The following is a 101,767-nucleotide window of genomic DNA, read 5'->3' as shown; positions in this document are numbered from 1 at the left end:
TACAGGATCACATGTGTTCAGATCCAACCAGTCTGAGCCGCTTCCTCTGATTGGAGATATCGGGCTGTAAATGCTTCGATTTACTGGCACTATATGGAGGAAAGTATTGGGACACCTCCACATGAGCTTTCATGACGTCCCATTCTACATCCATAGACATTAATATGGAGTTGGTCTCCCTGTTACTTCCACTATTCTGGGGGCTTTCTACAAGATTTTGGGGTCTGTGGGAATTTTTGCCATTCATCCAGAAGATCATTTGTGAGGTCAGACACTAATTTATGGGGGAGGGGCCGGACTCGTGTCGTGTCTGCGGTCGCTGACCGCCGGCACATCGTACTTACCGGCAGCCACAACCGCAGAACACAAGGAACTTGCCGGCGCCTCCCTCCCAGGGAACACCACCACTCACGGCTGCCCTCTGCTAGGGTGCGTGCGATCGTCCCCAGCCTTAAAGGGCCAGCGCGCGCACCAATTATGGGTTCCCTACCCAATCCCCAGATCACCCTGGACTACTTAAATGACTCTGCCCTTCCTCTCCTTGCCTGAGCGTTGTTGTTGTCTACCCATGTTTGTATAGCAAATGGTCCCTTAGTTGTATCCTGTTCCCAGCGTTCCTGTATCCTGTAACTGTGTTTGTTCCTGAGCTGAAGTCTGGTGTTGGAGTCGAGTTGTTCCCGTATCATCTACTACGTCCAGTGTCATATGCCACGCCAAGCATCATCTGTGCCACGAATCATCTGTGCCAAAGCATCACCTACATCTCGCGTCTGTCTGGACTCTTGTGCTTAGACTGTTGTTTGGCCAGCTGCCTCTCCGCTACGGCAGAGCAGCCCAGTGGGTCGACACACCCACCTATCGTGACACTCAGGCCATGGACCCCACTGGTCAACCCATTTCCGCCTTTGAAATTATGCAAACAGACATGCGTGGTCTCCGGGCACGTCAGGATCTACTATTACAGGCGGTGAACTCATCTTAACTCGTTTGGATCATCCTCCTGCACCGCTCCGGGTTGTTCCTGCTGCTCCAGCCCCTGCCTACCCTGGCTCTGCAATTTCGTTACCTCTACCTCCTCGCTATGATGGGGATCCCAAGACCTGCAGAGGGTTCATCAATCAGTGTAATACCCATTTCAGGTTACGTGCTCACTTCTTCCCCTCTGATGAGGCCAAAGTTGCGTTCATGAGCAACGACTGCCCGATCTTATACTGTTCATGGCAAAACTGCTGAGACTACAATTTGGAATCCTCCACGCGGAACAGATTGTTTTCTTCGTCTTGTCCAAAGCTCTCAACCCTATCCTGCTGGGCCTGCCTTGGCTTCGTCTACATCCTCCGGTTCTCGACTGGAACTCCGAAGAGGTCCTCCATTGGGAATCAAAGTGCCTTCACCGTTGCCTGCCACAGATTCGTCCTGTTCTGCTTCCACTGCCTCCGCCATTCTCTGGACTAACCACACATTAGACGTCTTTAGTAAAAAGTCGGCAGAGGTTCTTCCTCATCGTTCCTACGATTGTCCCATCGAACTGCTCCCAGACGTCTCACCTCCTCGTGGACGGGTCTATCCTCTCTCCTTGTCAGAGACCCAGGCCATGTCGGCTTATATTAAAGAGGCTGTCCCCACATTATAAGTGGCCTGTCTTGTACATAATGTGATCGGCGCTGTAATGTAGATAACAGTGGTCCTAGTAATAAAGAGGATGTCACCAATTATAAGTGGCCTATCTTGTACATGATGTGATCGGCGCTGTAATGTAGATAACAGTGGTCCTAGTAATAAAGAGGCTGTCACCACATAAGTGGCCTGTCTTGTACATAATGTGATCAGCGCTGTAATATAGAGAACAGTGGTCCTAGTAATAAAGAAGCTGTCACCAAATTATAAGTGGCCTGTCTTGTACATGATGTGATCGGCGCTGTAATGTAGATAACAGTGGTCCTAGTAATAAAGAGGCTGTCACCACATTATAAGTGGCCTATCTTGTACATGATGTGATCGGCGCTGTAATGTAGGTGATAGCAGTGTTTTTTATTTAGAAAAACTATCTATTTTCACCAAGTTATGAGCGATTTTAGCTTTATGCTAATGAGTTTCTTAATGCCCAACTGGGTGTTTTTACTTTTGACCAAGTGGGCGTTGTACAGAGGAGTGTCTGACGCTGACCAATCAGCATCATACACTTCTCTCTAAGAAGAGGGTGAAAGCCAAAGTTTGGAGTCAGCATTTTTTCCAGTCTTAAGAGTGCTTTCACTTCAGCCTCAGTTCTTCACCATCCTGACGGGTCTTGATAGTTCTCTCTAGAGGCTGACGCTTCTTCCGTTGGTACGGGAGCACTTGTTTGCGAAAAACTTCAAGGGTAAGGCAGTGGTTTGCGGCTACTATTCAAAACTATTCTCTCCTGCAGAGCGCAATTACTCCATTGGGGATCGGGAGTTACTGGCCGTCAATTTGGCTTTGGAGGGGGTGGAGACATCTGCTGGAGGGCGCTATACACCCGATCATCATTTACACGGACCATAAGAATCTCACCTACCTCCAGTCTGCTCAACGATTGAATCCCCGTTAAGCGAGATGATCGCTGTTCTTCGCCTGATTCTAGTTCCTGCTCCACAGACAAGAATATGAGGGCCGATGCTCTATCTCGGTAATTTCAGACGGATGACTCTACCGTAAACCCTCGAGACATTCCCCCAGGGTGGACTTTTGTTCTTCCTGCAGACAGGAAAAAGATTCTCCGCTGGGGACACAGTTCCAAGTTGGCTGGACACTCTGGTGTCCTAAGACATGGTACTTTATTACTCGCCAATACTGGTGGCCCACGCTGCCAAAGGATGTTATGGACTTTGTTTCCTCTTGCAGACTGATCCTCGAATAAGTCTACCCATTCCAGACCTGCTGGTCTCCTCCAACCCCTGCCAGTGCCTGATGCCCCCTGGCAACATATCGCAATGGACTTTATTACCGACCCTCCTCCTTCGGCTGGATACACTACTGCCTGGGTAGTGCTGGACCGTTTCTCTAAAACGGTACATTTCATCCCTTTAACTGGTCTTCCTTCTGCTCATTTGGCAAATCTGTTCACACAGCATATCATTAGTCTACACAGCCTACCCCTCCATATCGTGTCTGGCCGGGGTGTGCAGTTCACGTCCAAGTTCTGGAGAGCCCTGTGTAAACTGCTTGATGTGAGGCTGGATTTCTCTTCGGCCTATCACCCTCAGCCTAATGGCCAAGTGGAGAGGACTGTAATGTCCGTGGCTGCGGGCTGTCGGTTCCGTTCTCCCCGACAGCCGCGAGTCGGCAAGCTCTGGCCCCAGCCTCCTCAGAAGAGGCCAGCGCTCGCGTCTACTCACCACAGCCGGATCCTGTAGGGTGCGTGCGCACGCTCGTGCCCGCTCTTAAAGGGGCAGCGCGCGCACCGGACCTCGTTCATGAACCTTGACCCGTGAGTACTTTGGACTATAAGAGGGGACCAGCCCCCTAGTTCTTGTGTATTCCTAGTCTGTCTTGCATATGGCCTCCTAGTGTTTCCTGCTCCCAGTGTTCCTGTATCCTATACTTGTATCCTGATCTAGTGCCGTGCTGTATACCACGCCTGTCCTGCTTTTCCACAGAACACGTCACATAGAGAAGCGTCACTCCACAGAACACGCCACATAGAGAAGCGTCACTCCACAGAACACGTCACATAGAGAAGCGTCACTCCACAGAACACGTCACATAGAGAAGCGTCACTCCACAGAACACGTCACATAGAGAAGCGTCACTCCACAGAACACGTCACATAGAGAAGCGTCACTCCACAGAACACGTCATATAGAGAAGCGTCACTCCACAGAACATGTCATATAGAGAAGCGTCACTGCACAGAACACGTCATATAGAGAAGCGTCACTCCACAGAACACGTCACATAGAGAAGCGTCACTCCACAGAACACGTCATATAGAGAAGCGTCACTCCACAGAACACGTCATATAGAGAAGCGTCACTCCACAGAACACGTCATATAGAGAAGCGTCACTCCACAGAACACGTCACATAGAGAAGCGTCACTCCACAGAACACGTCACATAGAGAAGCGTCACTCCACAGAACACGTCACATAGAGAAGCGTCACTCCACAGAACACATCATATAGAGAAGCGTCACTCCACAGAACACGTCATATAGAGAAGCGTCACTCCACAGAACACGTCACATAGAGAAGCGTCACTCCACAGAACACGTCACATAGAGAAGCGTCACTCCACAGAACACGTCACATAGAGAAGCGTCACTCCACAGAACACGTCATATAGAGAAGCGTCACTCCACAGAACACGTCACATAGAGAAGCGTCACTCCACAGAACACGTCACATAGAGAAGCGTCACTCCACAGAACACGTCACATAGAGAAGTGTCACTCCACAGAACACGTCACATAGAGAAGCGTCACTCCACAGAACACGTCACATAGAGAAGCGTCACTGCACAGAACACGTCATATAGAGAAGCGTCACTCCACAGAACACGTCACATAGAGAAGCGTCACTCCACAGAACACGTCACATAGAGAAGCGTCACTCCACAGAACACGTCACATAGAGAAGCGTCACTCCACAGAACACGTCACATAGAGAAGTGTCACTCCACAGAACACGTCACATAGAGAAGCGTCACTCCACAGAACACGTCACATAGAGAAGCGTCACTCCACAGAACACGTCACATAGAGAAGCGTCACTCCACAGAACACGTCATATAGAGAAGCGTCACTGCACAGAACACGTCATATAGAGAAGCGTCACTCCACAGCACGTTTCCGCTGCTCCAGAGTACAGTGGCTTTACCCCCCTCTATCTGACACTTGGCATTGTGCTTGGTGATGTTCGGCCATGAAGCTCCCGGGCACAGTGCGGATGTTAGTACCAGGGGAGGTCTGTATTCTGCAGTTATGGAGTCAGCGGAGTGTTGGTGACTTTTCTGCACTTGCTCCTCAGCACTCGGGCCCCCGCTCTGTATCTTTACGTGGTCTGCACTTCGTGGCTGAGGTTCCTTCCACTTTACAATAATATCAGTCACAGGTGATGGTGGAAGATCCAGGAGGGAAGATATTCCCGGAACTGACGTGTTACCACGGTGACGTCCTATTACAGGACCGCGCTGGAGGTCACTGATCTCTTTACAACGACCCGTTCTACCATTGATGTCTGTAAAGTGACCGCAGGACGAGTGCCGGATGTTTTACACCGGGGGGGAATGGACTGAAGGAAATACCGGAAATCAGTGATTAAAAGGGGGGGGGCACATACTTTTCTCCATATAGTGTATGCACATTTACATCTCTTGTACTCCAGTCACATCCAGAGCTGCATTCACAATTTTTTCTTTGAGCACTCGCTTCCGTATTAAGGATGTAGTTACAGTCTAGCTTGATGTAGAGATGGGGACATATCCCACAATGCAATGCGGCAGTGATTGGTTATATATACGATACCTTATAATATGGGGCAGTGTTGCGCCTCGTCAAGTGTCTTACCGGTCACGCGTGTCCTCAGGATGGTCGTCATGTGTGGCGGGGGCTGTATCGTCCGCTGTGTATCTGCTCAGCTCACCCTGGTCACATGGACGGTGGAGATTTCCCGTCAGTCTTGGTTCTTGCCGTCCTCTGCTGTAATGAGGCCGGGGTCCCTCTTTACCTCGTCCATTTGTAACATATTTTAGAAATTCACTGTAATGTGAGCGGTTGTTTAAATAAATTTCGTTTAGGACTAAAATCCTGTGACTAATTCTTTAATATCTATTTATAGCGGTCGGAGCTTTGTTTTCCTGACACAGAGCTCCAAATCCCCTACAAAGACACATGTGATAATTTTGTCTGCCAGTAGCCACCACTAGGGGGAGCTTAAGAGTTTACCGCATACTGTCTATACATTATACTCACTAACACCGTATACAGTTGGCTCCCCCTAGTGGTGGCTGCAGGCAGACAGGATTTTATCATTTATCTCTACGTCTATGCAGGAGATTTGGAGCTCTGTATCGGAAAAACGGATCTACAACCTCTATAAAGATTTATGAGGAAATTATTCAGCACAAATTTTGACGGTGATTCCCTTTATAAAAGAACTTCCATTTGGCGTTTTGTTGCAGGGCGCTCCTATATATCCTGTAACTTATGTCGCACCTGGACGTGACTGTAGACGAGGGGTCACCCACATACGAGGAATGAGATATAACAGCAGCACAGGCACAGACGTTACTCTCTCCTTTTTTTGAGGAGTAGGTTCCATATCTTTATTGTGTATATAACTGAACATATTTAGGGTGTGTATACTTTTGCAACCATTTTCATTGCTTCCATACATCTAAAATAAAAGGTGAATCGACTTTGCAAATAGTCTTGATGAAAAAAAAAAAAATCTCCTACCGTTTTGTGTCTACAGCTTCCATGCAGACCTATGTGTATCCATGGTTACAGACTACAAACAAACCTTGTGTGCAATCTGATCCTGCACTCATGTCTTACTCCAATTTATCTGCCTCTTCTAGCCAACTACACAAAGGGTTTGTTTGTAGTCTGTTACCGTGGAGACGCATAGATCTGCACAAGCACTGTCGAAAAAAAACGGGAGAAGATTTTCTTGCTTGCATCACTTTTTATATCGGATGCTGAGGAGCAATAAAACAAAAAGTTGCAACAGTGGACATTCCCTTAAAAAAATGGTTTCACCATAAGGGTCTGTTCACACGGCTTATTTTCAGGCTGGTTTTGAAGAAGAAAAGCCTCGTTTAAGGCTCTGTTCACACACAGAATGCCGTATTTCCCATTGAAATCGATGGGAAACGGTTTGCTGACTTATTTCAAGTGTATTTTGGGGAGTAAGGCCGGGTTCACACAGAGTTTTTTGCAGGCGGAAAATCTGCCTCAAAATTCCGTTTAGAATCTCCCATTGATGTCAATGGGAGGTCAGAGACGTAAACGCCCGAAAATAGGGCATGTCGTTTTTTTTTTCCGCGAGATGTTTTTTCCGTTGAAATCAGTGGGAGGCAGTTTCGGCCATTTTTTGACGCGTTTTCCGACGCGGTTTCCATGTCAAAAAACTCTGTGTGAATTGGCCCTAAAACGAGGCTTTTCTGCTCCAAAATCAGCCTGAAAATAATCGGTGTGAACAGACGGCAACATAAGGAGCGGATAATGCGACTATTACATACACGTATATTGGGAATATTTCAGTACCGGATGTATCGAGTTTCTCTCCAAAAAAAAACCATAATAAATAAAAAGATTTTGGAAAAAAAACAAAAAAAGCCTAAAGCATTTTTTTTTTAATCACTCAAATTCAGATGACGGAATATTTTTGGTCGTCTGTTCCGTACGTTTCTCCCTGATAAGAAATGATGGTCGGATTTTCTACATAAATGATATCAAAATAAAATAAAAAATTCCAATCAATGTATTTAAAAAAAGAAAAAAAAAAGAAAAAATTGCCCAAAAATTTCATTCCAATCGGTTAATACTTTGGCGATTTATGCGCAGTCCTAACAACGGGTGTGAAGAAGTTACGCGATTGGCTATTTTGGGTTTAATAATTCTCCTGAGCGCAGTGTATGACGGCAATATAAACCTCTAGGCTGTCATAGGAGGGCCCCCCCGTACCCTTGTGTGCCATATGGAGGCAAAAAGACTGGCGAGAATATCTCCACACGGCACCGTACGCAGCGCCATATGGCGACACATGGGGCGCCGGAGATACTTATTGGGCCTACTTACTGGGAGTATGAATTTTTAAGGGGGTGAGAATTTTTGACCTGACCACGTCCGGCACCGAAGACGTTGGTGAAAATACCGTAGACCAGAAACCTGGAATCCCTGACGTCCTTACGTCGCGGTATAAAACCTGGTAATGATCGGCCTTATTGGGTGCGGCCCCCGCCCTCCCGGGTGTGGCCCCCGCCCTCCCAGACAAAAGACATCAGGTAAATACACACACAAAGAGACATGACTGTTTACTTCACAGAAACACATTAGGGGGAGGGGATTTTTCTGATATGTTTTTTTTGTTCTTTTTTTCCAGCAGCACAATAATAAAAAAAACACAAAAAAAAACAACAAACGAATACAAAGAAAGACGACACGCTTTTTTTTGTAAACCGAGAATTCAGCTTTTTTTTTCTCCTGTTTTTCACGGTTTCTGCTGTCATTTTTTTTCACATTTTTGTAACATGCAAGCAGTTTTTTTTTCAGAATTTTTTTTCATTTTTCGATATTTTTCAACCTTAAAACAACTTTTTTTTTTGCAATTCACATTTTTTTTTTTTTTCAACTGAGACGTTTTTAAACATCAAAAAATTTTTCATACGGGAGGGAGGAAGTAAAAGGGAGGAGGAGGAGAAGAAGCGGGAGGATTCACACCCTTGTCTTCTAGTTTCGGGTGCACTGCAGGCCTCGCTGGTGGGAAAGCAGCCGGAAGGTGTCACATGCCATACATCGTCTTCACCAGGGGGGGCGCTTGGTATTTCTTGCCCCCGAGACTGTGGAGAGTTTGGTTCGCGTCTCTCTTGGTCACGCTTCGCTCGTAGAAGGTCAGCCATCTTTTCGAGGACTTTTTTTTATGGCCATTTTTGGAGTCGAAACCTCCTCGGAACGATCTTACAGTCAAGACTTTTTACCTCATTTTCCAAAAAATTCTTAATGTTTCGAGCTTTGGTTTTTCACGTCTGGGAATAACGTCTTGCGCGCTTTTCTTGGATAATACTGCATAAAGTCTATGTGACACCGGAGACACGTCGGTCAGTTTGGCGGCGGCCTCCTTCATACCACAGTCATGGGTAAATATCAGGCCCAGAATCCACCACAAGCTCTCACCAGGACACAATGACCCCCTCCCATCCCCCCAGGCTCTGCCGATCCCTCCTCAATACTCAATTCCAATCATCCTCGCGACCCCGGAGACGCTCATTAAAATGAAACAAACATGCAAATTTCAAGGCCGCTAACGGAGAAAAACATTTACAGCAAATCCAAAGACGAAAAAGCCAATTAGACACCCAGAGATCCAAGGGCACAACACACACAACGGGACCAGAGACGTTCATACAATATGGCCGCGGAGGGCGGCCATTTTGAAACTTGCTTCCTACTGGACACTCTTATGGAACATGCGTCTGCGTTCGTAGTAAATTCACATTCATCACTCTGTTCTCCAATAAATCTAGACTAAAGAAAGAAGGAGCGCGGCCGGCGCCGAGCACCTAAAAGAAGACGCTGGTAAAAAACAACAAAAAATGATAATAAATAAAAAATAAAAAAAATTAAGAAAAAAATATAAGGCTTTGTAAGGAGAGGAGCAAGTTCGGTTGTGATCTGCATATTAAAAAAATAAAATCCACGCACAAGAGGACGCTAAGTACCGCCGCTAGATCTAGAGGTCCCCTTTAACATAAAAACGAAAAAATTTCGTTGCCACGGTTGACATGAAAACTCCGACTGAATTGCTCGTACGACTATCATTAAATTGAATATATATATTTTTATTTTTTTTTAATTTAAATCTCTATATATTTCTTCGATATTAAAGCTGAAGGCAGGACGGACCACGTGTCCCTGCGGTGCGCTAAAAAAAGAACCCGAAAACAATGAAATCTGCATAGATACAGTAGAGTCACCCTCCTCGTCTGACGGGGCAGCCATTTTAATTTGTGGCCTAAGCTCCTCACGGTGGAGGACGGCCGGCTACGCTCTAGCGGATATAGAGAAAAGAAAAATATCTGAGACGTCGCCCTCTGGAGGCAACGAGCTGATGTTGATCGGCAAAAAAGATTTGTCAAAATGAGTTCAAAATGGCCGCCCCGGTTGAGTTCTTGTCCGGAGCTGTTGTTTCCAGCCGGCACGCCAGAGGCTGCCTGTCCCTTTCTCCTCTCCCTTAGTGAAAATGTTGTTGTTTTCTTTTACGTCAGGACAAAAGAGACTCGTAAAATCCACAGAGACGGGTTTAATTCATGCAAAGGCGACGGCGGGAACGGAGGAGGAGGAGCGCTGAGGGGCCGCGTGTGCTGCCGATCTCTGCATTACAGTTTGTACCACTTTTGGCAGGGAATGAGGATGATGGACGACTCGGTCGCGCGCGTTTTCTGTTTCGCCCGTTCTTGCTTGGTGTAATACCCTTAGCCCCCACTAGATGTCTCTGTGCTACTCCCAACACCTATAAATACTGGCGGTGATGGACGCGCACCTACGCCGTGTCTGTGCGCACATCATCTCTTGTGCTGCACGCGTCACGTCATTTGCAAGGAGGTCCATAAAATAATAAAATAAAAAATCTGCACGACGCTCAAGCCCTGACCCACGGTCCGCGGCCCAGACAGAACAGCCGTGCGGTCAGAGTACTTTATTGCTGTATGACGAGATGAATATCTTTCAAACGCGCTCGCGCTGCCTGTTCCGTGGTCGCTGCCAACAGGGCCGGCCGTAAGACGCACTAGTGGAGGGTCACGGGGGAGGGGTGATGTAGCTGAACACGGGACAAACTTTGGTTTATAGATTAATAGGAATAAAACGACCTTAAAAGAAACGACAAATGATCATATTGTGCGGAGATCGAAGACGATCATTTCTTGCATATTCGGTGTGCGATCACTCGGGATTTAGTCGTCAATTCACAGACTTGAACCTTCCCATAGAGAACAGCATGTGGCGTCACAGTCCGTCTGTATATTCGGACGCATTTCGTTGTATCTGACGCTGCCTGCGCTCTTTGTAGGGTGCGTCCGCTATTCTGAAAGTCGCCAGGAAGTGAGAGGTGCGACAGAAAATCCTTCCCCCCCACCCAGAATCCATAACCGATGGTTCCATATACTGATTTATACCGGAGGGAACCTCATCCGTACCTCAGGGGGCGAAGAGGTTATTATATAGGGGGACGGAGGATATATGAGTATATAAGGGGGGGAGGAGCAGACAAAGCCATTCTAATATATAACGCTGCTGCTGTGTCGGACGTTACATGGAGATCCCAGGGAAGAATAATCTATGATGTCATAAGGTGATCGAGGAAGATCCGGGGATTACCAGCACGGACTATCTAACAGTTCAGATACTAATGAAGGGTGTGATGAAGGGCGAGCAGCAGATCTGCGCGTCTTAGTGAGGAGAGAAGATGCGGCAAGGCCTCCCCTGCCTATTGCTACAGCTGCAGAATACATAAGTGCACACAGTAGTGTCACGTCAGCATGCTATTCACCTAGTATCCAGGCTTTCCTCCGCCGGCTACCCAAGATGGACGCACAACTCACCCGCCCCCTTCCCTTTAACGCCGCCGCCCAACCCCCACACTCACTTCACCACCTGATCGATAAGACGGAAGAGATTTGAGCGCACACACAAGACGGACAAACACACTCAGCCACCAGTCAAGAGAAAAGGACAATTCAAAGCGCCAGGTCGGACCCTCTGTCCACCCCACACGTTCAGAGGTTCCCGTGGGACACGTCCAGCAACGTCAAATACAAGTAAAGTTTTTTTTTTTTTTTGAAACCTCGACAGACGGAATAACAAAGAATAAAAATGACAAAAAAAGAAAAGAAAAAAAACGGGAAACAGACACAGAGGAAGAAAAAGAATATTTGGGAATTTTTGGCCCTTTTTTCGCCCCCAGCTCCTGTGGGTGACAGGTGAAGATTTGGCTTTAGGTTGACGTCAGTTAACACTGCTGAGGGGCAGAGTGACTCCATAACATGCGCCCCTGTAAGACGGAATTAGCTGATGGTAACCTAACTCCGGAGCGAAACCCACAGAGGCGAAAATGGGCGGCCGCACTCACAGCTTCCTGATCTGTGCGGAAATTCCAATACTTGTCATGTACATAATGTTGTATCTCTTTTTTTTTTGTTTCTTTTTTAGATTCACTATTTTCGTCATCTTTCCTTTTACTCTGCATTGTGCATTTGTTTTTATTTCAGAATCCCAAAGTCCCCCCGATAGAGGAGGCGAGAACGACACCCAGCACCACACAACAGATTATAATCATAATCTTCTTCTACATACCCAACGCCACCGGACGCAGAGGACGGAGAACGTGGAGGACAGCGGTCAGGATAGAGGAGGCCAAGGAAAAGGGACGAGAAAGAGCGGAGGGGGAAGGGTGGAGAAGAGAGGTGGAGGATGGAAGAGGGTAAAGAAGAGGAGGAGGTGTGGGAAAGGGATCGGGTGAGGAAGGGTGGAGAAGAGAGGTGGAGGATGGAAGAGGGTAAAGAAGAGGAGGTGTGGGAAAGGGATCGGGTGAGGAAGGGTGGAGAAGAGAGGTGGAGGATGGAAGAGGGTAAAGAAGAGGAGGAGGTGTGGGAAAGGGATCGGGTGAAGAAGGGTGGAGAAGAGAGGTGGACGATGGAAGAGGGTAACGAAGAGGAGGAGGTGTGGGAAAGGGATCAGGTGAGGAAGGGTGGAGAAGAGAGGTGGAGGATGGAAGAGGGTATCGAAGAGGAGGAGGTGTGGGAAAGGGATCGGGTGAAGAAGGGTTGAGAAGAGAGGTGGAGGATGGAAGAGGGTAAAGAAGAGGAGGAGGTGTGGGAAAGGGATCAGGTGAGGAAGGGTGGAGAAGAGAGGTGGAGGATGGAAGAGGGTAACAAAGAGGAGGGGGTGTGGGAAAGGGATCGGGTGAGGAAGGGTGGAGAAGAGAGGTGGAGGATGGAAGAGGGTAACGAAGAGGAGGAGGTGAGGGAAAGGGATCGGGTGAAGAAGGGTTGAGAAGAGAGGTGGAGGATGGAAGAGGGTAACGAAGAGGAGGAGGTGTGGGAAAGGGATCGGGTGAGGAAGGGTGGAGAAGAGAGGTGGAGGATGGAAGAGGGTAATGAAGAGGAGGAGGTGTGGGAAAGGGATCGGGTGAAGAAGGGTTGAGAAGAGAGGTGGAGGATGGAAGAGGGTAACGAAGAGGAGGAGGTGTGGGAAAGGGATCGGGTGAAGAAGGGTGGAGAAGAGAGGTGGAGGATGGAAGAGGGTAACGAAGAGGAGGAGGTGTGGGAAAGGGATCGGGTGAAGAAGGGTGGAGAAGAGAGGTGGAGGATGGAAGAGGGTAACGAAGAGGAGGAGGTGAGGGAAAGGGATCGGGTGAAGAAGGGTTGAGAAGAGAGGTGGAGGATGGAAGAGGGTAACGAAGAGGAGGTGTGGGAAAGGGATCGGGTGAAGAAGGGTGGAGAAGAGAGGTGGAGGATGGAAGAGGGTAACGAAGAGGAGGAGGTGTGGGAAAGGGATCAGGTGAGGAAGGGTGGAGAAGAGAGGTGGAGGATGGAAGAGGGTAACGAAGAGGAGGTGTGGGAAAGGGATCGGGTGAAGAAGGGTGGAGAAGAGAGGTGGAGGATGGAAGAGGGTAACGAAGAGGAGGAGGTGTGGGAAAGGGATCGGGTGAAGAAGGGTGGAGAAGAGAGGTGGAGGATGGAAGAGGGTAACGAAGAGGAGGAGGTGTGGGAAAGGGATCGGGTGAAGAAGGGTGGAGAAGAGAGGTGGAGGATGGAAGAGGGTAACGAAGAGGAGGAGGTGTGGGAAAGGGATCGGGTGAAGGTATAGGTGGAGAGGAATCGGTGGGTAAAGGGGGCAAAAAAGAGAGGGGTAGGATAAGGGACAGTTACAAGAAGGTAGAAAAGAAAAAAGGAGAGTAGGAAAGAGAAGTGGGAAAAGGAGAGATGCGGGACATAAAGGAATAGGAGGGTAAAGGGACAAGTAGGGATCGATAGACGGAACGAAGGAAGAATGAGAAAGAGGCAAAAGAGAGTGATCCAAGGAAGGGTCAGGAGTGGAAAGACGAGCGAGGAGGGAAAAGGGAGACAGTCGGGTTAGATGAAGAGTTAGGTAAGGGAACGGTAAAGGGCGGGACGGAGGTGAAGAGGATAACGGGAAGGAAGAGACAGATAATGATGAAGGGAGAGAAGAGAGAGAAGAAACTGTCAGCGTGTTACATACAATGCAGACCTGTATATATCTATCTGTCCGCCCTCTGTATATTATACACATATATCAGTCCGTCTTGTGTCCTGCGGGTCAGGGTCTCACGTCCTATGTTCTGAGTCCCGGTCCAGCTACTCACCCTCCGTGCCTTGCTCTGATATTTCACAGCTTTCTTGGTATCAGACACCGCTCGCTCCACATAGTCCACCGAGTGCTCCACATTATACTCAATGCGATCTATCATCTCCCCCTAGGAATCGAGAGACAGGACCGGGTCACTTGGAGTCCACCATGATGTGATCGGGTGTGATCGTGTGCCGACCCTCCCCTCACCTGACTCTCCACCAGCATAGCCATGTCTACAAACATGTCATGGAGCTCCCGAATGCTGGTCTCCAACTTGATGATCTCATTGTGTCGCGTCTCGATCTCGTTCAGAGCTTGTTTGGTCATCTGAGAGTCCATCTTGATCTGTGGGAGGAAGAAGGTGTCGCTTGTCAGACGTGGAGATGGATTTTGTGTTCATTTTTGCAAATATTTATGGATGTTAATCAGTATAGGTGGTGACGGTCTATATAATGTTCTGCCGCTCACACTTCTCTTTCCACCATAATCTTCTATGAAGGAATCCATGAAAAAGAGGGGGACAGATATAGACAATCCCAGCTCAGATATAGACAATCCCAGCTCAGATATAGACAATCCCAGCTCAGATAGACAATCCCAGCTCAGATATAGACAATCCCAGCTCAGATATAGACAATCCCAGCTCAGATAGACAATCCCAGCTCAGATATAGACAATCCCAGCTCAGATATAGACAATCCCAGCTCAGATAGACAATCCCAGCTCAGATATAGACAATCCCAGCTCAGATATAGACAATCCCAGCTCAGATATGGACAATCCCAGCTCAGATATAGACAATCCCAGCCCAGATATAGACAATCTCAGCCCAGATATGGAAAATCCCAGCTCAGATATAGACAATCCCAGCTCAGATAGACAATCCCAGCTCAGATATAGATAATCCCAGCTCAGATATAGACAATCCCAGCTCAGATAGACAATCCCAGCTCAGATATAGACAATCCCAGCTCAGATATAGACAATCCCAGCTCACATATAGACAATCCCAGCTCAGATATAGACAATCCCAGCTCAGATATAGACAATCCCAGCTCAGATATAGACAATCCCACCCCAGATATAGACAATCTCAGCCCAGATATGGAAAATCCCAGCCCAGATATGGAAAATCCCAGCCCAGATATGGAAAATCCCAGCTCAGATATGGACAATCCCAGCTCAGATATAGACAATCCCAGCTCAGATAGACAATCCCAGCTCAGATATAGACAATCCCAGCTCAGATATAGACAATCCCAGCTCAGATAGACAATCCCAGCTCAGATATAGACAATCCCAGCTCAGATATGGACAATCCCAGCTCAGATAGACAATCCCAGCTCAGATATAGACAATCCCAGCTCAGATATGGACAATCCCAGCTCAGATATAGACAATCCCAGCCCAGATATAGACAATCTCAGCCCAGATATGGAAAATCCCAGCTCAGATATAGACAATCCCAGCTCAGATAGACAATCCCAGCTCAGATATAGACAATCCTAGGTCAGATATAGACAATCCCAGCTCAGATATAGACAATCCCAGCTCAGATAGACAATCCCAGCTCAGATATAGACAATCCCAGCTCAGATATAGACAATCCCAGCTCAGATATAGACAATCCCAGCTCAGATATAGACAATCCCAGCTCAGATATAGACAATCCCAGCTCAGATATAGACAATCCCAGCTCAGATATGGACAATCCCAGCTCAGATATAGACAATCCCAGCTCAGATAGACAATCCCAGCTCAGATATAGACAATCCCAGCTCAGATATAGACAATCCCAGCTCAGATAGACAATCCCAGCTCAGATAGACAATCCCAGCTCAGATATGGACAATCCCAGCTATCTGGTCCCTTGCTTATGGTCTTAGCCTATATTGCATGCTATTGCTGAGAACCGCTTTATGTATAGAAGGTACAGAACCACTTTAAATAAGGGAATATAATAAAATAAGGGACTGTACCTTCCCCTCACGCACAGCACCCGCATGTTTTAGATCAGGTGCGCTGACATCTCTGGTTGTCTATGATTGACAGGACACATATCCCAACTATACATTTCCATGGCACAGTACATGACAATTATCAGTGGCAGCAATGTGGGCAAGAAATACACAAACACCCCCCCCCCCTCCGTCACAGCCCCATTACACACGTCATCTGTGAATATGGCCAGTTTCCCGCTCTCCAACATGTCTTCCAGCTCCTCGTTGGTCGTAGTTCTGCCAGCTGCCGGTAAGAATAAGAGTTTCAAGATATTTCTACTACAATACTCATCATCTAACCCAATGAATACGCATTTCATGTCCACCCCCTGTGAAATACGTACTGATCTCCAGTTGTCTCTGGATTCGGTCCTTGCAGCGGTCTCTGTATTTAGATTGCGTTGCATTGTATTCTGTCATCACCTCCACAAATTTACGGGATAGAGTGGAATGCTGGGAAGAAAACAGAGGAACGTGAGAGCCGGAATATTGGACAGTAGATAGGACAGATCACTGCGATGAGTGGAGATGGAAGGAAACACGGGGATGGGGACACCAGCACAGATCCCATGGTCTGAAAATCCGGCTGGTCCGCCATGTTCCACCATCGTATAGACACCGTGTAACTACATATACCTGATCGGGACATAGTCACCGTCTTATATGTGGGCTTATGCTGACAATGTGACGGCTTGTAGTCATTTGCTAAGGAGCAACTAAACAATTTGACATGAAATGAAGCAAATCTCAGAGGCTGAACCTGTGCTTGAAGTTCAGGGCAAGGTTCAGTTGTTGTTATACTAGGGAACCACACCTTCCAGAATATTCCATACACTATATCATAAGGCCATTATAGTAAAGAGGTCCCACACAAGCACAGGTTCAGGGTATGCGATCTGTGCGGACAAATAAGATGGTCCTGCTAAAGATGAGCGCCACAGACTGCCTGACGCCTGACACTTGTGACCACCATGACGTTTTATAGAACTCTAACTAGATAACGCTATATAGGGAGCTTCATGGTGGTATTATTAGAGCAGTGTATGGCGGTATTATTAGAGCAGTGTATGGTGGTATTATTAGAGCAGTGTATGGTGGTATTATTGGAGCACTGTATGTTGGTATTATTAGAGCAGTGTATGTTGGTATTATTAGAGCAGTGTATGGCTGTATTATGTGAGCAGCGTATGGTGGTATTATTGGAGCAGTGTATGGTGGTATTATTGGGGCAGTGTATGGGGGTATTATATGAGCAGTGTATGGTGGTATTATTGGAGCAGTGTATGGTGGTATTATTGGGGCAGTGTATGGGGGTATTATGTGAGCAGTGTATGGTGGTATTATTGGGGCAGTGTATGGTGGTATTATGTGAGCAGTGTATGGTGGTATTATGTGAGCAGTGTATGGTGGTATTATGTGAGCAGTGTATGGGGGTATTATGTGAGCAGTGTATGGTGGTATTATTGGGGCAGTGTATGGTGGTATTATGTGAGCAGTGTATGTTGGTATTATTGGGGCAGTGTATGGTGGTATTATGTGAGCAGTGTATGGTGGTATTATGTGAGCAGTGTATGGTGGTATTATGTGAGCAGTGTATGGTGGTATTATTGGAGCAGTGTATGGTGGTATTATTAGAGCAGTGTATGTTGGTATTATTGGAGCACTGTATGTTGGTATTATTGGAGCAGTGTATGGTGGTATTATGTGAACAGTGTATGGTGGTATTATTAGAGCAGTGTATGGTGGTATTATTAGAGCAGTGTATGGTGGTATTATGTGAGCAGTGTATGGTGGTATTATTGGAGCAGTGTATGGTGGTATTATGTGAGCAGTGCATGGTGGTATTATTAGAGCAGTGTATGTTGGTATTATTAGAGCAGTGTATGGTGGTATTATTGGAGCAGTGTATGGTGGTATTATGTGAGCAGTGTATGGTGGTATTATTAGAGCAGTGTATGTTGGTATTATTAGAGCAGTGTATGGTGGTATTATTAGAGCAGTGTATGGTGGTATTATGTGAGCAGTGTATGGTGGTATTATGTGAGCAGTGTATGGTGGTATTATTGGGGCAGTGTATGGTGGTATTATTGGAGCAGTGTATGGTGGTATTATTGGGGCAGTGTATGGTGGTATTATTGGAGCAGTGTATGGTGGTATTATTGGGGCAGTGTATGGGGGTATTATGTGAGCAGTGTATGGTGGTATTATTGGAGCAGTGTATGGTGGTATTATTGGAGCAGTGTATGGTGGTATTATTGGAGCAGTGTATGGTGGTATTATTAGAGCAGTGTATGGCTGTATTATGTGAGCAGTGTATGGTGGTATTATTGGAGCAGTGTATGGTGGTATTATTGGGGCAGTGTATGGGGGTATTATATGAGCAGTGTATGGTGGTATTATTGGAGCAGTGTATGGTGGTATTATTGGGGCAGTGTATGGGGGTATTATGTGAGCAGTGTATGGTGGTATTATTGGAGCAGTGTATGGTGGTATTATTAGAGCAGTGTATGTTGGTATTATTGGAGCACTGTATGTTGGTATTATTGGAGCAGTGTATGGTGGTATTATGTGAACAGTGTATGGTGGTATTATTAGAGCAGTGTATGGTGGTATTATTAGAGCAGTGTATGGTGGTATTATGTGAGCAGTGTATGGTGGTATTATTGGAGCAGTGTATGGTGGTATTATGTGAGCAGTGCATGGTGGTATTATTAGAGCAGTGTATGTTGGTATTATTAGAGCAGTGTATGGTGGTATTATTGGAGCAGTGTATGGTGGTATTATGTGAGCAGTGTATGGTGGTATTATTAGAGCAGTGTATGTTGGTATTATTAGAGCAGTGTATGGTGGTATTATTAGAGCAGTGTATGGTGGTATTATAAGAGCAGTGTATGGTGGTATTATGTGAGCAGTGTATGGTGGTATTATTGGAGCAGTGTATGGTGGTATTATTGGAGCAGTGTATGGTGGTATTATATGAGCAGTGTATGGTGGTATTATTAGAGCAGTGTATGGTGGTATTATATGAGCAGTGTATGGTGGTATTATTAGAGCAGTGTATGTTGGTATTATTAGAGCAGTGTATGGTGGTATTATGTGAGCAGTGTATGGCTGTATTATGTGAGCAGTGTATGGTGGTATTATTGGAGCAGTGTATGGTGGTATTATTAGAGCAGTGTATGGTGGTATTATTGGAGCAGTGTATGGTGGTATTATTGGGGCAGTGTATGGGGGTATTATATGAGCAGTGTATGGTGGTATTATTAGAGCACTGTATGGGGGTATTATGTGAGCAGTGTATGGTGGTATTATTGGAGCAGTGTATGGTGGTATTATTAGAGCAGTGTATGGTGGTATTATTAGAGCAGTGTATGGTGGTACTATTAGAGCAGTGTATGGTGGTATTATGTGAGCAGTGTATGGTGGTATTATTGGAGCAGTGTATGGTGGTATTATGTGAGCAGTGTATGGTGGTATTATTAGAGCAGTGTATGTTGGTATTATTAGAGCAGTGTATGGTGGTATTATTAGAGCAGTGTATGGTGGTATTATTGGAGCAGTGTATGGTGGTATTATTGGGGCAGTGTATGGGGGTATTATGTGAGCAGTGTATGGTGGTATTATTGGAGCAGTGTATGGTGGTATTATTGGAGCAGTGTATGGTGGTATTATATGAGCAGTGTATGGCGGTATTATTGGAGCAGTGTATGGTGGTATTATTAGAGCAGTGTATGGTGGTATTATGTGAGCAGTGTATGGTGGTATTATGTGAGCAGTGTATGGGGGTATTATTGGAGCAGTGTATGGTGGTATTATTGGAGCAGTGTATGGTGGTATTATTAGAGCAGTGTATGGTGGTATTATTAGAGCAGTGTATGGTGGTATTATTAGAGCAGTGTATGGTGGTATTATGTGAGCAGTGTATGATGGTATTATTGGAGCAGTGTATGGTGGTATTATGTGAGCAGTGTATGGTGGTATTATTAGAGCAGTGTATGGTGGTATTATGTGAGCAGTGTATGGTGGTATTATGTGAGCAGTGTATGGTGGTATTATGTGAGCAGTGTATGGCGGTATTATGTGAGCAGTGTATGGTGGTATTATGTGAACAGTGTATGGTGGTATTATTTGAGCACTGTATGGTGGTATTATGTGAGCAGTGTATGGTGGTATTATGTGAGCAGTGTATGGTGGTATTATTGGAGCAGTGTATGGTGATATTATATGAGCAGTGTATGGTGGTATTATTAGAGCAGTGTATGGTGGTATTATTAGAGCAGTGTATGGTGGTATTATTGGAGCAGTGTATGGGGGTATTATTAGAGCAGTGTATGGTGGTATTATTAGAGCAGTGTATGGTGGTATTATTGGAGCAGTGTATGGTGGTATTATTAGAGCAGTGTATGGTGGTATTATTGGAGCAGTGTATGGTGGTATTATTGGAGCAGTGTATGGTGGTATTATTGGAGCAGTGTATTGTGGTATTATATGAGCAGTGTACGGTGGTATTATATGAGCAGTGTATGGTGGTATTATGTGAGCAGTGTATGGTGGTATTATTGGAGCAGTGTATGGTGGTATTATTGGAGCAGTGTATGGTGGTATTATTGGAGCAGTGTATGGTGGTATTATGTGAGCAGTGTATGGTGGTATTATTAGAGCAGTGTATGGTGGTATTATTGGAGCAGTGTATGTTGGTATTATTGGAGCAGTGTATGGTGGTATTATGTGAGCAGTGTATGGTGGTATTATTGGAGCAGTGTATGGTGGTATTATATGAGCAGTGTATGGTGGTATTATGTGAGCAGTGTATGGTGGTATTATTGGAGCAGTGTATGGTGGTATTATGTGAGCAGTGTATGGTGGTATTATTAGAGCAGTGTATGGTGGTATTATTGGAGCAGTGTATGGTGGTATTATTGGAGCAGTGTATGGTGGTATTATTAGAGCAGTGTATGGCGGTATTATGGGAGCAGTGTATGGTGGTATTATTGGAGCAGTGTGTGATGGTATTATTGGAGCAGTGTATGGTGGTATTATTGGAGCAGTGTATGGTGGTATTATGTGAGCAGTGTATGGTGGTATTATTAGAGCACTGTATGGGGGTATTATTGGAGCAGTGTATGGTGGTATTATTGGAGCAGTGTATGGTGGTATTATTGGAGCAGTGTATGGTGGTATTATTGGAGCAGTGTATGGTGGTATTATGTGAGCAGTGTATGGTGGTATTATTGGAGCAGTGTATGGTGGTATTATATGAGCAGTGTATGGTGGTATTATGTGAGCAGTGTATGGTGGTATTATTGGAGCAGTGTATGGCGGTATTATGTGAGCAGTGTATGGTGGTATTATTAGAGCAGTGTATGGTGGTATTATTGGAGCAGTGTATGGTGGTATTATGTGAGCAGTGTATGGTGGTATTATTGGAGCAGTGTATGGTGGTATTATTAGAGCAATGTATGGTGGTATTATTGGAGCAGTGTATGGTGGTATTATGTGAGCTGTGTATAGTGGTATTATTGGAGCAGTGTATGGTGGTATTATTAGAGCAGTGTATAGTGGTATTATGTGAGCAGTGTATGGTGGTATTATTTGAGCACTGTATGGTGGTATTATTGGAGCAGTGTATGGTGGTATTATTGGAGCACTGTATGGTGGTATTATTGGAGCAGTGTATGTTGGTATTATTGGAGCAGTGTATGGGGGTATTATTAGAGCAGTGTATGGTGGTATTATTGGAGCAGTGTATGGTGGTATTATTGGAGCAGTGTATGGTGGTATTATTGGAGCAGTGTATGGTGGTATTATTGGAGCAGTGTATGGTGGTATTATTAGAGCAGTGTATGGTGGTATTATTGGAGCAGTGTATGGTGGTATTATGTGAGCGGTGTATGGTTGTATTATGTGAGCAGTGTATGGTGGTATTATTGGAGCAGTGTATGGTGGTATTATTGGAGCAGTGTATGGGGGTAATATTGGAGCAGTGTATGGTGGTATTATGTGAGCAGTGTATGGTGGTATTATGTGAGCAGTGTATGGTGATATTATGTGAGCAGTGTATGGCGGTATTATGTGAGCAGTGTATGGTGGTATTATGTGAGCAGTGTATGGTGGTATTATTGGAGCACTGTATGGTGGTATTATGTGAGCAGTGTATGGTGGTATTATGTGAGCGGTGTATGGTGGTATTATGTGAGCACTGTATGGTGGTATTATGTGAGCAGTGTATGTTGGTATTATGTGAGCAGTGTATGGTGGTATTATTAGAGCAGTGTATGGTGGTATTATTAGAGCAGTGTATGGTGGTATTATATGAGCAGTGTATGGTGGTATTATATGAGCAGTGTATGGTGGTATTATTAGAGCAGTGTATGGTGGTATTATGTGAGCAGTGTATGGTGGTATTATGGGAGCAGTGTATGGTGGTATTATTGGAGCAGTGTATGGTGGTATTATTAGAGCAGTGTATGGTGGTATTATGTGAGCACTGTATGGTGGTATTATGTGAGCAGTGTATGGTGGTATTATTAGAGCAGTGTATGGTGGTATTATTAGAGCAGTGTATGGTGGTATTATTAGAGCTCTGTATGGTGGTATTATTAGAGCAGTGTATGGTGGTATTATTAGAGCAGTGTATGGTGGTACTATGTGAGCAGTGTATGGTGGTATTATTAGAGCAGTGTATGGTGGTATTATTGGAGCAGTGTATGTTGGTATTATTAGAGCAGTGTATGGTGGTATTATTAGAGCAGTGTATTGTGGTATTATTAGAGCAGTGTATGGGGGTATTATATGAGCAGTGTATGGTGGTATTATTGGGGCAGTGTATGGTGGTATTATTAGAGCAGTGTATGGTGGTATTATATGAGCAGTGTATGGTGGTATTATGTGAGCAGTGTATGGCGGTATTATTGGAGCAGTGTATGGGGGTATTATTGGAGCAGTGTATGGTGGTATTATTGGAGCAGTGTATGGCGGTATTATTAGAGCAGTGTATGGGGGTATTATATGAGCAGTGTATGGTGGTATTATTGGGGCAGTGTATGGGGGTATTATGTGAGCAGTGTATGGTGGTATTATTAGAGCAGTGTATGGAGGTATTATGTGAGCAGTGTATGGTGGTATTATTGGAGCAGTGTATGGGGGTATTATTGGAGCAGTGTATGTTGGTATTATTAGAGCAGTGTATGTTGGTATTATTAGAGCAGTGTATGGCGGTATTATTAGAGCAGTGTATGGTGGTATTATTGGAGCAGTGTATGGTGGTATTATTAGAGCAGTGTATGGTGGTATTATTGGAGCAGTGTATGGTGGTATTATTGGAGCAGTGTATGGTGGTATTATTGGAGCAGTGTATGGTGGTATTATATGAGCAGTGTACGGTGGTATTATATGAGCAGTGTATGGTGGTATTATGTGAGCAGTGTATGGTGGTATTATTAGAGCAGTGTATGGCTGTATTATGTGAGCAGTGTATGGTGGTATTATTGGAGCAGTGTATGGTGGTATTATTGGAGCAGTGTATGGTGGTATTATTGGAGCAGTGTATGGTGGTATTATGTGAGCAGTGTGTGGTGGTATTATTAGAGCACTGTATGGGGGTATTATTGGAGCAGTGTATGGTGGTATTATTGGAGCAGTGTATGGTGGTATTATTGGAGCAGTGTATGGTGGTATTATTGGAGCAGTGTATGGTGGTATTATGTGAGCAGTGTATGGTGGTATTATTGGAGCAGTGTATGGTGGTATTATATGAGCAGTGTATGGTGGTATTATGTGAGCAGTGTATGGTGGTATTATTGGAGCAGTGTATGGTGGTATTATGTGAGCAGTGTATGGTGGTATTATTAGAGCAGTGTATGGTGGTATTATTGGAGCAGTGTATGGTGGTATTATTAGAGCAGTGTATGGCGGTATTATGGGAGCAGTGTATGGTGGTATTATTGGAGCAGTGTGTGATGGTATTATTGGAGCAGTGTATGGTGGTATTATTGGAGCAGTGTATGGTGGTATTATTGGAGCAGTGTATGGTGGTATTATTGGAGCAGTGTATGGTGGTATTATGTGAGCAGTGTATGGTGGTATTATTAGAGCAGTGTATGGTGGTATTATTGGAGCAGTGTATGTTGGTATTATTGGAGCAGTGTATGGTGGTATTATGTGAGCAGTGTATGGTGGTATTATTGGAGCAGTGTATGGTGGTATTATATGAGCAGTGTATGGTGGTATTATGTGAGCAGTGTATGGTGGTATTATTGGAGCAGTGTATGGTGGTATTATGTGAGCAGTGTATGGTGGTATTATTAGAGCACTGTATGGGGGTATTATTGGAGCAGTGTATGGTGGTATTATTGGAGCAGTGTATGGTGGTATTATTGGAGCAGTGTATGGTGGTATTATTGGAGCAGTGTATGGTGGTATTATGTGAGCAGTGTATGGTGGTATTATTGGAGCAGTGTATGGTGGTATTATATGAGCAGTGTATGGTGGTATTATGTGAGCAGTGTATGGTGGTATTATTGGAGCAGTGTATGGTGGTATTATGTGAGCAGTGTATGGTGGTATTATTAGAGCAGTGTATGGTGGTATTATTGGAGCAGTGTATGGTGGTATTATGTGAGCAGTGTATGGTGGTATTATTGGAGCAGTGTATGGTGGTATTATTAGAGCAATGTATGGTGGTATTATGTGAGCAGTGTACGGTGGTATTATTGGAGCAGTGTATGGTGGTATTATGTGAGCTGTGTATAGTGGTATTATTGGAGCAGTGTATGGTGGTATTATTAGAGCAGTGTATAGTGGTATTATGTGAGCAGTGTATGGTGGTATTATTGGAGCAGTGTATGGTGGTATTATTGGAGCAGTGTATGGTGGTATTATTAGAGCAGTGTATGGTGGTATTATTGGAGCAGTGTATGGTGGTATTATGTGAGCGGTGTATGGTTGTATTATGTGAGCAGTGTATGGTGGTATTATTGGAGCAGTGTATGGTGGTATTATTGGAGCAGTGTATGGGGGTAATATTGGAGCAGTGTATGGTGGTATTATGTGAGCAGTGTATGGTGGTATTATGTGAGCAGTGTATGGTGGTATTATTGGAGCACTGTATGGTGGTATTATGTGAGCAGTGTATGGTGGTATTATGTGAGCGGTGTATGGTGGTATTATTGGAGCAGTGTATGGTGGTATTATTAGAGCAGTGTGTGGTGGTATTATTGGAGCAGTGTATGGTGGTATTATTGGAGCAGTGTATGGTGGTATTATTGGAGAAGTGTGTGATGGTATTATTGGAGCAGTGTATGGTGGTATTATTGGAGCAGTGTATGGTTGTATTATGTGAGCAGTGTATGGTGGTATTATTGGAGCAGTGTATGGTGGTATTATTGGAGCAGTGTATGGGGGTAATATTGGAGCAGTGTATGGTGGTATTATGTGAGCAGTGTATGGTGGTATTATTGGAGCAGTGTATGGTGGTATTATTGGAGCACTGTATGTTGGTATTATGTGAGCAGTGTATGGTGGTGTTATGTGAGCAGTGTATGGTGGTATTATTGGAGCAGTGTATGGTGGTATTATTGGAGCAGTGTATGGTGGTATTATGTGAGCAGTGTATGGTGGTATTATTAGAGCAGTGTATGGTGGTATTATTGGAGCACTGTATGGTGGTATTATTGGAGCAGTGTATGGTGGTATTATTGGAGCAGTGTATGGTGGTATTATTGGAGCAGTGTATGGTGGTATTATTAGAGCAGTGTGTGGTGGTATTATTGGAGCAGTGTATGGTGGTATTATTGGAGCAGTGTATGGTGGTATTATTGGAGAAGTGTGTGATGGTATTATTGGAGCAGTGTATGGTGGTATTATTGGAGCAGTGTATGGTGGTATTATTGGAGCAGTGTATGGTGGTATTATTGGAGCTGTGTATGTTGGTATTATGTGAGCAGTGTATGGTGGTATTATGTGAGCAGTGTATGGTGGTATTATTAGAGCAGTGTATGGTGGTATTATTAGAGCAGTGTATGGTGGTATTATTGGAGCAGTGTATGGTGGTATTATTGGAGCAGTGTATGGGGGTATTATTGGAGCAGTGTATGGTGGTATTATTGGAGCAGTGTATGGTGGTATTATTGGAGAAGTGTGTGATGGTATTATTGGAGCAGTGTATGTTGGTATTATTAGAGCAGTGTATGGTGGTATTATTGGAGCAGTGTATGGTGGTATTATGTGAGCAGTGTATGGTGGTATTATTGGAGCAGTGTATGGTGGTATTATTGGAGCAGTGTATGGTGGTATTATGTGAGCAGTGTATGGTGGTATTATGTGAGCAGTGTATGGTGGTATTATATGAGCAGTGTATGGTGGTATTATTGGAGCAGTGTATGGTGGTATTATTAGAGCAGTGTATGGTGGTATTATGTGAGCAGTGTATGGTGGTATTATGTGAGCAGTGTATGGTGGTATTATATGAGCAGTGTATTGTGGTATTATGTGATCAGTGTATGGTGGTATTATTAGAGCAGTGTATGGTGGTATTATTAGAGCAGTGTATGGTGGTATTATATGAGCAGTGTATGGTGGTATTATTGGAGCAGTGTATGGTGGTATTATTGGAGCAGTGTATGGTGGTATTATATGAGCAGTGTATGGTGGTATTATTGGAGCAGTGTATGTTGGTATTATTAGAGAAGTGTATGTTGGTATTATGTGAGCAGTGTATGGTGGTATTATTAGAGCAGTGTATGGTGGTATTATTGGAGCAGTGTATGGTGGTATTATGTGAGCAGTGTATGGTGGTATTATGTGAGCAGTGTATGGTGGTATTATTAGAGCAGTGTATGGTGGTTTTATATGAGCAGTGTATGGTGGTATTATTAGAGCAGTGTATGGTGGTTTTATATGAGCAGTGTGTGGTGGTATTATGTGAGCAGTGTATGGTGGTATTATGTGAGCAGTGTATGGTGGTATTATGTGAGCAGTGTATGGTGGTATTATTAGAGCAGTGTATGGTGGTATTATTGGAGCAGTGTATGGTGGTATTATGTGAGCAGTGTATGGTGGTATTATGTGAGCAGTGTATGGTGGTATTATTAGAGCAGTGTATGGTGGTATTATGTGAGCAGTGTATGGTGGTATTATTGGAGCAGTGTATGTTGGTATTATTAGAGCAGTGTATGGTGGTATTATTGGAGCAGTGTATGGTGGTATTATGTGAGCAGTGTATGGTGGTATTATGTGAGCAGTGTATGGTGCTATTATTAGAGCAGTGTATGTTGGTATTATTAGAGCAGTGTATGGTGGTATTATTAGAGCAGTGTATGGTGGTATTATTGGAGCAGTGTATGGTGGTATTATGTAAACACTGTATGGTGGTATTATTGGAGCAGTGTATGGTGGTATTATGTGAGCAGTGTATGGTGGTATTATTAGAGCACTGTATGGTGGTATTATTGGAGCAGTGTATGGTGGTATTATGTGAGCAGTGTATGGTGGTATTATTAGAGCACTGTATGGTGGTATTATTGGAGCAGTGTATGGTGGTATTATTGGAGCAGTGTATGGTGGTATTATGTGAGCAGTGTATGGCGGTATTATTAGAGCAGTGTATGGTGGTATTATGTGAGCAGTGTATGGTGGTATTATGTGAGCACTGTATGGTGGTATTATGTGAGCAGTGTATGGTGGTATTATGTGAGCAGTGTATGGTGGTATTATTAGAGCACTGTATGGTGGTATTATTGGAGCAGTGTATGGTGGTATTATGTGAGCAGTGTATGGTGGTATTATTAGAGCACTGTATGGTGGTATTATTGGAGCAGTGTATGGTGGTATTATTGGAGCAGTGTATGGTGGTATTATGTGAGCAGTGTATGGTGGTATTATGTGAGCAGTGTATGGTGGTATTATGTGAGCAGTGTATGGTGGTATTATGTGAGCACTGTATGGTGGTATTATGTGAGCAGTGTATGGTGGTATTATTAGAGCAGTGTATGTTGGTATTATTAGAGCAGTGTATGGTGGTATTATTAGAGCAGTGTATGGTGGTATTATTAGAGCAGTGTATGGTGGTATTATTAGAGCAGTGTATGGTGGTATTATTGGAGCAGTGTATGGCGGTATTATTAGAGCAGTGTATGGTGGTATTATTGGAGCAGTGTATGGTTGTATTATGTGAGCAGTGTATGGTGGTATTATTGGAGCAGTGTATGGTGGTATTATGTGAGCAGTGTATGGTGGTATTATTAGAGCAGTGTATGGTGGTATTATGTGAGCAGTGTATGGTGGTATTATGTGAGCAGTGTATGGTGGTATTATTAGAGCAGTGTATGGTGGTATTATTGGAGCAGTGTATGTTGGTATTATTGGAGCAGTGTATGGTGGTATTATTGGAGCAGTGTATGGCGGTATTATGTGAGCAGTGTATGGTGGTATTATTGGAGCAGTGTATGTTGGTATTATTAGAGCAGTGTATGGTGGTATTATGTGAGCAGTGTATGGTGGTATTATTAGAGCAGTGTATGGTGGTATTATTAGAGCAGTGTATGTTGGTATTATTAGAGCAGTGTATGGTGGTATTATTAGAGCAGTGTATGGTGGTATTATTGGAGCAGTGTATGGCGGTATTATTAGAGCAGTGTATGGTGGTATTATTGGAGCAGTGTATGGTGGTATTATTGGAGCAGTGTATGGTGGTATTATGTGAGCAGTGTATGGTGGTATTATTAGAGCAGTGTATGGTGGTATTATGTGAGCAGTGTGTGGTGGTATTATGTGAGCAGTGTATGGTGGTATTATTAGAGCAGTGTATGGTGGTATTATGTAAACACTGTATGGTGGTATTATTGGAGCAGTGTATGGTGGTATTATGTGAGCAGTGTATGGTGGTATTATTAGAGCAGTGTATGGTGGTATTATTAGAGCAGTGTATGTTGGTATTATTAGAGCAGTGTATGGTGGTATTATTAGAGCAGTGTATGGTGGTATTATTGGAGCAGTGTATGGCGGTATTATTAGAGCAGTGTATGGTGGTATTATGTGAGCAGTGTATGGTGGTATTATTAGAGCAGTGTATGGTGGTATTATGTGAGCAGTGTGTGGTGGTATTATGTGAGCAGTGTATGGTGGTATTATTAGAGCAGTGTATGGTGGTATTATATGAGCAGTGTATGGTGGTATTATGTGAGCAGTGTATGGTGGTATTATTAGAGCAGTGTATGGTGGTATTATTAGAGCAGTGTATGGTGGTATTATGTGAGCAGTGTATGGTGGTATTATGTGAGCAGTGTATTGTGCTATTATGTGAGCAGTGTATGGTGGTATTATTGGAGCAGTGTATGGGGGTATTATTGGAGCAGTGTATGGCGGTATTATTAGAGCAGTGTATGGTGGTATTATTGGAGCAGTGTATGGGGGTATTATTGGAGCAGTGTATGGGGGTATTATTGGAGCAGTGTATGGGGGTATTATTGGAGCAGTGTATGGTGGTATTATGTGAGCAGTGTATGGTGGTATTATGTGAGCAGTGTATGGTGGTATTATGTGAGCAGTGTATGGTGGTATTATGTGAGCAGTGTATGGTGGTATTATGTGAGCAGTGTATGGTGGTATTATTGGAGCAGTGTATGGTGGTATTATGTGAGCAGTGTATGGTGGTATTATTAGAGCAGTGTATGGTGGTATTATATGAGCAGTGTATGGTGGTATTATTAGAGCAGTGTATGGTGGTATTATTAGAGCAGTGTATGGTGGTATTATGTGAGCAGTGTATGGTGGTATTATTGGAGCAGTGTATGGTGGTATTATTAGAGCAGTGTATGGTGGTAATATATGAGCAGTGTATGGTGGTATTATTAGAGCAGTGTATGGTGGTATTATTAGAGCAGTGTATGGTGGTATTATGTGAGCAGTGTATGGTGGTATTATTGGAGCAGTGTATGGTGGTATTATTAGAGCAGTGTATGGTGGTATTATATGAGCAGTGTATGGTGGTATTATTGGAGCAGTGTATGGGGGTATTATGTGAGCAGTGTATGGTGGTATTATGTGAGCAGTGTATGGTGATATTATATGAGCAGTGTATGGTGGTATTATATGAGCAGTGTATGGTGGTATTATGAGAGCAGTGTATGGTGATATTATATGAGCAGTGTATGGTGGTATTATATGAGCAGTGTATGGTGGTATTATTAGAGCAGTGTATGGTGGTATTATTAGAGCAGTGTATGGTGGTATTATATGAGCAGTGTATGGTGGTATTATGTGAGCAGTGTATGGTGGTATTATGTGAGCAGTGTATGGTGGTATTATGTGAGCAGTGTATGATGGTATTATGTGAGCAGTGTATGGTGGTATTATATGAGCTCTGTATGGTGGTATTATGTGAGCAGTGTATGGGGGTATTATTGGAGCAGTGTATGGTGGTATTATTAGAGCAGTGTATGGGGGTATTATTAGAGCAGTGTATGGCGGTATTATTAGAGCAGTGTATGGTGGTATTATGTGAGCAGTGTATGGTGGTATTATTAGAGCAGTGTATGGTGGTATTATGTGAGCAGTGTATGGTGGTATTATTAGAGCACTGTATGGGGGTATTATTGGAGCAGTGTATGGTGGTATTTGAGCAGTGTATGGTGGTATTATTAGAGCAGTGTATGGTGGTATTATGTGAGCAGTGTATGGTGGTATTATTAGAGCAGTGTATGGTGGTATTATGTGAGCAGTGTATGGTGGTATTATGTGAGCAGTGTATGGTGGTATTATGTGAGCAGTGTATGGTGGTGTTATGTGAGCAGTGTATGGGGGTATTATGTGAGCAGTGTATGGTGGTATTATGTGAGCAGTGTATGGTGGTATTATTAGAGCAGTGTATGGTGGTATTATGTGAGCAGTGTATGGGGGTATTATTGGAGCAGTGTATGGTGGTATTATTAGAGCAGTGTATGGTGGTATTATTAGAGCAGTGTATGGTGGTATTATGTGAGCACTGTATGGTGGTATTATGTGAGCAGTGTATGGTGGTATTATGTGAGCAGTGTATGGTGGTATTATGTGAGCAGTGTATGGTGGTATTATTAGAGCAGTGTATGGTGGTATTATGTGAGCAGTGTATGGTGGTATTATTGGAGCAGTGTATGGTGGTATTATGTGAGCAGTGTATGGTGGTATTATTGGAGCAGTGTATGGTGGTATTATGTGAGCAGTGTATGGTGGTATTATGTGAGCAGTGTATGGTGGTATTATATGAGCAGTGTATGGTGGTATTATTGGAGCAGTGTATGGCGGTATTATGTGAGCAGTGTATGATGGTATTATGTGAGCAGTGTATGGTGGTATTATATGAGCTCTGTATGGTGGTATTATGTGAGCAGTGTATGGGGGTATTATTGGAGCAGTGTATGGTGGTATTATTAGAGCAGTGTATGGGGGTATTATTAGAGCAGTGTATGGCGGTATTATTAGAGCAGTGTATGGTGGTATTATGTGAGCAGTGTATGGTGGTATTATTAGAGCAGTGTATGGTGGTATTATGTGAGCAGTGTATGGTGGTATTATTAGAGCACTGTATGGGGGTATTATTGGAGCAGTGTATGGTGGTATTTGAGCAGTGTATGGTGGTATTATTAGAGCAGTGTATGGTGGTATTATGTGAGCAGTGTATGGTGGTATTATTAGAGCAGTGTATGGTGGTATTATGTGAGCAGTGTATGGTGGTATTATGTGAGCAGTGTATGGTGGTATTATGTGAGCAGTGTATGGTGGTGTTATGTGAGCAGTGTATGGGGGTATTATGTGAGCAGTGTATGGTGGTATTATGTGAGCAGTGTATGGTGGTATTATTAGAGCAGTGTATGGTGGTATTATGTGAGCAGTGTATGGGGGTATTATTGGAGCAGTGTATGGTGGTATTATTAGAGCAGTGTATGGTGGTATTATTAGAGCAGTGTATGGTGGTATTATGTGAGCACTGTATGGTGGTATTATGTGAGCAGTGTATGGTGGTATTATGTGAGCACTGTATGGTGGTATTATGGGAGCAGTGTATGGTGGTATTATGTGAGCAGTGTATGGTGATATTATGTGAGCACTGTATGGTGGTATTATTAGAGCAGTGTATGGTGGTGTTATGTGAGCAGTGTATGGTGGTATTATGTGAGCAGTGTATGGTGGTATTATTGGAGCAGTGTATGGTGGTATTATTGGAGCAGTGTATGGTGGTATTATTGGAGCAGTGTATGGTGGTATTATGTGAGCAGTGTATGGTGGTATTATATGAGCAGTGTATGGTGGTATTATGTGAGCAGTGTATGGTGGTATTATTTGAGCACTGTATGGTGGTATTATTAGAGCAGTGTATGGTGGTATTATTGGAGCAGTGTATGGTGGTATTATGTGAGCAGTGTATGGTGGTATTATGTGAGCAGTGTATGGTGGTATTATATGAGCAGTGTATGGTGGTATTATTGGAGCAGTGTATGGCGGTATTATGTGAGCAGTGTATGGTGGTATTATTAGAGCACGGTATGGGGGTATTATGTGAGCAGTGTATGGTGGTATTTACATTGTGCGGCGCTGTACAGTATATTATTTTTGCAATGTATGGTGGTGGCGGGATTGTATAGCAGTTATTTGAACTACTGTATGTTAGTATTATTTGGCCAACATATGACACTGTTATTTGGGAACCTTACTGTATGCTGCTTATAATTAGACACTGTATGGTACGGTTATTTGTACACTGTATTCCTGTACACCATACGGGGGTCGCCAAGAAAAGGTACCGCACAGGGAATAACTCAATGCAAGGCTGGTCCCGCATAGATCCGACTAGGACCAGAATGGGAAGATGCTGAAAAGATCAGCCATTATTCTGCCTAGTCCCTTGACGTTAATGGATGGCTCAGGGGCCGTCCGATCATCAGGGGACCTGTCCAATCAGGTCAGAACCTTTGAGAGACCAGACGTGAAAACAATCAGAGCAGAGGACAGAAAGTGAGTGTGACATAAAAGACGGATCCCCAAAACTGCGACGTGGAGCCGCTCACACCTGTGTTTTCCGGATACGTAGATCGGCTGAGGAGCGGTTCAGTCCCTCCTCCTGCTCGATGCTCTGCTCAATAGCTGTAAGGAACAAGGGAGATAAAGTGAGACACAGAGAACGGCTCAGGCATGTGACGCGGGCGCAGAAAATGTGTCATCTTTTACCGGTTTCTGCTGCAAAAATGGCCAAAATCAGTGCAAATATATATAAGATTCAGCTGCCGGTTCTAAATATTGGAGCCACCGACTGAAAATGGCGAATCCGCTCCTTATTTGGAGTAGAAATCGTACACACAATGATTGATTTGGCGCAAGTGGAATTAAACCACACTCATAAACTGTTAGAACATGCAAAAAAAGGAACGTTATAAATATGGCACACCTGCTTGCGCCATTTTCAACTCCAGTTGAACTCTGTGTCAGTTTTAAAAATATTTGCCCCCATTGTGTGTGACCCAACTGCGGCTCTTTTTTAAAACCGACCTTGTTGCTTATAGCAACCAATCACAGTGCTGCTTTCATTTATTCAGAGGAATGTAAGAAATAAAAGCCGAGCTCTGATTTGTTGCTATAGGAACAAGGCTGTTTTTCTCTTAGACAGTCTTGATAAATCAGGTCCATCGTGTCTGAGAGGCAGCAGTCAAATTCTTGCGAATAGCGTTTTTTACCCCCGGTTTCTGCGGCCTAATGACATCTGGCGCTGCTACGTGACGGCTGCGTGACAAGCGGACTCCATAGAAATCAATGGAAATCCGCAGTTATGGCGTTTGCTGAGCGTTCACCTTATTCGCGCTGCCGCTTCACACAACATATTTCAGGACATTGGGGCTAAGTATTCCATAGCAACCAATCAGATCCCTGCTTTCATTTTCCAAAGGTCCTCTGAAAACTGAGAGCTGGAATATGATTGGTTGCGATGGGCAAAATCTACCGTATTGTGCGCTGTGGCCGCACCGTGAATGTAGGATCCAGGAGAGCAGCGGAGTACTGACCTTTCAACTTGGAGCGCACTTTGTTGGCCGTTTTCTTGATGTCGGCTGTGAGATCCTCCAGTTCTTGCTTGGTTTCTGGAGAAAGGAGACAAAGAGAAGGAAAATGACATCCCATCGTATCCTGTCAGTGATATAATACCACGGTGTATCGGACAGGGGTCCTCATCCATTCTGCAACTTTCTAATATACTTTGTGTAACTATCTCTGCTTGCCAACAGTGAATGAAAATAACATTTCCATCCAGAGGTCAAGATCCGATACAGACCTTATATTTTTCACAGCAGACGGTTTGTTACAATTGTATCCAATCCTCTGTGAGGTAAACAGCCTGGACTACAGACTAATACATTTTTCCTGCACTGATACGATGTAACGAACAACCAGGACAGGAGAGGGATTTGTGCTTCTCCTGTGTTTCGCCCACAGACGATTGTTGAGTAAACAACAACAACAAAAAAAAGGTTTGTATTAAAGCTCCTTTAGCCGTTATTGGCTGCTGAACTCCAGGGAAAAAAAGCTTCTTCGTCTGTGCCCCCACGACAACACTTCCTGTCATCTGGTAATCTGGCAACACGGTGTTATCATAGGGATGCTTGGCCTCGTTATCGGAATCCAGCTTTCATTATAGCCCAGGTAGAGAAAATAAAGAAAAGATCGGACCGTTTCAGAGCACAGGAAGTTTTGTCATAGGGACATAGAGGGCTGTACATCCAACAACTGATAACTCTCCACAGTCATGTCTGTTTGGTGAACATTGTCATCTTGTCGTTAATGGAAAGGTCTCCTCTATTTTTCCGACAATCCTCTTCCTGCCGTATCCCGGACACTTACTCTCATCAGGGTTAGGTGCCGCCAAGATGGCGCTATGCTGTTTCTTCACTTGTTCCACATCCTCTGAGAGCTTCTCGATGCATCCTCGGATCTCCTCCACCTGCGGACAGAAAGACGAATGTTTCGTATATGTATAACCAGCGGCCGCGGAGACTGACGGACTCGGATATTAACGGAAAGTGTTCAGGGAATGAAACCTCTTTATTTACTCCATTTAAACAGTAATTACTTCCATTTGTCATGTGTCTGGCAGCGACAAGCGACTCCCTCAGCACCCGGAGCGTGGACGCGGATTACTTCAGCGCACTGATTACCAGACAATTAGGAGGAAACCGCCGGAGGTCACGTGTAGCTGCCATTACCGACCGGAGAAACCCACAATTATGTTGTGGCAAATGTTCCTAGAACTGTCGCTATGAAAAACCGCCATCACGGTATCCCGTGGGAAAAGGTAACTATGGTTTGATGGCCATCGCTATACCTAGGTTATGTCACGTCCAATCCATTAGGGATAATAACACGACCTCACCTGCTCGAAGAATTCATCCATAAAGTGGTCCCGGTCCACGTGTACGATCTCCTCATCGTCATCGCTATCTTTAGCCTGCGAGGGAGACAGAGAGAATCAGGAGGGAGTCTTCACGGTCACAGCATTGCACATGTCACACATATTGAAACGCCTGTCTGATGAGGGACCCGACACTGATGGTTTCCACCAAGCATTCAGCTTCATGACAGTCCGTCAGTGCAGTACCTGGATGCCGATGCGTTTAATGTAAAGCGTACATGTGCGCCATTTGAGAAGATACAGACACACATTTTTAATCCCTAGATCACCCTCCACATCAATGTCCACAGATATACACACACCGCTACGTAAGCCAGGCAGGATGTAGATATTGATGCGGATCATGATTTGGATCCACACACCGTCTCCATGACAACACCTGACAGCGATCAGAGGGATTTCACGGGACGGGAGGGATTTCAGCATTTAGGGGACACGCACACACATTAATGGCAGCCCATTTCACGGCGTCCATTGCAGAGTGACGCCGGTACTGATAAGTATTAGTAATGTCACTCCAAAATTATTCTATGCAGTCTCAGAGAAAAAATCCTTGTCTTCCATAGCAACCAATCAGACTCCAGCTTTCATTTTTCCACTGCAGATTATAAAACGAGAGCTGTGATCTGATTGGTTGGCTTTCGCCTCTCTTTACCTGCAGAAGGTTTCACTCTATAGATATTTGTCGCCGTCCGCTCGCTTCCTATGAGATTATTGTAACACTCGCGGCCGCTCTAGACCCAGACGAGCCGTGTACACAAGTGCAGAGATTTTACGCTCAACTCAACCCCATTACCTACCTCGAGGCCCTGTCTTCTCTGTCAGCCATTTTGGTCATGAATATTTACAGTGTAATTTCTGTCTTGTGAAGACTGAGGTAAAAGCCTTCTACGTAATCAATATTTTATCATCAGCCATTACCCGGGGAGCCCCCGGTCTCAGTGGTGTCAGGTTCTCCCAGTTAATTGGTAGGATGCGCTCACAAAATGGCTGCCGGGGCTATTACAAGTCATAAGATGGACACAGCGTCTGCCATAAATCACAGTTGTGACAATGAATAAACAGTACATTTTATAACGGAAGCCATGACAGATACTACCGGCGCCCGACAGACCCCATTGATGGACATTGGTGCGCTATTCCTCCTGTCAGACACAAATCTGAACGTAGCCTTAGTTATATCTGATCCTGGGAAAGCTGGGTGACAATCAGCAAACCAAAATGGCTGCCGATAAACTGCTGCATCCCCAAACTGATTTGCCATTCAGGAGTCCATGAAAGCTGGGTGCAACCCCTATAGGGGCTGTAATGGCGGCCATATTGGTTGTCACCCTGTTGTCCTACAGTCGTGAATGACAAATATGGACGACATAAAGTACCGGGTAAATATGGGTACAATGTAAACTGGACGAGGCGGAGATGCCAGCCGCGCTGTGCCCTATCATGTAGGGGGATGGGAGAGGTTGTCGATCACTGCGTAGGTCAAAGATGAACGGGCGAAGGACCGACCATGGGATTTAAAGGGTTAACGCGGTCAGAGCAGGGAGGTATATTTAGTAACCCTGCTGATATATCACAGACACCACAATCAGACTGACAAGGTCACCCAGGCAGCGTGTAACACAAGACTTCAGAGGAGAGACAGGCCGGTAATGGATGGAGACATGGCGGCTGAGGCGGCTCACGTCACGCATTGTCATACTAACGATAAATGTTACCCTATTACTAACCTCACTTTACGTCTCCGGCCGCCGGCCCTGCGCGCCAACAAAATTATCCCAAAAATGTAAAGTTATGCTCAAATATCACAAGAGTGTAATACCGCCCAAAGCCTGAAGATGTCACTGTAGTCACTCCCTGTGCCGCGGTAAGGCCTTGTTTACACTGTGCAGATTTTTCATACTTTGGATCCAGAACAGGGGAGACACTTTAAGGCCAATCTTTATATATTTCTTCTGTTTTTGGCTAAAAAAATACATCTAAAATCTGCCTTAAATCTGCACTGTGTGAACAAGGCCTAAGACGCCAGAACTGCGCCATATTCTCCCCTAGAAGCCACGCAGTGAATAATTCTGTAATACGCCGTCTGATGGAACATGAAATCCATTTTTTTATAATTCCATATGAAATCAGAAGCAGTCAGGGCCGGGGTGAGGAGTGGGCACCGCAGAGGGCGGCCTGGCGGTCAGTATGTATAGTTTATTTCATTGGATGGACGGAGGGTGGTGGGTGCCGTGGGACCCCGGCATGCAGTGCAGTATTGCACCATAGACAATGATGGGAGCTGTAGTGCGGTCATTATTATTGGGAGCGCTCAGGATGTAGATAAGGGGCGCACTGCCGCTGGTCAGCTCGTGGTTGAGTCACACATAATGATGTGCCGTTTTAATGACAGGGCCCTTTAATAATTCAGCAGCTGTGAGTTCGATCCCCGAGAAGGTGGAAAGATAAAGAGGGATTTAATTAGTGAGATTAGAAAGCGATGATACATATTCATATTTACACCGGGCAGTCCTTACCCCCAAAACACCTCACACCCCCATTACTAGAAGGAGGGGGGACCGAAAACCTGCGGAAAATGTTGAATTGAGAGCAACATTTATAGTGAGTCAGGTCGTGTAGACTGTAATCAGAGCGAGCAGCAGGAGAAGGAACAAAAGGGACGTTCACTGTCTCGGTGGGAGCCGCGGCCATTATTCTCGTGCGTACTCACTCCGACTCATTCACAGCATCAATGGCCCCGCTCACGCCAGACCATGTGACTCACCGGCGCCTCCGTGATCCCACGAGAAATGTCATAGTCAGGCCCGAAGCCCCAAACCCCGGCCGCCCGCCCGCCCACCATTCATCTCAAGTCATTTCCATTCCCCAGCTGATAAACAAGCCTCGCCGGCCCTTCCACGGCGTCACACGGGTAATGTCATCCACAGACCCCGTCCTGCACCTCCACCCGCAGATAAGGACTTTATAGAACATTCCGCTCTCTTATCTGGAAACGCAAGTGATGCCGAACCTATAAACTCCGGAGATTAATATAACTAGCCAGCGATGACGTCATCACTGCACAAAAATGTGAAAAACAGGGTGAACCGGTGTATCTAAGCCTGTCATGTGTTATACTGTCTAATGAGCTACTGTATCTAAGCCTGTCATGTGTTATACTGCCTAATGAGCTGTGTATCTAAGCCTGTCATGTGTTATACTGTCTAATGAGCTACTGTATCTAAGCCTGTCATGTGTTATACTGCCTAATGAGCTGTGTATCTAAGCCTGTCATGTGTTATACTGTCTAATGAGCTACTGTATCTAAGCCTGTCATGTGTTATACTGTCTAATGAGCTGTGTATTTAATCCTACCATGTGTGATACTGTCTGCAGAGCTGTGTATCTAAGCCTGTCATGTGTTATACTGTCTAATGAGCTGTGTATCTAATCCTATCATGTGTGATACTGTCTGCTGAGCCATGTATCTAATCCTATCATGTGTGATACTGTCTACTGAGCTTATGTATCTAATCCTATCATGTGTGATACTGTCTACTGAGCTTCTGTATCTAATCCTATCATGTGAGATACTGTCTGCTGAGCTGTGTATCTAATCCTATCATGTGTGATACTGTCTGCTGAGCTGTGTATCTAATCCTATCATGAGTGATACTGTCTACTGAGCTCTGTATCTAATCCTATCATGTGTGATACTGTCTGCTGAGCTGTGTGTCTAATCCTATCATATGTGATACTGTCTGCTGAGCTGTGTATCTAATCCTATCATGTGTGATACTGTCTACTGAGCTTATGTATCTAATTCTATCATGTGTGATACTGTCTGCTGAGCTGTGTATCTAATCCTATCATGTGTGATACTGTCTACTGAGCTTATGTATCTAATCCTATCATGTGTGATACTGTCTGCTGAGCTGTGTATCTAATCCTATCATGTGTGATACTGTCTGCTGTATCTAATCCTATCATGTGTGATACTGTCTGCTGTATCTAATCCTATCATGTGTGATACTGTCTGCTGAGCTGTGTATCTAATCCTATCATGTGTAATACTGTCTACTGAGCTTATGTATCTAATCCTATCATCTGTGATACTGTCTACTGAGCTTATGTATCTAATCCTATCATGTGTGATACTGTCTACTGAGCTTCTGTATCTAAGCTTCTCATTATAAAACATGTTTCCCCTTTAATTACAGAATACATCCCTCAAACACACATCCTATATATAGAGATTTTTCTGCTTCTATGTCTCTTCCTTTCTCTTCATCTCTCTCTAGCTCTCCCTCTCTCTCTTCCCCTCTCTCCCTTCATTCCTCTCTTTCTTCCACTCTTCTATTCCTCTCTCTCTATGCCTCTCTCTTCTCTTCCTCTCACTCTCACTCTCTTCTCTTCCTCTCACTCTCTTCTCTTCCTCTCACTCTCTTTCCCTTCCTCTCTCTCTATCTCTTTTCTTCCTCTCTCTATATTCCTCCCTCTCTATTATTCTCTTCTCTTCCTCCCTCTATCTCTTTCTCTCCCTCTCTCTCCCTCCCTCTTCCTCTCTCTCTTCTGTTCCTCTCTCTCTTATCTTCCTCTCTCTCTCTCTTCTGTTCCTCTGTCTTCTCTCTCTTCCTCTCTCTCTCCCTCACTCTTCTTTTCCTCTCTCTCTTCTCTTCCTCTCTCTCTCCCATACTCTTCTCTTCCTCTCTCTCTTCTCTGTCTCTCTCTCTCCCTCTTTCTTCTGTTCCTCTCTCTCTTCCTCACTCTTCTCTTCCTCTCTCTTCTCTTCCTCTCTCTCCCTCTTTCTTCTGTTCCCCTCTCTTCCTCTCTCTCTCCCTCTTTCTTCTGTTCCTCTCTCTCTTCTCTCCCTCTTTCTTCTGTTCCTCGCGCTTCCTCTCTCTTCTCTCCCTTTCTTCTGTTCCTCTCTCTTCTCTTCCTCTCTCTTCTCTTCCTCTCTCTCCCTCTTTCTTCTGTTCCTCTCTCTTCTCTTCCTCTCTCTCTGCCTCTTTCTTCTGTTCCTCTCTCTTCTGTTCCTCTCTCTTCTCTTCCTCTCTCTTCTGTTCCTCTCTTTCTCTTCCTCTCTCTCTTCTCTGTCTCTCTCTCTTCCTCTCTGTCTCTCTCTCTCTCTCTTCCTCTTTCTTCTGTCCCCCTCTCTTCTCTTCCTCTCTCTCTTCTGTTCCTCTCTCTTCCTCTCTCTATATTCTTCCCTCTCTATTATTCTCTTCTCTTCCTCTCTTCTCTTCCTCCCTCTATCTCTTTCTCTCCCTCTCTCTCCCTCCCTCTTCCTCTCTCTCTTCTGTTCCTCTCTCTTTCTCTCTCTCTTATCTTCCTCTCTCTCTCTTCTGTTCCTCTGTCTTCTTCTCTCTCTTCCTCTCTCTCTCTCCCTCACTCTTCTTTTCCTCTCTCTCTTCTCTTCCTCTCTCTCTCCCTCACTCTTCTCTTCCTCTCTCTCTTCCTCTTTCTTCTGTTCCTCTCTCTCTTCCTCACTCTTCTCTTCCTCTCTCTTCTCTGTCTCTCTCTTCCTCTTTCTTCTGTTCCCCTCTCTTCCTCTCTCTCTCCCTCTTTCTTCTGTTCCTCTCTCTCTCTCTCGCTCTTTCTTCTGTTCCTCTCGCTCTTCTCTCCCTCTTTCTTCTGTTCCTCGCGCTTCCTCTCTCTTCTCTCTCTCCCTCTTTCTTCTGTTCCTCTCTCTTCTCTTCCTCTCTCTTCTCTTCCTCTCTCTCCCTCTTTCTTCTGTTCCTCTCTCTTCTCTTCCTCTCTCTCTGCCTCTTTCTTCTGTTCCTCTCTCTTCTGTTCCTCTCTCTTCTCTTCCTCTCTCTTCTGTTCCTCTCTCTTCTCTTCCTCTCTCTTCTGTTCCTCTCTTTCTCTTCCTCTCTCTCTTCTCTGTCTCTCTCTCTTCCTCTCTGTCTCTTCCTCTTTCTTCTGTCCCCCTCTCTTCTCTTCCTCTCTCTCTTCTGTTCCTCTCTCTTCTCTCTCTCTTCCTCTCTCTATATTCTTCCCTCTCTATTATTCTCTTCTCTTCCTCTCTTCTCTTCCTCCCTCTATCTCTTTCTCTCCCTCTCTCTCCCTCCCTCTTCCTCTCTCTCTTCTGTTCCTCTCTCTCTCTTATCTTCCTCTCTCTCTCTTCTGTTCCTCTGTCTTCTTCTCTCTCTTCCTCTCTCTCTCCCTCTTCTTTTCCTCTCTCTCTTCTCTTCCTCTCTCTCTCCCTCACTCTTCTCTTCCTCTCTCTCTTCCTCTTTCTTCTGTTCCTCTCTCTCTTCCTCACTCTTCTCTTCCTCTCTCTTCTCTGTCTCTCTCTTCCTCTTTCTTCTGTTCCCCTCTCTTCCTCTCTCTCCCTCTTTCTTCTGTTCCTCTCTCTCTCTCTCGCTCTTTCTTCTGTTCCTCTCGCTCTTCTCTCCCTCTTTCTTCTGTTCCTCGCGCTTCCTCTCTCTTCTCTCTCTCCCTCTTTCTTCTGTTCCTCTCTTCTCTTCCTCTCTCTTCTCTTCCTCTCTCTCCCTCTTTCTTCTGTTCCTCTCTCTTCTCTTCCTCTCTCTCTGCCTCTTTCTTCTGTTCCTCTCTTCTCTTCCTCTCTCTTCTGTTCCTCTCTCTTCTCTTCCTCTCTCTTCTGTTCCTCTCTCTTCTCTTCCTCTCTCTTCTGTTCCTCTCTCTCTCTTCCTCTCTCTTCTCTGTCTCTCTCTCTTCCTCTCTGTCTCTCTCCCTCTTTCTTCTGTCCCCCTCTCTTCTCTTCCTCTCTCTCCCTCTTTCTTCTGTTCTTCTATCTTCTCTCCCTCTTTCTTCTCTTCCTCTCTCTTCTCCTCCTCTCTCTTCTCTTCCTCTCTCTCCCTCTTTCTTCTCCTACTCTCTTCTGTTTCTCTCTCTCCGTCTTTCTTCTGTTTCTCTCTCTTCTCTTGCTCTCTCTTCTCTTCCTCTCTTCTCTGTCTCTCTCTCTTCCTCTCTGTCTCTCTCTCTTTCTTTCTTTCTTTCTTTCTCTCCCTCCCTCTCTCTCTCTATATGTCAGGATTTTCCTATAGTCCTCGTGTAATGTGGGACGTGCAGAGCTCGGCGCTCGTAAAGTTCCTGGTGTTTTATATTATTCCTTCCTGGAAAGATTCACCTCATAAACTGCTGAAGGAGAAATCACGAGACTTGTCAGGAAAATGGTGGACGGGGGAGGGGAGAGGCTGTGAATGTGGGGCTCCCAGTGTGACCCCCTATAACTCCTGTGGTCAGGTACAGACAGAAGGCGTAACCCTTAAAGTGCCAGATGCCGCAGATCCAATCACAAAATCAATTAATATTCGTATTTTAAAAAAAACAACAAAATAAAAAACCTGAAAGAATAGAAATTATTTGTAGCGTTTTCCGGATAAACCTGCAGCCCCCAAAAACGGAGAGAAAATTGAAAATATGAAAAAAGTTTACCGGCTGTAGTCCTAGCGACGCGATTCTCCCTTCTGAGAACAGCCCGGCCTCCTATGATGGCGTCTCATCCCGCGTGACTACAGCCCGGCCTCCTATGATGGCGTCTCATCCCGCGTGACTACAGCCCGGCCTCCTATGATGGCGTCTCATCCCGCGTGACTACAGCCCGGCCTCCTATGATGGCGTCTCATCCCGCGTGACTACAGCCCGGCCTCCTATGATGGCGTCTCATCCCGCGTGATTACAGCCCGGCCTCCTATGATGGTGTCTCATCCCGCGTGACTACAGCCCGGCCTCCTATGATGGCGTCTCATCCAGTGTGACTACAGCCCGGCCTACTATGATGGCGTCTCATCCAGTGTGACTACAGCCCGGCCTACTATGATGGCGTCTCATCCAGTGTGACTACAGCCCGGCCTACTATGATGGCGTCTCATCCCGCGTGACTACAGCCCGGCCTGCTATGATGGCGTCTCATCCCGCGTGACTACAGCCCGGCCTACTATGATGGTGTCTCATCCCGCGTGACTACAGCCCGGCCTACTATGATGGTGTCTCATCCCGCGTGACTACAGCCCGGCCTCCTATGATGGCGTCTCATCTCGCGTGACTACAGCCCGGTAAGTATGAACTTTTCCTTTTTTTATTGCTGCAGTATTTCCGCATCGGACATGCCGCCCGCAATTTAATGCGGTTTTTCGGCCGGAATTCCCTGAGGGGATCGGGGCGGATACGATGTGCACTTTTATGCAGCGTATCTGCCCTGTGTGAACACACACCAAGGGAATCATGCTGCAGCATTGGGAAACTCGGGGGTGACGATTAAGGGTTAACATTGCAAACTGTTGTGTTTAAAGGGTTTATTTTTATCAGGACAGCCCCCGTCCATTTGTCCTATTACTGAATACGGTTATCATAGAAAGGGGTCTCCATTTGGGACCCCCTCTGTGAGCCGCAGCAGAGAGCCACTAAGACTCGAATAATACTACATGGCTGTGTGTCAGCAGGCAGATCTCCGGCGATCAGCTGATCACTGCGACGGCTGGACAATCCCATAAAAGACTTCATAACGGGTGACATGAATGCAGGTGGCCGCCTATATGTGGATACTCAGGCACGGAAACCTACGAGTGAAGTTTCCATCATTCTCATTCAGCACCTGTGTTTGTTAGTTTCTGCGCTCACCACTACTAATATAACACGATAATAACCGTACAGTACATGAAGCCGTATATAGGAGACGTGTTCTGTAATATCTCCTTTATATATAAACTCCCCCATTAGGCCTCCACCTAGTAATAATCACCCGCCACTTCCGTCAGCCGCACATTACGCCCTGCGCTGACTCCACGCTGATCGATGGAACGGTTCTCATTGTGACTCCTGCATTAGAAAATGTAAAAAATTAATCAGTCTCCGGAGCCCCCGCTAATGGCTTATATTAACCAGAGCGAAGACGGCCAATAATGTCATCCATGAACTCTATGAGTACAAAGTCGCACAGCGGCTACTGGTTATTACAACACGGCAATGTCCTGATAATATCCAGTCAGTAGATCTCTGTACATTATATATAATAATCCAGCGCTCTCTGATCCATCCTGATAATATCCAGTCAGTAGATCTCTGTACATTATATATAATAATCCAGCACTGTCTGATCCATCCTGATAATATCCAGTCAGTAGATCTGTGTACATTATATATAATAATCCAGCGCTGTCTGATCCATCCTGATAATATCCAGTCAGATCTCTGTACATTATATATAATAATCCAGCACTGTCTGATCCATCCTGATAATATCCAGTCAGTAGATCTCTGTACATTATATATAATAATCCAGCGCTCTCTGATCCATCCTGATAATATCCAGTCAGTAGATCTCTGTACATTATATATAATAATCCAGCGCTGTCTGATCCTGTCCTGATTATGTCCAGTCAGTAGATCTCTGTACATTATATATAATAATCCAGCACTGTCTGATCCTGTCCTGATAATATCCAGTCAGTAGATCTCTACATTATATATAATAATCCAGCTGTGTCTGATCCTGTCCTGATAATATCCAGTCAGTAGATCTCTGTACATTATATATAATAATCCAGCACTGTCTGATCCCGTCCTGATAATATCCAGTCAGTAGATCTCTGTACATTATATATAATAATCCAGCGCTGTCTGATCCATCCTGATAATATCCAGTCAGTAGATCTCTGTACATTATATATAATAATCCAGCACTGTCTGATCCATCCTGATAATATCCAGTCAGTAGATCTCTGTACATTATATATAATAATCCAGCACTGTCTGATCCCGTCCTGATAATATCCAGTCAGTAGATCTCTGTACATTATATATAATAATCCAGCGCTGTCTGATCCTGTCCTGATAATATCCAGTCAGTAGATCTCTCTACATTATATATAATAATCCAGCACTGTCTGATCCTGTCCTGATAATATCCAGTCAGTAGATCTCTGTACATTATATATAATAATCCAGCGCTGTCTGATCCATCCTGATAATATCCAGTCAGTAGATCTCTGTACATTATATATAATAACCCAGCGCTGTCTGATCCCTCCTGATAATATCCAGTCAGTAGATCTCTGTACATTATATATAATAATCCAGCACTGTCTGATCCTGTCCTGATAATATCCAGTCAGTAGATCTCTGTACATTATATATAATAATCCAGCGCTGTCTGATCCATCCTGATAATATCCAGTCAGTAGATCTCTACATTATATATAATAATCCAGCACTGTCTGATCCTGTCCTGATAATATCCAGTCAGTAGATCTCTGTACATTATATATAATAATCCAGCGCTTTCTGATCCCTCCTGATAATATCCAGTCAGTAGATCTCTGTACATTATATATAATAATCCAGCACTGTCTGATCCATCCTGATAATATCCAGTCAGTAGATCTCTGTACATTATATATAATAATCCAGCACTGTCTGATCCATCCTGATAATATCTAGTCAGTAGATCTCTGTACATTATATATAATAACCCAGCGCTGTCTGATCCGTCCTGATAATATCCAGTCAGTAGATCTCTGTACATTATATATAATAACCCAGCGCTGTCTGATCCGTCCTGATAATATCCAGTCAGTAGATCTCTGTACATTATATATAATAATCCAGCACTGTCTGATCCTGTCCTGATAATATCCAGTCAGTAGATCTCTGTACATTATATATAATAATCCAGCGCTGTCTGATCCCTCCTGATAATATCCAGTCAGTAGATCTCTGTACATTATATATAATAATCCAGCACTGTCTGATCCTGTCCTGATAATATCCAGTCAGTAGATCTCTGTACATTATATATAATAACCCAGCGCTGTCTGATCCGTCCTGATAATATCCAGTCAGTAGATCTCTGTACATTATATATAATAATCCAGCACTATCTGATCCCTCCTGATAATATCCAGTCAGTAGATCTCTGTACATTATATAATAATCCAGTACTGTCTGATCCTGTCCTGATCATATCCAGTCAGTAGATCTCTGTACATTATATATAATAATCCAGCGCTGTCTGATCCATCCTGATAATATCCAGTCAGTAGATCTCTGTACATTATATATAATAATCCAGCTGTGTCTGATCCTGTCCTGATAATATCCAGTCAGTAGATCTCTACATTATATATAATAATCCAGCTGTGTCTGATCCTGTCCTGATAATATCCAGTCAGTAGATCTCTGTACATTATATATAATAATCCAGCGCTGTCTGATCCATCCTGATAATATCCAGTCAGTAGATCTCTGTACATTATATATAATAATCCAGCACTGTCTGATCCATCCTGATAATATCCAGTCAGTAGATCTCTGTACATTATATATAATAATCCAGCACTGTCTGATCCATCCTGATAATATCCAGTCAGTAGATCTCTACATTATATATAATAATCCAGCACTGTCTGATCCTGTCCTGATAATATCCAGTCAGTAGATCTCTCTACATTATATATAATAATCCAGCACTGTCTGATCCTGTCCTGATAATATCCAGTCAGTAGATCTCTGTACATTATATATAATAATCCAGCGCTGTCTGATCCCTCCTGATAATATCCAGTCAGTAGATCTCTGTACATTATATATAATAATCCAGCACTGTCTGATCCTGTCCTGATAATATCCAGTCAGTAGATCTCTGTACATTATATATAATAATCCAGCGCTGTCTGATCCATCCTGATAATATCCAGTCAGTAGATCTCTACATTATATATAATAATCCAGCACTGTCTGATCCTGTCCTGATAATATCCAGTCAGTAGATCTCTGTACATTATATATAATAATCCAGCGCTGTCTGATCCCTCCTGATAATATCCAGTCAGTAGATCTCTGTACATTATATATAATAATCCAGCACTGTCTGATCCATCCTGATAATATCTAGTCAGTAGATCTCTGTACATTATATATAATAACCCAGCGCTGTCTGATCCGTCCTGATAATATCCAGTCAGTAGATCTCTGTACATTATATATAATAACCCAGCGCTGTCTGATCCGTCCTGATAATATCCAGTCAGTAGATCTCTGTACATTATATATAATAATCCAGCACTGTCTGATCCTGTCCTGATAATATCCAGTCAGTAGATCTCTGTACATTATATATAATAATCCAGCGCTGTCTGATCCCTCCTGATAATATCCAGTCAGTAGATCTCTGTACATTATATATAATAATCCACCACTGTCTGATCCATCCTGATAATATCTAGTCAGTAGATCTCTGTACATTATATATAATAACCCAGCGCTGTCTGATCCGTCCTGATAATATCCAGTCAGTAGATCTCTGTACATTATATATAATAATCCAGCACTATCTGATCCCTCCTGATAATATCCAGTCAGTAGATCTCTGTACATTATATAATAATCCAGTACTGTCTGATCCTGTCCTGATCATATCCAGTCAGTAGATCTCTGTACATTATATATAATAATCCAGCGCTGTCTGATCCATCCTGATAATATCCAGTCAGTAGATCTCTGTACATTATATATAATAATCCAGCGCTGTCTGATCCCTCCTGATAATATCCAGGCAGTAGATCTCTGTACATTATATATAATAATCCAGCACTGTCTGATCCATCCTGATAATATCCAGTCACTAGATCTCTACATTATATATAATAATCCAGCACTGTCTGATCCATCCTGATAATATCCGGTCAATAGATCTCTGTACATTATATATAATAATCCAGCACTGTCTGATCCCGTCCTGATAATATCCAGTCAGTAGATCTCTGTACATTATATATAATAATCCAGCGCTGTCTGATCCATCCTGATAATATCCAGTCAGTAGATCTCTGTACATTTATATATAATAATCCAGCGCTGTCTGATCCCTTCCTGATAATATCCAGTCACTAGATCTCTACATTATATATAATAATCCAGCACTGTCTGATCCATCCTGATAATATCCAGTCAGTAGATCTCTGTACATTATATATAATAATCCAGCACTGTCTGATCCCGTCCTGATAATATCCAGTCAGTAGATCTCTGTACATTATATATAATAATCCAGCGCTGTCTGATCCATCCTGATAATATCCAGTCAGTAGATCTCTGTACATTATATATAATAATCCAGCACTGTCTGATCCATCCTGATAATATCTAGTCAGTAGATCTCTGTACATTATATATAATAACCCAGCGCTGTCTGATCCGTCCTGATAATATCCAGTCAGTAGATCTCTGTACATTATATATAATAATCCAGCACTGTCTGATCCATCCTGATAATATCTAGTCAGTAGATCTCTGTACATTATATATAATAACCCAACACTGTCCGATCCTGTCCTGATAATATCCAGTCAGTAGATCTCTGTACATTATATATAATAATCCAGCTGTGTCTGATCCCTCCTGATAAAATCCAGTCAGTAGATCTCTACATTATATATAATAATCCAGCACTGTCTGATCCCGTCCTGATAATATCCAGTCAGTAGATCTCTGTACATTATATATAATAATCCAGCACTGTCTGATCCCGTCCTGATAATATCCAGTCAGTAGATCTCTGTACATTATATATAATAATCCAGCGCTGTCTGATCCATCCTGATAATATCCAGTCAGTAGATCTCTGTACATTATATATAATAATCCAGCACGGTCTGATCCATCCTGATAATATCCAGTCAGTAGATCTCTGTACATTATATATAATAATCCAGCACGGTCTGATCCATCCTGATAATATCCAGTCAGTAGATCTCTGTACATTATATATAATAATCCAGCGCTGTCTGATCCCGTCCTGATAATAACCAGTCAGTAGATCTCTACATTATATATAATAATCCAGCACTGTCTGATCCATCCTGATAATATCCAGTCACTAGATCTCTACATTATATATAATAACCCAGCACTGTCTGATCCCGTCCTGATAATATCCAGTCAGTAGATCTCTGTACATTATATATAATAATCCAGCGCTGTCTGATCCCGTCCTGATAATATCCAGTCACTAGATCTCTGTACATTATATATAATAACCCAGCGCTGTCTGATCCCGTCCTGATAATATCCAGTCACTAGATCTCTGTACATTATATATAATAACCCAGCGCTGTCTGATCCATCCTGATAATATCCAGTCAGTAGATCTCTGTACATTATATATAATAATCCAGCGCTGTCTGATCCCGTCCTGATAATATCCAGTCAGTAGATCTCTGTACATTATATATAATAATCCAGCGCTGTCCGATCCATCCTGATAATATCCAGTAAGTAGATCTCTGTACATTATATATAATAATCCAGCACTGTCTGATCCCGTCCTGATAATATCCAGTCAGTAGATCTCTGTACATTATATATAATAATCCAGCGCTGTCCGATCCATCCTGATAATATCCAGTAAGTAGATCTCTGTACATTGTATATAATAATCCAGCGCTGTCTGATAATATCCAGTCAGTAGATCTCTGTACATTATGTATAATAATCCAGCGCTGTCTGATCCGTCCTGATAATATCGAGTCAGTAGATCTCTGTACATTATATAATAATCCAGCGCTGTCCGATCCATCCTGATAATATCCAGTCAGTAGATCTCTGTACATTATATATAATAATCCAGCGCTGTCCGATCCATCCTGATAATATCCAGTCAGTAGATCTCTGTACATTATATATAATAATCCAGCGCTGTCCGATCCATCCTGATAATATCCAGTAAGTAGATCTCTGTACATTGTATATAATAATCCAGCGCTGTCTGATAATATCCAGTCAGTAGATCTCTGTACATTATGTATAATAATCCAGCGCTGTCTGATCCGTCCTGATAATATCCAGTCAGTAGATCTCTGTACATTATATATAATAATCCAGCACTGACTGATCCGTCCTGATAATATCCAGTCAGTAGATCTCTGTACATTATATATAATAATCCAGCACTGTCTGATCCATCCTGATAATATCCAGTCAGTAGATCTCTGTACATTATATATAATAATCCAGCACTGTCTGATCCCGTCCCGATAATATCCAGTCAGTAGATCTCTGTACATTATATATAATAATCCAGCACTGTCTGATCCATCCTGATAATATCCAGTCAGTAGATCTCTGTACATTATATATAATAATCCAGTACTGTCTGATCCATCCTGATAATATCCAGTCAGTAGATCTCTGTACATTATATATAATAATCCAGCGCTGGCTGATCCATCCTGATAATATCCAGTCAGTAGATCTCTGTACATTATATATAATAATCCAGCACTGTCTGATCCATCCTGATAATATCCAGTCAGTAGATCTCTGTACATTATATATAATAATCCAGCGCTGTCTGATCCCGTCCTGATAATATCCAGTCAGTAGATCTCTGTACATTATATATAATAATCCAGCACTGTCTGATCCGTCCTGATAATATCCAGTCAGTAGATCTCTGTATATTATATATAATAACCCAGCTGTCTGATCCCGTCCTGATAATATCCAGTCAGTAGATCTCTGTACATTATATATAATAATCCAGCACTGTCTGATCCCATCCTGATAATATCCAGTCAGTAGATCTCTGTACATTATATATAATAATCCAGGGCTGTCTGATCCCTCCTGATAATATCCAGTCAGTAGATCTCTGTACATTATATATAATAACCCAACACTGTCCGATCCTGTCCTGATAATATCCAGTCAGTAGATCTCTGTACATTATATATAATAATCCAGCTGTGTCTGATCCCTCCTGATAAAATCCAGTCAGTAGATCTCTGTACATTATATATAATAATCCAGCACTGTCTGATCCATCCTGATAATATCTAGTCAGTAGATCTCTGTACATTATATATAATAATCCAGCAATGTCTGATCCGTCCTGATAATATCCAGTCAGTAGATCTCTGTACATTATATATAATAACCCAGCACTGTCTGATCCCGTCCTGATAATATCCAGTCAGTAGATCTCTGTACATTATATATAATAATCCAGCGCTGTCTGATCCCGTCCTGATAATATCCAGTCACTAGATATCTGTACATTATATATAATAACCCAGCGCTGTCTGATCCCGTCCTGATAATATCCAGTCACTAGATCTCTGTACATTATATATAATAACCCAGCGCTGTCTGATCCATCCTGATAATATCCAGTCAGTAGATCTCTGTACATTATATATAATAATCCAGCACTGTCTGATCCATCCTGATAATATCCAGTCAGTAGATCTCTGTACATTATATATAATAATCCAGCGCTGTCTGATCCGTCCTGATAATATCCAGTCAGTAGATCTCTGTACATTTATATATCATAATCCAGCGCTGTCTGATCCGTCCTGATAATATCCAGTCACTAGATCTCTGTACATTTATATATCATAATCCAGAGCTGTCTGATCCCCCTGATAATATCCAGTCAGTAGATCTCTGTACATTATATATAATAACCCAGCGCTGACTGATCCATCCTGATAATATCCAGTCACTAGATCTCTGTACATTATATATAATAACCCAGCACTGTCTGATCCCGTCCTGATAATATCCAGTCAGTAGATCTCTGTACATTATATATGATAATCCAGCGCTGTCTGATCCCCCTGATAATATCCAGTCAGTAGATCTCTGTACATTATGTATAATAATCCAGCGCTGTCTGATCCGTCCTGATAATATCCAGTCAGTAGATCTCTGTACATTATATAATAATCCAGCGCTGTCCGATCCATCCTGATAATATCCAGTCAGTAGATCTCTGTACATTATATATAATAATCCAGCACTGTCTGATCCCGTCCTGATAATATCCAGTCAGTAGATCTCTGTACATTATATATAATAATCCAGCGCTGTCCGATCCATCCTGATAATATCCAGTAAGTAGATCTCTGTACATTATATATAATAATCCAGCACTGTCTGATCCCGTCCTGATAATATCCAGTCAGTAGATCTCTGTACATTATATATAATAATCCAGCGCTGTCCGATCCATCCTGATAATATAAAGTAAGTAGATCTCTGTACATTATATATAATAATCCAGCGCTGTCTGATAATATCCAGTCAGTAGATCTCTGTACATTATGTATAATAATCCAGCGCTGTCTGATCCGTCCTGATAATATCGAGTCAGTAGATCTCTGTACATTATATAATAATCCAGCGCTGTCCGATCCATCCTGATAATATCCAGTCAGTAGATCTCTGTACATTATATATAATAATCCAGCGCTGTCCGATCCATCCTGATAATATCCAGTAAGTAGATCTCTGTACATTGTATATAATAATCCAGCGCTGTCTGATAATATCCAGTCAGTAGATCTCTGTACATTATGTATAATAATCCAGCGCTGTCTGATCCGTCCTGATAATATCCAGTCAGTAGATCTCTGTACATTATATATAATAATCCAGCACTGACTGATCCGTCCTGATAATATCCAGTCAGTAGATCTCTGTACATTATATATAATAATCCAGCACTGTCTGATCCATCCTGATAATATCCAGTCAGTAGATCTCTGTACATTATATATAATAATCCAGCACTGTCTGATCCCGTCCCGTTAATATCCAGTCAGTAGATCTCTGTACATTATATATAATAATCCAGCACTGTCTGATCCATCCTGATAATATCCAGTCAGTAGATCTCTGTACATTATATATAATAATCCAGCACTGTCTGATCCATCCTGATAATATCCAGTCAGTAGATCTCTGTACATTATATATAATAATCCAGTACTGTCTGATCCATCCTGATAATATCCAGTCAGTAGATCTCTGTACATTATATATAATAATCCAGCGCTGGCTGATCCATCCTGATAATATCCAGTCAGTAGATCTCTGTACATTATATATATTAATCCAGCACTGTCTGATCCCGTCCTGATAATATCCAGTCAGTAGATCTCTGTACATTATATATAATAATCCAGCACTGTCTGATCCGTCCTGATAATATCCAGTCAGTAGATCTCTGTACATTATATATAATAATCCAGCACTGTCTGATCCGTCCTGATAATATCCAGTCAGTAGATCTCTGTATATTATATATAATAACCCAGCTCTGTCTGATCCCGTCCTGATAATATCCAGTCAGTAGATCTCTGTACATTATATATAATAATCCAGCACTGTCTGATCCCATCCTGATAATATCCAGTCAGTAGATCTCTGTACATTATATATAATAATCCAGGGCTGTCTGATCCCTCCTGATAATATCCAGTCAGTAGATCTCTGTACATTATATATAATAACCCAACACTGTCCGATCCTGTCCTGATAATATCCAGTCAGTAGATCTCTGTACATTATATATAATAATCCAGCTGTGTCTGATCCCTCCTGATAAAATCCAGTCAGTAGATCTCTGTACATTATATATAATAATCCAGCACTGTCTGATCCTGTCCTGATAATATCCAGTCAGTAGATCTCTGTACATTATATATAATAACCCAACGCAGTCTGATCCATCCTGATAATATCCAGTCAGATCTCTGTACATTATATATAATAATCCAGCGCTGTCTGATCCTGTCCTGATAATATCTAGTCAGTAGATCTCTGTACATTATATATAATAATCCAGCACTGTCTGATCCATCCTGATAATATCCAGTCAGTAGATCTCTGTACATTATATATAATAATCCAGCGCTGTCTGATCCATCCTGATAATATCTAGTCAGTAGATCTCTGTACATTATATATAATAACCCAGCGCTGTCTGATCCCGTCCTGATAATATCCAGTCAGTAGATCTCTGTACATTATATATAATAATCCAGCGCTGTCTGATCCCGTCCTGATAATATCCAGTCAGTAGATCTCTATACATTATATATAATAACCCAGCACTGTCTGATCCCGTCCTGATAATATCCAGTCAGTAGATCTCTGTACATTATATATGATAATCCAGCGCTGTCTGATCCCCCTGATAATATCCAGTCAGTAGATCTCTGTACATTATATATAATAACCCAGCGCTGTCTGATCCCGTCCTGATAATATCCAGTCAGTAGATCTCTGTACATTATATATAATAATCCAGCACTGTCTGATCCCGTCCTGATAATATCCAGTCAGTAGATCTCTGTACATTATATATAATAACCCAGTGCTGTCTGATCCCGTCCTGATAATATCTAGTCACTAGATCCCTGTACATTATATATAATAATCCATCGCTGTCCGATCCATCCTGATAATATCCAGTAAGTAGATCTCTGTACATTGTATATAATAATCCAGCGCTGTCTGATCCATCCTGATAATATCCAGTCAGTAGATCTCTGTACATTATATATAATAATCCAGCGCTGTCTGATCCATCCTGATAATATCCAGTCAGTAGATCTCTGTACATTATATATAATAATCCAGCACTGTCTGATCCATCCTGATAATATCCAGTCAGTAGATCTCTCTACATTATATATAATAACCCAGCGCTGTCTGATCCCGTCCTGATAATATCCAGTCAGTAGATCTCTGTACATTATATATAATAATCCAGCGCTGTCTGATCATATCCAGTCAGTAGATCTCTGTACATTATATATAATAATCCAGCGCTGTCTGATCCGTCCTGATAATATCCAGTCAGTAGATCTCTGTACATTGTATATAATAATCCAGCGCTGTCTGATCCATCCTGATAATATCCAGTCAGTAGATCTCTGTACATTATATATAATAATCCAGCGCTGTCTGATCCATCCTGATAATATCCAGTCAGTAGATCTCTCTACATTATATATAATAACCCAGCGCTGTCTGATCCCGTCCTGATAATATCCAGTCAGTAGATCTCTGTACATTATATATAATAATCCAGCACTGTCTGATCCATCCTGATAATATCCAGTCAGTAGATCTTTGTACATTATATATAATAATCCAGTGCTGTCTGATCCATCCTGATAATATCCAGTCAGTAGATCTCTGTACATTATATATAATAATCCAGCACTGTCTGATCCTGTCCAAATAATATCCAGTCAGTAGATCTCTGTACATTATATATAATAATCCAGCACTGTCTGATCCTGTCCTGATAATATCCAGTCAGATCTCTCTACATTATATATAATAACCCAACGCAGTCTGATCCATCCTGATAATATCCAGTCAGATCTCTGTACATTATATATAATAATCCAGCGCTGTCTGATCCTGTCCTGATAATATCCAGTCAGTAGATCTCTGTACATTATATATAATAATCCAGCGCTGTCTGATCCATCCTGATAATATCTAGTCAGTAGATCTCTGTACATTATATCTAATAATCCAGAACTGTCTGATCCCGTCCTGATAATATCCAGTCAGTAGATCTCTGTACATTATATATAATAATCCAGCGCTGTCTGATCCATCCTGATAATATCCAGTCAGTAGATCTCTGTACATTATATATAATAATCCAGCGCTGTCTGATCCATCCTGATAATATCTAGTCAGTAGATCTCTGTACATTATATCTAATAATCCAGAACTGTCTGATCCCGTCCTGATAATATCCAGTCAGTAGATCTCTGTACATTATATATAATAATCCAGCGCTGTCTGATCCATCCTGATAATATCCAGTCAGTAGATCTCTCTACATTATATATAATAACCCAGCGCTGTCTGATCCCGTCCTGATAATATCCAGTCAGTAGATCTCTGTACATTATATATAATAATCCAGCGCTGTCTGATCATATCCAGTCAGTAGATCTCTGTACATTATATATAATAATCCAGCGCTGTCTGATCCGTCCTGATAATATCCAGTCAGTAGATCTCTGTACATTGTATATAATAATCCAGCGCTGTCTGATCCATCCTGATAATATCCAGTCAGTAGATCTCTGTACATTATATATAATAATCCAGCACTGTCTGATCCATCCTGATAATATCCAGTCAGTAGATCTCTCTACATTATATATAATAACCCAGCGCTGTCTGATCCCGTCCTGATAATATCCAGTCAGTAGATCTCTGTACATTATATATAATAATCCAGCACTGTCTGATCCATCCTGATAATATCCAGTCAGTAGATCTTTGTACATTATATATAATAATCCAGTGCTGTCTGATCCATCCTGATAATATCCAGTCAGTAGATCTCTGTACATTATATATAATAATCCAGCACTGTCTGATCCATCCTGATAATATCCAGTCAGTAGATCTCTGTACATTATATATAATAATCCAGCACTGTCTGATCCTGTCCTGATAATATCCAGTCAGTAGATCTCTGTACATTATATATAATAACCCAACGCAGTCTGATCCATCCTGATAATATCCAGTCAGATCTCTGTACATTATATATAATAATCCAGCGCTGTCTGATCCTGTCCTGATAATATCCAGTCAGTAGATCTCTGTACATTATATATAATAATCCAGCGCTGTCTGATCCATCCTGATAATATCTAGTCAGTAGATCTCTGTACATTATATCTAATAATCCAGAACTGTCTGATCCCGTCCTGATAATATCCAGTCAGTAGATCTCTGTACATTATATATAATAATCCAGCGCTGTCTGATCCATCCTGATAATATCCAGTCAGTAGATCTCTGTACATTATATATAATAATCCAGCGCTGTCTGATCCATCCTGATAATATCTAGTCAGTAGATCTCTGTACATTATATCTAATAATCCAGAACTGTCTGATCCCGTCCTGATAATATCCAGTCAGTAGATCTCTGTACATTATATATAATAATCCAGCGCTGTCTGATCCCGTCCTGATAATATCCAGTCAGTAGATCTCTGTACATTATATATAATAATCCAGCGCTGTCTGATCCCTCCTGATAATATCCAGTCAGTAGATCTCTGTACATTATATATAATAATCCAGCTCTGTCTGATCCCTCCTGATAATATCCAGTCAGTAGATCTCTGTACATTATATATAATAATCCAGCACTGTCTGATCCCGTCCTGATAATATCCAGTCAGTAGATCTCTGTACATTATATATAATAACCCAGCGCTGTCTGATCCCTCCTGATAATATCCAGTCAGTAGATCTCTGTACATTATATATAATAATCCAGCGCTGTCTGATCCATCCTGATAATATCCAGTCAGTAGATCTCTACATTATATATAATAACCCAGCACTGTCTGATCCTGTCCTGATAATATCCAGTCAGTAGATCTCTGTACATTATATATAATAATCCAGGGCTGTCTGATCCCTCCTGATAATATCCAGTCACTAGATCTCTGTACATTATATATAATAATCCAGCACTGTCTGATCCATCCTGATAATATCCAGTCACTAGATCTCTGTAGATTATATTAGATCTACTATTACATTGTTTAGAACTCAGAATTAGTCTTCTCTGAATGAAACGGGGGACCAATTAGAATAGCTATAGAGACAAGGGACAAAAGACCCCCGGGGAAAAGTCCTACATTTCATACAAATCTTGCAGCCGGAGGGCTGGGAATGGGTGAGCTCGTCTCTGCGCCCGCCTGTTACCCGGTGCCTTTGTCTCTCGCTGGCCGGAGCCGCTCTCTCATTCCTGCTCGTGTCATATCTGCATTCTGTCGGAGTCTTAGTGTTCTCCAACGTGTGCAATGCACCAGGCTGAGACTGACGGCACGAGGAAGAGAGAAATGCCGGCGGCAGGAGAGACAATCAGACCACATGATGTATGGAGAAAAAACAATGGAGAGAGGGAGAAACCGGAGCGGAGGAAGCGAATGTCGGGATAAATGAAGGAAAACCAGACACCGATGATGATGGACAGAGCGGAATGAAAATGGCGCAGGCCAGAGAACCATCTCATGTACGACACAACGAAAGACATAGGTGCAACAAAAGGAGGGCTCCCCAGCCCTGCGGCCACCACTCCCCTCATCATCCCTCATCCAGTGCTACCTCAGTACAACCGAGACCCCAACCAAAACCCTCCCCACATCCATCCATCAAGCCCAAAGTTCAAGGGTTCAGCCATGCTTGGCCTAATGACCCGCAACCTCCAAGTCAGTCAATATCTCTGTGGCTGTCAGGCTGGGAGGGGGGCGGCTCGGGTGACAGGTCCCCAGGCAGCTGATCAGTGATCAATACACAGGGGGGGGGGGTATTGCGCTGTCACAGTCCGTCGGTGCGCAGAGACTTCTTCACCCGATGCGATGTATGACTTTTTTCTGTATTGATCAGTATTGTTCTTCCTTAAAAGACATCTGCTCCATCTGGGTGGAGATACGAGACCCGCTGATCCAAAGAAGCCTCACGATCCCCTCCCCCTCTCCTCCGACTATCTGACGGCTCTCAGCGTTCCATGGAAATGATTCATTCTGGCCGGTAAAAATGACGAATTAATGAGCGAACCCTCATTATCTGCCCGAGACAAGAGCGATGATCAGACGAATTATAGACAATCCTTCCTGATATATATTCAGGACATTGCAGTGCTGGACAGTTACTCCCATCATTGTCAGGACACATCCTATAGATGACGACACCGCAGTCTACACGTCCCATGACCCATTTACGTTAACGCATCATTTTTCTTTTGTCGTTCACATCAATGGCGTCCGGTGATCAGATATTACGGGTTACTGGGTGTCTCGTAGGATAAAGATAGAGAACGTTGAATCTTATCGGTTCTGGTCCGGTGAAATTTCACAATATACGACGAATTATCAGATGTTCTGAAGCATCAGATTCCAGATTAAAGGAACTTTTTGTATTCCGTTAATTATGACATCAAATCCTGGGTAGAAAAAGGTTTTCGAATATTGCAAAATTCTTCAAAATACTCCAAAAACGCTGCTGGATATAAAAGTGGGATTTAAAGGCTACGAATTGGCGAATCGTTGATCAGAAGTGCGAGGAGCTGAAAATGGCGGCAATTGTGACATAATCAAATAAAGTGCCACAAAACAACGACGGCAAATAAAGTAGAAAAAAAAATACTTCAGAATTTTCATTCAACTTGAACCGGAGAGATAACAAAACGCAAGTCTATATGAACGCCATTTTGTGCCGCCGCAATGGGAGGGGAATAATCTTAAACCGAGTCCATTTTAACAACGAAACAGTCAAAAGCTGCTGAGCAGTCGGAGGCGTCGTAGCTGGTTGATAAATATGGCGTTTTCTGACATATTTGCGCCATTTTTCTGTCACAGACTGAGGCTTATGCTATTGGGAGACAGAACACAACATACAAGTCAAGGCTCACAATACAAAGGCCGGGATTTTTGTGCGTCTCACTTTTTTGCAGCTTACGTAACGCACGATATGCGGCGATAACGGCCTCCACTTATGTAATTTCATTGCGGCTGTTCAGAAAAGTCACATTAATTTTACGCTCTGTAACTCCGGGCGCAGGGAAGAAGAATGAAGCGGGTAGAATAGATTTCACCAGCCTTCCATTAGTGCGTGACGTTCAATTAATTAGCGAAACACCTTCATTTAGCACCCCCTCCCCCTCTAGTGCGTCCCCGGAGCACGGCCAGACCTCTGCGATGAGCTGCTGCCTCACACGGAGCCCGCGGTCACACCATCACATCTCACCGCAATGATTTACCGCGCCTGCAGTCCCCCGGTGCCGTCCTGTACGCAGACTCCCGGAGAGACCCTCGTTATTAGACTCCTGCCCACTACAGGGACCGCTGGTCCCCATAATACCAAGATTACAGTCCTCCTCAATCACCTGACATTAATCTTAGAAAAGACAGGGACTCTGCGGCCACCTGGGAAACGCGTCAGAAATGAGGCAGATATCGTTATATTTAATGTCTCATGGTTACACGAAGCAGCGAAGTAAACCTACGAGGCCAACAGGGCGGCAGCAACGAGGCGGTGACATGCAGCGGCTCTGCCACATCCGTCCACCGTCACCTCACCCTCAACAAGACGTCCCCAAGGGAATAAGATCTGACATACAATTCAAAATGGCCGCCAAGTCAGCCATGTTCTTATGTCATACTAGGTATGATCCTGAAGATCCTGAGCCCCAATGCCAAATCTGTACCAGGGTCCCCACCTACTATGTGTATTTATAATACTGGTGTCTTACGAGGCAGAGGGACCTTGGGGCCCCTCAGGCACCACGGCCCGGGTGTTTCTGCTATAACTAGACCCCTGCCGGTGTAATATCAGCCCTGCACCCAAACACTAACTGAAGCAGCCCTGTACTTATGTAATTATATTCAGCCAATTAGCTGTCTATATACAAACCTATCCAGCCAATCAGCTATCTCGATACAATCCCATCCAACTACACAGGTCTATGTGTACACAACCATCTATCCAATCACCTGTCTTTATACAAACCCATTAAGCCGGTCGGTTCCCTGCATACAAATCCATCCAGCCAATCAGCTGCCTACATACTACATCCCATCTGTCTAATCAGCTTTCTGTTTAGAAACCTATCCAGCCAATCAGCTAGCTTGATACAAAACCATCTGTTTACAAACCAACCAATCAGTATGGAAATCCAGCCAATAAGCTGCAATTAAACACAAATCCAAATAGCCAATTAGCTGCTTGTATACAAGTCCACCCAGCCAATCAAATGTCTATATATAAACAGTCTCTAAGAGTCTCCCTCAGGCTGGTCATCACCTCACAGTCGGCTATAGAAGGGGACATTGATGAGCGGAGGACGGGGCTCTACCAAAACACGGTATTCATGGCGGCGTCCTACATGGCAGTTCTCCCCTCATACAACGCTCCCTGTATGATCGACCCTCCAAGGTTCCTGAGTGACATCTTGGTCACATTTTATTTGCCCCTAATGCTGATTGTTTCCACGAATAAAAACATTTTATGTGAAAATGCTCCTGAAAGGAAAAAAAATTACCTCAAAAAATTTGCTTCGACCGGTCATCTCTAACCACCCGCATATTATAAATGCTCCGGCTATACGGCGACTTTTTTTTTTTTTTAAAACTTCTTCCAAGTTCTGAAATAATAACGTGAGTAAAATTTCATGGGAATAAAAGATCTCAAGACGCGTGATTTTCACGTGAGTGCGCCGATTTATATATATATAAGTAAAGAATATCGCCTACATATGATAAACCATTTATATGGAGTCCATCTATGACCTGGTTGCCCCAAATGGAGGACAACAAGTGGGGTAGCTCATAGCAACCAATCAAATTGCAGCTTTCATTTTCTCACCTGCACTGGATAAATAAGAGCTGTCTCCCGGTTGGCGGACTGATTCGCACAGTATGATCCAGCGAACACCTTTATTATTAGTGACTAGAGATGAGCCATCTGATTGGCCATATCGGACTCGCGACTCAACGTATATGGAAAGAGGACTGCAATGATAACGTGTCCACCCTCATCTATAGATACAGATATAAAAGTTTCCAGTCCGACCGTAAACGTACAGTTACAGTCGTGGACAGAATTGTTGGGACCTTCCGTTAAAGAAAGAAAAACCCACAATAGTCACTGAAATAACTTGAAACGGAGAAAAGTAATAACACATTTCAATTTACTGAAAACCAACTCATGGGAATCAGACTTTGCTTTTGATTTGCGGTTCAACAGAAAATTAAAAAAAAATAAAAATAATGAAACTGGACAATAATGATGGTCCCTAATATTTTGTGGCACAACCTTTTGAGGCGATCGCTGCAAACAAACGGTTTGTGTAACTGTCAGTGGGACTTCTGCTCCTGTCCGCAGGTATTTTGGCCGCTCCTCGTGAGCTCCGGCTGTCTCAGGTGTGACGGCAGGTCTGCGCTCCTTCCACAGATGTTCCGTAGGATTTAGATCAGGGCTCATAGAAGCCACTTCCCAATAGTCCAATGCTTTGCTCTTAGCCATTCTTGGATGTTTGTAGCCGTGAGTTTTGGGTCATTATCCTGTTGGAGGAGCCATGACCTGCGGCTGACACGGAGCCTCCTGACACTGGGCAGCACGTTTAGCTCCAGAATGCCAAAACATAACAGAGACGGATAATACGAATGGTAACCAAAGAGCCCAGAACAACTTCCAAAGAGATTAGAGGTGAACTCCAAGCTCAAGGTGCATCAGTGTCAGATCGCCCCATCCGTCGCCAGTGTCAGATCGCCCCATCCGTCGCCAGTGTCAGATCGCCCCATCCGTCGCCAGTGTCAGATCGCCCCATCCGTCGCCAGTGTCAGATCGCCCCATCCGTCGCCAGTGCTAGATCGCACCATCCGTCGCCAGTGTCAGATCGCACCATCCGTCGCCAGTGTCAGATCGCACCATCCGTGGCCAGTGTCAGATCGCACCATCCGTCGCCAGTGTCAGATCGCACCATCCGTCGCCAGTGTCAGATCGCACCATCCGTCGCCAGTGTCAGATCGCACCATCCGTGGCCAGTGTCAGATCGCACCATCCGTGGCCAGTGTCAGATCGCACCATCCGTCGCCAGTGTCAGATCGCACCATCCGTCGCCAGTGTCAGATCGCACCATCCGTCGCCAGTGTCAGATCGCACCATCCGTCGCCAGTGTCAGATCGCACCATCCGTCGCCAGTGTCAGATCGCACCATCCGTCGCCAGGGTCAGATCGCACCATCCGTCGCCAGTGCCAGATCGCACCATCCGTCGCCAGTGCCAGATCGCACCATCCGTCGCCAGTGTCAGATCGCACCATCCGTCGCCAGTGTCAGATCGCACCATCCGTCGCCAGTGTCAGATCGCCCCATCCGTCGCCAGGGTCAGATCGCACCATCCGTCGCCAGTGTCAGATCGCCCCATCCGTCGCCAGGGTCAGATCGCACCATCCGTCGCCAGTGCCAGATCGCACCATCCGTCGCCAGTGACAGATCGCACCATCCGTCGCCAGTGCCAGATCGCACCATCCGTCGCCAGTGTCAGATCGCACCATCCGTCGCCAGGGTCAGATCGCACCATCCGTCGCCACTGTCAGATCGCACCATCCGTCGCCGTCTTCCAAAGTGGATTTAATGGAAGACGACCGGGGAAGAAACCACTGCTGAAAGCAAATCATAAAAAAGCGAGGCTGGAATTTGCCAAAACGCATATTGACGAGCCACAAAGCTCTGGGAGAACGTCCTATGGACAGATGAGACAAAACTGGAGTTTTTTGGCAAGTCCCACCAGCTCTATGTTCACAGACGCAAAAATGAAGAAAAGAAAAGAAGATTGCGCCTGCTGCGAGACATGGGGGAGGCCGGTGAAGTTTTGGGGCTGTTTTGCTGCATCTAGAACACGGGGTCTTGAATCTGTGCAGCCTAAAATGAAATCTCAAGACTATGAAGGCATTCTGGAGCGAAACGTGCTTCCCAGTGTCAGGAGGCTCCGTGTCAGCCGCAGGTCATGGCTCCTCCAACAGGATAATGACCCAAAACACACGGCTACAAACATCTAAGAATGGCTAAGAGCAAAGCATTGGACTATTGGGAAGTGGCTTCTATGAGCCCTGATCTAAATCCTACGGAAGATCTGTGGAAGGAGCGCAGACCTGCCGTCACACCTGAGACAGCCGGAGCTCACGAGGAGCGGCCAAAATACCTGCGGACAGGAGCAGAAGTCCCACTGACAGTTACACAAACCGTTTGTTTGAAGCGATCGCCTCAAAAGGTTGTGCCACAAAATATTAGGGACCATCATTATTGAACAGTTTCATTATTTATTTATTTTTTTACATTTTCTGTTGAACCGCAAATCAAAAGCAAAGTCTGATTCCCATGAGTTGGTTTTCAGTAAATTGAAATCTGTTATTACTTTTCTCAGTTTCAAGTTATTTCAGTGACTATTGTGGGTTTTCCTTTCTTTAACGGAAGGTCCCAACAATTTTGTCCACGACTGCATGTTAATAGGACCAGAACCCCATTATCTGCGAGAAGATACATGTGCGGCAATGCACAGGAACAATGCTTGCAATGAAAAGAAAAACTTTCCACAAGTGGACATTACGATCGTAGCAGATAGCTTGCAGTATATGGTCCTTTAAGGACCAGTCAGAAAGTCCCTACATCACATCCCATCATGCAGCGCTGTAGAGGAGTGGCATACAGTGCAGCTCCAGTCGTTATATACAGTTTAGTGTTGTTGTATATCTCCCTGTAAGTACAGTACACACACTATAAACCACTGCGCCTGTGACCGCCGGGTACATCATCGATGTAGCGCACTCATCTATATGGTAACTCGGTTTCCTCATGATACTTATTCAGTGACTACGACACAAGATTACGGGAATAAATGTCACTCCTGCTGCATGAGGGAGAAGCATCAGGGGAAAAGCTGCAATGAAACTTAATCTATGTCAGGTGTACGCCATTTTATACTGCAATATGGATGACATCATGAGTCTCAGGGTGACCTCATGCAAAATTCACCAGATGGAGGATGACAGGGTTAAAAGTCTGCTCTCATACAGAGGGATGATGAATGTCCTGACAAGCTCTAGTGAGAAAATCCGGCAATGGTTCTAAAAACTGAGGCCCTGACATGAAGCCATGACTGTACAAGTCTCGTCTTTCCATATACTCAAACACTCTCCCCAGTCTGTACAGGTGGCAGTGACTTTCTCCAGTCTGTACAGGTTACAGGTGGCAGTGACTTTCTCCAGTCTGTACAGGTGGCAGTGACTCTCCCCAGTCTGTACAGGTGGCAGTGACTTTCTCCAGTCTGTACAGGTGGCAGTGACTTTCTCCAGTCTGTACAGGTGGCAGTGACTTTCTCCAGTCTGTACAGGTGGCAGTGACTCTCTCCAGTCTGTGCAGGTGGCAGTGACTTTCCCCAGTCTGTACAGGTGGCAGTGACTTTCTCCAGTCTGTACAGGTGGCAGTGACTTTCTCCAGTCTGTACAGGTGGCAGTGACTCTCTCCAGTCTGTACAGGTGGTAGTGACTTTCTCCAGTCTGTACAGGTGGCAGTGACTTTCTCCAGTCTGTACAGGTGGCAGTGACTCTCTCCAGTCTGTACAGGTGGTAGTGACTTTCTTCAGTCTGTACAGGTGGCAGTGACTTTCTCCAGTCTGTACAGGTGGCAGTGACTCTCTCCAGTCTGTACAGGTGGCAGTGACTCTCTCCAGTCTGTACAGGTGGTAGTGACTTTCTTCAGTCTGTACAGGTGGCAGTGACTTTCTCCAGTCTGTACAGGTGGCAGTGACTCTCTCCAGTCTGTACAGGTGGTAGTAACTTTCTCCAGTCTGTACAGGTGGCAGTGACTCTCTCCAGTCTGTACAGGTGGCAGTGACTCTCTCCAGTCTGTACAGGTGGTAGTGACTTTCTCCAGTCTGTACAGGTGGCAGTGACTTTCTCCAGTCTGTACAGGTGGCAGTGACTTTCTCCAGTCTGTACAGGTGGCAGTGACTTTCTCCAGTCTGTACAGGTGGCAGTGACTTTCTCCAGTCTGTACAGGTGGCAGTGACTTTCTCCAGTCTGTACAGGTGGCAGTGACTCTCTCCAGTCTGTGCAGGTGGCAGTGACTTTCCCCAGTCTGTACAGGTGGCAGTGACTTTCTCCAGTCTGTACAGGTGGCAGTGACTTTCTCCAGTCTGTGCAGGTGGCAGTGACTTTCTCCAGTCTGTACAGGTGGCAGTGACTCCCTCCAGTCTGTACAGGCGGCAGTGACTTTCTTCAGTCTGCGCAGGTGGCAGTGACTTTCTCCAGTCTGTGCAGGTGGCAGTGACTCTCTCCAGTCTGTACAGGCGGCAGTGACTTTCTTCAGTCTGTACAGGTGACAGTGACTTTCTTCAGTCTGTGCAGGTGGCAGTGACCCTCACCAGTCTGTACAGGCGGCAGTGACTTTCTCCAGTCTGTACAGGTGGCAGTGACTTTCTCCAGTCTGTGCAGGTGGCAGTGACTTTCTCCAGTCTGTACAGGTGGCAGTGACTTTCTCCAGTCTGTACAGGTGGAAGTGACTTTCTCCAGTCTGTACAGGTGGCAGTGACTTTCTTCAGTCTGTACAGGTAGCAGTGACTTTCTCCAGTCTGTACAGGTGGCAGTGGCTTTCTTCAGTCTGTACAGGTAGCAGTGACTTTCTCCAGTCTGTACAGGTGGCAGTGACTTTCTCCAGTCTGTTCAGGTGGCAGTGACTTTCTCCAGTCTGTGCAGGTGGCAGTGACTTTCTCCAGTCTGTACAGATGGCAGTGACTTTCTCCAGTCTGTACAGGTAGCAGTGACTTTCTCCAGTCTGTACAGGTAGCAGTGACTTTCTCCAGTCTGTACAGGTAGCAGTGACTTTCTCCAGTCTGTACAGGTGGCAGTGACTCTCTCCAGTCTGTACAGGCGGCAGTGACTTTCTCCAGTCTGTGCAGGTGGCAGTGACTTTCTCCAGTCTGTACAGGTGGCAGTGACTTTCTCCAGTCTGTACAGGTGGCAGTGACTTTCTCCAGTCTGTACAGGTGGCAGTGACTTTCTTCAGTCTGTACAGGTGGCAGTGACTTTCTTCAGTCTGTACAGGCGGCAGTGACTTTCTTCAGTCTGTACAGGTGGCAGTGACTTTCTCTAGTCTGTACAGGTGGCAGTGACTTTCTTCAGTCTGTACAGGTGGCAGTGACTCTCTCCAGTCTGTACAGGTGGCAGTGACTTTCTCCAGTCTGTACAGGTGGCAGTGACTTTCTTCAGTCTGTGCAGGTGGCAGTGACCCTCACCAGTCTGTACAGGTGGCAGTGACTTTCTCCAGTCTGTGCAGGTGGCAGTGACTCTCTCCAGTCTGTGCAGGTGGCAGTGACTTTCTCCAGTCTGTACAGGTTACAGGTGGCAGTGACTCTCTCCAGTCTGTACAGGTGGCAGTGACTTTCTCCAGTCTGTACAGGTGGCAGTGACTTTCTCCAGTCTGTACAGGTGGCAGTGACTTTCTCCAGTCTGTACAGGTGGCAGTGACTTTCTTCAGTCTGTACAGGTGGCAGTGACTTTCTCCAGTCTGTACAGGTGGCAGTGACTCTCTCCAGTCTGTGAAGGTGGCAGTGACTTTCTTCAGTCTGTACAGGTGGCAGTGACTTTCTCCAGTCTGTACAGGTGGCAGTGACTTTCTCCAGTCTGTGCAGGTGGCAGTGACTCTCTCCAGTCTGTACAGGTGGCAGTGACTCTCCCCAGTCTGTACAGGTGGCAGTGACTTTCTCCAGTCTGTGCAGGTGGCAGTGACCCTCACCAGTCTGTACAGGCGGCAGTGACTTTCTCCAGTCTGTACAGGTGGCAGTGACTTTCTCCAGTCTGTGCAGGTGGCAGTGACTTTCTCCAGTCTGTGCAGGTGGCAGTGACTTTCTCCAGTCTGTACAGATGGCAGTGACTTTCTCCAGTCTGTACAGGTAGCAGTGACTTTCTCCAGTCTGTACAGGTAGCAGTGACTTTCTCCAGTCTGTACAGGTAGCAGTGACTTTCTCCAGTCTGTACAGGTGGCAGTGACTCTCTCCAGTCTGTACAGGCGGCAGTGACTTTCTCCAGTCTGTGCAGGTGGCAGTGACTTTCTCCAGTCTGTACAGGTGGCAGTGACTTTCTCCAGTCTGTACAGGTGGCAGTGACTTTCTCCAGTCTGTACAGGTGGCAGTGACTTTCTTCAGTCTGTACAGGTGGCAGTGACTTTCTTCAGTCTGTACAGGCGGCAGTGACTTTCTTCAGTCTGTACAGGTGGCAGTGACTTTCTCTAGTCTGTACAGGTGGCAGTGACTTTCTTCAGTCTGTACAGGTGGCAGTGACTCTCTCCAGTCTGTACAGGTGGCAGTGACTTTCTCTAGTCTGTACAGGTGGCAGTGACTTTCTTCAGTCTGTGCAGGTGGCAGTGACCCTCACCAGTCTGTACAGGTGGCAGTGACTTTCTCCAGTCTGTGCAGGTGGCAGTGACTCTCTCCAGTCTGTGCAGGTGGCAGTGACTTTCTCCAGTCTGTACAGGTTACAGGTGGCAGTGACTCTCTCCAGTCTGTACAGGTGGCAGTGACTTTCTCCAGTCTGTACAGGTGGCAGTGACTTTCTCCAGTCTGTACAGGTGGCAGTGACTTTCTCCAGTCTGTACAGGTGGCAGTGACTTTCTTCAGTCTGTACAGGTGGCAGTGACTTTCTCCAGTCTGTACAGGTGGCAGTGACTCTCTCCAGTCTGTGAAGGTGGCAGTGACTTTCTTCAGTCTGTACAGGTGGCAGTGACTTTCTCCAGTCTGTACAGGTGGCAGTGACTTTCTCCAGTCTGTGCAGGTGGCAGTGACTCTCTCCAGTCTGTACAGGTGGCAGTGACTCTCCCCAGTCTGTACAGGTGGCAGTGACTTTCTCCAGTCTGTACAGGTGGCAGTGACTTTCTCCAGTCTGTACAGGTGGCAGTGACTTTCTCCAGTCTGTACAGGTGGCAGTGACTTTCTTCAGTCTGTGCAGGTGGCAGTGACCCTCACCAGTCTGTACAGGTGGCAGTGACTTTCTCCAGTCTGTGCAGGTGGCAGTGACTCTCTCCAGTCTGTACAGGTGGCAGTGACTCTCTCCAGTCTGTACAGGTGGCAGTGACTTTCTTCAGTCTGTACAGGTGTCAGTGACTTTCTTCAGTCTGTGCAGGTGGCAGTGACTTTCTCCAGTCTGTGCAGGTGGCAGTGACTTTCTCCAGTCTGTACAGGTGGCAGTGACTTTCTCCAGTCTGTGCAGGTGGCAGTGACTCTCTCCAGTCTGTACAGGTGGCAGTGACTTTCTCCAGTCTGTACAGGTGGCAGTGACTTTCTTCAGTCTGTACAGGTGGCAGTGACTTTCTCCAGTCTGTGCAGGTGGCAGTGACTTTCTCCAGTCTGTACAGGTGGCAGTGACTTTCTCCAGTCTGTACAGGTGGCAGTGACTTTCTCCAGTCTGTACAGGTGGCAGTGACTTTCTCCAGTCTGTACAGGTGGCAGTGACTTTCTCCAGTCTGTACAGGTGGCAGTGACTTTCTCCAGTCTGTACAGGTGGCAGTGACTTTCTTCAGTCTGTGCAGGTGGCAGTGACCCTCACCAGTCTGTACAGGTGGCAGTGACTTTCTCCAGTCTGTGCAGGTGGCAGTGACTCTCTCCAGTCTGTACAGGTGGCAGTGACTCTCTCCAGTCTGTACAGGTGGCAGTGACTTTCTCCAGTCTGTACAGGTGTCAGTGACTTTCTTCAGTCTGTGCAGGTGGCAGTGACTTTCTCCAGTCTGTGCAGGTGGCAGTGACTTTCTCCAGTCTGTACAGGTGGCAGTGACTTTCTCCAGTCTGTGCAGGTGGCAGTGACTCTCTCCAGTCTGTACAGGTGGCAGTGACTTTCTCCAGTCTGTACAGGTGGCAGTGACTTTCTCCAGTCTGTACAGGTGGCAGTGACTTTCTCCAGTCTGTACAGGTGGCAGTGACTTTCTCCAGTCTGTACAGGTAGCAGTGACTTTCTCCAGTCTGTACAGGTGGCAGTGACTTTCTCCAGTCTGTGCAGGTGGCAGTGACTTTCTCCAGTCTGTACAGGTGGCAGTGACTTTCTCCAGTCTGTACAGGTGGCAGTGACTTTCTCCAGTCTTTACAGATGTCAGGGACTCTCTTCTGCCTATACAGGTGTCAGGGACTCTCTTCTGTCTATACAGGTGTCAGGAACTCTATTCTGTGTATACATGTGTCAGGGACTCTCTTCTGGCTATACAGGTGTCAGGAACTCTATTCTGTCTATACAGGTGTTAGGGACTCTCTTCTGTCTATACTGGTGTCAAGGACTCTCTTCTCTATATACAGCTGTCAGGGACCCTTTTCTGCCTATACAGGTGTCAGGGACTCTATTCTGTATATAGAGGTGTCAGGAACTTTTCTGGACATAAAGGTGTCAGGGACCGTCTTCTGTCCATACAGGTGCAAGGGACTCTTCTGTATATACAGGTGTCAGGGACTCTCTTCTGTATATACAGCTGTCAGGGACTCTCTTCTGTGTATACAGCTGTCAGGGACTCTCTTCTGTATATACAGCTGTCAGGTTCTCTCTTCTGTCTATACAGGTGACAGGGACTCTCTTCTGTATATACAGCTGTCAGGTTCTCTCTTCTGTCTATACAGGTGTTAGGGGCTCTCTTCTGTCTATACAGGTGTCAGGGACTCTCTTCTGTCTATACAAGTGTCAAGGACTCTCATGTCTATACAGGTGTCAGGTTCTCTCTTCTGTCTATACAGGTGTTAGGGGCTCTCTTCTGTCTATACAGGTGTCAGGGACTCTCTTCTGTATATAGAGGTGTCAGGAACTTTTCTGGATATAAAGGTGTCAGGGACTCTCTTCTGTCTATACAGGTGTCAGGGACTCTCTTCTGTCTATACAGGTGTCAGGGACTCTCTTCTGTCTATACAGGTGTCAGGGACTCTCTTCTGTATATACAGCTGTCAGGTTCTCTCTTCTGTCTATACAGGTGTTAGGGGCTCTCTTCTGTCTATACAGGTGTCAGGGACTCTTCTGTCTATACAGGTTTCAGGGACTCTCTTCTGTCTATACAGGTGTCAGGGACTCTCTTCTATGCTATAACATTCATGTAGAGGTCATACAGCGTATTACAATACAGTGCATTCAGATATAACAGGGATCGGGCACTTATAATGTAAACCACAGAGTGTAAAGCAAAGTAGAAAATAGATTACGCCCTTGATTTACCCCAGCCCCATCCTAGAAGTGTAACTCTGCCTTCTACAACCCAGGCCACTCCCTTCGGTGGGCAGAGTAGGTAGACTTTCCTTTAAGAAGAATTCCTCTTTAATGTGATGATTTCACTGCCTCTCTCTCTTTCCCTCGCGCTGTGTTGGAGAATCTCCCTCCGGCACTCTATAGAGCTGAGCAGGCGTGTATGAATGCTGGCTCTATATTACTCAATAATTAACTGATCGCCTCAGAATTAAAGATTGCGGGTCCAAACCACTACATAAAAGGTACCTCTACATGAAGCCAATCCGAAATATCCTACAACCAGATGTCACGTATGCGGATGGAACTTCATAATACCAATAACACAATCAGATCTCACTACAATTAGGTCCAGAATTATTTGGACAGTGACGAGTTTTGGCATTTTAGCTGTTTACCAAAACATATTGAATATCCAGTTCTATAATAAATATGGGTTTAAAGTTCAGACTCTCAGCTTTAATTTGAGGGTATTCACATCAGGTAATTAGACAATTATCTCACAAGCTATTTAATGGGCTGCATGGGCTATTCCCTCAATAATCCATCATCAATTAAGCAGGTAAAGGGTCTGGAGTTGATTCCAGGTGCGGCATTTGCATTTAGAAGCTGTTGCTGTGAACCCACAACATGATGTCAGAGGATCTCTCAATGCAAGTGACACCGACCATCGTTAGGCTGAAAACAATGAAGAAATCCATCAGAGAGAGAAGCACAAATGTCAGGAGCGGCCAAAGCAACAGTCTGGTACATTCTTGAAAATAAAGAGCGCACTGGTGATCTCATGACCTCTAAAAGGCCTGGACATCCACGGAAGACAAACAGTGGTGGATGATCGCATAATCCTTTCCATGGTGAAGAAAAACCCCTTCACAACATCTACCCAAGTGAAGACTCTCCTGGAAGTAGGTGGATCAGTATCTAAGTCTCCCATAAAGAGGAGACTTCATGAGAGCAAATACAGAGGGTTCACCACAAGGTGCAGACCATTAATCAGCCGCAAAAATAGGAAGACCAGATTAGACTTTACCAAACAACATGTAAAGAAGCGAAACGAAGATCAACCTGGACCAGAACGATGGGAGGAGAAAGTACAGAGAAGGCTCATGATCCAAAGCCACCGCATCCTCTGTAACACATGGTGGGGGCAGTGTGATGGCAGGATGGGGGCAGTGTGAGGGCATGGTGGGGGTGGTGTGATGGCATGGTGGGGGCGGTGTGATGGCATGGTGGGGGAGGTGTGATGGCATGGTGGGGGCGGTGTGATGGCATGGTGGGGGCGGTGTGATGGCATGGTGGGGGCGGTGTGATGGCATTGTGGGGGCGGTGTGATGGCATAGTTGGGGCAGTGTGATGGCATGGTGGAGGCAGTGTGATGGCATGGTGGGAGCAGTTTGATGGTGGGGACAGTGTGATGGCATAGTGGAGGCAGTGTGATGGCATGGTGGGGGCAGATTGATGGTGGGGGCAGTGTGATCGCATGGTGGGGGCAGTGTGATGGTGGGGGCAGTGTGATGGCATGGTGGGGGCAGTGTGATGGCATGGTGGGGGCAGTGTGATGGCATGGTGGGGGCAGTGTGATGGCATGGTGGGGGCAGTGTGATGGCAGGGTGGGGGCAGTGTGATGGCATGGGCATGCATGGCTGCCAGCACTGGGTCATTAGTGTTTATTGATGATGTGACTGGAGGCAGAAGCAGCCGGATGAATTGTAAAGTGTTCAAGGATTTACTTTCTGCTCAGATTCCACCACATGCAGCAGGTGATTGGACGTCGCTTCACAGGACAGATGGACAATTACCCAAAACATCCTGCGAAAGCCGCCCAGGAGATTATAAGGAAAGAGGTGGAATATTCTGCAATGGCCGAGTCACCAAACTTAAAGAGGCTCTGTCACCACATTATACGTGGCCTATCTTGTACATGATGTGATCGGCGCTGTAATGTAGAGAACAGTGGTCCTAGTAATAAAGAGGCTCTGTCACCACATTATAAGTGGCCTGTCTTGTACATGATGTGATCGGCGCTGTAATGTAGATAACAGTGGTCCTAGTAATAAAGAGGCTGTCACCACATTATAAGTGGCCTATCTTCTACATGATGTGATCGGCGCTGTAATGTAGATAACAGTGGTCCTAGTAATAAAGAGGCTGTCACCACATTATAAGTGGCCTGTCTTGTACATGATGTGATCGGCACTGTAATGTAGATAACAGTGGTCCTAGTAATAAAGATGCTGTCACCACCTTATAAGTGGCCTATCTTCTACATGATGTGATCGGCGCTGTAACGTAGATTACAGCAGTGTTTTTTTTATTTAGAAAAACGATCATTTTTTACCTATATTTGCTTTATGCTAATGAGTTTCTCAATGAACAACTGGGCGTGTTTGACTTTTTGACCAAGTGAGCGTTGTGGAGAGAAGTGTATGACACTGACCAATCAGTGACCAATCAGCGTCATACACTTCTCTCCATTCATTTACACTGTACATAGTGTTCTAGCTATATCACTATGTGCAGCCACACACACTAACTGTAATGATAGGGGTAGGGAAACGGACAAGTGAGCCCTAATCTACCCGCCACTCTGTCCCTGCCTACTTGCAACGACCCGCCCTAGGCGACGGGGTACAACTGGGCGGCGGTCCCTACGCTCAGTAAGTGCACGAGACAAACAGACAAGGGTACACAAAGCAAAGGGAAATGGGGCAGTTGCCCACGGCAACACCGTGAGCAACAAGAGAGGTGAACGAGCCGAGTCAAACCAGGAGTGTACGAGGTACCAAGCGCAGAACAGGAGAGTAGTCAGTAAGCCAGGGTCAGTATGGAGCAGGATCAAATAGTCAGGAGCTGTAGCTGGACCAGGAAACCACACGAGAAGAATCACAAGCAAGGAGGAACAGGAAAGGCAGGTATAAATAGACAGAGGGCGGGAGCTAGCTGAGTCTGGCCAGGCTGCGATAGGCTCTCCCACTCCTAAGCCTGCTAGCCTGATTGGTGGAAGCTGGAGTCAGTCTCAGAGACATAGACTCAGGTGCCGACTGATTACCTATGGGCGTTAACCCCACTGTGCCTGGCAGATCCTTTACACTAACGTTACTCAAGTGTCCTGACAGTGAATATACATTACCTCCAGCCAGGACGGGATGTCTATTCAGAATCCTGACACTTCAGTAACGTTTGTGGTTGATTTACAGCACAGCAGGCGTAGTCTCGCGAGATTACGCTGTAAACTGTCATTTAAAACTAGATTACGCTTGCTGTGCTGGAGTGTCAGGATTGTGAATACACATCCCGTCCTGGCTGGAGGTGATGTATATTCATTATCAGGACACTGCAGTAACGTTAGTGTTTGTGTATTAGGCTGCACATAGCGATATAGCTATATCGCTATGTGCAGTGTAAATGAATGGAGAGAAGTGTATGACGCTGATTGGTCACTGATTGGTCAGCGTCATACACTTCTCTCCACAACGCCCACTTGGTCATATAGTAAAACACGCCCAGTTGGGCATTAAGAAACTCATTAGCATAAAGCTAAAATAGGTCATAACTCTGTCAAAAATGATCGTTTTTCTAAATAAAAAACACTGCTGTCATCTACATTACAGCGCCGATCACATTATGTACAAGATAGGCCACTTATAATGTGGTGACAGCCTCTGTATTACTAGGACCACTGTTATCTACATTACAGCGCCGATCACATCATGTACAAGATAGGCCACTTATAATGTGGTGACAGCCTCTTTATTACTAGGACCACTGTTCTCTGCATTACAGCGCCGATCACATCATGTACAAGATAGGCCACTTATAATGTGGTGACAGAACCTCTTTATTACTAGGACCACTGTTCTCTACATTACAGCGCCGATCACATCATGTACAATATAGGCCACTTATAATGTGGTGACAGCCTCTTTATTACTAGGACCACTGTTCTCTACATTACAGCGCCGATCACATCATGTACAAGACAGGCCACTTATAATGTGGTGACAGAGCCTCTTTATTACTAGGACCACTGTACTCTACATTACAACGCCGATCACATCATGTACAAGATAGGCCACTTATAATGTGGTGACAGAGCCTCTTTATTACTAGGACCACTGTTCTCTACATTACAGCGCCGATCACATCATGTACAATATAGGCCACTTATAATCTGGTGACAGCCTCTTTATTACTAGGACCACTGTTCTCTACATTACAGCGCCGATCACATTATGTACAAGATAGGCCACTTATAATGTGGTGACAGCCTCTATATTACTAGGACCACTGTTATCTACATTACAGTGCCGATCACATCATGTACAAGATAGGCCACTTATAATGTGGTGACAGCCTCTTTATTACTAGGACCACTGTTCTCTGCATTACAGCGCCGATCACATCATGTACAAGATAGGCCACTTATAATGTGGTGACAGAGCCTCTTTATTACTAGGACCACTGTACTCTACATTACAGCGCCGATCACATCATGTACAAGATAGGCCACTTATAATGTGGTGACAGAGCCTCTTTATTACTAGGACCACTGTTCTCTACATTACAGCGCCGATCACATCATGTACAATATAGGCCACTTATAATGTGGTGACAGAACCTCTTTATTACTAGGACCACTGTTCTCTACATTACAGCGCCGATCACATCATGTACAATATAGGCCACATATAATGTGGTGACAGAACCTCTTTATTACTAGGACCACTGTTCTCTACATTACAGCGCCGATGACATCATGTACAAGACAGGCCACTTATAATGTGGTGACAGAGCCTCTTTATTACTAGGACCACTGTTATCTACATTACAGCGCCGATCACATCATGTACAAGATAGGCCACTTATAATGTGGTGACAGAGCCTCTTTATTACTAGGACCACTGTTATCTACAAGTCTAAACTTCAATTTTATCTCAGATGTTTCATTTCAAATCCAATGTGAAGGCAGCAAAACCCAAATCATGAAGATTGTGTCACTGCCCAAATAATCCTGAACCTCACTGTATGTGGACGGAGCTTCATAATCCCAATTCCAATTATACAACCAGATCTCATGTATGTGGACGGAGCTTCATAATCTCAATCCCAACTCCAGCATGGAGGCATCAAGTCCCTTATCAGTCCCCACTGCATGCGCAATATATGGACTTTACCTCCAATTAGGGAATCAGACACTTTAATTGTCTGCTGAAAGATCTTAATCCGTACAATCTATAATGTGGTGACAGAACCTCCTGGTCTGGACAAATCAGTAGATTGCATTTGTTAGGATCCAACTCATGGCAGATCTCTGATCTATAAGCCAAAGGAGCACAGTAATTAGAGGAGCAACAGTGCCCCACAAAACATTGTGGGGGACTGTTAAAATCAGAGGGTCACTATAAGAGGACCATAGAAGGAATCTTCCAATCAATCTGACCTTAAATGAATTGAATAACAATCGCTCTATTTATGGTGAGACACTGGATAAAAACGATCAATCAAAAGATCTTTATAGCACTAAATCCGATCATACAACTAATTCTCATGTATCCCGAGGGATCCTTATAAAGCTAAATCCAATTCTACAACCAGATTTAATGTGTATAGACAGATCTATACAGAGCTTAGCCCAAGCATACAAATAAATCTAATGTATATAGACAAATCTTTATATAAGCCAATCATACAACCAGATCTCATGTGTATCGACAGATCTACACAGAAATAAACTCAATTATACAACTAGATTCATCTATACAGACAGATCTTTATAGAGCTAAACCCAATCATACAACCAGATCTCATGTATAGACAAATCTATACAGAACTAAATACAATCATACAACTAAATATCATATATCCCTTTATAGGACTATACCCAATCATACAACCAGATCTTTACAGGACTACACCTAATCATACAACCAGATCTTTATAGAGCTAAACCCAATCATACAACCAGATCTCATGTAAAAAAAATCTATACAGAACTAAATACAATCATACAACTAAATATCATATATCCCTTTATAGGACTATACCCAATCATACAACCAGATCTTTATAGGACTACACCTAATCATATAACCAGATCTTTATAGGACTATACCTAATCATACAACCAGATCTTTATAGGACTATACCTAATCATACAACCAGATCTTTATAGGACTATACCTAATCATACAACCAGATCTTTATAGGACTATACCTAATCATACAACCAGATCTTTATAGGACTATACCTAATCATACAACCAGATCTTTATAGGACTATACCTAATCATACAACCAGATCTTTATAGGACTATACCTAATCATACAACCAGATCTTTATAGTACTATACCTAATCATACAACCAGATCTTTATAGGACTATACCTAATCATACAACCAGATCTTTATAGGACTATACCTAATCATACAACCAGATCTTTATAGGACTATACCTAATCATACAACCAGATCTTTATAGGACTATACCTAATCATACAACCAGATCTTTATAGGACTATACCTAATCATACAACCAGATCTTTATAGGACTATACCTAATCATACAACCAGATCTTTATAGGACTATACCTAATCATACAACCAGATCTTTATAGGACTACACCTAATCATACAACCAGATCTTTATAGGACTACACCCAATCATACAACCAGATCTTTATAGGACTACACCCAATCATACAACCAGATCTTTATAGGACTAAACCCAATCATACAACCAGATCCCATGTAAATAGACAGACCTAAACCCAATCATACAACCAGATCTCATGTGTATAAACAGATATATACATGACTAAACCCAATTATACATGCAGATCTCATGCACAGCAGTATACACTGCACCCTGGTCTTTCATGTTTACTCCCCAACCTCTCATATAATTCACCCTACACAAGTGAATCGTCGTATCATTGAACACAACAATGAATTACAACGTTACCAGATTGTTCCAGCACAGATTATTGTAGCATCAAAATCTCATCATAACAATTAGCAGAACAATGTGACGTAACATTATAATTAAATATTAAGTCTGTAAAATCAAATTGTCCAATCCCAATCTGTCAAATGGTAGAATGGAAGCTCAATGTTTCCGAACGCACGATGTATGATAATAAACCACATCTACACAGATCTAACCCCGAAGAAACAGATCTCATACAACCAGATTCTGCAAGGAACCGATACCAAGTAGTTATTATACATATTCAAGCACACTACTTCTACACATGTGCACAGCACTCTAAATCCACACGTGCACAGCACTCTAAATACACACATGTGCAGAACACTCCAAATCCACACATGTGCACAGCACTCTACATCCACACATGTACGGAGCACTCTACATCCACACATGTACGGAGCACTCTACATCCACACATGTACAGAGCACTCTGCATCTACACGTGTACAGAGCACTCTACATCCCCACACGTGTACAGAGCACTCTACATCCCCACATGTAAAGAGCACTCTACATCCACACATGTACAGAGCACTCTACACCAACACATGTACAGAGCACTCTACATCCACACATGTACAGAGCACTCTACATCCACACGTGTACAGAGCACTCTACATGTACAGAGCACTATACATCCACACATGTAAAGAGCACTCTACATCCACACACGTACAGAGCACTCTACATCCACACGTGTTTAGAGAACTCTACATCCACACACATACAGAGCACTCTACATCCACACGTGTAGAGAGCACTCTACACCCACACATGTACAGAGCACTCTACATCCACACATGTAGAGCACTCTACATCAACATGTGTACAGAGCACTCTACATCCACACATGTACAGAGAACTCTACATCCACACATGTAGAGCACTCTAAATCCACACGTGTAGAGAACTCTACATCCACACGTGTACAAAGCACTCTACACCCACATGTACAGATCACTCTACATCCACATGTAGAGAACTCTACATCCACACGTGTACAGAGCACTCTACATCCAGACGTGTACAGAGCACTCTACATCCACACACGTAAAGAGCACTCTACATCCACACACGTACAGAGCACTCTACATCCACACGTGTTTAGAGAACTCTACATCCACACACATACAGAGCACTCTACATCCACACGTGTAGAGAGCACTCTACACCCACACATGTACAGAGCACTCTACATCCACACATGTAGAGCACTCTACATCAACATGTGTACAGAGCACTCTACATCCACACATGTACAGAGAACTCTACATCCACACATGTAGAGCACTCTAAATCCACACGTGTAGAGAACTCTACATCCACACGTGTACAAAGCACTCTACACCCACATGTACAGATCACTCTACATCCACATGTAGAGAACTCTACATCCACACATGTACAGATCACCCTACATCCACACACGTACAGAGCACTCTACACCCACATATGTACAGATCACTCTACATCCACACATGTACAGAGCACTCTACATGTACAGAGAACTATACATCCACACATGTAGAGCACTCTAAATCCACACATGTACAGAGCACTCTACATCCACATGTGTACAGAGCACTCTTCACCCACACACGTACAGAGCACTCTACATCCACACATGTACAGAGCACTCTACATCCACACATATACACAGCACTCTACATCCACACATGTACAGAGCACTCTACATCCACACGTGTACAGAGATCTCTACAGCCACACGTGTACAGAGCACTCTACATCCACACATATACACAGCACTCTACATCCACACACGTACAGAGCACTCTACATCCACACGTGTACAGAGATCTCTACATCCACACGTGTACAGAGCACTCTACATCCACACTTGTACAGAGCACTCTACATCCACACGTGTACAGAGCACTCTACATCCACACACGTACAGAGCACTCTACATTCACACGTGTACAGAGATCTCTACATCCACACGTGTACAGAGCACTCTACATCCACACACGTACAGAGCACTCTACACCCACACATGTACAGATCACTCTACATCCACACACGTACAGAGCACTCTACACCCACACACGTACAGAGCACTCTACATCCACACACGTACAGAGCACTCTACACCCACACACGTACAGAGCACTCTACATCCACACACGTACAGAGCACTCTACATCCACACACGTACAGAGCACTCTACATCCACACGTGTACAGAGCACTCTACAGCCACACGTGTACAGAGCACTCTACATCCACACGTGTACAGAGCACTCTACATCCACACACGTACAGATTACTCTACATCCACACACGTACAGAGCACTCTACATCCACACACATACAGAGCACTCTACATCCACACATGTACAGAGCACGCTACATCCACACACATACAGAGCACTCTACATCCACACACATACAGAGCACTCTACATCCACACACATACAGAGCACTCTACATCCACACATGTACAGATCACTCTACATCCACACATGTACTGAGCACTCTACATCCACACACATACAGAGCACGCTACACCCACACATGTACAGAGCACTCTACATCCACACATGTACAGATCACTCTACATCCACACATGTACTGAGCACTCTACATCCACACACATACAGAGCACGCTACACCCACACATGTACAGAGCACTCTACATCCACACATGTACAGAGCACTCTACATCCACACGTGTACAGAGCACTCTACATCCACACGTGTACAGAGCACTCTACATCCACACGTGTACAGAGCACTCTACATCCACACACGTAAAGATCACTCTACATCCACACACGTACAGAGCACTCTACATCCACACGTGTAAAGAGAACTCTACATCCACACACATACAGAGCACTATACATCCACACGTGTACAGAGCACTCTACACCCACACATGTACAGAGCACTCTACATCCACACATGTACAGAGAACTCTACATCCACACATGTAGAGCACTCTAAATCCACACGTGTAGAGAACTCTACATCCACACGTGTACAGAGCACTCTACATCCACACGTGTACAGAGCACTCTACATCCACACACGTACAGATTACTCTACATCCACACACGTACAGATTACTCTACATCCACACACGTACAGAGCACTCTACATCCACACGCGTAAAGAGCACTCTACATCCACACACATACAGAGCACTCTACATCCACACGTGTACAGAGCACTCTACATCCACACACGTACAGAGCACTCTACATCCACACATGTACAGAGCACTCTACATCCACACACATACAGAGCACTCTACATCCACACACATACAGAGCACTCTACATCCACACATGTACAGAGCACTCTACATCCACACACGTACAGAGCACTCTACACCCACACATGTACAGATCACTCTACATCCACACACGTACAGAGCACTCTACATCCACACACGTACAGATCACTCTACATCCACACACGTACAGAGCACTCTACATCCACACACGTACAGAGCACTCTACATCCACACACATACAGAGCACTCTACATCCACACATGTACAGAGCACGCTACATCCACACACATACAGAGCACTCTACATCCACACACATACAGAGCACTCTACATCCACACACATACAGAGCACTCTACATCCACACATGTACAGAGCACTCTACATCCACACATGTACAGAGCACTCTACATCCACACACGTACAGAGCACTCTACATCCACACACGCACAGAGCACTCTACATCCACACACATACAGATTACTCTACATCCACACACGTACAGATTACTCTACATCCACACACGTACAGAGCACTCTACATCCACACGCGTAAAGAGCACTCTACATCCACACACATACAGAGCACTCTACATCCACACGTGTACAGAGCACTCTACATCCACACACGTACAGAGCACTCTACATCCACACATGTACAGAGCACTCTACATCCACACACATACAGAGCACTCTACATCCACACACATACAGAGCACTCTACATCCACACATGTACAGATCACTCTACATCCACACACGTACAGAGCACTCTACATCCACACACGTACAGAGCACTCTACATCCACACACATACAGAGCACTCTACATCCACACATGTACAGAGCACGCTACATCCACACACATACAGAGCACTCTACATCCACACACATACAGAGCACTCTACATCCACACACATACAGAGCACTCTACATCCACACATGTACAGAGCACTCTACATCCACACATGTACAGAGCACTCTACATCCACACACGTACAGAGCACTCTACATCCACACACGCACAGAGCACTCTACATCCACACACATACAGACCACTCTACATCCACACACGTACAGAGCACTCTACATCCACACGTGTACAGAGCACTCTACATCCACACACGTACAGATTACTCTACATCCACACACGTACAGATTACTCTACATCCACACACGTACAGAGCACTCTACATCCACACGCGTAAAGAGCACTCTACATCCACACACATACAGAGCACTCTACATCCACACGTGTACAGAGCACTCTACATCCACACACGTACAGAGCACTCTACATCCACACATGTACAGAGCACTCTACATCCACACACATACAGAGCACTCTACATCCACACACATACAGAGCACTCTACATCCACACATGTACAGAGCACTCTACATCCACACACGTACAGAGCACTCTACACCCACACATGTACAAATCACTCTACATCCACACACGTACAGAGCACTCTACATCCACACACGTACAGAGCACTCTACATCCACACACATACAGAGCACTCTACATCCACACATGTACAGAGCACGCTACATCCACACACATACAGAGCACTCTACATCCACACACATACAGAGCACTCTACATCCACACACGTACAGAGCACTCTACATCCACACACGTACAGATCACTCTACATCCACACACGTACAGAGCACTCTACATCCACACACGTACAGATCACTCTACATCCACACACGTACAGAGCACGCTACATCCACACATGTACAGAGCACTCTACATCCACACACGTACAGAGCACTCTACATCCACACATGTACAGAGCACTCTACATCCACACACATACAGAGCACTCTACATCCACACACTGCCTGCATGCTGATCACACAAGTAATTAATTCCCCTGGAACACGTGCTCTGCAGCTGCCGGCCTGGCACACACATGAATGAGCCAGAGAGCTGAATGAGGGGTGGCAATGAATGAAGCCACAACTACACACTGCACACAAGATAGTGAGCACACGGCCAATGACACACTAGTACAGAACACAATATGGTGTCATTCACACACAGCACAGCGGCGATCACAACGGCCAGTCATCACATGTGCTGCTCAGAATGATACACACATTACTAACACACATACACACCAGCCGTACTCACATCCCACACAATGGTCAAACTCTAATCACAGACACCGATCACACACATACCCGCTCGTCAGACAAACGTTGATCACACACTGTTACATTACACACACCTGTCACACAAACGTTAGTCACAAACCCTGGTGACACAAACACATACAAATTAGTCACATATGCACCAATCCTGTGCACACTAAAATAACACACCCACACAAATTAGTCACACACACTGGTCTCACACTCATCGGTGACACACACACGCCAGTCACACAGACACGCCGGTCACACAGACACACACACACCGGTCACACACACGTCGGTCACACACACACACACCGGTCACACACACGTCGGTCACACACACACCGGTCACACACACGTCGGTCACACACACACTCCGGTCACACACACGTCGGTCACACACACACACACCGGTCACACACACGTCGGTCACACACACACCGGTCACACACACGTCGGTCACACACACACACCGGTCACACACGCACACCGGTCACACACACACACACGCCGGTCACACACACACACCGGTCACACACACACCGGTCACACACACACACCGGTCACACACACGCCGGTCACACCCACGCAAACACACAGGTCACACACACCCACTCACACACCGGTCACACACACACACCGGTCACACACACACACCGGTCACACACACACACCGGTCACACACACACCAGTCACATGTCACACACACACACACACCGGTCACACACACACCAGTCACACAAACACACACACACACACCGGTCACACTCACACACACACACAACGGTCACACACAGGTCACACACACACCGGTCACACACGCTCCGGTCACACACGCCCCGGTCAGTCTTGTTCACTCTCCGGTCACACACACACACCGGTCACACACACATGCTGCGGTCACACACGCTCCGGTCCCACACACACACACCGGTCACACACGCTCCGGTCACACACGCTCCGGTCAGTCGTGCACACGCTCCGATCACACACACACACCGGTCACACACACACACCGGTCACACACACACACCGGTCACACACACGCTCCGGTCACACACGCTCCGGTCACACACAGGCTGCGGTCACACACGCTCCGGTCAGTCTTGTACACGCTCCGGTCACACAGGCTCCGGTCAGTCTTGTACACGCTCCGGTCACACAGGCTCCGGTCAGTCTTGTACACGCTCCGGTCACACACGCTCCGGTCACACAGGCTCCGGTCACACATGCTGCGGTCACACACGCTCCGGTCACACAGGCTCCGGTCACACAGGCTCCGGTCACACATGCTGCGGTCACACACGCTCCGGTCACACAGGCTCCGGTCACACAGGCTCCGGTCACACAGGCTCCGGTCACACATGCTCCGGTCACACACGCTCCGGTCACACACGCTCCGGTCAGTCATGCACACGCTGCGGTCACACACGCTCCGGTCAGTCTTGTACACGCTCCGGTCACACACGCTTCAGTCAGTCATGCACACGCTCCGGTCACACAGACTGCGGTCACACACGCTCCGGTCACACACTCTCCGGTCACACACGCTCCGGTCACACACGCTCCGGTCAGTCTCGTACACGCTGTGGTCACACACGCTCCGGTCAGTCTCGTACACGCTGCGGTCACACACGCTCCGGTCAGTCTCGTACACGCTGTGGTCACACACGCTCCGGTCAGTCTTGTACACGCTCCGGTCACACACGCTCCGGTCAGTCATGCACACGCTGCGGTCACACACACACCGGTCAATCTTGTACACGCTCCGGTCAGTCTCGTACACGCTGCGGTCACACACTCTCCGGTCACACACTCTCCGGTCACACACGCTCCGGTCACACACGCTCCGGTCAGTCTCGTACACTCTCCGGTCACACACTCTCCGGTCACACACGCTCCAGTCACACACGCTGCGGTCACACACTCTCCGGTCACACACGCTCCAGTCACACACGCTCCGGTCAGTCTCGTACACGCTCCGGTCAGTCTCGTACACGCTCCGGTCAGTCTCGTACACGCTCCGGTCACACACGCTCCGGTCAGTCATGCACACGCTGCGGTCAGTCTCGTACACGCTCCGGTCAGTCATGCACACGCTGCGGTCACACACTCTCCGGTCACACACACTCCGGTCAGTCATGCACACGCTGCGGTCACACACTCTCCGGTCACACACACTCCGGTCAGTCATGCACACGCTGCGGTCACACACTCTCCGGTCACACACACTCCGGTCAGTCATGCACACGCTGCGGTCACACACTCTCCGGTCACACACACTCCGGTCAGTCATGCACACGCTGCGGTCACACATAGCGGGCGGTGGGCATGGAGGATCCTGCACTGAGAGGCTCCGCTCATAAATCAGTAAGACACAGACCCGCAATGCACCCTCCTCACCCCCTCCCCTCTCACAGCCCTCCCCTCCTCCTCCATGCTGCCCCCCACTACCAAGGGGGCACAGGCAGAATTGGGGCACACACAGGGGTGCAGCTTACACTCCTCAGCTCCTGTGTCCGGTCCTTCATGCTTCTTCCTTCCTGCGGGGACTGACGATGGTGACAAGTCCTCCCTCCTCCTGGTGACTACTCCCCCCTCACTGCTGCAGAGTCCGGGGGGGGGCGCTGATGCCGGGGACGGGTGCGGGGAGACGCACAGGAGCCCGGGTACTGGCAGCTGCGGGCACAGGGGAAGCTGGCAGCAGCAGAGAGCACCGGGCTGCAGGGCAGAGCTGGCGGCAGCGGCGGGGAGGATGCTCGGCGGGGAGGACACTGCTGCTCTGGTGCTGATGCTGCTGCAGACGAGGATGCGGGAGAAAGAGACAGAGCGGAGAGGCAGTGCGCAGGCGCCGAGTGCAGGGGCCCCGGGGGATCATGGGAGTTGTAGTCTCACCAGCCCCAGCATCTGCAAAGCATATGGCCAGGAATAGATCTCTGGGAGCTATGTATATCCAGGCTGGTGATAAATATATATATTCAGGGGGGATAATTATAGACACGACCCAGGGCTGCACCGTCCACACCCAGCCACAGGGATAGAGACGTGCTCAGTGCACAGCTCAGGTGGTCACCTACAAGAAATCAGGATCCACTGCCTCAGCCTGCCATGTCTACGAGGGGGATAATCTCACCACTGTGGTCTGGAGCTCTCCCGGCTGCCGTCATGGAGGTCACAAGATAGGAGATCAGTGTGGAAGCCAATAGTATGAGATCACTGGATATGAGGTCACAAGATCTCTACCTATGTAAGCAGCTAGATATGAGATCCCTAAATATTAGGTCACTAGATATGGAAGTCACTTGATATGAGGTGACATAATACCTATGTAAGCAGCCAGGTATCCCTAAATATGAGGTCACTAGATATGGAGGTCACTAGATATGGAGATGACTGGATATGAGGTCACTAGATATGGAGGTCACTAGATATGGAGATGACTGGATATGAGGTCACTAGATATGGAGATGACTGGATATGAGGTCACTAGTTATGGAGATGACTGGATATGAGGTCACTAGATATGGAGGTCACTAGATATGGAGATGACTGGATATGAGGTCACTAGATATGGAGGTCACTAGATATGGAGATGACTGGATATGAGGTCACTAGATATGGAGATGACTGGATATGAGGTCACTAGTTATGGAGATGACTGGATATGAGGTCACTAGATATGGAGGTCACTAGATATGGAGGTCACTAGATATGGAGGTCACTAGATATGGAGCTCACTAGATATGGAGCTCACTAGATATGGAGGTCACTAGATATGGAGATGACTGGATATGAGGTCACTAGATATGGAGATGACTGGATATGAGGTCACTAGATATGGAGGTCACTAGATATGGAGGTCACTAGATATGGAGATGACTGGATATGAGGTCACTAGATATGGAGGTCACTAGATATGGAGATGACTGGATATGAGGGTCACTAGATATGGAGGTCACTAGATATGGAGATGACTGGATATGAGGTCACTAGATATGGAAGTCACTAGATATGGAGGTCACTAGATATGGAGATGACTGGATATGAGGTCACTAGATATGGAGATGACTGGATATGAGGTCACTAGTTATGGAGATGACTGGATATGAGGTCACTAGATATGGAGGTCACTAGATATGGACAGTGGCGGATTAAGAAGACCATGGGCCCTGGGCTGTTACCCAAACTTGGGCCCCCCTTCTCCACCACCACCCTGCCGCGCCGTAACTATTGCTAACACTACCTAAACACTAGTACACAAAGTAGGCACATTATGCACAAATTACACACAGTACGCACATTATGCACAAAGTACACACAGTACACAAAGTAGGCACATTATGCACAAAGTACGCACAGTACACAAAGTACGCACATTATGCACAAAGTACACCTTGTAAACACATGAATATGGACATTAAACATACATGAATATGGACATTAAACATACATGAATATGGATATTAAACACACATGCACTTACCTTTTATGTCTTCACTGCAGCTCTTCTCCTGCTCACAGCACAGAGCCCGCCGACAGTCTCCCCTCCCCCATGTCCCGACAGCTAGCAGCAGAGATGTTTAGAGCAGGGAAGGGGGGCTGGAGGGGGAGCTTCTAAAGCAGCACAGACCACGGCTGCTAAGTAGAAGCAAAGCTCCCCTCGCCTGACAGGTGCGGTCCTGGCACCGGGGCTCCCTCTGGTGCTAGCGACGCCACTGGGCATGAGGGGGTTCGGGCGGTCATAGGCTCCTTGGGCCCCCTGGCAGTCTTGGGCCCCGGGCGACCGCCCGAAACGCCCTAATGATAATCCGCCACTGGATATGGAGATGACTGGATATGAGCTCACTAGATATGGAGATGACTGGATATGAGGTCACTAGTTATGGAGATGACTGGATATGAGGTCACTAGATATGGAGGTCACTAGATATGGAGGTCACTAGATATGGAGCTCACTAGATATGGAGCTCACTAGATATGGAGGTCACTAGATATGGAGATGACTGGATATAAGGTCACTAGATATGGAGATGACTGGATATGAGGTCACTAGATATGGAGATGACTGGATATGAGGTCACTAGATATGGAAGTCACTAGATATGGAGGTCACTAGATATGGAGATGACTAGATATGGAGGTCACTAGATATGGAGATGACTGGATATGAGGTCACTAGATATGGAGATGACTGGATATGAGGTCACTAGATATGGAGATGACTGGATATGAGGTCACTAGATATGGAGGTCACTAGATATGAGGTCACTAGATATGGAGATGACTGGATATGAGGTCACTAGATATGGAGGTCACTAGATATGGAGATGACTGGATATGAGGGTCACTAGATATGGAGGTCACTAGATATGGAGATGACTGGATATGAGGTCACTAGATATGGAGGTCACTAGATATGGAGATGACTGGATATGAGGTCACTAGATATGGAGGTCACTAGATATGGAGATGACTGGATATGAGGTCACTAGATATGGAGGTCACTAGATATGGAGGTCACTAGATATGGAGCTCACTAGATATGGAGGTCACTAGATATGGAGATGACTGGATATGAGGTCACTAGATATGGAGGTCACTAGATATGGAGGTCACTAGATATGGAGCTCACTAGATATGGAGATGACTGGATATAAGGTCACTAGATATGGAGATGACTGGATATGAGGTCACTAGATATGGAGATGACTGGATATGAGGTCACTAGATATGGAAGTCACTAGATATGGAGGTCACTAGATATGAGGTTACTAGATATGGAGATGACTAGATATGGAGGTCACTAGATATGGAGATGACTGGATATGAGGTCACTAGATATGGAGATGACTGGATATGAGGTCACTAGATATGGAGGTCACTAGATATGGAGATGACTGGATATGAGGTCACTAGATATGGAGATGACTGGATATGGAGATGACTGGATATGAGGTCACTAGATATGGAGGTCACTAGATATGGAGATGACTGGATATGAGGTCACTAGATATGGAGGTCACTAGATATGGAGATGACTGGATATGAGGTCACTAGATATGGAGATGACTGGATATGAGGTCACTAGATATGGAGATGACTGGATATGAGGTCACTTGATATGGAGATGACTGGATATGAGGTCACTAGATATGAGGTCACTAGATATGGAGATGACTAGATATGGAGGTCACTAGATATGGAGATGACTGGATATGAGGTCACTAGATATGGAGATGACTGGATATGAGGTCACTAGATATGGAGATGACTGGATATGAGGTCACTAGATATGGAAGTCACTAGATATGGAGGTCACTAGATATGAGGTTACTAGATATGGAGATGACTAGATATGGAGGTCACTAGATATGGAGATGACTGGATATGAGGTCACTAGATATGGAGATGACTGGATATGAGGTCACTAGATATGGAGGTCACTAGATATGGAGATGACTGGATATGAGGTCACTAGATATGGAGATGACTGGATATGGAGATGACTGGATATGAGGTCACTAGATATGGAGGTCACTAGATATGGAGATGACTGGATATGAGGTCACTAGATATGGAGGTCACTAGATATGGAGATGACTGGATATGAGGTCACTAGATATGGAGATGACTGGATATGAGGTCACTAGATATGGAGATGACTGGATATGGAGGTCACTAGATATGGAGGTCACTAGATATGGAGATGACTGGATATGAGGGTCACTAGATATGGAGGTCACTAGATATGGAGATGACTGGATATGAGGTCACTAGATATGGAAGTCACTAGATATGGAGGTCACTAGATATGGAGATGACTGGATATGAGGTCACTAGATATGGAGGTCACTAGATATGGAGGTCACTAGATATGGAGATGACTGGATATGAGGTCACTAGATATGGAGGTCACTAGATATGGAGGTCACTAGATATGGAGCTCACTAGATATGGAGGTCACTAGATATGGAGATGACTGGATATGAGGTCACTAGATATGGAGGTCACTAGATATGGAGGTCACTAGATATGGAGCTCACTAGATATGGAGATGACTGGATATAAGGTCACTAGATATGGAGATGACTGGATATGAGGTCACTAGATATGGAGATGACTGGATATGAGGTCACTAGATATGGAAGTCACTAGATATGGAGGTCACTAGATATGAGGTCACTAGATATGGAGATGACTAGATATGGAGGTCACTAGATATGGAGATGACTGGATATGAGGTCACTAGATATGGAGATGACTGGATATGAGGTCACTAGATATGGAGGTCACTAGATATGGAGATGACTGGATATGAGGTCACTAGATATGGAGATGACTGGATATGGAGATGACTGGATGAGGTCACTAGATATGGAGGTCACTAGATATGGAGATGACTGGATATGAGGTCACTAGATATGGAGGTCACTAGATATGGAGATGACTGGATATGAGGTCACTAGATATGGAGCTCACTAGATATGGAGATGACTGGATATGAGGTCACTAGATATGGAGATGACTGGATATGAGGTCACTTGATATGGAGATGACTGGATATGAGGTCACTAGATATGGAGATGACTGGATATGAGGTCACTAGATATGGAGATGACTGGATATGAGGTCACTAGATATGGAGCTCACTAGATATGGAGATGACTGGATATGAGGTCACTAGATATGGAGATGACTGGATATGAGGTCACTAGATATGGAGGTCACTAGATATGGAGATGACTGGATATGAGGTCACTAGATATGGAGCTCACTAGATATGGAGATGACTGGATATGAGGTCACTAGATATGGAGATGACTGGATATGAGGTCACTAGATATGGAGATGACTGGATATGAGGTCACTAGATATGGAGGTCACTAGATATGGAGATGACTGGATATGAGGTCACTAGATATGGAGCTCACTAGATATGGAGATGACTGGATATGAGGTCACTAGATATGGAGATGACTGGATATGAGGTCACTTGATATGGAGATGACTGGATATGAGGTCACTAGATATGGAGCTCACTAGATATGGAGATGACTGGATATGAGGTCACTAGATATGGAGATGACTGGATATGAGGTCACTAGATATGGAGATGACTGGATATGAGGTCACTAGATATGGAGGTCACTAGATATGGAAGTCACTAGATATGGAGGTCACTAGATATGGAGCTCACTAGATATGAGGTCACTAGATATGGAGATGACTGGATATGAGGTCACTAGATATGGAGATGACTGGATATGAGGTCACTAGATTAAGAGGTCACTAGACATGAGGTCACTAGATATGAGGTCACTAGATATGAGGTCACTAGATAGGAGCTTACTAGATAGGTCACTAGATATGAGGTCACTAGATAGGAGGTCACTAGATATGAGGTCACTAGATATGAGGTCACTAGATATGAGGTCACTAGATACGGAGCTCACTAGATATGAGGTCACTAGATATGAGGTCACTAGATAGGAGCTTACTAGATAGGTCACTAGATATGAGGTCACTAGATAGGAGGTCACTAGATATGAGGTCACTAGAGGCCTGCATATGAGACCACTGACCACCCAGACATGAGACCGCTCTCTCTCGGACTCTTTCCGCATTGATATAAACAGACACCACTTCCTTTCTCTATGTCGGATGTAATAGACTCATGGACCGGGTTGGGTCCTTTTCTGCCATTTGTTCTCGGCAGGGGGCACTTTTTGGGTGATTTTCTTGTTTAAGCCATACAGTCTAATATGTTTCACAGGGTGAGGAGGAGGTGTGGACCATGTGACGCGGATGTTGATGGGCAGCTCTAGTCCCTTCGCTCCAGCTCATAAGATCCGGGACATTAGTACTTTAGACTTTAGTTTCAGGAGCTTCTGAAGGTCATTGAAGGACATCTATGAATACGATACACTACATGAGACTCCACCTGCTTATTATAGGATATGGTGTGTACAGAAAGCTCCCGAATCAAACCTGCAGTATCTGCCAATCAGTATATAAGGACTGACCCTGCACTCACACTAGTGTCTGACCATGTCTATCCTGCCCTGAGGGGTTGTTACAATGTATCAGTGCAGGTAAAATGTATCAGCCATGAGTCCAGGCTGTTTATATCACAGAGGATTGTCTAGACTGGATACAATCGTAACAAACCATAATCAGTGAGAAGTATATGGTCAGGGTGGGGTTTCAGCCTCTAGATGTAAACAAGACTGTTCCTAGCACTGACAGCAAGCAGAGATCTTGACAATAGGGCGGAATTGAGACACAAAGTCGATCAGACAGTTGCAGAACATGTTATAATGATGAAGCTTTATTTATATAAGACTGGAAGACCCCGTAATGTCACTGCACTTATTTGTAGACATGACTCAGGATGTAGCCATGGCAAACAGAATTCAAAAACCTCCATTCTTTACACTGCTGGCTGCATCTGGAGAAACGGAAATTAGTCCAAAGTAGAAATAAGGTTTAGATGTACAATACGTGGGTCAGACCTTTACATTAAAAAGTCATGGTGTCAGTGTGATGTCTATGGGGGGCCTGAGGGAGGTCTGGCCGTGGAAGCGGATGGTACATGATGTGGGATTATGACTTCCCTGGTCGCAGGCCGGTCGTGCTCAGTCTCGCTGGTGATTTGGTTGCGGTTTATCATTATCGATATTGAACACGTGGTATCACATTACTGGAGAATTACAGCACAGCGGATCCCCGCCATGGTGTGGCCGCGGCGTTGTACATCCCCTCGCCCATCTGCGTCTCTACAACGGCGAGTGATGGAAACTGCCCGGCAGTCAGCACTGGACAATGTGTGGAAACCTGACGGATACAAGATTACAACCAAACACTATATCCATGCAGCGGCGCCACCTAAAGTGCAAAACCAGAATCACGCCGGAGAGAAGTCCCGCAAAGTATCCGGGAGACAGGTGTATATTATATGGGCGGAGTCACGTCACCTCCTCGTTACCCCCGAGTCGACGCGATCGATCTGATTCATTTAATGAGAATGTGCTGCGGCCGCTCAGTCCTACGTGACAAGGCTGAATGTGCTGCGGCCGCTCAGTCCTACGTGACAAGGCTGAATGTGCTGCGGCTGCTGCCACTCGTCATTACTGTAAATCACTGGAAATGGATTCATGAGGAGGACGCGAAGCCCTGGAGACGATGCCAGAACGGAGCTCCCTATTATTAAAGCTGAGTGTGCTGGGCGTAAGATCTGAGATATACGGGAGATCAGGCTGCCGAAAAATCCCCAGCCCCCACAGGAGCTGTCACCCAGCTTTCCTACACTCCTGAGAGGCATATCTGTCCAGCTGTGCAGTGATACCCCCTCCCCCCCATACTCTCGTCCTGTATTGTTACATGATTAGGACAATTTGCCATGCAGGAGTGTAGTATGGCGGCCATATTGGCTGTCACCCAGCTTTCCCAGAAACAGATATAGCAACCACTGTATATAGAACATTTCAGAAATCAAGGAAGGGTTAAGGGGCAAATGATCTTTCGTTTTAGAGCGCTGTCCATGGGCTGTTTCCGTGTTGACAAGAGACATACAGTTCTGGGCTCTGTACACGTCTTTTTACTATGCAGAGTCCAGGCTGTAGGAGAGAGATGTCATTACTAGTAACAGCCATGACACAGGGAAGCCCGGCCTATGATCCTATACTATAAGAGCTGCCATTGGCTGCAGAGCAGCCTCATCACCAGTAATAACAGCCTCTCCTATCACAGCGTTCAGCACAGCCAGTGGCGGACACCCCCTTTAAATCAGCAGCTTCAGCTGTCATCTCCTCCTTGCTGTCAGCACATTGCATTGTACAAAGAGGAGCAAGAGCGGCCTCTAGTGTCAGCACAGTAAACTGCAACACAGGGGATTGTAAATCACATCATCAAATTCCTATCATTCAAAGCATCGGACAGGTGCCGGATTATCAAATATTCTGACCAAAAGACGGACGTAGAAAAGTATAAGGTTGGGGGGGAGGCGCAGCACATAAAAATTACAGTAATAAAGAACAACTTCTCTCCCTTTATCCTGATCAGTAGCTGTAAACATGAATAACCACTGAATCAGCAGAAGCTGAAACTACACTGCAAGATGGGTCTGGGGGGACAGGGGTCTGGAGGGGACAGAGGGGTGTCGGAGAGACAGATGGGTCTGGGGGGGGAACAGAGCGGTCTGTTGGGGACGGAGACTGGAGGGAGCCAGAGGAATCTGGAGGGGAACAGAGGAATCAGGAGGAGACATATGGGAATGGATGGAATAGAGGAGTCTGGAGGGGACAGCAGATTCTGGAACGGAGACAGGGGTCTGGAGGGGACAGAGGTGTCTGGAGGGGACAGAGGGGTCTGGAGGGAGGACAGAGGGGTCTGGAGGAGGGGACAGAGGGGTCTGGAGGAGGGGACAGAGGGGTCTGGAGGAGGGGACAGAGGGGTCTGGAGGAGGGGACAGAGGGGTCTGGAGGAGGGGACAGAGGGGTCTGGAGGGGACAGAGGGGTCTGGAGGGGACAGAGGGGTCTGGAGGGAGGACAGAGGGGTCTGGAGGAGACAGAGGGGTCTGGAGGAGGGGACAGAGGTGTCTGGAGGGGACAGAGGTGTCTGGAGGGGACAGAGGTGTCTGGAGGGGACAGAGGTGTCTGGAGGGAGGACAGAGGTGTCTGGAGGGAGGACAGAGGTGTCTGGAGGGAGGACAGAGGTGTCTGGAGGGGACAGAGGTGTCTGGAGGGGTCTGGAGGGGACAGAGAGGTCTGGAGGGGACAGAGGTGGCTGGAGGGGACAGAGGGGTCTGGAGGGAGGACAGAGGGGTCTGGAGGAGACAGAGGGGTCTGGAGGAGGGGACAGAGGGGTCTGGAGGGAGGACAGAGGGGTCTGGAGGGAGGACAGAGGGGTCTGGAGGAGGGGACAGAGGGGTCTGGAGGAGGGGACAGAGGGGTCTGGAGGAGGGGACAGAGGGGTCTGGAGGAGGGGACAGAGGGGTCTGGAGGAGGGGACAGAGGGGTCTGGAGGAGGGGACAGAGGGGTCTGGAGGGAGGACAGAGGGGTCTGGAGGAGACAGAGGGGTCTGGAGGAGGGGACAGAGGGGTCTGGAGGGGACAGAGGTGTCTGGAGGGGACAGAGGTGTCTGGAGGGAGGACAGAGGTGTCTGGAGGGAGGACAGAGGTGTATGGAGGGAGGACAGAGGTGTCTGGAGGGGACAGAGGGGTCTGGAGGAGGGGACAGAGGGGTCTGGAGGAGGGGACAGAGGGGTCTGGAGGAGGGGACAGAGGGGTCTGGAGGAGGGGACAGAGGGGTCTGGAGAGGACAGAGGGGTCTGGAGGGGACAGAGGGGTCTGGAGGGAGGACAGAGGGGTCTGGAGGAGGGGACAGAGGGGTCTGGAGGAGGGGACAGAGGGGTCTGGAGGGGACAGAGGTGTCTGGAGGGGACAGATGGGTCTGGAGGGAGGACAGAGGGGTCTGGAGGAGACAGAGGGGTCTGGAGGAGGGGACAGAGGGGTCTGGAGGGGACAGAGGTGTCTGGAGGGGACAGAGGTGTCTGGAGGGGACAGAGGGGTCTGGAGGGAGGACAGAGGTGTATGGAGGGGACAGAGGGGTCTGGAGGAGGGGACAGAGGGGTCTGGAGGAGGGGACAGAGGGGTCTGGAGGAGGGGACAGAGGGGTCTGGAGAGGACAGAGGGGTCTGGAGGGGACAGAGGGGTCTGCAGGGAGGACAGAGGGGTCTGGAGGAGGGGACAGAGGGGTCTGGAGGGGACAGAGGGGTCTGGAGAGGACAGAGGGGTCTGGAGGGGACAGAGGGGTCTGGAGGGGACAGCGGAGTCTGGAGGGGACAGAGGGGTCTGGAGGGGACAGAGGGGTCTGGAGGGGGACAGAGGGGTCTGGAGGGGGACGGAGGGGGACAGAGGGGTCTGGAGGGGGACAGAGGGGTCCGGAGGGGACAGAGGGGTCTGGAGGCGACAGAGGAGTCTGGAGGGGACAGAGGGGTATGGAGGGGACAGAGGGGTCTGGAGAGGACAGAGGGGTATGGAGGGGACAGAGGGGTCTGGAGAGGACAGAGGGGTATGGAGGGGACAGAGGAGTCTGGAGGGGGACAGAGGGGTCTGGAGGGGGACAGAGGAGTCTGGAGGGGTCTGGAGGGGACAGAGGGGTCTGGAGGGGGACAGAGGGGTCTGGAGGGGGACAGAGGGGTCTGGAGAAGACATATGGGAATGGATGGAATAGAGGAGTCTGGAGGGGACAGCAGATTCTGGAACGGAGACAGGGGTCTGGAGGGGACAGAGATGTCTGGAGGGGACAGAGGGGTCTGGAGGAGGGGACAGAGGGGTCTGGAGGAGGGGACAGAGGGGTCTGGAGGAGGGGACAGAGGGGTCTGGAGGAGTGGACAGAGGTGTCTGGAGGGGGACAGAGGTGTCTGGAGGGGACAGAGGGGTCTGGAGGGGGACAGAGGGGTCTGGAGGGGACAGAGGGCTCTGGAGAGGACAGAGGGGTATGGGGGGGACAGAGGAGTCTGGAGGGGTCTGGAGGGGACAGAGGGGTCTGGAGGGGGACAGAGGTGTCTGGAGGGGACAGAGGGGTCTGGAGGGGACAGAGGGGTCAGGAGGAGGGAACAGAGGGGTCTGGAGGAGGGAACAGAGGTGTCTGGAGGGGACAGAGGGGTCTGGAGGGAGGACAGAGGGGTCTGGAGGAGGGGACAGAGGGGTCTGGAGGAGGGGACAGAGGGGTCTGGAGGGGGACAGGGGTCTGGAGGGGGACAGGGGTCTGGAGGGGGACAGAGGGGTCTGGAGGGGGACAGAGGAGTCTGGAGGGGATAGAGGGGTCTGGAGGGGGACAGAGGGGTCTGGAGGGGGACAGAGGGGTCTGGAGAAGACATATGGGAATGGATGGAATAGAGGAGTCTGGAGGGGACAGCAGATTCTGGAGTGGAGACAGGGGTCTGGAGGGGACAGAGGTGTCTGGAGGGGACAGAGGGGTCTGGAGGTGGGGACAGAGGGGTCTGGAGGAGGGGACAGAGGGGTCTGGAGGAGGGGCCAGAGGGGTCTGGAGGAGTGGACAGAGGTGTCTGGAGGGGACAGAGGGGTCTGGAGGGAGGACAGAGGGGTCTGGAGGAGGGGACAGAGGGGTCTGGAGGGGACAGAGGGGTCTGGAGGGGACAGAGGGGTCTGGAGGGAGGACAGAGGGGTCTGGAGGGAGGACAGAGGGGTCTGGAGGAGGGGACAGAGGGGTCTGGAGGGGACAGAGGGGTCTGGAGGGGGACAGAGGGGTCTGGAGGGGGACAGAGGGGTCTGGAGGGGGACAGAGGGGTCTGGAGGGGGACAGAGGGGTCTGTAGGGGGACAGGGGTCTGGAGGGGGACAGAGGGGACTGGAAGGGACAGAGGTGTTTGGAGGGGACAGAGGGGTCTGGAGGGGATAGAGGGCTCTGGAGAGGACAGAGGGGTATGGAGGGGACAGAGGAGTCTGGAGGGGTCTGGAGGGGACAGAGGGGTCTGGAGGGGGACAGAGGGGTCTGGAGGGGGACAGAGGGGTCTGGAGGGGGACAGAGGGGTCTGGAGGGGGACAGAGGGGTCTGGAGGGGGACAGAGGGGTCTGGAGGGGACAGAGGGGTCTGGAGGGGACAGAGGGGTCTGGAGAGGACAGAGGGGTATGGAGGGGACAGAGGAGTCTGGAGGGGTCTGGAGGGGACAGAGGGGTCTGGAGGGGGACAGAGGGGTCTGGAGGGGGACAGAGGGGTCTGGAGGGGGACAGAGGGGTCTGTAGGGGGACAGGGGTCTGGAGGGGGACAGAGGGGTCTGGAGGAGGGGACAGAGGGGTCTGGAGGGGACAGAGGGGTCTGGAGGGGACAGAGGGGTCTGGAGGGGACAGAGGTGTCTGGAGGGGACAGAGGGGTCTGGAGGGGACAGAGGGGTCTGGAGGGGACAGAGGGGTCTGGAGAGGACAGAGGGGTATGGAGGGGACAGAGGAGTCTGGAGGGGTCTGGAGGGGACAGAGGAGTCTGGAGGGGGACAGAGGGGTCGGGAGGGGGACAGAGGGGTCTGGAGGGGGACAGAGGGGTCTGGAGGGGGACAGAGGGGTCTGGAGGGGACAGAGGGGTCTGGAGGGGACAGAGGAGTCTGGAGGAGACATATGGGAATGGATGGAATAGAGGAGTCTGGAGGGGACAGCAGATTCTGGAACGGAGACAGGGGTCTGGAGGGGACAGAGGTGTCTGGAGGGGACAGAGGGGTCTGAAGGAGGGGACAGAGGTGTCTGGAGGGGACAGAGGGGTCTGGAGGGAGGACAGAGGGGTCTGGAGGGAGAACAGAGGGGTCTGGAGGAGGGGACAGAGGGGTCTGGAGGGGGACAGGGGTCTGGAGGGGGACAGAGGGGTCTGGAGGAGGGGACAGAGGGGTCTGGAGGGGACAGAGGTGTCTGGAGGGGACAGAGGGGTCTGGAGGGGACAGAGGGGTCTGGAGGGGACAGAGGGGTCTGGAGAGGACAGAGGGGTATGGAGGGGACAGAGGAGTCTGGAGGGGTCTGGAGGGGGACAGAGGGGTCTGGAGGGGGACAGAGGGGTCTGGAGGGGACAGAGGAGTCTGGAGGAGACATATGGGAATGGATGGAATAGAGGAGTCTGGAGGGGACAGCAGATTCTGGAACGGAGACAGGGGTCTGGAGGGGACAGATGTGTCTGGAGGGGACAGAGGGGTCTGGAGGAGGGGACAGAGGGGTCTGGAGGGGACAGAGGGGTCTGGAGAGGACAGAGGAGTCTGGAGGGGACAGAGGGGTCTGGAGTGGACAGCGGAGTCTGGAGGGGACAGAGGGGTCTGGAGGGGGACGGAGGGGTCTGGAGGGGGACGGAGGGGGACAGAGGGGTCTGGAGGGGGACAGAGGGGTCTGGAGGGGACAGAGGGGTCTGGAGGCGACAGAGGAGTCTGGAGGGGACAGAGGGGTATGGAGGGGACAGAGGGGTATGGAGGGGACAGAGGAGTCTGGAGGGGACAGAGGAGTCTGGAGGGGGACAGAGGGGTCTGGAGGGGGACAGAGGAGTCTGGAGGGGTCTGGAGGGGACAGAGGGGTCTGGAGGGGGACAGAGGGGTCTGGAGGGGGACAGAGGGGTCTGGAGAAGACATATGGGAATGGATGGAATAGAGGAGTCTGGAGGGGACAGCAGATTCTGGAACGGAGACAGGGGTCTGGAGGGGACAGAGATGTCTGGAGGGGACAGAGGGGTCTGGAGGAGGGGACAGAGGGGTCTGGAGGAGGGGACAGAGGGGTCTGGAGGAGTGGACAGAGGTGTCTGGAGGGGACAGAGGGGTCTGGAGGGAGGACAGAGGGGTCTGGAGGAGGGGACAGAGGGGTCTGGAGGGGACAGAGGGGTCTGGAGGGGACAGAGGGGTCTGGAGGGAGGACAGAGGGGTCTGGAGGGAGGACAGAGGGGGGACAGAGGGGTCTGGAGGGAGGACAGAGGGGTCTGGAGGAGGGGACAGAGGGGTCTGGAGGAGGGGACAGAGGGGTCTGGAGGAGGGGACAGAGGGGTCTGGAGGGGGACAGAGGGGTCTGGAGGGGGACAGAGGGGTCTGTAGGGGGACAGGGGTCTGGAGGGGGACAGGGGTCTGGAGGGGGACAGAGGGGTCTGGAGGAGGGGACAGAGGTGTTTGGAGGGGACAGAGGGGTCTGGAGGGGACAGAGGGGTCTGGAGAGGACAGAGGGGTATGGAGGGGACAGAGGAGTCTGGAGGGGTCTGGAGGGGACAGAGGGGTCTGGAGGGGGACAGAGGGGTCTGGAGGGGGACAGAGGGGTCTGGAGGGGACAGAGGAGTCTGGAGGAGACATATGGGAATGGATGGAATAGAGGAGTCTGGAGGGGACAGCAGATTCTGGAACGGAGACAGGGGTCTGGAGGGGACAGAGGTGTCTGGAGGGGACAGAGGGGTCTGGAGGGGACAGAGGGGTCTGGAGGAGGGGACAGAGAGGTCTGGAGGAGGGAACAGAGGTGTCTGGAGGGGACAGAGGGGTCTGGAGGGAGGACAGAGGGGTCTGGAGGAGGGGACAGAGGGGTCTGGAGGGGGACAGGGGTCTGGAGGGGGACAGAGGGGTCTGGAGGGGGACAGAGGAGTTTGGAGGGGTCTGGAGGGGATAGAGGGGTCTGGAGGGGGACAGAGGGGTCTGGAGGGGGACAGAGGGGTCTGGAGAAGACATATGGGAATGGATGGAATAGAGGAGTCTGGAGGGGACAGCAGATTCTGGAGTGGAGACAGGGGTCTGGAGGGGACAGAGGTGTCTGGAGGGGACAGAGGGGTCTGGAGGGGACAGAGGGGTCTGGAGGTGGGGACAGAGGGGTCTGGAGGAGGGGACAGAGGGGTCTGGAGGAGGGGACAGAGGGGTCTGGAGGAGTGGACAGAGGTGTCTGGAGGGGACAGAGGGGTCTGGAGGGAGGACAGAGGGGTCTGGAGGAGGGGACAGAGGGGTCTGGAGGGGACAGAGGGGTCTGGAGGGAGGACAGAGGGGTCTGGAGGGAGGACAGAGGGGTCTGGAGGAGGGGACAGAGGGGTCTGGAGGGGACAGAGGGGTCTGGAGGAGACAGAGGGGTCTGGAGGAGGGGACAGAGGTGTCTGGAGGGGACAGAGGTGTCTGGAGGGGACAGAGGTGTCTGGAGGGAGGACAGAGGTGTCTGGAGGGAGGACAGAGGTGTCTGGAGGGAGGACAGAGGAGTCTGGAGGGAGGACAGAGGAGTCTGGAGGGGACAGAGGTGTCTGGAGGGGACAGAGGGGTCTGGAGGAGGGGACAGAGGGGTCAGGAGGAGGGGACAGAGGGGTCTGGAGAGGACAGAGGGGTCTGGAGGGGACAGAGAGGTCTGGAGGGAGGACAGAGGGGTCTGGAGGAGGGGACAGAGGGGTCTGGAGGGGACAGAGGGGTCTGGAGGGGACAGAGGTGGCTGGAGGGGACAGAGGGGTCTGGAGGGAGGACAGAGGGGTCTGGAGGAGACAGAGGGGTCTGGAGGAGGGGACAGAGGGGTCTGGAGGGAGGACAGAGGTGTCTGAAGGGGACAGAGGGGTCTGGAGGAGGGGACAGAGGGGTCTGGAGGAGGGGACAGAGGGGTCTGGAGGAGGGGACAGAGGGGTCTGGAGGAGGGGACAGAGGGGTCTGGAGGAGGGGACAGAGGGGTCTGGAGGAGGGGACAGAGGGGTCTGGAGGGAGGACAGAGGGGTCTGGAGGAGACAGAGGGGTCTGGAGGAGGGGACAGAGGGGTCTGGAGGGGACAGAGGTGTCTGGAGGGGACAGAGGTGTCTGGAGGGAGGACAGAGGTGTCTGGAGGGAGGACAGAGGTGTCTGGAGGGAGGACAGAGGTGT

General features: G+C 46.3%; 1 protein-coding gene across 1 annotated transcript; it reads right to left on the bottom strand.

Annotated features, from left to right (window-relative positions):
• Positions 1 to 7,979: 7,979 nt before the first annotated feature.
• Positions 7,980 to 86,264, bottom strand: STX1B (syntaxin 1B). The gene is made up of 10 exons (XM_075830919.1): positions 85,929 to 86,264; positions 35,439 to 35,513; positions 34,910 to 35,009; positions 34,078 to 34,152; positions 33,093 to 33,166; positions 16,396 to 16,504; positions 16,222 to 16,295; positions 14,259 to 14,396; positions 14,065 to 14,175; positions 7,980 to 12,024 (listed from the first exon to the last, which is right to left on the bottom strand). Exons 1-10 carry the CDS (start codon positions 85,956 to 85,958, stop codon positions 11,944 to 11,946), a joined length of 867 nt encoding a protein of 288 aa, XP_075687034.1. The 5' UTR covers positions 85,959 to 86,264; the 3' UTR covers positions 7,980 to 11,943.
• Positions 86,265 to 101,767: the final 15,503 nt, after the last annotated feature.

This window comes from Rhinoderma darwinii, chromosome 6, assembly GCF_050947455.1.
Source record: "Rhinoderma darwinii isolate aRhiDar2 chromosome 6, aRhiDar2.hap1, whole genome shotgun sequence".
Classification (NCBI taxonomy): domain Eukaryota; kingdom Metazoa; phylum Chordata; class Amphibia; order Anura; family Rhinodermatidae; genus Rhinoderma; species Rhinoderma darwinii.
Note: the sequence above shows the minus strand (reverse complement) of the source record. Positions and strands in the feature narration are given on the sequence as shown.

Excerpts from the sequence above, each read along its gene's own strand:
- STX1B (XM_075830919.1), bottom strand. The coding sequence starts at position 85,958 with ATGAAGGACCGGACACAGGAGCTGAGGAGT. Across the intron at positions 16,505-33,092 it reads TACGTATCCGGAAAACACAG|CATTCCACTCTATCCCGTAA; the intron begins GTGTGAGCGGCT and ends TTTTCTTCCCAG. Across the intron at positions 14,397-16,221 it reads TGGCCATATTCACAGATGAC|ATCAAGATGGACTCTCAGAT; the intron begins GTGTGTAATGGG and ends TTCCTCCCACAG.